At 34.5% G+C, this 139,748-nt stretch overlaps 14 protein-coding genes, 1 long non-coding RNA gene, 1 other non-coding gene and 2 pseudogenes across 21 annotated transcripts; 1 reads left to right on the forward strand and 17 right to left on the reverse strand.

The window, feature by feature from the left end:
- Positions 1-1,030: 1,030 nt before the first annotated feature.
- Positions 1,031-2,552, reverse strand: LOC104787582 (E3 ubiquitin-protein ligase SINA-like 2). The gene is made up of 2 exons (XM_010513190.3): positions 2,171-2,552; positions 1,031-1,916 (listed from the first exon to the last, which is right to left on the reverse strand). The coding sequence occupies exons 1-2, from the start codon at positions 2,345-2,347 to the stop codon at positions 1,188-1,190; spliced, it is 906 nt and encodes a 301-aa protein (XP_010511492.2). The 5' UTR covers positions 2,348-2,552; the 3' UTR covers positions 1,031-1,187.
- Positions 2,553-5,246: 2,694 nt separating this feature from the next.
- LOC147944678 (uncharacterized) lies at positions 5,247-8,690 on the reverse strand. Its single transcript, XM_087512684.1, has 8 exons — positions 8,460-8,690; positions 8,251-8,395; positions 7,933-8,056; positions 7,055-7,829; positions 6,526-6,975; positions 6,351-6,411; positions 5,596-6,092; positions 5,247-5,420 (listed from the first exon to the last, which is right to left on the reverse strand). Exons 1-8 carry the CDS (start codon positions 8,688-8,690, stop codon positions 5,247-5,249), a joined length of 2,457 nt encoding a protein of 818 aa, XP_087368810.1.
- A 5,446-nt stretch (positions 8,691-14,136) lies between these two features.
- On the reverse strand, positions 14,137-15,648 carry LOC147944679 (E3 ubiquitin-protein ligase SINA-like 2). Its single transcript, XM_087451018.1, has 2 exons — positions 15,482-15,648; positions 14,137-15,237 (listed from the first exon to the last, which is right to left on the reverse strand). Exons 1-2 carry the CDS (start codon positions 15,599-15,601, stop codon positions 14,317-14,319), a joined length of 1,041 nt encoding a protein of 346 aa, XP_087307144.1. The 5' UTR covers positions 15,602-15,648; the 3' UTR covers positions 14,137-14,316.
- Positions 15,649-25,916: 10,268 nt separating this feature from the next.
- LOC147944680 (E3 ubiquitin-protein ligase SINA-like 2) lies at positions 25,917-27,395 on the reverse strand. Its single transcript, XM_087512318.1, has 2 exons — positions 27,094-27,395; positions 25,917-26,822 (listed from the first exon to the last, which is right to left on the reverse strand). The coding sequence occupies exons 1-2, from the start codon at positions 27,292-27,294 to the stop codon at positions 26,154-26,156; spliced, it is 870 nt and encodes a 289-aa protein (XP_087368444.1). The 5' UTR covers positions 27,295-27,395; the 3' UTR covers positions 25,917-26,153.
- A 770-nt stretch (positions 27,396-28,165) lies between these two features.
- On the reverse strand, positions 28,166-29,705 carry LOC104787583 (E3 ubiquitin-protein ligase SINA-like 2). Its single transcript, XM_010513191.3, has 2 exons — positions 29,540-29,705; positions 28,166-29,015 (listed from the first exon to the last, which is right to left on the reverse strand). Exons 1-2 carry the CDS (start codon positions 29,594-29,596, stop codon positions 28,317-28,319), a joined length of 756 nt encoding a protein of 251 aa, XP_010511493.1. The 5' UTR covers positions 29,597-29,705; the 3' UTR covers positions 28,166-28,316.
- Positions 29,706-31,522: 1,817 nt separating this feature from the next.
- On the forward strand, positions 31,523-32,362 carry LOC147944681 (uncharacterized). Its single transcript, XM_087512685.1, has one exon. It carries the CDS (start codon positions 31,523-31,525, stop codon positions 32,360-32,362), a length of 840 nt encoding a protein of 279 aa, XP_087368811.1.
- An 11,985-nt stretch (positions 32,363-44,347) lies between these two features.
- LOC147944682 (uncharacterized) lies at positions 44,348-45,703 on the reverse strand. The gene has a single exon (XM_087512686.1). It carries the CDS (start codon positions 45,701-45,703, stop codon positions 44,348-44,350), a length of 1,356 nt encoding a protein of 451 aa, XP_087368812.1.
- A 2,089-nt stretch (positions 45,704-47,792) lies between these two features.
- Positions 47,793-49,326, reverse strand: LOC104787586 (E3 ubiquitin-protein ligase SINA-like 4; annotated as a pseudogene). The gene is made up of 2 exons (XR_015557655.1): positions 48,939-49,326; positions 47,793-48,616 (listed from the first exon to the last, which is right to left on the reverse strand). The product of XR_015557655.1 is annotated as an E3 ubiquitin-protein ligase SINA-like 4 (transcript).
- A 5,495-nt stretch (positions 49,327-54,821) lies between these two features.
- LOC109132914 (E3 ubiquitin-protein ligase SINA-like 5 pseudogene) lies at positions 54,822-57,352 on the reverse strand (annotated as a pseudogene).
- A 4,731-nt stretch (positions 57,353-62,083) lies between these two features.
- On the reverse strand, positions 62,084-63,744 carry LOC104787587 (E3 ubiquitin-protein ligase SINA-like 5). 2 transcript variants are annotated; one of them, XM_010513193.3, is made up of 2 exons: positions 63,372-63,744; positions 62,084-63,071 (listed from the first exon to the last, which is right to left on the reverse strand). In XM_010513193.3, the coding sequence occupies exons 1-2, from the start codon at positions 63,591-63,593 to the stop codon at positions 62,382-62,384; spliced, it is 912 nt and encodes a 303-aa protein (XP_010511495.1). In that variant the 5' UTR covers positions 63,594-63,744; the 3' UTR covers positions 62,084-62,381. The 2 variants fall into 2 exon arrangements, with proteins under 2 accessions (XP_010511495.1, XP_010511496.1); XM_010513194.2 differs by having other exon boundaries at positions 62,084-63,003; positions 63,372-63,574.
- A 6,424-nt stretch (positions 63,745-70,168) lies between these two features.
- Positions 70,169-72,200, reverse strand: LOC104787588 (ATP-dependent Clp protease proteolytic subunit 3, chloroplastic). 2 transcript variants are annotated; one of them, XM_010513196.3, is made up of 5 exons: positions 71,697-72,200; positions 71,120-71,234; positions 70,855-71,030; positions 70,664-70,759; positions 70,169-70,591 (listed from the first exon to the last, which is right to left on the reverse strand). In XM_010513196.3, exons 1-5 carry the CDS (start codon positions 71,997-71,999, stop codon positions 70,352-70,354), a joined length of 930 nt encoding a protein of 309 aa, XP_010511498.2. In that variant the 5' UTR covers positions 72,000-72,200; the 3' UTR covers positions 70,169-70,351. The 2 variants fall into 2 exon arrangements, with proteins under 2 accessions (XP_010511498.2, XP_087307145.1); XM_087451019.1 differs by having other exon boundaries at positions 71,120-71,392; positions 71,509-72,063.
- A 1,491-nt stretch (positions 72,201-73,691) lies between these two features.
- On the reverse strand, positions 73,692-76,620 carry LOC104787589 (uncharacterized). The gene is made up of 7 exons (XM_010513197.2): positions 76,217-76,620; positions 75,909-76,037; positions 75,619-75,819; positions 74,821-74,917; positions 74,412-74,515; positions 74,249-74,300; positions 73,692-74,112 (listed from the first exon to the last, which is right to left on the reverse strand). The coding sequence occupies exons 1-7, from the start codon at positions 76,450-76,452 to the stop codon at positions 73,861-73,863; spliced, it is 1,071 nt and encodes a 356-aa protein (XP_010511499.1). The 5' UTR covers positions 76,453-76,620; the 3' UTR covers positions 73,692-73,860.
- A 1,630-nt stretch (positions 76,621-78,250) lies between these two features.
- Positions 78,251-79,681, reverse strand: LOC104787590 (uncharacterized). 2 transcript variants are annotated; one of them, XR_767987.3, is made up of 3 exons: positions 79,447-79,681; positions 78,704-78,935; positions 78,251-78,630 (listed from the first exon to the last, which is right to left on the reverse strand). It is a non-coding gene; the product is annotated as an uncharacterized LOC104787590 (long non-coding RNA). The 2 variants fall into 2 exon arrangements; XR_767988.3 differs by having other exon boundaries at positions 78,704-78,948; positions 79,447-79,642.
- Positions 79,682-92,913: 13,232 nt separating this feature from the next.
- On the reverse strand, positions 92,914-93,020 carry LOC147944683 (small nucleolar RNA R71). Its single transcript, XR_015558774.1, has one exon. It is a non-coding gene; the product is annotated as a small nucleolar RNA R71 (small nucleolar RNA).
- A 10,899-nt stretch (positions 93,021-103,919) lies between these two features.
- On the reverse strand, positions 103,920-104,501 carry LOC147944684 (uncharacterized). The gene has a single exon (XM_087512688.1). The coding sequence runs from the start codon at positions 104,499-104,501 to the stop codon at positions 103,920-103,922; it is 582 nt and encodes a 193-aa protein (XP_087368814.1).
- A 2,928-nt stretch (positions 104,502-107,429) lies between these two features.
- Positions 107,430-112,379, reverse strand: LOC147944685 (paraxanthine methyltransferase 1-like). 2 transcript variants are annotated; one of them, XM_087452799.1, is made up of 3 exons: positions 112,241-112,379; positions 108,100-108,753; positions 107,430-107,996 (listed from the first exon to the last, which is right to left on the reverse strand). In XM_087452799.1, the coding sequence occupies exons 1-3, from the start codon at positions 112,313-112,315 to the stop codon at positions 107,664-107,666; spliced, it is 1,062 nt and encodes a 353-aa protein (XP_087308925.1). In that variant the 5' UTR covers positions 112,316-112,379; the 3' UTR covers positions 107,430-107,663. The 2 variants fall into 2 exon arrangements, with proteins under 2 accessions (XP_087308925.1, XP_087308926.1); XM_087452800.1 differs by having other exon boundaries at positions 112,248-112,375.
- Positions 112,380-124,461: 12,082 nt separating this feature from the next.
- LOC147944686 (uncharacterized) lies at positions 124,462-126,399 on the reverse strand. The gene is made up of 2 exons (XM_087512689.1): positions 125,077-126,399; positions 124,462-124,821 (listed from the first exon to the last, which is right to left on the reverse strand). The coding sequence occupies exons 1-2, from the start codon at positions 126,397-126,399 to the stop codon at positions 124,462-124,464; spliced, it is 1,683 nt and encodes a 560-aa protein (XP_087368815.1).
- A 571-nt stretch (positions 126,400-126,970) lies between these two features.
- Positions 126,971-128,453, reverse strand: LOC104787591 (paraxanthine methyltransferase 1-like). The gene is made up of 3 exons (XM_010513198.2): positions 128,312-128,453; positions 127,565-128,218; positions 126,971-127,471 (listed from the first exon to the last, which is right to left on the reverse strand). Exons 1-3 carry the CDS (start codon positions 128,384-128,386, stop codon positions 127,139-127,141), a joined length of 1,062 nt encoding a protein of 353 aa, XP_010511500.2. The 5' UTR covers positions 128,387-128,453; the 3' UTR covers positions 126,971-127,138.
- Positions 128,454-139,748: the final 11,295 nt, after the last annotated feature.

The following is a 139,748-nucleotide window of genomic DNA, read 5'->3' on the forward strand; positions in this document are numbered from 1 at the left end:
ATACTATTTGACTGCCAATGAAATTGAGGAAGATTCATAAAACGAGCAAGGCTTACGACAGAAAATGTGCCATACCAAATTAATCATGCTGATGTTAGTAGACAACTCTTGATTGCTCAAGTAATAGCTAAAAGAACTTGAGCTATGCAAATATGACCAGTTTATTGAAGTCTTCCTTTTATCTTAATGCTAGAGTACAATAGATGCAAGTCGAAAGAGACAAGATATACTTGGACTGGACCATACTGATAACCTCATTAGCAGAGTACAATAGTTGTGGCTCCTAACTTTTATAGCAATGAGTATAACTGAAACCGAATCTCAATTATCAAAATGCAGTGATCCTCAAATTCATGGATCATCAGCAAAACACATTATGCAGATTATTGTAACATCTAACCATACACTGAAACTACAAAACCGAGTTAGTTTTTAAAAGCGGGGTAATGATTCTTGCGGAATGAGATAAAGCCCTGTATAGTTCTCGGAAAATAGTCTGTTCGTAGATCAATGCATTATGCATATCAAAAGGGATGAAGAAACAGAGAAGAAAGTAGTGCAAGAAGCTATTGATCATACATTGACATCTGAGCTAAATGAAAGAAATATCCAGAAATGGAAAAGAGAACAGCACAACTGAGAAAATGCTGATAAGATTAGGCAAAAAATCGAATGAAACATAGAGGTAGAGAAAGCAGAACCAATTCCAACAGATATCATCTTCTTGGATCCTTTCTGATGTTTAATTTTCTCAGACTAGCAAACACAATCTCATCAAATGTGAATGTTACCAGAAACAAGTTAGAGGAATCAAACCTTGTCCTACAGAAACACTTAAAAACCATAGGTCCATAACAACCCCACCACATAGAACATAACTCAAACAAAAATGATGACAACATTCGGATACGGTAGAGTAAGAATATGATTGAGTAATCCATCCCAATAGGAACATACGTAGTCAAAGATTCCAATTCTAAAACATCGACTAGAATCAAAGAACAAACAGACAGGTAAGTAGTATAACAGATTGTTGGAGAAAAATCAGCATTAAGTAAAACAACGAGTCATGAAACTTATTCGTTTAGAGTGCATAGATGACAAACTAAAGTAGCTGCAGCAATACATCAGAAGGGTAAATGAAGTTATGAACAAAAGGACCTACAATGGATATGATATGATGATTATTACTCTTCTTCATCAGCATATTCTTCATCATCTTCTTCTTCTTCTTCTTCTTCTTCTTCATTGTTTTGTAGCCGGCGGATGCAAATATTCATTTTCAAACGAATCCCCTGCTCCTGGAAATAGTAAGGGACCAACATAAAGTCCTTCTCAGGAGTTCGATAGCTCACTTTCTGAATCCTTTCCATCTCCTCCAGTTCAAACGTTATAGTTTTACCTCCAGACTTGTAGGAGAGATGATAGGAGAACTCACCAACTCCTGGAGCAGAAGGTGCTATACAACTCACAGTCACGTAAAATCCTTGCGGCTCCTTAAAACACTGAAGCACAACCAAGGGACCATCTGCAGATTCCTGAAGAACAAGAATCTTATCACTTATGAGCAGCCATGCGCCAGAGGAACGGCCACACACGAATTTATTCCATGAGTCTTCGTCGTCGTGGTTAGCATAGTAGTGACTATAGAGATCCTTGTAAACGCCACTGTAGTCACAGTCTGGTATAGGACAGTAGCACAGAGCGAACCTGCATATCTTCTCATGGGCTAACTCTTTCCCATAAGAGAACTTCTCAGTACAACCAAGTCTGGCGTTTGGGCATGGCACAATGACAGCTTCAACAACTCTCTCCATTATTCTCGATCGAAAGTTACCAATGGGTAAAGTGCAAGAAGGGCATTTGTTCCTCACTTTAGTACAACAAGACGAACAAGCTATATGTCCATTGTCACACTGAGAAAGCGAAAGCAAAACTCACATGTCAATGAAACTATAATACAAAACTAAAACTGGGAAGGAACAGTCATATATATACACTAGTAACCCACAATTCAGTGACTGTAATCAGATTAACATCTATTAAGGCCTCTAATCTCACACATATGCAACATTTATCACCAAAATCATCATCCATAAACCCTAAATCACAATACAATTATCAAATCCAGAAGAAGGAAGTAACAGTGGGATGAAGTAAGAAACAAGACCTGAAAGATAGGAATCGTGAGTGCGTAACAACAAATGGGACAATCGAGGAGATCTAGCTCGAACATTGTCCCAGATCGTGTCACCTCATCTCCTCCTCCACCATTCTCGGCTTCTTCTTCAGCAACGGCGGGAGCTCGTTGTCTCTTACGGCGGCTGCTCGAAGCTTCTCCATCCATGGAGATTGGATTCGCTATTTTGTGGAGTAAAACCCTAAATCCCCTTTTTTTCTATCTTCCCGCCGGAACGTTTTCAGAGGTTTTTAGGATCACAATTCAGAATCTGTGGTGACTGACTTGTTTGTGAACATTTTAGTTTCTACTAACACTCTTTATCATTTACCGGTTTACTCATCATTAGTCATATACCGAGATTTTTATTTTTAATAATAATTTGGATTTTAGTTGAAACAAATTAACAAAATGGTGGAAGGCCACTTGATCCCGTGGTTGATTAATGCTTCCACATCAAGAGGTTTGGGGTTCAGGAGATTTATCAATACTTGTTTTGCTTGATTTATAGTTTTTCTCTTTCTTTGTTGAACTCAATTCTCTTAGTTATGAATCTTTTTCTTATATTATTTCAAATTTATTTCAAATATATATATATATTTAATAATGACACTATTTCGCTCAAAATTCTTTTTTTTTTTTCCTTTTGGTTTGACAAAAAAAAAAGATTCTTAACCTTTCTTTTAACAAATTTTAAGAAATACAACATTTTATTTGTACAAGATGAAAATTCTACCTTTTTTTCATCTAAGAGATAACAAGTTGCGAATTATGAGAAGAATCAAGGGAGAAGAGAGAAAAACTAGGTTGGTCGGTTTAAACGGTTCAGTTTATTCGGTTTTCTAGGTTATTCGATTATTTAAAATTCTGCCAAATTGAGCCAAATAAAAATTCAATTCGGGTCAATGTAAATCTCAAGTTTTTTGGTTCGGTTATAGACATTTAATTTACTTCCAAAATTAACCGATTGTTTTTCTAATTCGGTTAATTTAAACCAAAATATAACAAAAATAAAAAAATGTGGGCTCCATCTACATACTTTCATTGATTTGTAACAATTTGGGCTACATGAAAGACTTTTTGTTCTTATGTTTCTATTCTTCTACAAATCTCTTATACATAACCCCTATTTATAATGGAGAAGTGAATATTACGAATCATACTCCATTTAAAAAGATACAGACAAATACAAAGGATTGATGACAAATGGTGAACAAGTTTTACGGCCTAAAGACATGTATTGTATGAAGGAGATATGTGTTATTAAAGTGAAAGACATTTGCTGTGATACTAATTTATAAATATACTAGGAGATATCCCGTGCTTAAAGCACGGATCAATATTTTAAAAAAAATTATAATATAATAATAAAAATTATTTTCATATTTATTTAAAAAAATTATTTTAATATTTTTTTAAATTATTCTATAAATCTATATATGTATTTTTAATACTAATTATTTTAAAATATTATAGTATTTTATTTTTTGATGTATATAACAATTTCATATTGTTTGTTTGTTGTATTTGCATCAATATTTTATGAAATATGAAGTAGTAATTTTGATATTATAATTGTGAGCAAATAAAATTTATTAATTTATCAACTATATAAGTTTAATTTTCCAATGTGGAAATTAAAACAAACATTTTTTACCATAGATTGAGTAATATATCTTTTACATTAAAAAAAGAGAGTAATATATCTTCGTTTAAAAAATTTCAAATCACAACATATGCAGAAAAAATTCTGCATATTTATTAATCATAAGTGTTATATGAAAATTCCAAACAAATTGTAAATAAAATAAAAGAAAGATGATAGGAGAATCATAATTTGAAATCTTAATAAAATCTTTGAACTCTACTTATTAAAAATAATTTTATTGAAATAAAATGTTAATTTTGAAATTCTGATTGGTTTATATTTTTTAAAATTTTTTTTGGCAAATATAATTTTATTAAGAATAAATTCTGTCAATATACAAAGGTTCCATCACCAAAATAGGTGGATTAGTACAATCAGTATAGAAATCTATATTAAGACAGCCTAAATGTGCTAACAAATGAGCTACTTCATTAGTTGAACGATATGTGAAAGCAAAAGAAACCGATCTGAACGGCCTGCAAGGACATGAATATCTTGTAGTAAGCCAAATATGGAGATATCCATCCAACAACCATTTATAGCATCGATCAATACTTTGCAATCGCCTTCGAAACAAACATTATTAAATCCGTGTTGCAAAGTCTGTTGCATAGCCAAGAGTAAAGCTTCAGCTTCAGCTTCTAATGGAGATTGTGCATCTCTGAGAACGGACGAACCCCATGAAGACTCAATACCTAATTAATCACGGATGACCCATCCTCCTGTGGTTTTGTTGGAGACTACAGAGTAACTGGCATCGAAATTGCAATTCATAAAAGAATACGATGGACGTACCCAAGAATTATGATGAGGATGTATCTTCATAGGAGGATCTTGTGTTTGGAAACCTGTAGTCTGAGTCCATTCTGAAACATCACCCTTAGCTTGATGGAAGCAGAATTGAGGGTCTTCAGAGGTGTTATTAAAAATAAAGTTATTACGCGATTTCCAGATATTCCATATTAGCTAGAACTGTAGTAGTTTTACTTCCTCAGAATACGACTTGTCTTTGTAAATGTCCAGTAAGGTTGAGATATTAGCCTCTGAATCTGTTGCAGGGAAGGGAAAAGATAGTGGAATATTTGCCAAATTCCAAACAGATTGTGACGATGGGCATGTAAACAGAGCATGGTTTATAGATTCTTCAGAATTCTTGCATCGTTGACAAACCTTATCAATGGAAACCCCGCGAGTAACCAATCTTGTTGCAGTTCCCACAGATTTGGATAAAATATTCCAAAGGAAATGTTTAATTTTAGGTAGCACTTTCAACTTCCAAATTTGATTTTTCAGAGATATAGAGCCATGTGGGACAAGTGGAGCAGGAACATTATCAAATGGGTTATGAGTAGCCAACCAATATTCCAATCTAACAGTGTACTCTCCAGATTTATTATAGTGCCAAACTAATTTATCCACTTAACGTGATTGAGGGATATATTGTCGGGTGAGCCTCTGAATATCAGCAGGACTAATAATGTCTTCAACGGCTTGAATATTCCAAGAGGGAGCAGGTCCATTGGTAAGGATTAAGTCAGATATCAAACATTGTTTAGAAGGGTCTATAGAGGTAACAGGACGAGGTGGATGGTACTACAATAATATTATCCATATTAACTCGTATGGTAGAACCATCTCCAACAATATATCACACTCCTTTTTTAAGCAAAGCTAGACCGGAAAGGATGGAGGACCAACCGAAAGACTGTGATTTTTTGGGTGTAGCATCAAGGATAGAGACATCTAGAAAATATCTAGCTTTGATTACCTTGGCAAACAATGTATTTGGATGACGAAGAATCCGCCATGCTTGTTTAGCTAAGAGAGAATCATTAAATTTCGTTAAGTCCTGGAACCCTAAACCTCCTTCTTTTTTTGAATATTGAAGTCTTTTCCAAGCAATCCACGAAATGCCTCTTGAAGATGCACTCTTCTTCCACCAAAATCTCATTAGAATTGTTTCTAGTTCTGAAATAAGACCCATGGGTAATTTGAAATATGACATAGCATAAACCGGCATGGCTGCTGCAACTGATTTTAACAACACCTCCTTCCCGGCTGGAGAAAGAAATTTGGCACTCCAGTTTGCAACAATATAATCAAACATCTCTTTCTTTTTATGACCGAATTGTTCAAGTAAACCAAGGTACTTTCCTCCTCCTCCCAGATTGGAGATCTGCAAGATTATTTTCATAGCATTTTGGCGATGTCCATAAACACGAGAACCAAATGTGATAAGAGATTTGAAAGTATTAATCTTTTGTCCTGAATAATATTCATAGACATCAAAAGCATCCTTTAAGGCTTGACAATTTCGATTATTTGCTCGACAGAAAAACAGACTGTCATCAGCAAACTATAAGTGGGTTATAGTAGGGACTCCATTGCCTATTTTAATTCCTTGTAAATGTCCAGAGAAGACTTGTGATTTAATTAAATAGCTTAGGATATCAGCACAAAGAATAAAGAGATAAGGTGATAGGGGATCGCCTTGTCTTATTCCACGTTCCGGAATCACCTTACCAAATGGAGTCCCATTTATCAATACTACATATTCGACTGATCTGACCGTAGCCATAACCCACTTGATCCATGTCGAAGAAAAACAAAACAGATGCATAGTAGTCTCTAAAAAATCCCATTCCACTTGATCATATGTTTTTATGGCCATATATGTTTGAGAGACTCGCTTCCTTACCTTTAGAGAATGCATTAGCTCATGAGCTATCAAGATATTATCTGTAACTAATAGTCCGGGTATAAATGCCGCTTGGGAGTCAGAAATGATAACATCCAGATGGTGCTTCAGACGGACGACCAAGCATTTAGAGATGATCTTATAGATCACATTGCACAGGCCTATTGGGCGACAATCAGAAAGTGTTACCGGCTCAGTAATCTTTGGGATCATGCAAATATTTGTATTTTTTAGTCCTGGTTTCATTATTGAAGAGTGAAAAAATTGCTCGATTTCCTTTGTAACATCTTCTCCCACAACATCCCAACACTCTTTGTAGAATCGTGCAGTAAGACCATCGCGACCTGGAGCCTTATCGTCCCCAATCAACGCTAAATCTTTAAATATTTCTTCATTAGTGAAGTCCTTTGTAAGTTCATCATTGATTTCAGGAGTGTGTCGGGCAAAAGTCTGCAAAATACATAGGAGAGACTTGATGTTTAGTAGAGGTATACATAGCTTGAAAGTACTCTGCAGCATGTCGACCAACCGCTGTCTCTCCACTAAAGGTGTTTCCTTTCTCATCATTGATGGAATGAATGAAGTTTTGAGCAAATCTATTTTTTGTGCAAGCATGAATTTTTTTTGTGTTTCGATCTCCAACTAGTAGCCAGAGATTCATGCTCTTTTGTTTCCAATATATTTCTTCATTCTTGTAAGCCGAGGCAAGGTCTTGACGCAGTCGAGGAATTAAATCTATGTCATATCTATGAAGACTAGACATTGCTCTGTTTAACCGATGTTGGAGAACATCAATCTGTTTAGCTGAGTTCAAGTTATTTTTGCGTTTACATCTGGCCATATACCAACGACAATGGCTTATTTGGTCTCCAATTGTATGGTGTTGTTGTAGCTTGCAGACATTCCATCCTTCATAAACATAGTTTTTGAAACTTGCTACACCTATCAGTCGCTTATCAAATCGAAATGGCTTTTGTTTGGTTAAGTTGAGGATCCCTAGTCGAACTAGGATTGGTTTACGATCAGAACCAGCAAAATCAAGGAACTCAGAATTAGCTCTTGGGAAGGTTGCATTCCATTCTGAATTTACCATAGACCTGTCTAAACAGCATTTGACCGTGTGGGAATATCTTTCTCCCACCCAAGAGAATCTATCACCGGTGAAGTTTAAGTATGATAAATCGCAACAAGAAACCATATGTTTGAAATCTCTGAAAGTATACACAGCACGCAGAGGACCACCAATTGTCTCATCATTAGAAATAATTTCGTTAAAGTCACCTATTAGAGCCCAAGGACCATCTCTGTTTATGGAAACGTTTTCAAGTCATTCCCACAAATGATGTCGCTGCTCTGGATTCGGGTGACCATAAACACAGGACAAGTAAAAAATCAAAGCCATAATACTTAATGTTTACATCAATGATTCGAGCATCCTGAAAGTTCTTGGACACCAAAACATTATTTTTCCACATTAACGCTAAACCACCACTCCTACCATGAGGGGGTTCAGTGATTACATTAGAGAATCCTAAAGAGTAAGCAAAGTCACACACCATATTACATATATTTAGAGTTTCTACTAGGAATAGGTTTATACATATGAAAAATGCCACGGAGTCGTGATTGAGTAAGTGATCAACCAAGCCCCTGACAATTCCATGAAATGATCGTCATATTAACTGTGGGGGTACCGGGCCCCCGTGCCTCTGTCGATCTTATTACCTGCAGAGCAGGAACCTTCGGACTCCACACGCTCTTTCTTGCGGATCTGGCACAAGACCGCCTGATCCTCAGCAGCCTCCCAGCGTTGGTAAAAACCTTCGACATCCACATGCTTCAAAATGATACTCAATGATGGTATTATCGCCTACAGTAACCTGAAAGTTTCTTTGAAAGCGTAAAGGACAATCTATGTTCCAGTCTATACTAACCCAAACAAATTCCACCAGATGAGCATTTTCATCAAAGTCCACAGTATCAACAGGTCCTAATTGATCACCAACATACCTGGCCATGTCAGAAGAGAGGTAGAGAAGAGGAATTCCTCTTATCTTAACCCAAAAGGGGATTATCTTCAGCGTTTCATCTGTGATGTTAGGATGCCAACGGTGGACAGAAAGCATCCAGTCGTTGAAGGACAAAGGACCTCGACGCAAAACCATATTAAGGGGTTCTTCAGATTGAAACACAAACAACGCCGTCCCCGGGCCTAAGACTCAACCAACAACCGAACCTTCAAAGCCCCAAACCCGTGGCATGTGACCTATTAAGCCCCTCAGATTCTGCTTACGCAGATTAATGGTCTGAACCACTAAAGAGAAACGATTTGCGGTAACCGCCTTAGCAATGAATTGGGGTGGTAATGGAACCGGCGCTTCATTGATTCCCAAATCGAGGTCTTGGAGAGATTTTCTAATATAGTCACTCATTTTCACGGAGACTGAAACAGAGATGAGAAGGAGGGAAAGATGTAACAGAATTGGGTTAGGAAAATTGCCGGGAAGTAGGTATTTATACTTGTTTGGCCATGGCGGTTTCTCTGAGCGGTTATCTAACGAGATAAACGGAATCGAGAAACTGCCATGTAACCGCTTAGACAGAGAAAAACCGACAAATCTCAACACCAAAAGGGAGTAAGATTCAATCGGACGAGCACTCCAATAAGGAGAAGACGATCGAGAAAATAACTGTAAATCGCCATTGTAATCGCCCTTTTCAGAGAGAAAGGACGCCATTCCGCTGGTCTTAAATGGTTTATATTTTTTTAATATTTAGTAATTTTCGTCCATAATTTTATTAGAGAAAAAAAATATTTTTTTTAACTAACAATTATCTGTATTTTGAAAAAAATCTTAGCTGTTAATTCTTTATTTTTTTTATTTTTTTCAAGCATAAATTAGTTTTCATTTGAATAGATTTTTTTTTTACTTTTCTAGATTTTTTTTATCTCTCAGCGTTTTCTGTTTTTTTAATTAATTAATTATATTTAATTAATTAATTAATCTTAAATAAAATTTTCTAATGGCAATTGAATGTAATTTTTTACACATTTTAAGTTTAGTTTAATATTTGTACTTCCCAATTAATATAATAAAATTTTTATTTTTTCCTAAATAACTTTTTCTATTTTAAAAGAATAAATATAAAAATTAGGTTAAAGTATTTGGGATTACGGCCCATAAATATTCAGGGTCGGCTCTGAAGGTGGTATCATGAAGTCATAATGTAGAATTATTTTTCTGTAGATAAGTTTAAGACGTTAACTTGGCTGAAAAGACTTCATATGACTTCATGATTAACCCATCTTCATGATTATAACAATCTTTCAGCTTAGCTACCAAATAAAGCGTCTAGTGGCTTAGCTATTGGGCCAATGGACTCTAAAACATTTTTCTGAAAAATGTCTGTAACTCCAGAACCACATAGAAGAATTCCAATTAGTCCAGCTAATTATAACAACTGTATAGCAAACATATTAACGCAAACAATCTGCATATACAATTTAACTAATTAATTACCCACAAAAGATTGAATTTTCAGATAACATCTTCTTACTCTTTCATTATTCTCATTACATATATAAATGTAAGAGAACGTTTTTTTAGCTTTTGGACTTGCTAGAAACATCATCGATCGTAGTCATAGAACTGTTTCTAGGAGACAAATGCTAGAGACATCATCCTAAGTCACAAAACAATTGTTTGTCTCCACTTTAGCTATATACTAAGCTAAACATAACCCATTTATAATCGGGCTTAAATTACTTTATAGCTCAAAATCAAAGGCCTGATTATTACTTTGTGACTGTCTTTGACTTATCCAGTCATCCTCGTCTTCTTTGTGACATTCTCTCTTGTGCTGGATAGGCATCCTCTCATTCAGTTGGTATAACTTATTGTTTATGCGAACGTGTAATAAATTTATTTTTAGCAAAATCTTTCGGTTATCTAGATGTAATTTTGGCACCAAAATTTTTCATCAAATAATCTTTTACAAGTTAGAGAACCAATTTTACATGTTGGTTCTCTAACTGGTTTATGTTGTTTATCAATTTTAGATGATTTATGTTGTTTATCAATTTTTTTTAATCATATTTCACTAACATCAATTTTTCGCTAGTCTTCAACCAAAAAGAAATTACAATTGTTTTTTTTTGTAATCAAAAAATAAGCTTTTGTTTCTTTCTCCATATAATTTTTTTTTGTTTTTTAACATATATTTTTTTTTACCTATTCATATAAGTTGTATTTATTCCTTCAAATATTTTTTTTACTTAAACTCCATTATTATTAACAATCATTTATTTATAGCATTTGATAATCTGCCAAATTTTACCATCAATTCTCATCAAATCCACTATTTTTCAAGTTATTTTGTACCCAAACTCCGATGGTGTCATTTTAAACACAATTCAAATTTAAAACTATGCAAAATCACTACAAGAGACTTCAAACACATGCCATCATCTCTTTCTATGCAAAGCATTCATCTTAGTTTGGTAGATATATAAACAAATAAATAAACAGCGCGCTAAGGGATGAAAAGAACATAGCATGATCCCAATTCGTTTAAAAAGGTTTTTTTTAAACCTCTAAAACTGAGTAAAAAGATGAGAAGACTCTTCGCATCTTCTCATACTTGAATATATTTTCTTTCACTGCCGATGAAAATCCGTAATTTCCAATGGTCATCTTTAATTATATAAGACGGAATGAACATGAGCCCATCATCTTTAGGATGTTTTTGTACTCTCACTTTGTGAAAATTTTTCACCATCAATCCAAAGTCTTAGTGTGCTAAACTCGTTTAGTTTAGCCAGACTACATGAGAGGTTGTGTATTTCCGGAGCCATAGTTGCAATTCGGTTTACAGCCACATACACGCCATCCAAATCCGATCCTTTGAAAGAACTACAATCAAATCACCCTCTTTCTCTTCCTGCATAGTAACAATCTTCAACCTACAATTAGAATATTGTCCCACATCGGTTGGGTTTTTCATTCTTGAGCAATATATATAGTATGTGGCAACCCTCCTCTCTTGAGCTAGCTTCTGGGAATGAGTTAGGCCCATTCTTAATATGGTATCAGAGCCAATGTAATTACAGTTTGGTATGGCGCATGAACATACTGCGGTGCTATGTTTCCATACGCGGTGCTATGTTTACACACGTATATTGCAGTTGAACATGAGCGACTAAGCTTTTTAACAACCTTCTCCATGGCTCTGCATCGGATCTCACCAATAGACATTTGCATTGTTTGTAATTTTATAATGCATTGTTTGAAATTTTATAATGCATTGTTTGTAAAATTTTATAAAACGCATTCATGTTATAAAGAAAAAGTTATAAAATTCTATTAGTTCTTTTTATGACGAATGTTTGAAACTTTTTATAAGGTTGGTTTTGTATAATATGTTAGAAAATTATCTTTCCCCCAAAAAAAAAGTTTGGTATTTTTGAAAGGTAGCATTACTCAAAATTTTCCGAAAAGAAAAAATGTTTTTATTTTTATTTTTTTATATAGTATCTGAACACTGGAGGTTATTAGACATTTACACTCTACTAGATCTAGCTAGTCATTTTAATAATTTTCAAATGTTCTATTTTTATTTTTGTTTCATAACTAGTATGTTTGTTTCTCTTTTTCAATGTAAGACTAATTATATATTTCCTGATTTATCTACATCAATTAAATTCAACAACCTATAAAATGAAATGTTTTTAAATTTGGAATTAAGCGAGTTGAAGAGACTTCATAAATACTTTTTTGAACTCGTCCTTACACACAAAATCCTAAAACAAAACAGTAAAGTGATCACGTGAATTTAGTAAATTTTGCGCTTTCTGAAAGAAATTGATCCGACATATACCTACATCGTAATTCTATCTGAATCTGAATGTAAAACTAATAAACTACCACCATTTTGTTCAATTAATAAATCACTTGAAGGCACTTTATGATGATATTTTGTTTCGGAATTGGTCTTTACACACCAACATCGAGAACAAAAAAGCAAAGCAATTTACATATTGCTCGCGAGCGGAAGTATTTTTTTTTTTGAGAAAATAAATTAAAAAACAATGTGTACCAACAATGTTTCTTTACCAATCTAAATAAATATAGAAATTAAAAGTTATTTTGGTATAGTTAATAGTTATGCTATTTGACATGTTCTTTTCATAACAAATCGTCTTCGTCTCTCTCCTTTATCTTTGGTTAGACATCCGTGTGCCCTACTAATATCCTCTCCACCTCCACGATATTTTATATTTTTTGACATTAAAAAGTTGTCTGTTGAGATACTTGATACAAAACTCGCTTCAAAAATATAACTCACTTGTTCATATATATATAGTTTTCAATAATACAAACATACCACTATTATTTACATATTAAATTTTGGATCTCTTGGACTTGGCTACATAAAGAAATGACTAAACCCTAGTTACCATTCCACGAAACATTAAATAATTTGTAAGTCTATCATTTACTCATATATCTTATATGATTCTCTCCACTTTAAAATTAAGAGAATCTTTAACGTCTATAACAAATCAAACGTTAATGAAGAGGTGATGATGTGTCATCCATGGAGAGATTCCCCTTACCTTTAATTTTATATATAGGATATCAGTTAGATACAAAAATTATTGTTTCTCATATATATTTTTTAATTTCAAATCATAAAACTTTAAGAAACCAGTAAACTAGCTGATGAGAAGAAGTAAAAACTAAGAGATTATCTAATATGGAAGAGTACCAGTAATTTGTGCGCAGTTTGCAACAATACAATAACTTCTTGTTTTTTTTTTTGACAACAAAGAATAAGAAACGAGTCAATGCGAAGGAACATTGTTTACATAGGTAACTAAATGCGGTATTGTGCGAACACGTCGCGCAAGGTTGTCCGCTTTACCATTCTGTATGCGTGGGACATAGACCAGAGAAAAAGAAACAAACTCCTTCTTATCCGCTTGAATGTCCTTCAAATAAGATGTAAAGGCTGGCCACTCGAAAAGCGAAGACACCATCTTCACTAAATCGGAGCAGTCGGTAAGAAAAGTAACAGATTGATTATCGGCCCCAATCATACAGCGCATAGCCCAAACTAAAACAAGTGTATATATATATATATTATTTTTTTTGTTTGGTTGGTCAACAACCTATTTTATTTGAATTATTTAAGGACATTGTCAACAAAGGAAAGAAGGGCTAGTTTAGCAAAAGAAATATTAAAAAAACCTAAGAGAGCAACTTCTAATATCAAATTCCCTTGATAAGTCTTTGTAAGCCACCGAAATGAATCCTTTGATTGAGCTGAAGCCTGAAAGCAGAAACCCACGTTCTGTTCCTCTCTTTCCAAACTGTGTGGATTGAGGCTTCGAAAACATAGCGGGCAAGAAAGCTCCGTGTTCGATCGTGAGTAGAGTCTTGAGACAATTGAGAACGATCAGTGGCCAGAGATTTGTGTACATTGAGCTGAATATATCTCCTTCACCGTTCAATAGCACAACATCCATATATACAACCCTCCCACAATAAAAATATATTGCTTAATTAATTATAAGAACAAAGAGAACTATAAGTATAATGGATGGTTAGAGAAAGAAACAAAGATTAATAAAACAATAAGGCCATTAAAATATGAGTTTAGAGAGAGTTCATGGGTGAAAGCAGCAGCAACAAAAAAAAGAAAAAAGAAAAAAAAACTCGGAAATACATTACTAGCTAGGCCACTGATATATGAACCCAACGACCTAATACAACATATATGAACTGAGAATTACTCCTCTACTTCATCATCATTGCCATCATCATCATCATCATCATTGCCATCATCATCGCAATCATCATCGCCATCATCATCGCTATCATCGACATCACCATCGCCATCACCATCGCCATCATCATCGCCATCGTCATTGCCATCATCATTGTCATCAACTTCATCATCTTCATATTCTCCTTCATCATCATCATCATCCTCATCATCGCTTGTATATTCATCTTCTTCTACTTCTTGTACTTCTTCTATTATCAATCCGCCAATGCTAATTTCCATCTTCAGTATAGAGACGTCATCCAGTAAATAATAAGGAATTAACATGTAATTGTTTACAGGAGTTTCGAAGCTTAGTTTCTGGATCCTGGTCATCTCGTTGGATCTATACGTGACATCATGAATTCCACTCCGGAAGAGGAGACGATAAGAGAACTCCCCAACACCTGGAGTAGGAGGTGCTATGCAGTTCACCGTCACGTATAAACCATGTGCTCCCTTCAAACACTGAACTACAACCAATGGACCATCTTCATTTTCTTGAAGGACTAGTATCTTCTCACTGATGCGTACCGGTGCGTCATCGGTCTGGCCAGACCTGAACTTTGAGTAATTAGCTTTGTGTTTGGCGATGAAATGAGCGGAGAGATCCTTGTAAGCCCCGGCGTAGTCGCAGTTTGGGTCAGGGCAGTAGCAGAGAGTGAAGCTGCATTCTTTCGCATGGGATGATTCTCTGCCGTCTTTGTTATAAGCCCACTTCTTGGTGCAGCCAAGTCTAGCATTAGGGCAAGAGATAATAACAGCTTCAACGATCCTCTCCACGAGTCTTGATCGAATGTTACCGATCGGCAAAGAACAGGAAGGGCACTTATACCTCATCAGTCTCACATAACACCTGCAGCATGCTATGTGTCCATTTTCACACTGAGATGTAAAAGCTCAGAGTTAGTTAATATTATCAAAGTTGTATAGAGAAAGAGAAACTAAGCAATAGCAGTCAAGATTACATTTATGTTACCTATACGAATCCCTGTTTACACTAATCAATGTTATCCTAAAGTCTCATATCAACAAAAATAATCTTTCTAGGGCGACTCGTAAGTTCATGCAATTAATCATTATTTTTTTACCAACAAAAAAATTATAAACAAGGAAGAAGAAGAGAGACCTGATAGATAGGACTCGTCAGTGGCAGGCAACAGATTGGGCAGTCCAGAAGATCAAGCTCGAGTATCATCCCATTTCGTGCCATCACGTCACCACTTGAAGTTCCTCCAGCGTTATCCATGGATACAAGTTTTTTTGTTCTTTGGGCGGCTGCTAGATGCTTCTCCAGAGATCAGGTTGTGCTTTGCTACTTATATATATATATACATACAGAAGCAAAGGGTGCGTTGAAAACCCTTATTTCCTTATACTTCCCGCCCCTACGTTTTTTGAAGTTAAGATTAGAATCACACAATTCGTATGTGGTCTGTGGATGACTAATCCTCTTAACGTTATCACTAAATCTTATCTAGTCTCTTCATTTTGATATGTTTCCTTTTACATAAACGAAAAGTTGGATATTTACATTCTGTTTCACTTATATTTTTATGTTTCTCATTTTTTAATGTAAATTATATTTGTATCTCTTAGAGTTTTGAAATTTACATATATTACATTATCGGTGTAAATCTAAGAGAAAGAAACTTAGGGTGATCTTGAGAAATTTGTAGAACATAAAAAGGAAAACTGGGTTTACTCATCATCAAAACAGAAAACAAAACACCATCGATCATTGCCATGTAAAAATTGGTGGAGTGGAATCTCTAGAGTTTGTTGATGCTATGATCTGATCAAATGAGAAAGTTTCAGTTTCATCAAAGGGATATACAAGTTGAGAGTTTCTTTTGGCATCTTCTTTAAATTTCTAATTTGTACATCTTGATGAGGGAGATTTACTATACATCTGACGACTATTGCAATATTGCATAAGGGACAAAAACCCTCACATTCAGGAAAATATTTAGAAGCACTTGAGTATTGGCCATTATTTTTCCTCATATGAATGCATATATCCAAGAGGTATACGCACTATAGCTTCAGATATATTCATACTAGTGTTGAATTTGGATCATAATTAAGCTTGAATTTAAGCAACACATCTTGAGCTTCAAAGCACAACATAGAGAGGAGTCATCATGCATGATCCGTCTATATATATATACTCTCATTTCACCTGCATATTCAAATTGTCTCTTTTAAAGCATGATCCAGTACATGGTAAATTAGCACTGTCGATGGTATTTTATGAGACCAGTATAATAAGCATTGCGCAACACTATTTATATGCTCACAGGTTCACATGTTGAGTTAACCTCGAAAGCTAACTTTGTGAAATACGAACAACTAGCCTATAAGAACTAGACTCCCTTTTTGTAAGAGTTCATATCATTTTTCCCACGTGCACACTTTTGTTTCAGGAAACGGAAATGCAAGTGCAACACTACTTTATTGTGTTTCTCGTTTAAAGGTCACCAATGTGAAAAGTAACTCACCTACTCGAGGATGACGCTCGTCAAGCGCCATACAATTTATCTTTAATATCACCTTTCACCGTGATCCCCCATGTCGCCCACTATAATCAATTGATCATCAATGGAGTCTTTCCACTAATCAAACAAACATAAATACCTACTTTGAAAATAACCACGTACTTGACATCAATTCTTGAATTTTCACACATCAAATTCCGAATATAATAGTCATTTTGCCAACAAAAAAAAGGAGCGGAAATGCTAATGAAAGAAATAAATTAGTTTTTGCGTGCTTTCTTGCGTTCTGTTTAGTATGTTTACTTTGTTATTTAGTTCTCGAATTTGGTGTGTAAGGACAGATTCCGGAAAATACTTATGAAGTGTCTTTAACTCGCTCAATTCCTTATTACAAAAATGTTTAAATTTATAGCTAGGTTGTTGAATTTAATTGCTATAGATAAATCAGGAAATAGGTAAAACAAAAGTGGCATATTCTAAAAAAGTTTGATAATAGCGAAGGAGGTATCTCGGGCTAACAAGAGGAATGGGGATTATATGAGTAGGAGTGGTAGAGTGGAAAGACAAATAAGCTGGGTTAAACCTCCCAGTGGTTGGATTAAACTTAATACAGATGGTGCTTCACAAGGTAATCCGGGGTTAGCGTCTGATGGTGGTGTTCTGCGAGATGAGAATGGTAATTAGTGTGGTGGATTCGCCTTGAATATAGGACGGTGTTCGGCTCTTTTGGCTGAACTTTTTGGAAGAGTTTATTATGGTCTACACATTGCTTGGGAAAGGAGGATTGTGCGTTTGGAGTTGGAAGTGGATTCAAAGGTGGTGGTTGGTTTCTTAACAGCGGGGATTTGTGAATCTCACCCGTTGTCTTTCCTGGTACGGTTGTGTCATGGCTTTCTTACGAGAGATTGGATAGTCCGGATTTCACACGTGTATAGAGAGGCTAATTGTCTAGCAGACGGATTGGCAAATTATGCTTTTTCTTTGTCCTTAGGTTTTCATTCCTTTAATTTGTCCCTGAAAGAGCTTGTTCCGATCTACCGAGAGGATATTGATGGTTTTTCAAGGTCACGTTTAGTGCATGTGTAATGCGTTTACTTTCATTTTAAATAATACGGGGTTTTCCCCGTTTTCTTACCAAAAAAAAAAAGGTTTGATAATTGATACCTAAAAAAGAGACTCTGGATTGATGAGGTTCAATTATAGATGACGCTTTAGGGAACTCGATCAGCCATATGAACTGATACAAAGAGAAATGAAGATACTGCCAAGGCATGATATTTACGAGGAGGAACCAACTTCCGACTGTTTCCGACGACGACCCTAACATCTCAAGTTCCTGCCTGTTAGAGTTTTGCTTCAAGGGGAAAAATTCTCTATTAGTCACGACATCCTTTCACAAAAAAACAACATCCAAGTTATATAGTTTTTCTAAAAGACACAAAGACAACGATTGCAAGTTCCTAAACTAACAACGGTTTGTAAATGGTTAACGCATACCTTTTGACTTTATAACACATCTTATATAATATCTTATATAATATGAGAAGGTTTTTCTCAACTTTTGCTAAGAAGATGACACTTGGCCTATTATTTATCTGACACCTGTACATTTTAGTTGTTTAGACCTAATTAACTAAATTCATTTATACTTTGGACCTAATTCACTAAAAGCCCATAAAACAAAAAAAAAACTCTTATCATTTCCTTCTCCCTTTTTTCAGTTAGGCCCCTTTCAATTAATCTAAACCCACCATTTATCAGTTTGTGGTTTCATCATAGGAACAATCTGCTTATAGGTTATTTTGAAATTATAAAAATATGCTTCAATCTTATGTATGATTCACGGGCAAGAACATATTCTAAATTATGTTAAAAAATTATTTATGGGTTTCAATCTTATAAATGATTCATAAGCAAGAAAGGAATCTAAATTATGTTAGATTGTAGATGTTTACGTGTTCTCAAAGTTCTCTTATAAATTCATAAATTTTTGACTCAAATTTTAATTTCTAGGTTTCCATTACTGGGTTTAGTTTCTGGCCTTTAATCTTATATAATCTAATGGTGGGATGTTTTATGTATGTAATTTGATAATTGCTTACTCATTTATTTCCCATTAGATATTACCAATTCGTTTTCCATAATATTAGAATTCAATTCGTTTTCCATAAAATTAAATTTCAGTCCCTAATTACTCTCATTTTAAGAGAATTTTTATTTTTGTATAAATATTTAAATGAATATGAAAAAAATTGAAAAGACAAAAAAATGTGAGCAAGCAAAACGAACATATTTCGATTTATGGACTTAGAAACTATCTTATGAAAATAATTTTTTATATTACTGTTCTTATAATTTTATTTACGATAGTGAAAATGGGTTTTTAAAAACAAATTGGCATAGGTCATCCAAAATTGTCGGACCATTCCATGGAAATTAGGAAATACATACATAAACACTCTAATGAATAAGTAAATTTATCAAACATTCTCACATTATATTTTTATGATGTAGTTTTAATGCAAACAACAAACATGATAACCTGCAAAAAAATATTTAAAATTATTCAAGAATACCTATTGAAATATGGAAAGATATATAAAAATAATATAATTCTTCATAGGAACCTAATGACTGAAATTAAATAATCATGACTGAAAAAATTCTCTTAAAATGAGAGTAATTAGGGACTGAAATTTAATTTTATGGAAAACGAATTGAATTCTAATATTATGGAAAACGAATTGGTAATATCTAATGGGAAATAAATGAGTAAGCAATTATCAAATTACATACATAAAACATCCCACCATTAGATTATATAAGATTAAAGGCCAGAAACTAAACCCAGTAATGGAAACCTAGAAATTAAAATTTGAGTCAAAAATTTATGAATTTATAAGAGAACTTTGAGAACACGTAAACATCTACAATCTAACATAATTTAGATTCCTTTCTTGCTTATGAATCATTTATAAGATTGAAACCCATAAATAATTTTTTTAACATAATTTAGAATATGTTCTTGCCCGTGAATCATACATAAGATTGAAGCATATTTTTATAATTTCAAAATAACCTATAAGCAGATTGTTCCTATGATGAAACCACAAACTGATAAATGGTGGGTTTAGATTAATTGAAAGGGGCCTAACTGAAAAAAGGGAGAAGGAAATGATAAGAGTTTTTTTTTTGTTTTATGGGCTTTTAGTGAATTAGGTCCAAAGTATAAATGAATTTAGTTAATTAGGTCTAAACAACTAAAATGTACAGGTGTCAGATAAATAATAGGCCAAGTGTCATCTTCTTAGCAAAAGTTGAGAAAAACCTTCTCATATTATATAAAAATTGAAAAGACAAAATTAGGAAATTAGGAAATACATACATAAACACTCTATTATATTGCCTAATAACTTATTATTGTTTTAAAACTCTTCAGATATAGAAACTTTTTTTATTAGAGTTTCAAATTTTTTTTCCTAAATTAAATTTTACTTTAAAATTCATCAGCAACAAGTTTAATTAACATCAATCTAATGTTCATTCAACAACAATTCAAAAGACAAAATAGTTTTTACATAAACCTAACAAAACTTCATCCGTAAGTTGGATATATCTACATGAAAAATATATGTTTCTCTTATATAAAATTTGAACTTATAAAAAAAATATAATAATAACTGAACTTATAATTTTGTTTTTTTCTATACAAAAGACAAAAAAAACTTTTGGTCTAAAATATGCTCCAAAAAATGTGATGTCCTAATGCTTGGCTTCATTTGCTTACCCTATGGGTTGGGCCTCAGTCCGGACCTTGAACCATATTTTATATTTACTCTAGGGTTGTCGTGTTTGTTGGTTATGGTAATACTACTACATAATGAAAAAATGAACTATCATGATTTAATATGTTCAACATCACGACAAGAAATATGCGTATTTTTAGCACACGAAAAATGCTATCATTTCGTTTTGATAGCGATTTTGTAAACGCTGTCTTTGCTGGTGCCATCTTAGAGGGGACACATACAATAGAGTTTTTTTTCCTTTGCTATTATTTGTCTCGCTATAATAGTGCATTATTATCGCTATATTAAGATTATTGGTAGCATTTTAAATTTGCTATATTATAATTAATAGTGTGTAAAGTAGACTAAAACTTAATGCAATGGTTGAGGGAGAGTAATCAGGGATTGGAATGAAATGTTAATGACCATGAAATCATAGGTGTTTGGTATTATTTTCATTACGTTATAATTGGGTGGTAAACGTAAAGATGAAAATGAAGGATATACTTCAATGGAATTCTTTAATTACCTTAAAGATTGTAATAAGTAATACAAATAACGTCATAATAATGGTTTATATGATTATAATTGATAGTGAAGATCTAAACCCCTTTCTTAATATTTCTAAATTTGATACCAAGCAATTTAAAAACGATTTTGGACAGGATTAATGTTACATACAATTTGGAACTTCAAATAGGTGTTCGGGATCTTGACACAGACATTAAACCGAAAATGATTTAGAATTTGGTGGTGGAGTAGGAAAATTAAACCAAAGAAACCCAAGGATTAGGAGATTTTGTGAAGGTACATCCGAGGTGGTAGCTGCTGGGAACGATGATTGTGAAAAAGTGAGTATAGGTGAATTTGACATCGTTTGGTTCATATCCTCCTGATGGGTGTAAGGGCTGTCAATTATATTTGCTGGACTTGTAACTGATTTTATTTTGTTAGGCCCAATTTAAAAATGTAAAAACAATGGCCTTTAAGAATAAGAGAGGACATGTGTCAGTTATATAATAAGCCAGATTTTATTTTGTTTTAAGCCGGATGACATTCTTATTCTTATTAATTAACATCAATCTAATGTTCATTCAACAACAATTCAAAAGACAAAATAGTTTTTACATAAACCTAACAAAACTTCATCCGTAAATTGGATATATCTACATGAAAAATATATGTTTCTCTTATATAAAATTTGAACTTATAAAAAAAATATAATAATAACTGAACTTATAATTTTGTTTTTTTCTATACAAAAGACAAAAAAAACTTTTGGTCTAAAATATGCTCCAAAAAATGTGATGTCCTAATGCTTGGCTTCATTTGCTTACCCTATGGGTTGGGCCTCAGTCCGGACCTTGAACCATATTTTATATTTACTCTAGGGTTGTCGTGTTTGTTGGTTATGGTAATACTACTACATAATGAAAAAATGAACTATCATGATTTAATATGTTCAACATCACGACAAGAAATATGCGTATTTTTAGCACACGAAAAATGCTATCATTTCGTTTTGATAGCGATTTTGTAAACGCTGTCTTTGCTGGTGCCATCTTAGAGGGGACACATACAATAGAGTTTTTTTTCCTTTGCTATTATTTGTCTCGCTATAATAGTGCATTATTATCGCTATATTAAGATTATTGGTAGCATTTTAAATTTGCTATATTATAATTAATAGTGTGTAAAGTAGACTAAAACTTAATGCAATGGTTGAGGGAGAGTAATCAGGGATTGGAATGAAATGTTAATGACCATGAAATCATAGGTGTTTGGTATTATTTTCATTACGTTATAATTGGGTGGTAAACGTAAAGATGAAAATGAAGGATATACTTCAATGGAATTCTTTAATTACCTTAAAGATTGTAATAAGTAATACAAATAACGTCATAATAATGGTTTATATGATTATAATTGATAGTGAAGATCTAAACCCCTTTCTTAATATTTCTAAATTTGATACCAAGCAATTTAAAAACGATTTTGGACAGGATTAATGTTACATACAATTTGGAACTTCAAATAGGTGTTCGGGATCTTGACACAGACATTAAACCGAAAATGATTTAGAATTTGGTGGTGGAGTAGGAAAATTAAACCAAAGAAACCCAAGGATTAGGAGATTTTGTGAAGGTACATCCGAGGTGGTAGCTGCTGGGAACGATGATTGTGAAAAAGTGAGTATAGGTGAATTTGACATCGTTTGGTTCATATCCTCCTGATGGGTGTAAGGGCTGTCAATTATATTTGCTGGACTTGTAACTGATTTTATTTTGTTAGGCCCAATTTAAAAATGTAAAAACAATGGCCTTTAAGAATAAGAGAGGACATGTGTCAGTTATATAATAAGCCAGATTTTATTTTGTTTTAAGCCGGATGACATTCTTATTCTTATTAATTAACATCAATCTAATGTTCATTCAACAACAATTCAAAAGACAAAATAGTTTTTACATAAACCTAACAAAACTTCATCCGTAAATTGGATATATCTACATGAAAAATATATGTTTCTCTTATATAAAATTTGAACTTATAAAAAAAATATAATAATAACTGAACTTATAATTTTGTTTTTTTCTATACAAAAGACAAAAAAAACTTTTGGTCTAAAATATGCTCCAAAAAATGTGATGTCCTAATGCTTGGCTTCATTTGCTTACCCTATGGGTTGGGCCTCAGTCCGGACCTTGAACCATATTTTATATTTACTCTAGGGTTGTCGTGTTTGTTGGTTATGGTAATACTACTACATAATGAAAAAATGAACTATCATGATTTAATATGTTCAACATCACGACAAGAAATATGCGTATTTTTAGCACACGAAAAATGCTATCATTTCGTTTTGATAGCGATTTTGTAAACGCTGTCTTTGCTGGTGCCATCTTAGAGGGGACACATACAATAGAGTTTTTTTTCCTTTGCTATTATTTGTCTCGCTATAATAGTGCATTATTATCGCTATATTAAGATTATTGGTAGCATTTTAAATTTGCTATATTATAATTAATAGTGTGTAAAGTAGACTAAAACTTTTTCTTATTAGACGATGCATATGAGTCTCTCCATTATAAATTTAGTTTATGATGTTACTATCATATGCTTAAAAAATCATGTTGTTAAGATTGTGATGTTTTTTTATATCATAGCTTGATATGAGTTGCATTTTTCTATACTAATTAATTTGACTTCTATAGTTTTGAGTAATATATGCTAATTGTATATTGGTATCATATATATTTAGGAATCTTAGTATCAAATAGCTTTAGAATTAACCATCTTAAAAAGGAAAGATCAACAAAAATTCTCATAACATTTTTCACTTTCACATATAATATTTTACTTCCTAAGAAACTTTTTTATTATGACATTTGATATTATAATATTCTGCGGTTTTTCTTCTAAGTAGCTACGACAAAACAAATATTTGTTTTATTCAATTGCATTTATGATAAAGCTAAATAGACATATATAAAAATTCATTTCGGTGATGGAACAAAACTATTGCATTTTTATACTCAACCAAAACTTAGAGTAATTTTTTTAACTTTATTTACTTGGATTCATTTACATTATTAAAATTTCGTAAAAGCAATTTAATTTTTATTAGAATGTATAAAGAATAAATTATATTGAGGGATGTGATTGCATTTTTTACCTCACCAAAAATTAGCTGGTAAAATATATTTATTAAGTTCATTGTTGTTTACCTAAATTTCATATTTAGATTGTATTCATGTAAGTTATATTCCAAAATTTCATGTTTTTGTAGATGTCAGTGGTAATATAATTTGTGCAAACGCAAGAGAGAAAATAAAAAGATGGAGAATGCTTAATATATCTTGAAAGTCTAAAGGGAGAAAAAACCATAAACACACTACTATATAATCAAAAATTTCTCCACATATTGAAATACTCTATTACTATATATAAAAGGAAAATTCAAGTAACACCAAACAAAAGAACCCAAAAAAAAATTGAAATGATCAGTATATTTAAAAACCATTAAAAGAACAATTGCTGAGTAAACAAATAAAAGAACTATAATATCCAAATTACTAAAATTCAAAAATAATGTAAACTAAATCCGTGCGTAGCACGGGATGACTTCTAGTTTAATAATACAGTTATACCTAGACTCAATCATCATTAACACTCCCCTTTAATTATTTTGGTCACATCTTTCGTCTTCAAAGGCGTAGAATGTCATATTGAGTAGAATCCCAATTGTTTGTGTTTCTGAATTGTAGGTATCTCTATGGGAGACACAATGTAATTATAATGTCGGGGATTTCAAAATTTATTGGCCTGCTTGAGATAAAAAAAATTATTAATACTGTAATAATAATAATATGGAAGTGTTTCGGAAAATCATAAATAACTTTTTGTTCTTATTTGAAAAGTTTTTTTTTTTTTTGGCCAACAATAATTTTAAATCTTTAAGGACACATACTTTTTACAAAGATACAATAACTTTTTGTTCTTATTTGAAAAGAATTTCTTTCTTTTTTCCGGTCAACAATTATTTCAAAACCTTTAAGAACACAATATTGCCAACAAAGGAATGAATGGCTAATTTAGCCAAAGAATCCGACTATACATGGTATATAAAAAATATATATCACACAGGATTCTTTTAAAATTTTGATTATATGTTTCAATGTTCACTTGTAGAAGCTAAAATGCGAAAGTGTTAGATTTTAAAGTCTATGCAAGCAATCTCGGCTCTACTTGCAATCTATAAGGTTAAGTTTCATTTGCATGTCATTAATATAAATATACGTATATTTTTGAATGTATTGTTAAATTAAACTCAAAGAAAAACTAACATTTAATATTAAAAAATCAATAAAAAATGAAATGAAACTTGACAAGTTTTAACTTCTAGAGTCAAACCACAGTTGTAGTCCTTTGATATAACGTTTGTCTCCTAAAGTTTGAATAGATGAGAGCTGACTCCTTACTAGTTTGTCAATCCATCGGGTTAAAGTAGTTGCTGAGTTTGGATATATAGTCACCATGCTTGAAAGACATAGCGGCCAAGGAAGCTCCGTGTTCTATCGTGAGTAGAGTCTGAGACAATAGAGAAAGATCGATGGCCAGTGATTTGTGTACTTTGAGCTGAATATGTTTGAATATATCTCCTTTACCTTTCCATAGGCCAACATCCATATATACAACCCTCCCACAATACATATATATACTGTTTAATTAATTATAAGAACAAAGAGAAGAAATATGAGTTTAGAGAAAGAAACAAGCATTAAGTAAAACAATAAGGCCATTAAAATATGAGTTTAGAGAAAGAAACCAACATTAAGTAAAACAATAAGACCATTAAAATATGAGTTTAGAGACTTTAGAGTTCATGGATGAAAGCAGCAACAACAAAAACCAAAAAAACATCGGAATTACATTACTAGCTAGGCCACTGATGAACCCAACGACCTACTACAACATATCATATGGTAATTACTCCTCTGCGTCTTCATTCTCATCATCATCTTTCTTCTCCTAATTTGCGAATGCAAATTACCATCTTTAGTATAGGGCTTTCACCCAGGGACCAATAAGGCATGAACATGTAATTCTCCAAAGGAGTTTCGAAGCTTATTTTCTTAATCCTGTTCATCTTCTTGGATTCATACGACACCCTTTCACGTCCCCTCCGGTAGATGAGACGATATGAGTATTCTCCAACACCTGGAACAGAAGGTGATATACAGTTGACAGTCACGTACACACCATGTGCCGCCTTGAAGCACTGAACAACAACCAGTGGACCATTTTCATATTCCTGAAGGACTAATATCTTCTTACTGATGCGTACCCATGCGGCATCGTACTGGCCACACGTGAAGCTTAAGCAATTAGCCTCGTGTTTAGCATAGTAATGACTGTAGAGATTCTTGTACATGCCCTTGTAGTTGCAACCTGGTTCAGGGCAATAGCAGAGATAAACACAGCACTCCTTCTCATGGACTAATTCTTTGCCATAAGAGAACTTTTCCTTGCAGCCATGTTCAGCGTTTCGGCATGGGACAATGACCGATTCCAAAATTCTCTCCATTATTCTGGATCGATAGTTCCCGACGGCTGAACCGCATGAAGGGCATTGATTCCTCAGATCATTATAGCAAGATGAGCATGTCATATGTCCATCTACACACTGAGATGTAAAACTTAGAGTTAGTTTATTTTATCTAATTAACTTGTATAGAGAAGAGAAACCAAGAAATAGCAATCAAGATTACATTTGAGAAATCCAAACAATCGTCCGTTATGTTTCTTTTGTCCTATACGAATCACTGTTACACTAATCATTGTTATCCTAAAGTCTCATATCAACAAAAATCATCTTTCTAGGACTCGTAACTGCATGCAATCATTATTTTTTACCACCAAAACAAAATTACAAATTAACCAGGAAGAAGAGAAACCTGATAGATAGGACTCGTCAGTGCCTTGGAGCAATTAAGACAGTGCAGAAGATCAAGATCGGATAGTACCCCAAATCGTGCCATCACGTCACCATTAGCAGCTCCTAAAGCATTCTCCATGGCCACGAGTCTTTGCCTCTTTGGGCGGCTGCTCGATGCTTCTCCTGAGAGGAGTTGTTTGGTGTTCGACCCGTTATCCATTCCTATTGGAGTATAAGAGATCTGGTGGTAGATGCTTTTACATGTGTGCTTCGTTACTTATATATACGTACAGAAGAAAGAGTGCAGTGCGTAAACCCTTCTTCCTTACATGCAATGTTTTTTTCTTAAGTTTAGATTAGATTCTGTGGTTAATAAATTTCTAAGGCTATCACTATATCTTATCATAATTAATTATATCTTATCCATGTTTCTCATTTTTAATATAAAAATTAATTTTGTATCTCCCAGTTTTCAGTTTTGTCCATACCATTTAATTTCAAATCTAATTAAATTTTGTTCAACCATTAACATTTCATGCCTTTTTTAGGGCGTGTAAATGACTCTATATCATATTAACAGGTTCTTCTTTTCAGTTATTGTAGAAAAGTAAAACTCGTATTATAATTAGTTTTTTTTAAGGTTCATCAGTCCCAACAGTAGGTTGTAACGAATCTGGTATTCAAATATCAAAAGATTAAAAAATATGAAATTGACGAATGTTTACAAGCTCGTGTTTAATTAACCACTTATCATCAGATTCGAATATGACACTAATGAAATATAAATTTCGTATGTTGAGACTATTGTACTGCATCATCTTCCAAATCCAAGGCCGCTAAAACCCTTGAAATGGTTCGTACTCCAACCAAAGAAACTTATCCCAACTCCCACTCATAAACATGTTCTTTCATTCCAGACATCAACAACATTGCATTTAAGATGTCTTCTTGGAGGAGGAGACCTTACATGAGATAAAAGTTTTGTATTCTTCAGTGAGTAATTTTTAGTATATATATATATATATATCTTGAGTTTTTTTATATTTTTAAAATAAACTACACAATAAATACTACAACGAAAGCACAGTACGGATTTGAACAAGAATATCTTTAAATAAACATGTAGCATAGCATAGTGATGGTTGTACTCGTTTACAATTAAGTTAAACAATGAGCCATGAGAAACATTTGTTTAGAAGAAACATCATAAATTTATCATAAGGGTACCAGAAGAACGACCTACTATGGTTTGTATGTGATGATTACTTCGTCATCAACATCTTCTTCATCTTTCTCGCGTATGCGAATCACCATATTCGATGTAGGACACTCAACCCACAGAAAGTTAGGAACTAACATGAAGTCCTTCTCCGGAGTTTTGAAGCTCAATTTCTGAACCCTATTCATCTCCGACGATCCAAAAGTCATAGTGTTACCTTCCATGGAACATGAGATCTCGTAGGTCAACTCTCCAACTCCTGGAGCAGAAGGGGCAATACAGTTCACTGTCAGATATAAACCTTCTTTCGCCTTGAAATATATGACAGCAACCAATGGACCATCTATATGCCTCTGAATGACTGCAAAGTATCGCCATGCACAAATGGAATTTGTACACCAGAACTGTTTAGGTTCGTCGTGTCTGTGATAATCGGAGTAGTGACTGTTGAGATCATTGTACACGCCCCTGTAGTAGCAGTAAGGTGCAGGACAATAGCACAGAGCAAAACAACATTCCTTCTCATGAACTGATAGTTCTTTGTAATCATTGAATTTCATGGTGCAGCCATGTTGGGTGTTTTGGCACAGGAAAGAGTTTCCTTCCATGATTCTCTCCACATTTCCAGATCGGTTTCTACCTATGGGCAAATTGCAGTTAGAGCATTTGTTCCTTAGTTTAGTAGTACAACACAAGGAGCAAGTTATATGTCCACAAACACACTGAAATCCAAAACTCACAAAGTTAGTTAAGAATAATATATTTGCCGAAAGTTGCGACGAGTAGTCTATAGAAAAGAAATGTACCAATGCATATTTAACTTGCTCCTTGTCTAGTGGAAATTGTCAACTCACAAATAACAGAAAGAAAAGAAAACTAACCAACCCTAATCTGTAACCCATATGTTTTCTAGAGACGAAATTACCATCAGTAAGACAAAAGGAATGGTGAGATTAGTTGTAAACACTTGAGTTGGTTTTATTATAATTGAACCTCTTTTGGGAGGTATAATTCCCACACATTTGTCTTGGTCTTATAATCCGTATCTAGTCCAGAACCTAAGAAAATGTATGGATCTCGAACTCGAACTTCTAGGCTATACTTAGGAAAAGAGATTATTCATTATGTCTCTTCTACCAATCTTTCACAGGAGTCATTTGAAAATTCAATCAAATGGAAAATGTATCACAAATCACTGTTAAAATCAACTATATATATCGGATTATAAGAAGGAGGCGTGAATGACCTGAAAGATAGGAGACATGACTTCGTCACAGCAGGAAATCTCGAAACTTTCAGACATTTTTTCTAGTTAGGGTGGCTGCTCGATGCGTCTCTAGCGACGTTTGTGTTTGCCCTTGGAAATGTGAGAAGGAGATAAGCCCTATTTTTATTTTTTGTTGTCTTTTTCCACCGCACCGGTTGGGTCAGACTTTAAAACGTTTATTGACAGCAAATTTTCTAACCCTTATCCATTCACAACGTAACGTCTATGCACTTGAATGTTTTATTATTTTTTTTTTCCTTAATTTCATATTTTTAAAAGTATATTTTATAATCAAATAAAATAACCCACTCGTTATTTTTTTCAGACAAGTGGTGTATTATATATTTCTTTTACTCGCACAAAAATCTGTTGTATGTTTTCAATTTAACATATAAAATCAAATAAATTCAACAAAATATTAATTTAAGTCAGTTTAACAAATCAAATTTGAGTGAGTTAAACGGATCCTAACTTTGGGAACGAAACAGTAAAGGAGACTTAAAAATGTAAGAGATGTTAGTAAATATGCTTACTTAAAAATGCAAAAATTTAAATCTAAAAAATTTAGATGAGATTTGGGAGAATTTTACAATAAATCATTACTGTTTCACCAAATTCACCCAAATCATCAAAATCATAAAAAATATAATAAAAAATCATCAAAATGTTAAATATTAATATTTCCTTCTTTTTTGTTGTTGTTGATAATCATTAAAAATCGTGTTTGCTTACATGGATGGTAGAGAAATTTGTGTGATACTTGTGTTGATATAAAGCTAAGGATTAGAAAATTTAGGCACTTCTTATTTAATGATTGTAATTTGTTCTTCGATTGCAATGAAACATAATGTAATATTTTTTTGTCATCTAAATATCTAATTCATGTTCCGGCGCATTGTATGATTCGAAAAGCAGCTCCAGTTAACAAGAAATTGAGGAGATGTTGTTGTTCGGTCCTTCGGAAGTTAATATATGCAATGCAAAAAACCTGTTATAAGAGGATGGAAATGTCTATTCCATAAATTATGATAACTCATTGTAAATGCAATGCATGAAACTACAAAATCAAACTCAATGACCCATTACCTAACAGAGTTCCCTACTTCTACTGACCTAACATAGCTCAGATATGAACATAGGCATCTTCATTGCCGATGCTAATCTCCATCTTCACATTAACACCACTCAACATATAAGATGGGATCAACAGAAAGTCATCTTAAGGCTGATCTTCTAGTTTTCTCGATTTTTGAATATTCTTCACCCGCAACCCCAGCCTTAGTGTGCTATATTAATGATCAATCATATCAATGATTGTGTCAATCAAATATTCTCATTACTCTTGTCAATCTTCTATATCTCTTAAGTAGATCATGTAATTACTCTCTGTATAGAACCCTAGGAGAATCCTTAGGTGTATATATACTTGTAACTCTATATTGAATATTTGATTGACACAATTATTGATATGATTGATCCTTTATATGCTAAACTCTTTGATTCTGGCTAGGCTGTTCGAGAATTTGCGCACTCCCGGAACCGTAGGCGCTATATGGCTCACAGTCACATTCACCCCTTCTGATCCGATAAAACTATCAACTACAGTCACATCACCTTCTTTCTCTTCTTGAAAAATGACCATCTTGTTGGCTTAAGCATGAAGTCAACTTAAGAAGTAGGATAATCCTTATCTAAACCGAGTTATGGTTAAGAGATAAGGACTAAGTATGTTAGGAGCTATCTAACATAAGGTTTTCCTAGTAGGATTAGGACAAAGGTTCTTCTATATAAGGAGATGTCTACTTGTGACATAACTTATGATTTGAGAGAGAGAGAGATTGAGAGAGCTTAAGTTTTGAGATAATTTTCTTAAGCAATAAAGAAAAGGTGTTCTTTGATTCGATCTTGAGTTCTTAAATCAAGCTTTAAAACAATATTTGGTATCAGAGCGAGGATAAAACAATGACAAAGAATGAAGAAGTTGAGGCTACTTTGAGCAAGCAAAAGGACGGAGGAGGTCAATCCTCAATCAAGTGTCTGATGTTGACTGCAAGCAACTACACCGTTTGGCCTATGCGGATGAAGATCCTACTGAAAGTGAACAAAGTTTGGGACGTCATAGAGACAGAGGATGATGATGCTAACTTGAACGATATGGTGATGGCCCTACTGTTCCAATCTATCTCTGAATCTCTTATTCTTCAAGTCGGCGAACTTGATAGCGCAAAGAAGGTTTGGGAAGCCATCAAAACAAGACATGTTGGAGCAGAACGAGTCAAAGAGGCTAGATTACAAACCCTAATGGCAGAATTCGACCGACTTAAGATGAAAGATGCAGAGTCTATTGATGATTTTGTTGGGAAGCTATCTGAGATTTCTTCAAAGTCAGCTGCTCTAGGAGAAGATATTGAGGAACCCAAAATTGTTAAGAAATTTCTTAAGAGTCTTCCTCGTAAGAAATATATCCATATTGTTGCATCACTTGAGCAGGTATTGGATCTTAACAAAACAAGCTTTGAGGACATTGTGGGTCGCTTAAAAACATATGAGGAACGTATCGTTGAGGAAGAGGAGGCACAAGAAGATCAAAGCAAGTTAATGTATGCCAACTCAGAGTCTCAAGCTCCACCTGCAAATCGTGACTTCAATGGTGGATACTATGGAGGGTATCGAGGTAGAGGTCGCGGAAGATTTGCAGGCGGAACAAGGGATCTATCTGAGATTGAATGTTTTCGGTGTGATAAATTTGGACACTATGCTTCTAAGTGTCCAGATCGCTTGCTCAAACTGCAGGAAACATAGGAGAATGACACAAAGGACACTGAGGATGCGGATGAACTCATGTTACAAGAGGTAGTTTACTTGAACGAGCAGAAGGTGGTACCAAGCAAGTATGAAGCGAGCAATGAAGAAGATAACACTTGGTATCTAGACAATGGGGCTAGCAACCACATGACCGGGAATCGAAGATATTTCTCTGTTTTGGACAACACCATCACAGGAAAAGTAAAATTTGGTGATGACTCACGCATTGACATAAAAGGCAAAGGATCTATCGAACTTATTGACATGAATGGTGAGGCAAGAACAATGAGCAATGTCTACTACATCCCGGGTCTGAAGGGCATCATAATTAGCCTTGGACAGGCTACAGAAGCTGGCTGTGACGTAAGGATGAGAGGAGAAACTCTTATCATGTATGATCGTAACGGGAAATTGCTTGTCAAAGCATCAAGAGCAAGGAATCGATTATATAAGGTTTGTATGAGGATAAAAGATACTGTCTGATTGAGTTTAACAACAATGAGTGATTCTAGTAAGTGGCATGCACGCCTAGGACATATCAATCACGAAACAATGAAAGCGATGATGCAGAGAGAGCTTGTTGTCCGGACACCTCACTTGAAGTTTGAAAAGGAAATCTGTGACTCTTGTCTTCTAGGCAAACAGACTAGATAGGTGTTCCCAAAAGCATCTTCATATCGAGCTTCAAGAGTTTTAGAACTTGTTCACGGTGACTTATGTGGTCCTATAACACCAAGCACAACTGCTGGGAATAGATACATTTTTGTGCTCATAGACGAATATTCAAGATATATGTGGACGATACTGCTGAAGGAAAAGAGCGATGCTTTCAACAAATTTAAGAAATTTAAGGCTGTGGTAGAACAAGAGCCGGGAGAGAAGATCACAACTTTCAGGACGAAAAGAGGAGGAGAGTTCGTCTCGCATGAATTCGATTCTTTTTGTGCTACTTCAGGGATAAAACGGCATCTTACAGCTCCGTACACACCACAACAGAATGGCATTGTTGAGAGAAGAAATAGGACTTTATTAGAAATGACCAGAAGCATCATGAAGCACATGAATGTCACAAGCTACTTGTGGGGAGAAGCAATTAGACATTCAACATATTTGCTAAACAGAGTAGCCACTAGAGCAGTCAAGGATAGAACTCCTTATGAAGTTTTACGTTCGAAGAAGCCTAATTTCAGTCATCTTCGTATATTCGGCTGTATTGGATACACGAGAGTAGACAGGCCACACTTAAGGAAGTTGGATGATCGATCACGCAGGCTGGTGCATCTAGGGACAGAACCAGGGACAAAAGCCTACAGGTTGCTGGATCCTCAAACTCGCAAGATAGTGGTAAGTCGCGATGTTGTGTTTGATGAGACTAGAGGGTGGAATTGGAATCATGACAGTTCTGAAACAAGCGGAGCAGGCTTTACAATCCAATTTGGAGAGTTTGGAAATAGAGGGATTGATCCGGCTAATACCCAGGAGAGTAATACTGGAGGATATGCAACACGAAATTCTGAAACAGAGGTCAAAACAAAGGATGTTGTTGTCGAAAATCAGGAGATTGCAGAATCAGATACCAATGACAATGGAGGTGAAGCTGAGAATGGTGAAGAAGATTCCACTGATGGTCAAGGACAGCTTGTCTTAAGAAGGTCAGGGAGAGTGGTGTCAAAACCGAAATACCTGAATGATTACGTGTTACTTGCTGAATTGGAAGCAGAGAGGTTGCTGATGTGTCTAGACAACGAGCCAAGGGATTTTAATGAGGCTAAAGACAATAAGGACTGGTTGCAGGCTTACAAAGACGAAATGTACTCTATTACTAAGAATCGGACTTGGGATCTCGTTGAGCTTCCACATGGAGCAAAGTCTATAGGCCTAAAATGGGTTTTTAAGCTCAAGATAAATTCTGATGGCACTATAAACAAATACAAAGCTAGGCTTGTGGCCAAAGGATATGTTCAGAGATATGGGATAGATTTTGAAGATGTGTTTGCCCCAGTTGCAAGAATCAAAACTATCCATCTTCTTATTAGCCTTGCTGCATCTAGGGGTTGGGAAATACACCACCTCGACGTTAAAACAGCGTTTCTCAATGGTGTATTGAAGGAGACGGTATACGTTTCACAACCAGAGGGTTTCGTGATAGAAGGGAGTGAGAACAAAGTCTACAAGCTCCACAAGGCACTGTACGGCTTGAGACAGGCTTCGAGAGCATGGAACGAAAAGCTTAACCAAGTTCTTAAAGAGTTGCAGTTCAGAAAATGTTCAAAGGAGCCGTCAGTGTATCGAAAGAAGGTGAGTAATGAGGTTCTTCTTGTTGCAGTATATGTTGATGACATATTTGTTTCTAGAACGAGTCTTAGTATCATAGAAAGTTTCAAGAAGGAGATGGCGTTGAAGTTCGAGATGAGTGATTTAGGAAAATTGACTTACTATCTTGGGATAGAAGTTTCTCAAACACAAGAAGGGATAACTCTGAATCAGGAACGATATGCGTTGAAAATTCTACAAGAAGCTGGAATGATCGACTGTAATCCGACACAAACACCAATGGAGGAAGGTTTAAAGTTATCAAAAGCGCTAAAAGAAAGGGACATTGATGGAACAAGCTACAGAAGAATCATAGGGTCTTTGCGATATCTGTTACACACACGACCTGATTTGTCATATTGTGTAGATGTACTAAGCCGTTATATGCAACATCCAAAGGAGTCACACGGAGCAGCCATGAAACATTGCCTGAGATATCTGAAAGGTACTACTACTCTCGGTTTGGTTTTCGGGAGATCTTCGTCATCTGGTACGAAGCTTGTTGGATACAGTGACAGTAGTCACAATGTAGACCCAGATGATGTTAGGAGCACAACAGGACATGTCTTTTATCTCGGTGGTAGCTTGATCACATGGTGCTCGCAAAAACAAGATACAGTGGCTCTGTCGTCCTGCGAAGCAGAGTTCATGGCCGCGACCGAGGCAGCAAGACAGGCGATCTGGCTTCAAGAACTTCTCAGTGAAATCAACGAGTTACCATGCGAACGGGTGGTCATTCGTATAGACAACCAGTCTGCAATTGCCCTTACAAGGAATCCCGTTTTTCATGGCCGGAGTAAACATATTCAAACAAGGTACCATTTCATTCGTGAATGTGTTGAGAACGGACAAGTCAAAGTTGAGCATGTTCCTGGGGAAGAACAGAGGGCTGACATCTTGACAAAAGCTTTGGGAAGAGTCAAGTACAAGGAAATGAGGCATCTCATCGGTGTGGAAGATATGAGCAAGAAGGATTTCAAGCTTAGAAGGGAGACTGTTGGCTTAAGCATGAAGTCAACTTAAGAAGTAGGATAAGCCTTATCTAAACCGAGTTATGGTTAAGAGATAAGGACTAAGTATGTTAGTAGCTATCTAACATAAGGTTTTCCTAGTAGGATTAGGACAAAGGTTTTTCTATATAAGGAGATGTCTACTTGTGACATAACTTATGATTTGAGAGATAGAGATTTGAGAGAGCTTAAGTTTTGAGATAATTTTCTTACGCAATAAAGAAAATGTGTTCTTTGATTCGATCTTGAGTTCTTAAATCAAGCTCTAAAACAATACATCTTATCACTAACATCCAGCTCCAAGCAGAATATATAGTGTAAAATTTAGTTAAGTGCCCTCTAATTTAATTATTAGTTACACTAGTGCCACATACTAAATATATTTCTGCATCCGCCCCTGGCTAGAGAGCAAACTTGTGACCTTTTAACTTAGCTTAACCAATTAAGAGACAAAGTTGTGACCTTTTATCATAAGTGAATGGTTCTCATTTGCAATTTCACCAAATCCTAATTTTTTTTAAAAAACGAACGAACCTAAAAGATTGGTTTTTTGAAAGGGTCGAAGCAATTGGGGCATTCAAGAACATTTGAACTGGGCAGTTACGGATTTGGGTGATGAACTAATCCGGCGTTAGCTTGATTGGAGAGTTATATCTTCGTCAGAATCACTATCATCACTAAGCACCACAAGTGTCTTTTCGTCTTCTTCTTGCCTAGAACTTGAGTCGTCGGTGGAAACAGAAGGAAGTCGTTGCCTCTTCGTGGATATACGGTGGCTGATTCTTCTTACGTAGTTGCGTAGTTACGTCTAGTATCCAGTAAGACCACCACTAAGACATTCATAAATATAATAATAATTAAATTAATATTTTTATTCTTAAGAAATTCTTTTCGTATATTCTCTCCGTTTCAAACTATAAAATAGTTTATCAAAAAACATTCATATTTAAAAAATTGTCTATTTTTAAAACATTCAAGGAATCATAAATAAATAAGATTGCATAAAATAAATAATAATAAAATTATAAATTAATATAAAAGTTGCATAGAAATTTGAAAAACATTTTTCCCTGTATCTTTTTTTCTAGATAAATATCGCAAACATGATGTGATTTTAGTGCAATGGCAGGAGATAAGTCCATTTGTAGAAGGCACCATCACACCAGGGATCGAGTCCCGCTTCCTACGAATGTAGAAATTTGACTAATGGGCCGGCCAGTTGTGACCCAAATGGTGAGGAATAACCTTTCTCTCGCCGACACCAACGCATGGGAAAACTTTTCGCATCCATTGGAAAAACAGGAGAAGAATACACAAATCGAAGTAAACCGCCTTCAAAACTTTAAAAACACCGTGAGGAATACAAATAAAGTAGTTAGGAATTTTAGAGAGAAACCGTTGAGAATTGAATTCATAGGATCACGGGAAGATATGAGCGGCCACCGTAAGGGAAATGCCATGATCACCTTCCGATCACCCTAAAAAACGGTTGTGAGCTAGAAAAAAAACAAATACATGAAGTAAAAGTAAAAGGAAAGGAAAAGCATAGAGAAGAAGTAGTACGGCTGACGCCGGAGTCGACGCCGGCCGGAGAATACAATGGAGGAGTTTAGGTTCTATGAACAATCGCTTTCTTCGTTGCCTTGGGAAGGGGGGAGAGAGGAAAAAAAATTTTGTTTGTTGATTATAATTAAATATTATGATTTATGGGGTATTTAATTATATTAATATTATTAAAAAAAATACGAATTGGGTTGTTTTCAATAATCCTGCACTTTAATTTGTTGTCACAGAGAACCCCTATAACCCTTTTAATACGCATATTTGATTATGCAATCCTTTACATCTCTTTGATTTTTTTTTATATTATCATGTCTTAATAGTTTTCATTTTATTTTCTTCTTATAACATTTCTAATGGAAATCTCGTTTATTAAAATAATAAATAAAACTATATAGAAAAACTTATAGATTAACATTCGTCAAATTTAAAAGCTCTCTTCTTTCTCCTCATCTCAGTTCGCCCTAGCCGCCATTCTCCAGCCGACGAAAGAGCTTCCGCTCTCCGGAGTCGGTGTAGCTATGGCTCACCGGCGTCGGACCCTGACGATGTTTTGCTGCCTAGTCTCTCTCCCGAAAAATCCAAGTTTTCATCGTCTCTTGTTCTCTTCTAGACCGTGCATCCGATTTTCTTGTTGGCGCTACTTCCGTCGTTCTCTGTCTTCTCCGTTCGTGTATGGATTCCGTCTTTCTGGTGTCTCTGGAGCCGAGTTGTGTACCGGTCTCCTCTCCAGCGTTTGCTCAGATGAAGCGACGTCTCTTCTCAGATCTGGATCTGGATCTGGCTGTTCCTCAATGTGTTTTGGGACTGCTCGTAGCTCTGTTTCCACTCTCCATATTTCCTCCTTTGGTTCCGCTCCCGCCGTATCAGTCACTCCAAGGTACCAGTTTCTGTTGGTGTCTTTTGGTATGTCCTTTGCTCTTTCCCCTCGCCGCTGCCGCCGTGATGGTGTCTCGACCGTGGTAGGTCCTGTGCGGAGGCCCCTGAAGTTGTTTTCTTGGTGGGCCTGGTCCAATACTTCTTGAAGCCTTTAGAGCTTGTCTTGACTGTGCCTGTCTGCTCAGTGTTTGGCCGTTCGGGGTATGTCTACGTCTGCAATGGAAGACACCGGTTTGGTTAGGAGTCGCCGGTGATAGAAGATCTTTGTGGTTTGGATACACTTCTATCCATTACCCTGAATGGACTGGATATACTTCTATCCTCCATCTTGCTTCTGCTCCTTTTTCCAGGTTTGTGGAGAAGAGCACTTAACCGCCACATTTGCTTCTGTGGTGCTTCATCGGCTGCTATTGTTGTGAGCGGCCAACACCTGTTATTGAGAGGTGCTTCCTAGAGAATTCTTTCTCTGATGGTTTCGTTAGCTCGTCAGTGTGGTGTCCTGTCACCTTTGTCGCTGTAGCCTAATTGTGGATTGTTTTATCTGCCCATGTGGTAGTTTCAATCTCGTGCAACATCTCATCTCATGGGTGTGGTGCTGTCCAAGGTGTCTTCTCACGTTTCTGCTTTATTGTTATCAAGGATCAAGATCAAGGATTCAACGATTTCAATTATTGTCGATGTGTTAGGATTACTTTGTTCTATCAATCTATCTGCTTTTATTCGGTTATTGATCTTGTTTTGGATCAGGGAGCTTTAGCTTTGGTTCCCTTTGTAACTTTCCCTCATTTGAGGTTGATTTAGTATGATATAAAATTTTGGTGTACAAAAGAAAAAAATAGTAAATAAAACTTTGATAAAGAGGAAGAGAGAGAACACATGGATTTTTCAAATGAAAACCTACGAGAATGAGGATTTGAGAAACCCATATGTTCTTTTGCATATTGGCAAAATATATCATTTCTGATTTATTACGTAAAAATTTAACATAGATTTCTTCAAAAAGTAAAATAGAAGCACAAACAAATAAAATAAGTTATCCATTTGCAATTTGCTTGTGCTTCTTCTTTACGTCCTTTTATAGGTTCTAACGTGCACGTGGAGGTGGGCAAGGACGTGGACGTGGGCATGAACTTTTATATGAAACAGTTCCTTTGCCTCCTCCGCATGAACAAGATGGAGATACAGATAGCTCTCTAATAGGTTCTGCTACTAAGGATCAATGTGGACTTTATGTTAGAACTGATAAAACAAAATCAATTTTAATACAATCTATACTAGTATTTTTGCAGCAGTTTTTGCTCAAAAATACTTTTTGGAAAGTCTTTACATTTAATTGAATGACTTTAATATTAGTTACCAAATCTTCAAAATTAATTAATTATAAGTAAGATTTAAAAAAATAAAGAAATCTTTCTACCTCATTCAAACATAAATATATGATTCCCTTTCATTGTTATTTGAATTTATATTTAAATTATCTTGAATTATTCTAGAATAAATTTAGTTAATAAAAATTGTGACTTTTTCCTGTATATGATGTAATACAAAATTTTTAAAACGGACATATATTACTCAATAGATGAATAAAAAAATACGAGTACAATATCCTACATCATCAAAAAAAAATTAGGCAATGGTTCAGAGTCATACTATAAAAGAGATAAAAATGATTCACAAATGAGTAGAAAACTTGATTTATCAGGCATTCAAACTTTAAAAACTTTTATTTGGTTTATTCCAGTTCTATTTTAGAGATTTTTAAAAGGTTAAATATGAACAATATTTAAAACTTTTAAAAAGTTAAATATGATAAATATTATACCGTACACAATAAATATTAAATATTAAGATGATATAGTGTGAGTTAAAATATCTTGGGACGGGTTTATATAGTGGGACAGGTTTTATCGATATTTATATAAATTAAAAAATATCATTAATTCGGTGCTATAGGGGTAAAACATCATTTCATTATTTTGTTAATACTGTCGGTATCAGAGAATAAACATATCTAATTAAATTGATTAAATAAATATTATGTCAAAAATAAATTATATTGCGGTATTATATAGTTTATTTAACAATTATTATATAATTATAACATATTTAACCAACAAATACAACTTATAATTTAAATATTTTAGTTATAAATAATTTTGGCCCGCGGTGTACTGCGGGTCTTAATCTAGTATGAGAGTGAAAAAATAACGAAAAATTTATAAATAAGACTATAAACTAGCTGTTAAAAGATAAAAATAAAGATAAGGGTAGACTAATTTTTATGTTTTTTGAGTGCAAAAATTTATTAAACTTATCACATATTACACTAGATGAGTACCCGCACGTAGGACGGGTTTGTTTATATCTATATGTATACATTTATTACAATACCTTCTTTGTTTCTTATATTTTCATATTTGAAAGATTAAAAATTATATATTAACCAACAAAACTAAATTTTTTTAATGAGGAGGCAAAGAATACTAAATTTTGTTTAAAGCTAAATCTTATTCTAAAGTGATTTTTGTAGACGAAAACTATTAGCATTTTTTTTAGGAAGTAAAATAATCATACCAATTGAACATTTGATTGGTAGATAAAAATATTTAAACAGCTTACAATTTTTATGAATATATTCTTAAAGAATATATTCTAAACTACTTGCTTAAAGAATATATCAATATGTTCTAAGCCTCTCTAGATTTTTTTTATATATATTGAAATTGTTTGTGATATGAAAAAAAAAAAACAAGAGAATATAAACAGATATAAAAGGCACTAACCTATCCTTTGGCGAGTGGTCTCAATTCCTCCAATTTCAGAAAAGAGACAAAGAAGTAAAAGAAATAAAGATAGAAGAAGAGCATTGCTTGACATTTTCAAACCCATTCTTAATCTAGTTAACTACGCATGTACATATAATTTTTGTTTTCTTAGCAATAATGCTGGACCGGTCTATATATAAGCTATTGAGATTTAATATTTTACAATAATCAAATTATGACTTTCTGTGCATGAAATTTCTTGGTACACGTTGTGTAAACTAATCCTATAGAGTACGATAAGGGACATGTCGACATCGATCGAGTGTCTCTACCATCAACGTTATAAATGAATCAAAAGCCAAGACTAATTCAAATCAATTAGAACCACTAACTTGTTTAATAAACGCTAAGTCGAATGAACATCGATTAAAATTTAGAATTATAGATACAAAAATGTTGCCCTCGTGGGCACTTTATCATCTATATTTTTCCATATATATTGACTATAACATTTAAAACTGATTTGTTATTGATTTTAGTCAATATGCCATTATTATCTTTAATCATTTTAAGTATATGTATTTTGGTCAAATGTTTTTAATTGATTTTTCAAAGGAGAATTCGTAAAATAACCTGGTAATTTCTTATATTTGGGAAAACAATTCATGTTTTCAAGAGTTGGAAAATCAACTTTTTTTTTTTTTTTTGATTTCAAACGACACCATATTTTATTACTCAGGTTCGAATAGGTTGGTTTCAACAGCCAACCACTCCGGAACCAAATAGTCTACATGGGAGAAAAGTAAACCTCGTGCTCGAGCATCTTTTGCAAGGCGATATGCACGGACGTTTACAGTTCTAGGAATATGAGAGATTGAAAACACTGAAAACTTATCTCTTAAACTAAAGAATATATCTAACTCCGTGGAAAAGTTGGGCCATTCCTCAAACTCTTCGATTACTTTTGGAATACTCGCACAATCCGTCTCAAAATGGGCCGATACTATTCCTGCTGAAGAACAGACTCCATCGCCCAGATTAGGGCCTCCAATTCCGCATGAAGCACCGAGAGGAATTTCCTCGTGCATTTCAACCCGAACTTGGTACCTGCACAGTGTAAAACAAAGCCCAGGCCCGAGAAAGGGTCGCTTTCATCCCAAGACGCATCTACTTGACACTTAGTCTCGCCCATACACATCTCGTCCTCATCCACAGCATCCTCATGGCTATCCTCCGATTCTTCATAAGCATCCACTATCTGAGCCATCTTCCAAGCCAGAGCTTCCGAGGCAGCTATCTCTAGAGTGTCCAGAGGTGTAATATCTTTACCATTAAACATTTTCTCATTTCTCGCCTTCCATATATACCATAAGATCCATGGAAAAGCCTCTAGCTGGTCCTCTGTCACGCCTTGATCCTTTGCTCTCCATAAGAGATGATCCATATTTGTAAAGAGAGAAGTACATGGGAAAACACCCGGAGGGTTAGGAATGGAGCACAGAGCCCAGACCTGTAATGCCGGAGGGCACTCGAACAGAAGGTGATTGATCGACTCCTCGCCACCGCATATGGGGCACAAACTGTCTGTCCTGCAGTGTCCATCTGTTAGCCTACTATTCGTTGCTAATGCTCCCGAGAGTGCCTGCCAGAGAAAGTGTTTGATCTTTCTTGATGTTTTAACCTTCCAGACCTGCTTCTTTAACGTTGTAATGCTTGGTTCTCGGACCTCCTGGTTTACTTGTGTAGCAAGAACATATCCCGATCGGACCGAATATTGGCCTGACTTGGTATAACTCCAGACATAATCATCGACCTAAAAACTTCTGCTAGGCTGAATACTAGTTATGAGAGGAATATCCAATGGATCCACCAGCTCATTTAGTAAGTCCATTTTCTAGGCCTTCGTTTCAAAATCTACAAGGTGGTTAACATATAAGTTTGGATCGCGAAATATGCCACGGTCTCTCGCTGGTCGTGCCGGGATGGTAGGAACCCAGTTGTCAGACCAAACCCTGATATGAAAACCTGAACGAACATTTTTACAAAGCCCTTGGAGAAGTAAGGACTTGGCTGCGATCATACTACGCCATCCAAAAGATGGAGAATTCGCCTTTTTTACATCCATGGGATTCGAGTAACGAAAATATCTCCCCTTTAGGACCCGACACAGAAGTGAATCTGGATAGCGTAACAGTCTCCAAAGTTGCTTTGCTAACAGCGCTAAGTTAAACTCCTTGAGATCTCGAAATCCCAGTCCTCCCTGATCTAACGGTACACAGATTTTATCCCATGCAATCCAATGAAGACCTCTGTTGTTGTTTTTTGTACTCCACCAAAATCTTGCTATAGCCCCTCGAAGTTTGTTAATAGTATGTTGGGGTAGAAGAAAGCAAGACATGACATAAGTCGGGAGTGCTTGTGCTACAGACTTGATCAAGACTTCTCTACCTCCCTTGCTGAGAAACTTAGCAGACCAAGTGTTTATCCTAGCATTTAATCTGTCTTGAACAAAGGCAAACACCTGTTGTTTTGACCCGCATATGGTCTCTGGGAGTCCTAGATATGATCCCATTCCGCCTTCCTTTGTGATCCCGATAGCCTGTTTCAATTCTGCCTTAAGATTGGGATCCACTCTGTTACCAAACAGAATTGCGGATTTCTCTTTATTAAGCTGTTGCCCTGAGGCTGCACCATAACAATTGATAATCTTGAGAATCTCAGCACATTGCTGGATGTCAGCTTTACAAAAGAAGAGGCTATCGTCAGCGAATAATAAATGGGAAACTGGTGGACTACCTTGGGCTATTTTCAACCCGTTATGCGCCCTTCCTTCTCTGATCCATTCAGTTGTGCTATGAGAGCTTCAGTGCAAAGGATAAACAGAAATGGAGAGAGCGGATCGCCTTGGCGTAATCCCCTTGAGGGAATTATATTTCCTTTGGCCTCTCCATTAATGAGGACCCTATAAGACACTAAAGAAACACAACACATCAGCAAAGAGATCCACTTCTCATCAAATCCTAGCTTTCTCATCAATTGCTCCAAGAAAGACCACTCTACACGATCGTAGGCCTTACTCATATCCATTTTTATAGCTACAAAATTTGAACGACAGGTTGAGTTCGTCCTTAAAGCATGGAAATTCTCTTGAGCGAGTAGGATGTTGTCTTTGATCAGACGTCTAGCCACAAAGGCTGATTGTGTCTCCGAAATCAGCTTCAGGAGTGCCTTCCGCAGTCTATTACATAGAACTTTGGAGATGATTTTATAGCTTACATTGCAAAGACTAATAGGTCTGAACTCTCCCATAACTCTAGGCCTTTCATTTTTGGGGATCATGCATATGTTTGTGTCATTTAGTCGTGGATCGAAGGCTCCTGTCTCGAAGAAATCTTTAACCATTCGGATGATATCTGATCCAATAGACTTCCAAAAGCGCTGGTAGAAGAGGCTTGTCATTCCGTCTGGACCCGGGGCTTTATCAGGATTGATACCAAACACCGCTTTTTTATCTCATTATTCGATGGTGGTCGAGTAAGAGAAGCATTTATTTCAGGAGTGACCTTCATAGTAACATAGCGTAGGGCTTCCTCCATCCCTATTGCAGGCGACGCGGAGAAAAGTTCTTGGAAATATTGTGTCACCACCTGTTCTATTCCAGCTTCCGACTCTATCAGAGAGCCCTCTTTATTTTTTAAACTTATGATGCGGTTTCTGGCCCGTCGTTGTTTTGTAGTCGCGTGGAAGAACTTGGTATTGTGGTCCCCCTCTTTTAGCCACGTTGCTCTGCTTTTTTGTTTCCAATAAAGTTCCTCTTCACGAAAGGCTGCACAGAGCTGCCATTTCACTTCCAGTTCCTCCTCAGTGGTGAGGGAATCATTCTCCTGTGCTCTTTCCAGTTGGTCCTTTAAGGCTTCAATTTTCTGCATAGCATTACCAGGATTCTCTCGTTTCCAGAGGGATATTGCCTTACGGCAGGCAACTAACTTTGAATGAATGTCAATAGGACCATCCATTGTAAGATCTCCCCACCCTGCCTTTACAACGTTCTTGAAACCTTGTTTTCCAAAACAGCGTTTGTCGAACTTGAAACTTTTTTGTCTTCTCCGGTTATTAGAGGAAATTCTAGCCAACATGGGCCGATGGTCGGATCCCCAAAGTTTCAGATACTCCACATTGGTGTGGGAAACGAGGCTATACCAGTCTTCATTACTAACAGCTCGGTCAAGTCTACAGCGGACTCTTTTGCAGTTTCTCCTTCTTCCAACCCAGGACATGGAATTTCCCTTGTAAGGAAAGTCGATCATGCCGCAATTAGCCAGTATATTTCTAAAAGGAAGAAATGTCGAGTCTGCACGTCGCTTTCCCCCTTGTTTCTCCTGGTTTCCAATGATCTCATTGAAGTCCCCTATCATGAACCAGGGTCCTTGTCTTGTAAGGCTGAATCTCGTCAGTCGTTCCCAAACATCCTCTCGGTTCGCAACCACCAGGTCTCCGTACACGAATTTCATGAAAACCTTGTGACCCTCCACCGTGGTCTCTATGTCGATCAATCTGTTGTCCGAATATAAAATCGAGACCTGAGAATAGTTCATGTAAAACAGGGCTAAACCTCCACTTTTGCCCACAGGATCAACAGTAAACAAATTATCATAACCTAAAGAAAGCTGAATATCTTGCATAAAAGAAAATTTGTTTTTTGTTTCAGAAAGAAAAAGAAAAGCAGGAAAAAAATATCTACTGAGCTCTTTTAAGTACTCTGAAGTCAAGTAGGCTCTTGCCCCTTGACAGTTCCATGCAATTGTATTCATATATGCGGACTGGATGGTTTTTGGGACACCACCGAACCAAAAATAGCATTAGGCTTCTTGCTTATAGCAGAAGGGAACACCTCAGCTCGAGGGACGGAAAATCAACTTTCTTATCAAAGAACCATGCGTGAACAATATATGCGTGTGATGATGACTTTAATATTTATTGTGGAATCCTTTCATTTAACTGTGCATGATGACGTGTCGTCATTTACTGATGGAACGTACAAAATCAAGGGTGAGAGGAATTAGAAATTAGGTCTGAAACGGATGCGGATATCCAGAATTTTTAGAGGTATTCAGATCTAGATCTGTATCTAACGTTTTCATTAGTTTGGTATCCGAATTTGTATCTACCAATCTCAAATATCCGGGTTTTGGATATCCGTAGAAAGTCTAAATATCCGTTGGATATCTGTATCCGTTATATATTTTTTTAACAACTAAAAATATTACTATAATTAAAATACTAAAAAAAAAGTGTCTTCTATATCTTCTCCCTTCCATCAATCCTTCCATCACCAAAATCATCTTTGATCTCTTCCTCACTGCTCCACCGCCCTCTTTCTTATTATTCCGCCAGTTCCTCCTCTTTTTCATCTCGGAAAATTCAACAATAATCACCTTTTTAGATCAAATCCCCACAACGGAGCTAAACAAAATCATCAAGATAAATATCGCTAACAAAATTGTCATGTGTCAATTAATTATTCGTCTATTTACCAAAAATCAATTAAAGTATAATTTACAATTAAACAGTAACTTTTTTTTAATGAGATATCAACAAGCATATCTCATGTTTTTTTTTGATAAAAGGTTAAGTGGGAATTATTGGTTTGAGATTTAAATAGAGTTTTAAATATTTCAAATGTTATGTAGAATCTGTTGTTATTACATCAAGATTTTGTTAAACTCTGATAAAGTTTAGTATTATTAGTTTGTGATTTGTAAAAAGTCATTTAAAATTTTAACAAATTTGGATTATTGGATTCAGACTTTTATAAAGTCATTAAAAGTTTTGTGTTATTCAATTAAAACAAAAGAATCTATGATTGTTAATGAATTCGATTATTATGTTATTGGTTCATGATTTTAGACATTTTCTTTACAAAATAGAGTCATGGAAAGTATTACAAAAACACATGGATTGTTTCGAGCACTTTACAAAATTTTAGAAAATTAATCAACAAAACTCTCTAGCAATCTTTAACAATCTTTCACTTATTCACTTTTAATGATTTTGTTACTCTTCAAAAATCTTTATAAATTAGAAACCAATACCACCAAAAATCTTAATAAATTAGAAACTAATAATTCGTCAAATTCTGCCAAAAATCACAACTAATATCTGCTAGCTTTTGCCCCCAATATATTTTTTAGCTATTATCTGCCATTCCATGTTATTTGAAACTTTTAAATTTTCAAAACACACCAAATAGTTGTAGTGTTTATAGTAGCAGTACCATCAAAGACTTTTAACTTAAATAGTATGTCTGTACACCAAAATAAAAAATTAAGGACCAACTAAATCAGTTAAACTTAAGAATTAACTAATTCATGGATGAAAAATGTTCAAAAGAGTTTTCACATAATCCAAAATCTAATTCACTTCAGGATACACATGAAAAAGGAAGCAGCTAACAGATAAAAATGAAACCAAAAGCTCACTTTTAGTGAAGGTTTATGATCCAACCAACCACCTCTCAATTCTAAGAACAGAGCAAAACAAATCTTATATACTAAATTTTGTTATTTCCTTCACATCATTTTTTCTGTTGTTGTTGATAATCATTAAAAATTGTGTTTGCTTACATGGACGGTAGATTAATTTTTGTGATACTTATGTTAATATAAAGCTAAAGATTAGAAAATTTAGCACTTTAATTTAATGATTGTAATTTGTTCTTTGATTGCAATGAAAAACTAATGTAATATTTTATTTTTTTCATCTAATTCATGCTTCGGCGTATTGATTCGAAAAGCAGCTCTGCTTAACAAGAAATTGTGGAGTTGTTGTTGTTTGGTACTGGTCCTACGGAAGTTAATATATGCAACGCATGAAACTGTTATAAGAGGATGGAAATGTCTATTCCATAAATTATGATTACTCATTGAAAATGCAATGCATGAAACTACAAAATCAAACTCAAATGACCCATTACACAATTTCTAATTGTGTTAGCTTACATAGTCCCTTATTTCTACTGGCCTAACATAGCTCAGATATGAACATAGGCATCTTCATTGCCGATGCTAATCTGCATCTTTATATTATCACCACTCAGCATAAAAGATGGAATCAACATGAAGTCATCTTCAGGCTGCTCTTCTTGCTCTCTCGATTTTTGAATATTCTTCACCCGCAACCCCAGCCTTAGTGTGCTATACTGTTTGAGTTTGGCTAGGCTGCAGGAGAATTTGCGAACTCCCGGAACCATAGGCGCAATATGGCTCACAGTCACATACACCCCGTGTGATGCGGTGAAACCTTGAACTACAAACACATCACCCTCTTTCTCTTCTTGAAAAATGACTATGTTATCACTATCGTCCAGCTCCAAGCCGAATAATATAGGACGTTTCAGCACCAACGACATGATTTCACCAGGACTCTTTTTGTGTGCATCACGAAAATGGCTGTTGAGATCCTTGTAGGAGCCAATGTAGTTACAATCCTTCACGGGACATGAACATGGCGCAAAAACACAAATCTTCTCATGGCTTAGTAAATTTGTTTCCATACGTGGTGCTCTCTTTACACCCATACATTGCATTTGAGCATGAGACTAACCCTGCTTTTATGACCTTCTCCATGGCTCTGCATCGAACATCCCCTATAGGCAATTTGCACAACGAGCATCTCTTCTTCAATTTGATGCAGCACAAGAAACAAGCTAGATGCCCATTATTACACTAAAAACGCAATAATAACACGAAAGTGTTAGCTAAGCCAAAACAAACTCACTGACCCAAAATAAAACTGAACGCAATAACACAAAGCGAAAAAGAATCGACTTTTCCACTTTCTAGTGAAACTCATTGACCTAAAAACATTTCTAACAAACAAATAGCAACAGTAGCTAGAGAACAAACTATATTAGCTCAATTCATAGAAGGATAGAGAAACTGTGACTATTAAACTTAGCTGAAAACGTTGTAGACCTTATAGCTCAACCAATTGGAGATAAAGTTGTGACCTTTTTTTCACTTAGCTTAACAAAAAAACGGAATGAACCTGAAAGATTGGTTTTTTCAAAGGGTCAAAGCAATTGGGGCAGTCAAGAACATTTGAACTGGGCAGAGTTACGGATTTCGGAGATGTACTAATCCGGCGTTTGCTTGATTGGAGAGTTATATCTTCGTCAGAATCACTATCATCACTAAGCACCACAAGTGTCTTTTCGTTTTCTTCTTCTTCCCCAGAACTTGAGTCGTCGGTGGAAACAGACGGAAGTCGTTGCCTCTTCGTGGAGCTACGGTGGCTGTTTCCTCCTCCGTCGTTGCGCCTCGACAATATCGTCATCTCTCTCTCTCTCTCTCTCTCTCTCTCTCTCTCGGCACCAGCTCACAAGTCACAACACACTCTGACTGATCGAGTTCCCATTTTCGATTGGCTTTTATGTATGCGTATAGTGATGTTGCGTGGGTTAAAAAGCCCGGCCCGAAAACCAAATAAGGGTGTTTAGAAAAACCCGAATTTGAAATGTCCGATTGCTTTTGGGTTCTAGACCCGAAAAATACTATGGGTTCCGGACTAACCTGCGTACCACCCGACTTTTTTTTAGCTACTACTACTGGTTTTTTTTGAATGTAATGTTAAATTATATTCAAAAGTAAAAATACTGTTTTACAACTGGTGCATCATTTTGTTGAGAAAATTTTAGAGAGAAATTGCTATTAAGTAAAGCTTAATGCCTAGTGCCAAGCCAAGTGAGGAGACCAGTCTCATAGCGCCTATCTCCTTTAACACTGATTGCCAGTAGTTGATCCCTGATATGCTTGTCGATGATTTGGATGAGTCGAAGAGCAGGTTTGGGGTGTTCTCCGTGTTTACGCCCGTTTCTTTCCTGCCATAGAGTATAAACGGTTGTTTGAAGAGCAGAGGAGGCTAGAAACCGCACCAATCGATCATTCCAGTTACAGGTTGATGTAATGATGGAAGACCAGTTAGTGGAGAAGCAAGTCCCATACAAACGCTTTGCAATGCCCTCCCAGATCTCTGAACTGAAGGTGCAGGAAAAAAACAAGTGATCTCGGGTTTCAATATCCCTATTGCAGAAAACACATTCTGCAGGGTTTCCCCTGTCCCAGTTCACCATCTGGTCTCCCGTTGAGAGCTTGTTTCTGATTGCAAGCCAAGTGCAGAAAGAAAATTTAGGTGTTGAATGAGTGAACCAGACACAATGATACCATGGCACCTCGGCTGTTGCAGTGCGAATGCTGTTCCAGGTTTATTTTGTGGAGAACCGTGAACAAAATTTATCATTTGTACCTTTCCAAAGGAATACATCGGCCAAAGAAGTTTTTGCAGTAAACTTCAACAAAAGTTCAGCTTCCATTTGATTATAGTGATGCAGGCGGTGCCTTCTTCGACCATGTCTATCCCACGCATCTACAACCGTCATATTCTTACTAATCCCCATATCAATGATGCCTCGTTCCCCAGTCACATCCATCAGACGCCCCATAGAAGACCAATTATCAAACCAAAATGATGTGTGTTGACCGTTGTTCACTTCAGTTTTGCAGAAAGGAGTTGTCAATTGTCGAAATTTGAGAAGTTTTCTCCACATCCATGAGCCAGCTGTGGAAGACTGCTTTATACCCCAAAAACTTTCCTGTTTGAGGAGAGTATTTTTCACCCATTTAACCCACAAAGAGTCATCTGATGAAACTATTCGCCAGATCAGTTTCAAGCAACAAACATCATTTGTTTCTTTAAGAGACCGCAACCCCAAACCTCCCTCTCTTTTGGGTTTACAAACGTCCTCCCAAGCAACTTTAGTTTTATGAGGATTCAAATTCCGGCCTGACCAGAGGAAAGCAGAACACAACTTATCAATTTCCTTTGTACACTGTCTTGGTAGTCGAAAAGCAGAGCACCAAAAATTACATATACTCCATAATACTGACTGAATCAAGTTTAAACGGCCTGCAAATGAGAGAAAACGGGCTGTCCAGGAACCTATTTTCTTCTTCAAGTGCTCCAGAAGTGATGAACAGTCGGAGAGAGTAAGACGTTTGGTGACTAATGGCAGGCCTAAATACCGAACTGGTAGCTGACCAACCTCAAAACTGAACTTCTCTGTAATCTCCTGAGTGGCTGCAGCAGACAAACCCCCGAGGTAGATAGTAGACTTCTCCATGCTTATTCGCAACCCCGATTGCTTAGCAAAAACGTCAAAAATTCCCACAATGCCTTCTATGGAGCGAACCTTACCATCAGAGAGAACCATTAAATCATCAGCAAAGCTCAAGTGAGTGACACCAAGAGTTTTGCATTTTGGATGATAACCAAACTGCACTCATGCCGCTTTATCCAACCGCCTAGAGAGGACATCCATTATAATGATGAACAAGTAAGGTGAAAGTGAGCATCCCTGTCACAAACCCCTGGTGTTGTTAAAAAAACCGGCTAGTTCCCCGTTAACCTGAACCGAGAAAGAGGCCGTTGTTACACAAAGCATTATCCATTGCACAAATACAGATGGAAGATCCAATGTGGAGAGGACATTTCGCAGAAAAGGCCATTGAACAGAGTTGAAGGCCTTTGAAATATCGATCTTAACAGCACATCGACTTGGAATTGACTCTTTGTGATAATCTTTAACTAACTCCGTAGCGAGAAGTACATTCTCAATCAGTAAACGGTCCTTCACAAAGGTCGACTGATTCCCAGCAATGAACTTTGGCAAAAGCAGCTTCAGTCGATTAGCTAGGATCTTAGAAATGACTTTATATATCACATTGCAACATGATATTGGGCGATAGTCTTTCATTTCCCGAGTTTGAAGATTTTTTGGAATCAGAGCAAAAATAGTAGCATTCGCACCTTTGGGGAGGAAACCTTTGACAAAGAAAGATTGAACTGCAGTCACAAACTCTCCACCGAGGATGTCCCAAGTCGCTTTAAAAAATTCTGTTGTAAACCCATAAGGACCTGTGGATTTATCTGAGGGCATAGAGAACACAACCTTTTTCACCTCTTCCACTAAGACTGGTCGAACAAGTCTCTCCTTGTCCTCCACGGAACACCGAAAGGACAAAAGATCTTGCAGCTCAGCTGTTGGAGCGAATTGGGCTCAAAATCTGTTGGAGCGAATTGTAGAAATTCTCAAAAATGTCTCTCTGCTTCCTGTTTGAGCCCTGCTGCATCCGACACAACCCGACCATCTGGTGTCATAATTTCCCGGATTTCATTTTGTGCTGCTCGAACCTGAACCGCACGATGAAAAGTTTTATTATTCTGATCGCCAACTTGCAGCCAGTGAAGCTTAGAATTTTGCTTTAAATATTTCTCTTCAAGACCAGCAACAAAACACCAACGATCGTATGCATTCTTTTCTGCAGCCATCGCTATATCAGAGGGGTGCAGGAGGTTAAATTCCTGCTTTTCACAAAGCAGTGCATATGCCTCCTTAGTTTTCTTAACTAAGTGGTCCACCTTATGCCTCGCCAAATCTCTTAGCTTTGGCTTCAAAGCCTTAAGCTTCTTTGTAAACCGAAACAGAGAAGAAGTTGACATGTGAATAGATTCTGTCTCCCCCCAAAACTCCTTCACCAAAGGCACAAATTCAGGCATGTCTACCATAGCATTTACAAATTTAAAAGGCTTACGATGCTGCCTAGGCTCCTCTGGTGATCGGAGCATCCCCTTGCTTCAAAAATACTGTAAGCCTGCGGATAAATCCCAAGCCAATCATCATTAACCAACACACGATCTAATTTTTTAGAGATTAAATCGTTTTCCCTTTTGTTGCACCAAGTAAACAGAGGACCTTGGGCAGTCAAATCCGAGAAAGAATAGTAGTTGACAACGGACTGAAAGTCCCCCATCCCCTCCGTTATCCCTGGACCGTGTGCCGCGAGAGTGCTCATCAAGAGCCAGTGTTTCGTTAAAATCACCAAAAATAAGTCAGGGTGAATCCTTATGATGACGCAAATCCTCCCATAAGGCTTTACGCTCCTCCACCAAGTTTGACGCATAGACGAATGAGCAAAAAAAACTCAGTCGCATCTTCCTCTAGTTTAACGGAACAAGTTATGAGTTGTCCCGTTTTATACACCGGAGTAAGTCTGACATTGTCACGCCATACCACCCAGATGCGTCCTCTAGCATTATGCTCGTAATTTGACAGAACCGACCAATTCTTAAATAACTTTGCACCTAACCACTGTGCCTTCCGTTCCTTAACCCTCGTCTCCAATAAACAACCAAACCGCAGTCCCGAATCACCAACCCACTTCTTTATGATGGAATGTTTTGAAGTTCTGTTTAAGCCGCGAACATTCCAAAAGAACCCGGACATTAAGCACGTTTGGAGGGGTTCCTTTTACTCTGATCCCTAAGAGTATTAGGGGGTTGAGTAGAAGGGTTTGAAAGAATCTTATGTGCAGTCTTGGGACCACGAGGCAGAGATGGTCGAAGCGGAGGGATGAGAGAAGCCCCCGACTGCGTCTCTGTTTTATTGGTCGCCTCTTCTGTATCCGCGTCAGAGAAGTTCTCAACATCCTCTGAGGCATCCTCATCTGCATCCCCCTTGCCAATGAGACAGGAGAATGCATTAGAGAGAAGAGATAGATCATCATATTTAAGTTCAAAAGGTTTCTATTTCCCCGGACTGCGGACCGACTTAGGCGTTTGCCAAACCTCTTCCACTGCAGCGGCATTCAAAGAACCATCTTTGAGTGCAGCAGATGCTTCAGTGTCTGGCGCAACTGTGGCCGCAGGAGCAGGAGATGTTGACGGAACTTGCACCGGCTCGGTTTCAATTTCCTTCGCTGGACTGCTAATTGTTGGTGTAGTGATAGGTGAAGCCAAACAAGTATCCTTATAATGGCCCCATTTACCACAGGTATCACATTTTGGCGGTAGCCAAGGGTAAGAATACTTAATGACAACATCAAGTTCCCCCTCTTCCTCCCCCATAAACACATACTCTCGTGGAAGAGGTTTAGTTAAATCAGCTTCCACCATTATTTGAGCGACATCAAAACTTGTGCAAGCATCAGTTTTTGAGTGTAGTCGAGTGGGTTTTCCTACAGCACTAGCCAAGAACTGCAGACCTTTATGCGTGAACATCGACGGTGGGACATCTTTTAAAATCACCCACATAGGTATAGATTTCAAAGCTGGCTGAGTGTCCTCCGCATTAGGAGACCATTTCGATATCACCATTGGAATATCCATAATGTTCCACATACCTCTGTTTAAGACCCTGCGCCTCATATTTTCATTGCGGATCCGGAATTTCACCGTTGTGTCATTAACTTGATAAACATCTATATGAGAAGAAGTATCTCCCAAACGCCAAATTTTGTTAACGATCATGTGGATCTTGCCCACATGGGGTGCCTTTGTGCTCAAAAACTTACCAAGGAGAAAATCCTCCCAAAGAGGTTTAGCCCCAAGCAGAACATCCTTTGGTACGATCACCCTCTGCTGACCATCCACTTCGACGACATTAAACGGTTGCTTTGTAAAGACATGCTTGCCAGCGACATTAGCATAAGAACGCTTTGATTTATCATCCCCCACAGATACACTCGGGCTGGTTACACCACCCTGCTCCAACGTGTTTTCCTTAGACTCCTGCGACGATCCTGAAATACCAATCTCGTGGGAAACCACCACCACCTGTGATGAAACCCCTTCCTCCGACGCCTGAACCGCCCCTCCTAGAGTCGGAGAAGCTGCCGGCGGCATGATTCTTGCACTGAACGCCAAAACCCTAAATCGCCATTTTTGTCTCTCGCCACGTCAGCCATGACTGAAAAATCCTTGTTCTTTTTAGCTACTACTGTTGTGTAGAACTTAAATTTGAACATAAATGTTTAAAATAATTAAAAATTTATTTGGTGTATTTTTTCGGGTATTAATATTATCTGCCATTCCATGTTATCTTTGCATGTGTATCTGCTCTCTCACTTTCTGAATTTATTCACCATCGTTCCAATTGTTAAGAGTGTTATGCTGGTTGAGTTTAGCCAGAATGCAAGAGACGTCGCGTATCCCCGGAGCCATATGTGCGATACGGTTAACAGTCACATACACGCCCTCCGATCCCTTGAAAGCCTGAACTACTATCAAATAGCTCTCTTTCAATTCCTTCAAAACGAGATTCTTCTGCTTACAAAGGTTCATGTTAAAGATAGCATAACAGTCAAACCTAAACGGCATGAGAATATCATCATCATTATCATCATCACCACAAAATGTGTGCATGACGAGCGTGGCTTTTGAGATTCGTGTATGTGCCAACGAAATTGCAGTTTGGTACAGGGCAAGAACATTGGGCGAAACAGCAAACTTTCTCATGGACAGATTGATCATTACAGTACGTGGTGGTTTCTTCACACCCATGTTTTGCATTCGGACATGGGACTATCGATGCTTCAATAGCCTTCTCCATGGCTCTGCATCTTATATCCCCGATTTCACGCCCGTCTTGCTGCCATTTTCAAAATCCTCTCTCTCTCTCCGATGGCTGATTTATACGTTTCTGATAACGTAAATCAATAAACCGATAGAAACAGAGTAAATGAAACAAAGTTTTTATTGATTGATATCGGAAAACAAATAACACAACGTTCTCTAGAAATGCAGCATTATCATCTCATCTGCAAGAGTCTCAAAGAGAGATCTCCAGCAACAATGATGAGGAACAAAGATCACCGAACCCAGAAAATAGAAAACCAATTCAGATAATTTGCATAATCGAAAAAGTTGGGCTAACATGTGCTCTTATAGAAGGCTAACAAACCGACAAACAGCGTTAACCCATTTTATTTCTCTTTCGTGACGTTGACAAACTCTGATCCGTTACTCCTCCAGCTGTTATATCGCACATGCTCTCCTCCTCTGCTTCTTATCTTAGCCCTACATGTGCAGCTCCTAATTAGCTATATAAAAGATCCCCTCCTTAGAGAACCTTGACCACAAGGTTCATGGAAACTTCTTATCCTCTTCCACTTGAAGCATAGCTAGCTGTTCATTTACCAAATCTCCCCTGTTTGATAATTTTGACTTTTGGTGATGAACCTTGGTAGATATCTCTGGGGGCCTTTGCAAATGGAACACCTCATAAACAAAAATCCAGAAAGAGAAGTAGACACAAAGAACCTTGACCACATAGGTGAACTGTCCATGGGGTTTGACTTTACCGCTGAACCATGCCACACTTTGACTCCCCAACATCCCAGTCTCATCTCTATTTGACTACTTAACCTGAGAACTGAACTTCCGGGATCTCAAACTTTGTTGTTAATGTACAACCTACAAATTAACATTTGCAGTTTGCAGTCCCTTGAAGTGGTCTTGAATTTGAATAGTGAAGATTGAGGACATTGTTGTTGCTTCTGTTTACTAGCAAACACTTCTTGAAACCACATGTACTGAGATATACTGGTCTGCTTCAGACATTGCAAAGTTGGTATTTGTTGTTCCCAACAATCTTTTGTGTCAAACAAAAATGTCTCTCCTTGATATACCCTTCTTGAGAAGCTGTACGACAACTCTGAAATTTTGTGCGTTGTCAAATAGTTGTTCTGCAGCCATAAGGAAGGTTGTGCTGCTGCCACCTCCTTATCCCCACCATCGCTTGTGTCCAGCAGCAGGCCTAGTAATCCTTATGCCTTACGTAACCAAAGATCGATCAAAGGCAACAACACCAGTCCTAAAAATGATTGTAGGAACCTAAATCCCCCTTTGTTCTCCAACTGTGCCACCAATCTCTCCAAATTCATGTCTTTGAACATGAATTTCCAAGTCTTGAGAAACTTAGATGTCTTCTTCTGTCACTTCATATGTATGACACGAAGAAGCAACACACAAAGCAGCTTGTGAACATTAAGTTTCAGCTCACCAACAAACAAAATCTGAACATTTGCTGCCACATTGCTGGTACACAACAAATGCAGATACGTCATAGTTGCATTTTGCTGCTTTATTAGCTTCTTGCTAAGTGCAAAGCTAGATTTAAAATCTCTTGGTGCCTCTTTCTTTTTAAACTTGAACCTCCAACACTTAAGAAATGTTTTTTTGCATTCGTTTGGCACAGAAAACTCATGAGGAAGGGCATGCGTACACACATCAAAGCATGTTTCTGCGACAAGCCTTCCACTGCAACAGAGTTCTCCTGCTCAACCGGTTTGTTTCCCTCTTGAGACTCCCTATCTCCAACAACTACTGGACTTGTAAAATCTTGAACACAGACCATATCAGTTCCCCCCACCTGACTGTAAATCATCAAAAACAAGTCCATTGGATGACAATAATGCATCAGTATGATCAAAATTCCCTAACAGCTTATGCTGCTCCTTCACTACTAAGTCTGCAACGCTAAAGAAGTGATCTTCACTATTATCTGATTCAGCAGTCGTAATGTCACAGCCAATTGATATCTCAACCCGAGGTGCTTTCAATTCCATAGCAACAAACTCATGAGGATGTGTGTTATCACCTTTTTCACACTAACAGAAGTCACTTGCTTCTCCTCTGTGAAGTCAGACTTAGAATATTTTGTTGGGTAAGCTAGCTCAAACAATCTTCCCACCAAAAAGCATTGTTGAACAGATTAAGGGTGAAATAGCTTGATATGCATTCGAGCATCCTTCTGCAATCCTGTCAAATACAAGCTAACCAAATAATCTTCATCTAAGTTCACTTTAGTGCTAATCTACATGAAACGAGCATGATACACCTCAATTCCTTCAGTCTCCTACAACTTTTTCAGTTCAACAATTGAATCATCCAACAACTTATTGGCTTTACCTTGCAACAATAGTTTGTAAATCACCCAATCATGCTTCACATACTGCCATAGAGTTGATTCCACAATTGATTTATGCCAAGTGACAGCTATATCATCCAATTGAGCTGAAGTGAGACTAACTTTTAACTCCTCCGGAGTATGATCAAGTAAGAAAAATTATTCGATCCGGAACAGCCATTCCTCAATTTTATCACCACCAAATCTAAGCAGATCAAGTTTTGCAAAACCATTAGCATCAGAATAGATGTTCCACGTACCAGATCTCTTGTTGTTGGTGTCAGAAATTACGATCGGAGGTGGAGATCTTAGCTGTGAGTATCGTCCGCAGTTGTAAGCTCCCAGTGACTGCTTTGTTTCACGATTAACCACCAAGGGACTAGACTCTCCATGAGATTTGCTCGAGGAAGCGGGTGGACCTGGTATCAACCTTATCAAATGCATCATGTTAGCCATATTCTGCTCCATCCTCTTATCTTGCGCTTCAATCGCTCGTTCTATCGCATGAGTCCGATCAAGAATGGTTCTTGCATCACGCATCGTATCACTTCCTCCCTCCTGAACTTCTTCCCAAACCAGATCCTGCCGGCTAATCTGAGATCTCGTCTCCACACCCATTGTTTCCGAGGTTCGACTTCGCTCTGATACCATTGATAACGTAAATCAGTAAACCGATAGAAACAGAGTAAATGAAACAGAGTTTTTATTGATTGATATCGGAAAACAAATAACACAACGTTCTCTAGAAACGCAGCATTATCATCTCATCTGCAAGAGTCTCAAAGAGAGATCTCCAGCAACAATGATGAGGAACAAAGATCACCGAACCCAGAAAATAGAAAATCAATTCAGATAATTTGCATAATCGAAAAGGTTGAGCTAACATGTGCTCTTATAGAAGGCTAACAAACCGACAAACAGCGTTAACCCATTTTATTCCTCTTCCGTGACGTTGACAAACTCTGATCCGTTACTCCTCCAGCTGTTATATCGCACATGCTCTCCTCCTCTGCTTCTTATCTTAGCCCTACATGTGCAGCTCCTGATTTGCTATATCAAAGCTCCCCTCCTTAGAGAACCTTGACCACAAGGTTCATGGAAACTTCTTATCCTCTTCCACTTGAAGCATAGCTAGCTGTTCATTTACCAAATCTCCCCTGTTTGATAATTTTGACTTTTGGTGATGAACCTTGGTAGATATCTCTGGGGGCCTTTGCAAATGGAACACCTCATAAACAAAAATCCAGAAAGAGAAGTAGACACAAAGAACCTTGACCACATAGGTGAACTGTCCATGGGGCTTGACTTTACCGCTGAACCATGCCACACTTTGAACTCCCCAACATCCCAGTCTCATCTCCATTTGACTACTTAACCTAAGAACTGAACTTCCGGGATCCCAAACTTTGTTGTTAGTGTACAATCTACAAATTTCCATTTGCAGTTTGTTGTCCCTTGAAGTGGTCTTGAATTTGAACAGTGAAGATTGAGGACATTGTTGTTGCTTCTGTTTACTAGCAAACACTTCTTGAAACCACATGTACTGAGATATATTGGTCTGCTTCAGACATTGCAAAGTTGGTATTTGTTGTTCCCAACAATCTTTTGTGTCAAACAAAAATGTCTCTGCTTGATATTCCCTTCTTGAGAAGCTGTACGACAACTCTGAAATTTTGTGTGTTGTCAAATAGTTGTTTTGCAGCCATAAGGAAGGTTGTGCTGCTGCCACCTCCTTATCCCCACCATCGCTTGTGTTCTGCAGCAGGCCTAGTAATCCATATGCCTTACGAAACCAAAGATTGATCAAAGGCAACAACACCAGTCCTGAAAATGATTGTAGGAACCTAAATCCCCCTTTGTTCTCGGACTGTGCCACTAATCTCTCCAAATTCATGTCTTTAAACCTGAATTTCCAAGTCTTAAGAAACTTAGATGTCTTCTTCTCGCGCTTCATATGTATGACACGAAGAAGCAACACACAAAGCAGCTTGTGAACATTAAGTTTCAGCTCACCAACAAACAAAATCTGAAGATTTGCTGCCACATTGCTGGTACACAACAAATGCAGATACGTCTTAGTTGCATTTTGCTGCTTTATTAGCTTCTTGCTAAGTGCAAAGCTAGATTTAAAATCTCTTGGTGCCACTATCTTTTTAAACTTGAACCTCCAACACTTAAGAAACATTTTTTTGCATTCGTTTGGCACAGAAAACTCATGAGGAAGGGCATGCGTACACATCAAAGCATGTTTCTGCGACAAGCCTTCCACTGCAACAGAGTCCTCCTGCTCAACCGGTTTGTTTCCCTCTTGAGACTCCCTATCTCCAACAACTACTGGAATTGTAAAATCTTGAACACAGACCATATCAGTTCCCCCACCTGACTGTAAATCATCAAAAACAAGTCCATTGGATGACAATAATGCATCAGTATTATCAAAATTCCCTAACAGCTTATGCTGCTCCTTCACTACCAAGTCTGCAGCGCTAAAGAAGTGATCTTCACTATTATCTGATTCAGCAGTCTTAATGTCACAGCCAATTGATATCTCAACCCGAGGTGCTTTCAATTCCATAGCAACAAACTCATGAGGATGTGTGTTATCACCTTTTTCACACTAACAGAAGTCACTTGCTTCTCCTCCGTGAAGTCAGACTTAGAATATTTTGTTGGGTAAGCTAGCTCAAACAATCTTTCCACCAAAAAGCATTGTTGAACAGATTGAGGGTGAAATAGCTTGATATGCATTCGAGTATCCTTCTGCAATCTTGTCAAATACAAGCTAACCAAATAATCTTCATCTAAGTTCACTTTAGTGCTAATCAACATGAAACGAGCATGATACACCTCAATTCCTTCAGTCTCCTGCAACTTTTTCAGTTCAGCAATTGAATCATCCAACAACTTATTGGCTTTACCTTGCAACAATAATTTGTAAATCACCCAATCATGCTTCACATACTTCCATAGAGTTGATTCCACAATTGATTTATGCCAAGTAGCAGCTATATCATCTAATTGGCTGAAGCGAGACTAACTTTTAACTCCTCCGGAGTATGATCAAGTAAGAAAAATTGTTCGATCCGGAACAGCCATTCCTCAATTTTATCACCACCAAATCTAAGCAGATCAAGTTTTGCAAAACCATTAGCATCAGAATAGATGTTCGACATACCAGATCTCTTGTTGTTGGTGTCAGAAATTACGATCGGAGGTGGAGATCTTAGCTGTGAGTATCGTCCGCAGTTGTATGCTCCCAGTGACTGCTTTGTTTCACGATCGACTACCAAGGGACTAGACTCTCCATGAGATTTGCTCGAGGAAGCCGGTGGACCTGGTATCAACCTGATCAAATGCATCATGTCAGCCATATTCTGCTCCATCCTCTTATCTTGCGCTTCAATCGCTCGTTCTATCGCATGAGTCCGATCAAGAATGGTTCTCGCGTCACCAATCGTCTCACTTCCTCCTTCCCAAACCAGATCCTGCCGGATAATATGAGATCTCGTCTCCACACCCATTGTTTCCGAGGTTCGACTTCGCTCTGATACCATTGATAACGTAAATCAATAAACCGATAAAAATAGAGTAAATGAAACAGAATTTTTATTGATTGATATCGGAAAACAAATAACACAACATTCTTTAGAAACGCAGCATTATCATCTCATCTGCAAGAGTCTCAAAGAGAGATCTCCAGCAACAATGATGAGGAACAAAGATCACCGAACCCAGAAAATAGAAAACCAATTCAGATAATTTGCATAATCGAAAAGGTTGAGCTAACATGTGCTCTTATAGAAGGCTAACAAACCGACAAACAGCGTTAACCCATTTTATTCCTCTTCCGTGACGTTGACAAACTCTGATCCGTTACTCCACCAGCTGTTATATCGCCCGTGCTCTCCTCCTCTACTTCTTATCTTAGCCCTACATGTGCAGCTCCTGATTTGCTATATCAGTTTCACTGAGCTAAGTTAGTGTGGCTACTGAAGAGATCTAATTGGCTTTTTATAACCCTAGCTGGTTTAAATCAACGGTGATATTAGTAACTAGCTTTTGATTCAAAAAGAATAAATCAAAACTGCCCTCAAACATTAAATTGTGAAAAATCATATCAGTTAATAAAAATATCACCATATATTGAAATAGCATCTTTTCAGTAGCATTGAAATCACTGACATAAATGGGATTTTTAAATCTAAATTACAAGCAACCGTGATGGCCTGCAAAAATTGCTTTTGCTAGTGGTTACTGAGAACCACTCAAGCCCACAGTCAACCAATTTTTGTCTGTATCACAATCACAATCACAATTACAATGAAACTGACCAAACAACAAAAAGCCCACTCATCAGGCTAAAAAAACATATAGCTTGCTGCACCTTATCTGGCACACCAAACGCAATTAGTTTGATCATTCTAGAGTTTGAATACTACAACAAAATACGCCAAAACATACAATTTGACGGATGCAAAGCGTATACAGATTTTTTACATAATCAGATATTCAAGAGAACACACATACCAGCATCAAGATCTTTACTATGAACAAAATAGATCTCAATGTGATTCATCAAAACGAAACAGCTAAAAGAAAACCATAAGCTTACCGGTTAGGGAAGGATTTTATGAGCCAAACAAACCTAACTTACCAAAAAAGATTAAAGGGCTCTTCACATCTTTTGTTCAGATGTGAATATATTTATACTCATCACTGCCGATGCAAATCTGCATCTTCATGTGATCACCACTCAACATATAAGACGGAATGAACATGAAACCATCTTCAAACTGCATTTGCTCACTCACTTTCTGAATATTCTTCACCCTCAGTCCAAGCCTTAGTGTGGTGTACTGGTTGAGTTTTGCTAGACTGCAAGAGAGCTTGCGTATTCCGGGAGCCAGAGGTGCGATACAACTCACAGTTACGGACACGCCCTCGGTTCCTTTAAAAGCCTGAACTACAACCAAATCACCGTCTTGCTCTTCCCGAAACACGACCATCTTCTTCTTATTGATGTCCATGCCAAAGATTAAAGGACGGTCAAACACAAACGAGATCAGGCCATACTCTTTCCAAGAATGTGCAGCATTAGCATGGCCTTTGAGATCAGTGTAAGAGCCACCGTAGTTGCAGTTTTGCACGGGGCAGAAACATCGAGCGAAAACACAAACCTTCTCATGGCTTGATGATTCATTTCCATACGTTGTGCTTTCTTTACACCCGTATTTCGCATTTGGACATGGAACTATAGTTGCTTCGATAACCTTCTCCATGGCTCTGCATCGTATATCCCCGATAGGCGATCTACAGAACGAGCATCTATTGTTCATTTTCTTGCAGCAGGACGAACAACTTAAATGCCCATTTGTACACTAAACGCAACAAAACAGAACACCATAAGAGTTAGCCAAAATCATCAACCCAAAAAAACAATTTTTAACACAAATTAAACTATTTATACATTTTTACAGTCTTTACCCTTGTTCAAAAAATCACTAGCCAGGTTTACCACATTTTTTTTACGGCAATTTGCATCAAATTTTAGTATTTACGGCAACTTGACTTCAATAACACATAAACATATGTTACATAGTTTCATCTCAAAATTAATATACCAATCAGAGATGATGAAGTTCTAAGCTATGAACATTATGAAACAAAAGGAGTGGAACCTGATAGATTGGTTTCTTGAGTGGCTCGAAACAAATGGGACAATCAAGAACATCTGAACTCTGTAGCTTCACCGATTGAGTTTTTGATTGTGCCTCCGTGACCACATCCTCGGAATCATCACCAACAGTCGCCATTCTCGTTGCAGTGACACTTTCGCTTTCTTCAAGTAGAGGAGGAAGTCGTTGTCTCTTCCGGGAAAGAGTTCTTTCTCTGTCGGCCATCTCAAGTTTTTGTTTCACTCTGCTCTGCTGATCTAATGGTTTTATACCCTTTTTTTTTAACCCTAGTTGGTAAAAAACTGAAAAAACAAAAAAACTCAGATAACTTCATTTTAAGATTTATTTTTCTTTCAACTTAATTGATTTTCTGTATAATAACTGAGAAAATTTTTTATCCTATAAATCACAAATCACTTGACCAATCAAAACATACCACATAGACTTATTTTCATAATTTTAATTTCACAAAATAAATAAAAAATAAATATAATTCACGTCCAGAAAAAAAATAACTTTAAACTAAAATAACTGCCGGAAACCTTTTACTTTGAATTTTAAAGAAATTAACTAAACAGAAAATTATGCAATCCGAAAATAACTCCTAAAAGTAAGGCAGTTTTTATTTTTCAATATTCTGTATTTTCTATGATTTAATCCTGATTTCCTAAATATGCTCACACTATCTCCACGTTCATTGTAAATCCATCTCACGATTACAAAATTTAAACTGTTTCATCTTCTATTTAATTCACAATAACTAATATTTTCTTACACTTTTGTGTTCATTCCCTGTCTCACTTTATTCCTCTGTTTCGTGAATTACATGGTAAATAAGAGATACCAGACAAATTAGGGGAAGCTATTTTCCTCGCTAACTTCTTTCGTAGATGAGTTCTATTTTGCTCAAACTCAAGTTATTTATTAGCTGACCATTTGTTAACGTTTATATATTTTAATTAGGATTCGTGCTAGAATACGGGTTAAAATTCCTTTTATTTATATTGTAATCTATATATACATTTTTGAAGTATATTTTGGGTTCTACCCTTTTATTTGTACTTATTTGTAAAGTTAATCCCTAAAAAGTTTCCAAAAATATCATTACTCCAGATTTTGTTTCCTAAATATTTTACATTATATTCCAATTAAAAAAAATTACAGCAACCAATATGGAAACAAAAACTATGATATATTTAATCACACTTTCTATTATGTTTTGAAGATATTATATATCTGAATCCTTTGCAAACAAAGAAAACAACAATTTGATTCTCATTTTGTTTTCTAAAATCTGTGAGATTTGATTCTTAACGTAGAAAGAACTTTAAAGAACTGTAATATTTTAAAATTTTAATAAGTTTATATATATATTAATTATAATATTTAAATACATATGAATCAAAGTTCTTCAAAATACTATATAATATGGTTATGTAATAGATGAGTTATAAAGAAGACATGTTGGAATTAATAAAATATTATTAAATTTGTGCTAACACGGGTTATATCCTCATTTTATTATTTGTCAACACTATTAATATCAGAATATTTGACATATAAAATCAAGTTGATTTAACTAAGATTATGTAAAATAATTAAATCATAAAGAAAAATGTAACTTAATCATAGCGTATAAATAACTTATTATGTATTTTAGATTCTTTATTTTTTGTTATAATAATTAAAAATCAAAATAGAATCTCAAACACTAAACAAAATAAATTAAATATAACAAACAAATAGTCATGAAGTATATTGCGGGTTAAAAATTTAATATAAACATTTAGCTACACAAACGGTCAGAAAATTTAGTTATTTTTCTATTTACAAAACATCTAATATTTAACAAATAAATACAATATAAAATATAAATGATAATAAAAATTATATGCAAGTGGTGTACTGCGGGTTAAAATCTAGTTTTTATATAAAATACAATTTATGTGATTATTTTTAAAAGTCGTTGTGAATAAAACATTATGCAATAAAATCATATGCTAAATATGATGGACCCGTGCTAGAGCACATATTGAAATTTCTTTTGTTTATTTTGTAACTTTTATTTAAAGCACCATATATTGTGATTGTTTTATTTGTTTTAAAAGTTGTTTTTTATTTTTTGATGAACCATATATGCCACTAAGTCATATGTTGAATATGACTTATGAAAAGAACATACTGTATATTTTGTATAGATTTTGACCCGCGGTATACCGTGAATTAAAGGGTGTGTATTGAAACCATGATTTTGGAGAATTTTATGATTTAGAAAATTTGGAATTTTGATAGATTTTAGGGAAGTTTATATGATTTTCTGTAAAATTCTTTCAAATCCCACCTAAAACAATGAGATTTGGATTTCTGTATTTTTAACTAAACAAATCCTCTCAAATCCTCCAGAATCCATAACAGTCATTAAAATTCAAATTTACAAACTGTTTTGAATAACAGTGGATTTTAAAGTATATTTTTAAATCATCAGTTCAATAACAGTGGATTTTAAAGTAGATTAGTAAATCATCAGTTCAATAACAGTGGATTTTAAGAGACTTTTTAAAATTCATGATTGAATAACATATGATTTGGAAATTTTACACAAATCATGTCAAGTTGAATACACTCCCCTAAGTTATTTGATAAAAATTTGTTTGTTAATTTTCTTTGAATTGTTTAGTGTTTAAAATTATATATTTATTTTGATTCCTAATTCTATGACTTAACCCAGAGTATACCGCATATTAACTTTTTGTTATAGTATTAATTTAATCAACATAACTAGATATGTCTATTAATTTAATATTCATTTTATTAATAAAATAATAAAATTATATTTTACCTGTGTAGCACCGAATTAATGAAATTTGAAATTTATATTAGTATATACTCAAACACGTCATGTCATATAACCCCTTCGTGTAATAATTTAACTCCCAGTACATCATGAAATGTACTAATATGTATAAACATAATAATTATCATTATAAGTATGATAAAATTAAAAGACATGAACCGAAAGATGATAAAAAAGATAACGATAGATTATTGATCGGTTTATTTTATAGTATAATCGGAAATCACTCTTAATCCGCGGAAGAATGATTATTCTTTTAGATTTGTTTGCCTATATATGGTTAATTAAATACTCTTTGTAGATTTTATTTTATTCTTTCGAATATCATGTTTTAGAGGATCTTAAGTCGAGATTAACTAATGTTACAACCCATCTAACCTATAACCTATCAAATAATCAAATAATTAATCTTATAATCCATATTATATAATCTACTAAAAAGTTGTGTACTTTAGTTTTATTATATAGATGATCTTTGTTTTCTGTGACAATTCGCTGAATTTTTTTTTTTAGATTAGACTCATTTTTTTTTTTTTTTGAACAAACTGAAGCTTCCATTCACTCAAATAGAAACAATACAGGAGGGAATCAAGTCCCAAAGGTTTAAAAGGTTACAAACAGAGGCTTTCCCCAAAGCCATAAACAAAGAGACAGATAGAATCAAGCACAAGTCTGAGAGAGCTGTGAAGCAAACGCTAAGAAGCAGTTTGAGCCATGTAAGGTCACAGTTGCTAGATTGGTCAGCATCGAAGGATTCGACATAAGACAAGATGGTCACGGTCTTAAGACATAGTGACGTTTGTAAAAGAATCAAAGCCAAGGGTCTCACTGGCGCAAGGAGCATTAGCAGGAACAATGCAATGGCATAGATTCGGTGGGCTGAAGCTCGGATGATGGTGGTGGTGCTGAGAGTGGTTTGCTGAAGATCGTCGAATGTCAACATTGAGATACAGGGCAATGGACCATAGAGTAGCAGAACTTCACAAATAGCACAAACAAGGGAGGTAAAGACCAAAATGAGCCATATGGATATGTCAAAACGTAGCAGTACATGTGGGTTCTCTCTCATATGGCGCCCTTTGCCAAAGAGATAAAAAAATCCACACAAAGTATGCAAACGGTTTGACAATGATACAAGTGAGTGAGTTTGGTCTGATGGGTGGTTGTTAAAACCAAACTGGTTCGGTTGGTGGGATGGTGTTGAGAACTAGAAATGCTAGTTAGCATAGGGATATAGAGGATTTGGTTCTTTCAGTTAACAGACAAATTCGACACATGAGCAAGAACCAGGTATCGACCATACACTTTGTTACTACCAAACATTCTAGGTAAGTGGATTCTCAGATGCAGTCTTCGGACACCGAGTTCAACCAACAAACAAAGGAGTTGTTTACTAGATAACATAAGGGTATATAGAAAAGACCTTGGGTTTCGGAGGTTTGGCGAGACCAATTGGGATGATAGCAAACCAATTACAAGTCCTGAGCTCATCCGTAGAGATCCAATAGACTTTGGGGATGGCCAGGGGAGTTGACATGGGTCTGTCGAGCTCATAGTGTGACAGATTTTTAGGGACGGGAGTCCATAAATAGAGACGGTTCGCAACACTGGACGATTTCTCGCCACATAACGATACAAGTATCGTTGAGGAAGAAAAGGCTTCACTGGCGAAACCCAATCCGAATTGGGGGAAATTGAGGCACAGAGACTTTGGTACCGTCGACGGTAAGGCTGGACAAGGATAGATGAGGATGGGGTTCGCCGGATTCCAGATCCTTCTGTAGGGGCACACAATCCGGCCTTCGTCTAGCACTAGGGTGGGTGTTGAGGTTTGGTTGGGGAACAAAAGTAAACAACAAAAGGGGGAAAAAGCTTGAAAGAAGAAAATAATAGAGCAGAAAGCGAAGTAGAGGAGCGGAGAGAACGAGAGATCCCGATACCGGCGAGCCGGAGCTCTACCGGCGTCGGAGGAAGGTGAAGGTAGCGGCGCCGCGATTATCGGGTCTGAGAGAGAATTAGGGCGAACTCGAGGGTGACATAGATTAGACTCATAAGACTGTTAAATTGGTGTGCAAATCAACGGACAAACTGCAAGCATGTTCTATAATATTTGAGTATTTCACGATATAAAATTTAACAGTTTATGTTTCCAGATTGTTGGAAACCATCAAAAAAACAACACAAAGCTATGATAAACTAATGGTATTCATCATTTCTTGCTATGTACTTCATTTATTTTTACTAAAAACTAAAGGCTTTTAATCGTTGGTGTTTCACATTTTCCAGACCTTTGAAATTATACTACGTTTTTATAAAGCTTCAAACTTTACTCAGTGTTGTTCGCTCAATACAACTCTTCCTTTTATAATTAAACCTCGATTGATTTATTCTCACATCTTCTCTTTATTGTCCTTATTCCATTTATTATATATTTATAAGAAGAATACAAAATTCTTATTTTTGTTGTTGAGTAGTCATAATCACAAGTTTGTGCTTCTCTTACCAATTGATTACCTTGATGGTATTTTAAATTAGGTCTAGCGCCTTTGGTTGAATTATCCAAAACATGTACAAAAGTGAAGCAGATTGGTACAGTGAGATACAAAAGTGGAACGTCAAGAAGCAGAGAGATTACGAAAACAAGAAAGCTAAATGAAGAAGCATTAAAGGAAGCTGAAGGAAGAACACATGGTAAAAGATATGTTTCCTACTTTCCTGGTGACACGACAATCGACATGTCACATGGATATTACCCACAGGAAAGACCTTTCAAGAATCTTAACATAACATAGATGATAGATCTCAAGTCTTCTCAACGCAACAAAAATCTTAAGCCATGAGTCATGAGTCATGACACATAAGTTTAAGTTATATGTGCTCAACCATCAACGTCTTCTACACTGAGATCAAACGTTCATGTCTTTAAAGACTTATTTATTCGGATTTTGTGATTTCTTTCCTTATTTTTATTTAGATGATCAAAAAAACAAAAGAACTACAAACACGTTATATATACAGTAAAACCATTATAAATTAATAATGTTGGGACTGCAGAAATGTATTAATTTATAGAGGTTTTATTTTATCGGTAAATTAATAATTATTAATTTATACAGATATTATCCATATTTGGTAATTTTAAAATTTTTGTTTTTTTAAACTAAGGTTTAATTATTATAAATAATATTTTTATATAATCAATTACAAGGAAAATAACAATTCTCATGTTTCTAAGAGAAAACTAAAATTTTTTGATATAGTAGAAATATTAGAAATGAGGTCTACCAAAAATTAATGTTCATATATATACATATAATTTAATAATTTTTTATAATTATTAATTTATACTATTGTTGGGACCATATATTTACAAAGGATTTTCAAAAAAAATATTATTTTATTATATTATCGAATTATGTCCAAAATTACAATGGTCCCAAGTTGGAACTGAAAAAATTTATTAATTTACAGAGAGTATTAATTTACCGAGTATTAATTTATAGAGGTTTGACTGTATCCGTATACGTATTGAGTTTTGCCGTAGGTAGTACGGGTTTAATACTAGTAAATTACTATGATATGTAAAATTAAAAGTGAAAACCATTTTCTTCATAGGTTTATAATTTCAGATTATTAAATAATTATTAAATTTCACTATTTTATCCAAAATTACTTACATATTTCTTTTAAAGAAAAAATTCTCAATAAAATTACGGCAGAATCTCATATTAAAAATAGGATTATATGCTTCAATCAATCTATTTTTTTTTTAGAAAGAAAATTCTCTTTGTTAAAAACTTATACAGTTCACAAAGTGTGAAAATGAATACATCTCACAGAAGGATATGGAAGCAGTTCACATCCTCTAGAAGCTATATATATGCAGTAAATGTTATTTTTGGTGTCATCACAATCACGACTAAAGTTAAAAAACCATACTTGGAGGTAGCTTATAAAAACAGCTTTGATTTTTGTAGCTTACTTGTCATGTAGCTTGCACCATCAGTGCTACAACAAATTTATCTAATCCGAGAAATGGTACAAACACAGGAAATGCAACGTTATATAGTTGTTGCAGGTACCACACAACAACATAATATAGATGGTGTAAACGCTGCAACCAACAGTTCTATTCAATGGCAGCATAACCGTTCTGTGTCATGGAGCGCTCGGATGGCAAGTTAGTGTTGTCCTTCTTGGTTCCTTCAACTTTCCAAAGATCCCAGACTTTGGTTTTAGGAGGAGGAGTGCCATCTCCAATTGGTGCAATTAGTCCTGGTTTCCCGTCATCAATTACAGCGTCGATCAAACCATATTCTTTCGCCTCCCATGGATTCAAGAAATTGTCACGGTCTGTGTCATCTTCAATCTGTGATGGATATCATAAACTTGTAAGGAAAAGACTCGTGTAGTAGAAAGCTGACTAAAGGTATGCAAATACCTCTGATTCAGGCTTCCCGGTGATTCTAGAGAAGATTTTGTTTAGTTTAATCTTGTGGTACATCATTTCTCTTATGCGTATGCTCATTTCAGTAGCCTGAAAGGTACACATTCAAGGTTTGTGTTATCCAACACTATTTCTCAGTAGGAAAGAAAAAAAAACATTCAAAAAGCAGATCAAAAGTATCGTACTTTGCCTCCAGCGGTACCAAGCGGCTGATGAATCATAACTTTAGAGTTAGGCATGCAATAACGTTTCCCTTTTGAACCAGAAGCAAGGAGAAACGCACCCATAGATGCAGCTAGCCCTAAGCAAACAGTTGATACTTCCGCCTTGCACTGTTTCATCGCATCATATATCCCCATTCCTTAAAAGAAAATAAGCCAAAGCAATTCAAAAAAACTCTGATAACAATCAGAAAACTTCCTGCAGTAGTAATGATAAGAAAGAACATACCAGCAGTAATAGATCCACCGGGTGAATTAATAAACAGTGTAATGTCTCTCTCAGAGTCTTCAGCATCTAGTAACAAGAGCTGACTTATAACCAAATCAGCTGTCATATCATCCACCTAGAGATAAAACAAATTCAAGAAAGCTGAGTCATCTTAGGAAATGGTAGCAATAGCCCAAACTACATCAAATGCTTCGATAAAATCATCATTCTAATCAGCAGAAAACATCGAATTCAACAAAGCCGAGTCGAGGGTAGCACAAAGTCTCCGAAACTCTACTCTCTCTAACTCTCATCAAGTTGATCAAATTCACAAGTATTCTACTACTCAGCATGTTGATGTAATGCTAGAAACAACTTAAACTACATCAGATCCTCCATTAGTCTGATACAAAGCACAACACAGAACAACACAACTTGAATGAAACAAGCTCATGTTTACAAAACCAATCTAATTTAATTTCATAATGATATAGCTAATTTGTTACTGACACAGTACCATCTCTCTACACAGAACCAGGATTCGAAAAAAAAAACAAAAAAGGTGAGATTTTTTTTTGTTTGAGAAGGTAAGAAGAACCTGAGAACCCAAAAAGACGATTCTTTGACGGAGCAACATGTTTGTGGTGTCGAGTTCTTCGAAACTTGGGAGTCGTGAAGGAGATTGAGCAACGGAATCAACGGAGAAGCTAGAAACATCCCAGTTACTAGATAAGGTTTGTCTAGACAAGCTCATTGAAGACCTAACGCAAAAGGGTTTCTTCGCAATTCTAGGGATTCTCTGGTTTCGGATTGGGGAATTAAGAAGGTTTTTTTTACCTGGATTGAAAAGACAAATTGGGTTTGAGGTTGAAGATGAAGCGAGACGCAAACTCATCTCCATTGCTTTTTTCTTTTTCTTTTTTTTTTTACTTTCGAAAGTTTCAGAGAGTTCAGAGATTTTTGCTAGCTGATGGGGCTGTTTCTGGATGTTCTTTTTTTTTTTTTAGATACTACTAAACGCTGTCGTTTTGTCAACCATGAAATTGTTCAGTTTTTTGTATGTAACGTGTATGATATTTCTATTCTTTTTATTTGATTTTACAAGTTTCAATCCTAAACATCAAACTCAAATACTAACTTCCAATTCGATTTTTTTTTTTTTTGGATTTTTATCCCATTTCTTTGACTTGTTTAATTGGCTATCTAATTTTTTTTTTTAATAAGTAAGAGTTTTCAATCCGGAAAAAAACAAACTGATATGAATATGATCTGAAATAAGTTTAAATGGATTTATTTACTTTTTCTATATTCGATATTTTTTTTTGTTTCGAATGCAAATTGAAAGAACGAAGAAAAAACTAATTATAAACTTTTAAGAAAAAAAATCCTACTATATTAATTGAGAAGTACAAATATGAAACTAAACTTAAATGTGTAAAAAATTACATTCAATTACCATTAGAAAAACTTAATTAAAATTAATAAATAAATTAAATAAATATAATTAATTAAAAAACGAAAATCATGGATACATTATATAAAATAAATTGTGGAAAAGTAAAAAAAATTCTATTAGAATCAAACTAATCCGTATAAAAAAAAAAGTTAACAGCTAAGATTTTAAAAATCTAATCAAATAAAATTTACAACTATAAATTTTATCCTACTGTATATTAATTAGGAAGTATAAATATGAAACTAACCTTAAACTGTGTAAAAATTACATTCAATTACCATTAAAAACATAATTAAGTTTTTTAATTAATTAAATAAATAAAATTAATTAAAAAATTAAAATCGGGGACACATCAATAAAATAAATTGTAGAAAAGTAAAAAAAAATCTATTAGAATCAAAACTAATTCGTACTTAAAAAAATTAACAGGTAAGATTTTAAAAACCAAATCGAATAAAATATACAACTACAAATTTTATCAAAATAAATTTCTACCACAGGTTAAAATTATTACAGACAAGAAAAGGAAGCCACCGACAAAAACAACGAATATTGTTTTCAAAGAAAACAATGAATATTGTTTTCAAAGAGACTTTTTAGAACTTTTACTAGCTATATTTAGTTGCTCTTTTTTACATGTTAGTAAGGATTGTGTTTAGTTGACAAAGGGTTAAACAATTTTATTCATTATATACAAATGTTTTATTGACAGATTTTCAATAAATATTTTTAAAATACAAAACTTATATTATAAGCAAACCAAATTTTTAATCACAAACTATTATAAATAACATAATAATAAAATAAATTATGACAAATTTTTATTAAAAAAATATTCAGCCTGCGGTTATCCGCGGGTTAGTACCTAGTTATAGTGTATTTGACAAAAATTTGAATCCAAACAAAATACTGAAACCATACAAAACATAACATATTAGATTACATTACATTTTATATTAGATACTACTATTTTTCAAAAACCCAATTTATCCAAACCGATATAATATGAAAAGGTTAAATGAATTTTTGGTTTCAGTTTATATTCTATTTTTAATGAACTGTTACTAATTTCATCAACTGATTTAGTTTTTTTCTTTGATTTTGGATTAATCTATGTTACATACTTGAACCTCAGAAAATAAAAACCCACTGATAAAATGACCAAATCAGTGTTTCCGAATATAAATTTGTAGGTTATTAAGAGCTCCCAACAGCACAAAGTCTTGACACCAAAATATAAAAAAGAAAAGATGAGAAAAAGAGTCTGGGGCATTATGTTAAACAATTCCAAACAGGGTTTTTGTTCTCACTTCCGCAGAAACGCGACAGTTGCCACACGCGATCCTACAGACCCACCAAACATGAACGTTGGGTATGTCCTAACGTGGCTGAGATACTCAAACGGAGGTTGTTCAATTCTGCTTGCAGCTTCAGAGCCAGAGGAAATCGCATTGGTCCCGTCGTTTCCATCTCCTCTACATAAGTTGGATTTTCTGATGTTGAAGTTCTCCACTTCTTCCACCAGTTCGTCCTTTGTGTGGTTACAAGATGTGATGACCTTGAACAGAAGCAGAAATAATTCAGAGACAAGACATAGAGGCACTTATTTAGAAACCAATAGCCTTTTGGTTTCTTTTCTAACAGCATAAACTTATGTGCGCCTAAATCTTGTTCAGGAGTTGAGATGTTCTTACCAATATTCCACCAGGAGCAATCAACTTGGACACTGAATCCCAATACATGACTCTGAAACAGACAAATGGAAGTGTCATTGGTAACATATCTTCTAATTGTGTGCTCAGTAACAGAAAGAAATTGTGGTAATTTACTACAAAAGATAGCAATCTAAGGAGGTACCTTTTGACAGGGCCATCAGGATGCAAACCAATAGCATCTAAAGTTCCTTTGTCCATTACCAGCTTGAACTGCTGTTCCAATTTTGTGTCAAGGATATCATCAACCTAAGAGAGCAAACACGTTAGTTCCATACTGTTGAGCACCTATTTTATGTCTCGTGATGCTCATTACAGTAAGCATAGCTAGTTCATAGAGAAGACTTTATGTCCTGTACAACTAGATGCTAATTGCATGAAACATACATATCCCATTGCTTAAGAAAGGCCAGTTACCATTTTCGAGAAAGAAGAGATATAGACAGGAAATACTGATCATTGTGCTAATTATAGCACTTAGACTTATATGGAGGAAGACATCTTGTTGTGTATTCTGCAATTATTTTCAATATTGAAGCTAAACAAAGTCATACCATGAAACGGATATTTGGAAAGCCATCACGTTGGGAAAGATGTTGAGCGAGTTCTACCGCCCCTTCACTATAATCCGTCCCGGTTAAATCGGAGAACCTGAGCCAGAAAAGTGGAAGGATGATGAGATTAATAGTGTCAAACTAGAGTAGATTATAAACATACGATTTTGGTGGGAATTGGAAATGTGCCGGTGTGTAAGCATTCTGTTTAACTAAAATTATCAATGATAAAGCTTCACTGCAATATCACTCTCAGGATAGTTTAGGATTCCATAGTATTAACGAAACAAGCTCCAGGGGACAGGGTTAAATGTCTTAAGTATACAGACATAGTAACATTTTTGTTTCACTGCTTAGGGTGACTTAAGCCTCTGAGAGAGGCTGAATTCTGAATTTCTATACTATCTTCTATAGAAATTATTCTTTATTGTAACAAACAATGGTTGCTGTCCATGTGAAACAGCTACAGAACCTAAAATCATCGAAGTTTACTGTGGCCGTAGATAACTCATATTCCCAAAGGCTAGTGATATACGGCAAACATCTAGGGATCCTCTATAAAGAAGGAAGTCCATAGAAGATCTAGGCAGCAGACAAAATTCTAGTACATGAAGACATTATGATAACTTTTATATCATAAATGCTACATGATTCTAAAAAAATACTCAGACTCTCACCTAGTGGTAATCGAGCTAATGTAATATAACAAATGACGTAGTACCCATAGAGTTTCCTCGATTTAACAAAACATAGTTAACCATTAAAGGCCAAAGCATGAGGAAATGTTGAGAAACTCACCCCTCCTTAGCAAGTTGATGAAGGAGCAAGCCATTTCCAGTACCAAGATCAAGCACATTCCAACTAGACAAATACTTATCAGCCTGATCATTCACCTCTGATGTAACATCGTTGTCAGAAACAGACATGTTTCGTTGAGAAATCCCAATACACAAGTCTTTAGTCCAAGAAGTAACAATCTCCATAACATCATCCCCAAACCTAAACTTGCCAAGAGGAAATCATAAAATCTAAATCACTTCCACCTAGCTATAGATAACAAAGATCTACAACAGAGATCTGAAATTTACCAAACTTCACCAGCATGACCATGCTCCCTGAAATTTGTCAGTTCATCCGAATACGCTGCGTCCCAATAGCTTTGAAGACCAAGCATTGATTGACCTCCTCCATCAGCATCTGGCTCCTCCTTATCAGAACTATACACACACCATTTTCAAATCATCAACAGATTCGTATTTAAACAAGCGCTCGTAAAACCCTAAGATCTACTAAATAATCAAAAATCCCCAAATTTCTCAAATCCAATCCAAAACTGTACTCGATTCTTCCCATTTTAGCAGATACAATGATCTCTCTCTCGAGAGAGAGGGGAAACCTGTAATCTGAAGAGACACGGAAGTTAGCGGAAGAGAGAGCCTCGGCGGCATCGGCGTGACGCTGATCGTCGTCGAGAGTGCTTCCGTACTCGCTTTTAATCGACCACGAATCCGCCGCAATAGATCGATCGTCGTCGGAAGCCAAACTATCCGTCGTCGTCAACGCCGCGGCGGGTCTCGCTTGTTGTTGAGGACTCGTCTCAGGTTCTTCCGGTAGCAATCTGATTCCCGCCATGAGAGAGATTCAACGCCACAAGAGAAAAGGATTGTACGGTTCCTTTTTTTTTTTTTGACGCAGTCGAAGAGATGAAACAAACCAAACCCCTACTTGTGTATTTCCTCTCTCACTATATCAGAACAAAATGTTTCTTTCTTTTTTTTTGGTGTGATTCTTTCTTATATTACTTTGAGATATAATAAATACCAGATATTTGTTATAAAAAAAAGTTTCATTTTGCTAAAAAAAAAAATACCAGATATTTGTTCTATTGGCTAATAAATAATCAAATCCATTATTTTTATTCTTCCATGAAACTCAAAAAAATAATGAAACTTAAAGTTTAGAAATCCAATATATCTTATATTTTTTTGCAATATTTTTGTCGGGTTTTTATCATCCATTTATGGCATACATTAATATATGAAATAATGATATTTTTTAAATACTCTCTCTTTCATAAAAGGTGTTATTTTGACACAACTCATACAAATTAAGAAAATATGAATTATACATATTTATCTCTATTTTATATGTGATTAATAATTTAAATTCAATGAAAATAAGCTTTGGGGAAGGGGGAAGTGTCTTTCGTCAAGCGGTTACAGCACTACCATTACGACCGATCCCACGGCGTTCGACTCAACTAAGTTGCGTTACCCTGTGTAGTAGAGACTGGTTACAGATAGAGTTTTGTCGATTCAATGATGAAAAATAAAATAAGCTTTAGGTTAAGGAGTAAATTAAGAAATTTAATGTAAAAACATATTAAAATTGTTGAGTGACACTCTTTGTGAAAAAAAAAAAGAAAAATCTTTAGAATAGTACTATTTGAGAAACATATGGAATTTTTATTTAATACTAGGGGATAATCCGGGCTACGCCCGGTAAAAAAATCTACTGACATGTTATATCTACATTTCACAAAAAAACGTAGAGTATTCCTAGACTCCGAATGTTTAGAAGATTTTTTGTTTTTTTTTTCCATTTTGTAGTCATAATATATCATCTATAATGTATGTATGATGTTAAAATTATAGCATCTGATAATTTATTTTGCTCATGACAAAAAAAGGAAAGTTTTGGCCATAAAAGTCTTAAAAACATTAGCAATGCCTTATGCTTTCTAGATCTTTTGGTCATCATCATCAAACACTGAACTAAAGAAGTTGTTCATGCCAGCACCCTTTTCACTAACTGTATTTTTTTCAGAATCATAGTCATCCTTCAACCCTCTATATGTATATCAAAGTAATTATGATACGGTATATATCAACCCAATTATATGTCAAAGTATCACCTACCTGGACATCAAAATACGCCCAACTATCGCAACCTCTGCAAACTATGAGATTTTTTTTCATGGTACGGTATAACTTTTGGATCTCTACCATGGCCGACTTGTAAATGAATTTCTTTTGCTTGTAAAACATTTGATGGGTTCGAGGGTAGATTATAGAAGGACACTAGTAAAAAAAACATGTATACCCACCAAAGAATTCATGGCTGAGCCCAATTATTCGTGGCTATAAGTAAAAAAAGTCACGAATAGTCACAAAAAAAAATCGTAGATATAGCCTCGTAACTAAATTATTGTCGTGACTTTTCATGGCTATGAAGTCACAAATTTGTTACTCATGATTCGTGGCTAATCTTAGCTACGAAACTATCACCATTACTTCGTGGCTCCCTGTAGCTACGAAACTATCACCATTACTTCGTGGCTCCCTGTAGCTACGAAGCAACCACAATTAATTCGTGACTAAACTTAGCCACTAATTTTATAATCATCTAGTTTCGTGGTCGAATAGCAATATTTTAACATAATCATAAGTAATCTTATCTTACATATGACCAAAAGAGCTTACTAAATAACTGTTCTTCTTGTCTTACATATTACCAAAAAGACTTACAAAATAAAAGTCTAACTGTTCGAAAGTTTAACATAAAAGCTATAAACATCATAGCAACAGAGGGTTGTCTAACTTTAAGAGACTACATGACCGATGCAACCAGCTCGTCCATAACCATTCCCACGTTAGTATTAAAATCTCCAACATTGGTGTTGAGTCACTTGAAGTTAGTCTCCAAAACAGAGATCAGACCTTCCGTGAAAATTCCATCTTTGCGTCAGTGTATCCTCCGCACAAGATCAGTGAAGGCTGGTGATTCCATCTCCAAACCAGACTCAATCATCTATAAAAACAAAGAGGAAACATTAGTACATATATTAAAGTAAATAATAACATATGAGAAGTATAACACTTACCATCTCATGCTCAATCTGCAAAAAACGTCGAGGACATACACAATGCTTGTGAACCCCTATGCCATCATGATTAGATAAGTGGCTTCCAGCATTCTTTCTCTTCTTCTTTTCTGGTTCTGTTTCCCAGTACTCCACTAGAGTGTCCTAATCAGCCTCGCCAATGTACATGGGTCTCTGATTTGTCCTCTTCTTTTTGCTGATGCGCTTGTGTGTGGCTCCTGGTGGCATCCATCTACATTGCAGATCTTGCAATTAGAAGCACAAATAAAAAAAATCCACAAAGTTGAGTAAAATTTAAACATAGAACAAAGCCAAGTTAAGAATCGACATCTACAAATCCTAACCCACATAAACATGTTCGTAAGACATTGAAATGAGTAAAAGCTCAGAAACAATTACACAATTAATTACACACAGTTAAAGCAAATACATAAGTAAAGTTATAATACAAAAATCGAACACTTATTCATGTTTAAAATTCATAATCAAACATATCTAAACATCATCTGAGTTGAAAACGTGATAAAATCAAAACAAAAACAACAATATGAACAAATCAAATCCTAGAAAACTCTAAACAGAAACAAAAACAAAAGATCTAAGCAGCCTTAGAGAAAGAGAAAAAATAGAGCAAGGAGACAAAGAGGGAAAGAAACATAACTGGTAATTAGGGAACACTTCTCCAATCGGAAGAAAAAAGAAGAAGAAGAAAAAGAAGAAGAAGAAGAGACACCGTCAATTACCTGCTGGACCTGACTCGGAAGACTGTGGGCGACGACGGCCAGAGAGAGTCATTGCCGTTCGTCAAGGAATAGATCGGTCGGAGCTGGTTTTAGATTAGGGACAACAGCTTCAAGCGAGAACAAGAAGAGGCGTTAGGGTTTTTAGATTTAGTTTCTTTTTTCTAAAAGTGTGGTGGTGATATAAACGAAGAAGGAGAAAAAGTAGTATATTATAATACCCTTAATATTACTATTTAGCCAAAATTTTCATTTAGCCGGGAAACTAAATTAATTGGTGGAGTTGTGAGAAATTAACTGCTGGGATGGAGGGAAATTATTTGGGTTTGTCCACCCAAACCAAGTAAACTTGGTTTAAAAGAATTATTTAATTTCAATGAATTTTGATAACAATTTTATGATTTATTAATATTAATTTTTATATGATTTAGTAACACTATTTTTCTGATATAATAAAATATAATACACATAATTTGATAGGATAGCCACAAAAGTACCAGAAAAGAATTAGTGGCAAGGCCTTAGTCACTATTTAGCTACTAAAGATTTTAGTGGTTAGTGGGAGTCACGGTTTAGCCACTAATACTATCGTGTCTATTTAGTCACTCAATCTTTTGTGGCTATTATGTGACAAATGTTGTCACGTGCTATATTCGTGATTATTTCGTGGCTAACTGGTCACGAAATTGCTACTAATAAATTTAGTGGTTAATTTGTGACAAATAAATTTTTAGTCACGATTGTTGGTGACAAAAACGTGGCTATACGTTTTTTTTTTATTAGTGGGAACGAAAAAGCAAGAAGTTAGAGTGAAAAAATGTAAATCATCCATGTAAACTACAATCATAAAAGACATGAAAAAAATATCTCTTACCCAAATTTAGTCCTTGATTACAGAAGTCGATTGATGTGCATTCCCATACATGATCATTGCCATCATCGAGAACATGATTCATCAAAGAGACATGTAACTTAACCATCAGACATCAGTCCCATCACTATATATTTTCTGAGTTAGTTGAATATGTCAAATAAAAACAGGAAAAAACTTGACAACATGTTTAAAACATATGACTATATTAGCTTCTGATTCTTATATATGTCATCTGACCGAGCTTTGTTACATTCCCTTGTTGTGCTTTGAGGAAAACATATACGAAGCCGAACTAACTTGTCACCAAGAAATTATTCATGTGCCAACCACTCGAACGATCTTCAACCTCACCCTTTGAATTAGCATTTTATTCACTTGTATGGCTATATTTGTGATGTTATCTTTGTTATTGACATCCCTTCTTGTTGGGTTTCTGAAAAAATTGTTTTGTGTGTCATCAGACGTTAATGCTCTTACGAAAAGAAAAGACCTCTAAGGTCGGCCGATGTATAAACGTTTTCAGTTTCAGTTTTTAGTATAAGTGTCAAATGGGCTGTCCATTGTCCAATGGGTGTGTCCATATGGGCGTTTCTGTTTATGGGCTATGTTTGGGCGGTCCACAATGGACAGTGGTCCATTTGGACAATGGTCCCAAATATGCCCAAGTCCATTTGGACATGCCCATTGGACAACCTTTTCATTTTTGAGGTTTCTTTTATTTTGTGTTTGCTGTTTAAAACATTTCTACTAAACCAAACATGTTTATTTATTTATTTTACAAATCTGATATTTATTTTACAAAATCTTATTTATTTTACAAAATCTTATTTATTTTATAAAATCTGATATTTATTTTACATCTTATTTATTTTACAAAATCTGATATTTATTTTACATCTTATTTATTTTACAAAATCTGATATTTATTTTACAAAAACCAAAGTGTAGACATACGAAGAAGCACCAAGGCTTCTCCATAACTTACATCGAGTCTGAGTGAAAACTAAATGTTCTAGACAAGAAGATTAGCTAGTCATAATCTCATAACTCAAAAGCCAAAGTCATAATCTCATAACTCAAAAGCTAAAGTCATAAACTCATAACTCAAAAACCAAAGTCATAATCTCATAACTCAAAAACCAAAGTCATAAACTCATAACTCAAAAACCAAAGTCATAAACTTAGACAGCAACAATATTCCCTTCCTCTTCAACAAACTTGAACTCTTCATCACCTACGACATTCAAATCAATAAAGTTAAAAATTCATCACCTACAACATTCAAATCAACATGCAAATAAAAAGTAGAATTCTTACCAACATCTTCAAATCCTCTAAACCAGTTTCTTGCGCAGATTAATGCTTGAACATTAGTTGGTAAAAGGCAACTCCTGTATTTATTAAGAACACGGCTGCCAATACTAAAAGATGATTCTGATGCAACTGTTGTGATAGGAATACTCAAGACGTCACATGCCATCAATGCAAGCTCTTTAAATCTATTTGCATTGTCTTTCCAATAACCAATCAGATTCAAACTCCTAAATGAGACCATATCTAACACCTCCTCGTCTAAATAGGTGTCTAAAGGGGATTTACCATTACCACCAGTCTTTTGAGAAATGTAGGAATAAAATCCCTGAAATAATGCACAACAAACAATTTAACATCCAGCAAACAAACAGAGATAAAACAGAGATAAAATAGAGAGTTTACTTACATCATATCCATAAGGAACACTCTTTCTTGGAACTTGTGAACTGGATGTGGTAACGTTACTTGTGCTTTTCTGATAAGCTGTAAGAAGCTTCACCATTTTGCTGCGGACATGGGCCAACTTTGACTTACTGGTTGAAGGATCCAAAGTGTTGTAACAATATTCCAGAAATGGAAACTTTAATCTGGGATCAAGAACTGCAGCAACTGCAAGTATGTCACTGAATTCTTCCCAATACTTGTCAAATTTCTCATTCATATCCTCCACCATTTGACAAATAATCTCATCACTTGAATCTTCATGATCTCTTAACCAACATTTAATTGCCCACACTTGCATAAAATACAAGTTTGCTGTTGGGTAAGATGAACCAGAAATCATTCTTGTAATTTCAGCAAAAGGTTTTAGAAGATCACAAATCGATTCTGCTCTTTCCCACTCCACATCAGATGGGAAATTCTTATAATTCCTATCTACCTCTGCTAGGTTTCTTAATACATCCTTCAACTGAATAGCTCTCGAAAGCATTAGGAATGTAGAGTTCCAACGAGTAGAAACGTCTGAAACCAAACCAGCTTCAATTTGAATTCCAACTGTTTCCATACAGTTCTGAAACAAATCAATCCTAGACTGAGATCCCTTGACATACTTAATATTATCTCTGATGTTATCCAAAGTTCCACTAAGCACATCCAAACCATCTTGCACAATCAAATTTAAGATGTGCGCTGAACATCTTACATGAAAAAATTCCCCATTGCAAACCAAATCTTTTTGTAGCTTTCTCTTCAAAATACCTTGCATACTATCATTTGCAGAAGCGTTATCTACTGTTAGAGTAAACACCTTCTTCTCTATTCCCCAATCTTTCAATAACTCAATAAGCTTCATTGCTATAGCTACACCAGTATGAGGAGGCGGAAAAGCACAGAAAGATAGTATCTTGGTTTTCAAAACCCAATCAACATCTATGTAGTGAGCTGTTAAGCAAATGTAACCCTCTATTGTTATAGCTCTCCACAAATCCGTTGTCACACTAATCCTACCAGAGATTTTACTTAAAACTGTCTTAAGCTTACTTTTCTCCATCTCAAAAATCTTGAAACAATCTGATGCTGCAGTATTTCTACTCCAAAACTCTATAGAAGGATTAGCATAAGTAAAAGCCTCCCTAATCTTTTCATATTCAACAAAGGAATATGGGAGATTATGCTGAATTAAAGCCACTGCAATTTTTTCTCTAAAGACAACCATATCCAGCTTCCTATTAATGCTAGGTGTGCTCCCAGGAGTCTTTGAACAAGATCGCATATGGCGATTCATGGTGTTAGTACCATTTCGACTCAGATTCAAACAATAATATCTCTTACAGTGTTTGCATGTAACATCATATTTACCAGCCTTAGGTCCATCAACATGTTTCTTTCCTAGTGTAAAGTTCTTCCAACATCTAGCATGACGTCTACTAGAAGGTTTTGAACTACTTGTACCTTGTTCAGTAGAAGAAGCAGTTTCCTGAGGTACAATCTCATTTGCTGGTGGCATATCTTCATCAGCCAAACTGTCTTCATCAGCCAAATTGTCTTCATCAGTCAAGTGTTCTTCATTAGCCAATTGATCAATCAGATTTTGACTATCCAAATCCATTATCCTAACCTGAGAGTAGCAAAAAAAAACCAATATACTTGACTATCCTTCTCGGTAAAGAATTAATCAATTATTAAAGTATAGAACAATTATTAAAGTATAGAACAATACCATGTCTCCTTCTCTTTCAGCAAAATTCTGGAACCATACGAGATGTTCTTCAGCTCTTGTACTTGGTTGAATCAATCTGAAACGCAAGGAATATCAAAATGATAACCATGTAAGAGTCGTATATACGTATAATTCTCGATGAAATGAAAGAGATGATGAACTCGATGATGAACTCTTAAAAAACAAAAGCTTATCATATTTATATACTCGATGATGAACTCTTAAAAAACAGAGAGAGATTGATTACCAGAGCAAGAGTGCTGGTACCAAAGTAAAGTCTAATGTTTCCCGTAGTAATGATGCTCAGCTTCAAACAATCCCAGCTTCAAACACCTGAATTACATGTTACGCAATGCTATATGAGAAAGATGAATGAAACAATCAGAAATTTACAAGCTTAGAGCTTTAGAAAGAGACAGAGAGACAAAGAGTAAAACGGGTGATCAGGTTGGAGACTCATGCTCAAGCAAACTTGACTACACACCTCTATGGTTAGAACTTCTAACAAAAGCTTCGTGCTTTACAGGCACATGATCAAGTGACTAAGTAAGGCAAGATACGGCTGTAAGAGAAACATAGAGATTCGAGTTTGTTCCTTATCATCTAAACAACTTAAAAACTACCGAGAAAAGCATTCTCAATCCCAATCATTTGTTTTTTCAGTGTTTTGCATCAAAGTGTGTTTTATAATAATGCCCATACATATACATATGTAACCCTTAGCCAAAGCAATAAGCTTTGATCAGAAATGAACAAAGTAAGAATTCTGAGTTAAAGATCAAAAACAAAGTCTACACTTCTATTATTTTTGCGATACACCTTGAACTATTAAGGATCAATCAATCACTCATTCAAAAACACAAAAACGTTGTTTCATTGCTGTTTATGAGAAACAACGAACCAGATCAATCAATCACTCAATCAATCAATGCTATTGTCTCTCTATGCATAAACCCATTTACTAAAAAACCCACTAGGTTCATAAGCTCAAATCAAGTTCGTACCTATGAAGAGGTACTTGGAGATCTCACGGTGATTCTTCTCTGATATGATCTGCAAATACGAGAAACAAGGGTCAGTTTGCTTTATACTCAGCATTTGGAATCAGTATTGGATTAAGGTAACGAGTGATTTAGAGAGCAGAGATGCCTACCATGGTTGCGATGAGATTGACAGAGGAAGAGGCGACAGAGAAGGTGACTGCGTTTGTATGTGTTTTGCTTTCACTTCTTCTGCGTTTGCAAGACGAACACGAGAGAAGAAGAAGAGAGTATCTATGATGAACGATAGTTGAATCCTCTCATCTGATGTGAAATTATAAGAATTTGATCTGTAAATACGATTGTAGAAGAAGAAGGAAGAAGACTTTGATGATCGATTGTAAAATCTAATTTTCCCCCAAAATTACATAACCCTAGAATTTTAGAGAATTGGGCATGCCCAATGTCCATATGGTTTTGCCCATTTGGTCATGGTTCAAATTTGGTCTTTGGACCAATAGGACCATTTAATTATTGGGCATGTCCATAGCCCGCCCGTAATAGTTTGGACTGGTCTCGACCATGGGCCGAGAGCCCAATTGACAGCTATAGTTTTTAGTTTCACAAGTCACCGAATGGTAAGAAAAAGTTTAAGAGTATTACCAAAAATATAAGTTGAAATCATGTGATGAGTTATTTTTGGTTCCGTACTCCCTAGTTTTTTGTGATATGTGGCCGAGGATGGAGACTAATATTACGTACTCATGATCCCATAACTTTAGTATTTTTTTAACTTTTCTTATATATTGTGTTTGATTTCAAAAAGAAAGATACCTCAAGTGAGTAGGTAAATAGTCATGGCATTAAAACGACAAACAAAGTCTATTTAAACACTCATAGCCCTTATAAAACCACATCACATTTGCTGGACATAATTTTCTAGCTAAAGAACACGCTTAGAAAATATTACGTACAACACGTTGATCTGTAGCCATCTAGCACTCTAACTTTGTAATGTGGCCCATGTTTGCGATGATTATCAAGTATGGCTTGAAACTTGTACCCAGAAAAATCATTTCAAGATTTCGAGTGAGTGGATACTTTTTCTCTTTGCATTAACCATGGTCTGAAAAAATAAAGAAGTTAATTAGAAGTGTTAGGAAAGGGAGGGTCAAATCTATAATCTTAATCACCTTGGTTAAACCCTGCTTGACTTGACCAATTCAAAGAAGATTTGAATATACCTTCGAGGCAATAATTAGTAGGAGCTGTATGCGTGTTTTGCTTTTCCATGCTTTTTGAATATTCTCTTCTGAATCACAGGTTTGGAGGGTAGCAGCGCTTTCTTTCTTCACTTGATGTCCTTGTTTGTATACACACATACATCAATTTTGTTAGTATAAATACAACTGCAAATAATAGAAAATGGCAAGTTGTACACCGTAATATGAGATTACCTAGAAAAAATTCAGAATAATATGTGGATGGGAGAATTAAGAAAGATTGACCCGATCGAGTTGAATGGATCAGTAGCAAACAGAAATATCCTCTTCTAAATCAAATGCTAATTTTTTCATCTCCGACTTAGTTTTCATGGCGCTTAAATATGCACAGAAAATATTATACATAGTCTTCATGATGCTATCCCCTTGCCTACTTCCTCTTCTTCAAAGAAAATGCATAGTATTCTTGTAAGGAACAAACATTAAGTACCATACTTTTTTGACTCACCTACACAAAGTGTGACAAAGTCTAATGATAAAGTGGATCAACCGCAAATGCATCTGCTAGAAAGAATTGTTATTGAAATATATTTATTCAAAGTTTCTACGAAAGAGAGAAAGGAGTTAAGCTGTAAATTACCACTGCAAGTTCAAAATTCATGATCCAATATTACTATCTACTATTTGAGGTAGTGTTCTTGTATCAAAAACCTTCTTAAGGTCTATTTTTAAAATGCATGTTGTATATATAATTTAAACTTGCATAATGATTAAGAAAAAAAAGGAAAGTGTTAATGAGTCACACGCTTTACTCGTTCAAAAACCAGACTCTATAAATTTCACTCTTCACATGGTCAATGATTTGCAGCTGCAAAAACAGAAGCACTGTAAAAACAAAACAACAAAAAGAACATGGCAAGAAGTGAATTATAGATGTACTAACCAGTGCTTTAGGATCATGCTCATCTTGTCTTTCTCCAGAGCTAGAGTTGTGCGAAGACAACTTAAAAGATTCAGAACCCAGATTCTTTGGATGATATATGATGTTTCATCTTTGGTAACGAATTAGCCAACAAAATAGACTCTATGCAAAAGCGTTTGTACCTGCTCTGTAGCTCTCTAGCCTGCTTCGTCAAGTCTTTTCTTCTAGACAATTTTACTGTTAAGTTTCTCACTCAAGTAATCTTCGGTCCATTCTATCCATGTATCTTCTCCGTCTGCTTCCATAAATTAGTGAAAAAGAGATGAAAGAGTCAAGATTTATAATGTATATATATGTAATCCATAAATGAAAGAAAACAAAAGCAAAACTAAGTTCAGAATTAATGATGTAAATCTCTTCTTACCTGCTTGGCTAGCAACTCAATTATAATGCATGGGTGTGAGAGTCACATAAAATGTTTTTGGTGTTCCATGTTCAGGAAGCTCTGCTTTAACTAAACTTCAAGGGACTACAACTCCGGCTAACTCAAACCGTAGACACACTCACCATTCAATCTCATGGGAAAACAAAACCGATATATATATATATATATATATATATATGAAGCAGAAAGCGATTAGGAGAGACACACTCACCATCCATTAGTTCAGTGGCAATCGTTGAGAAGAGGAGAGCAAGTGCTGAAGTGCATATATGTATTGTAATTACCAAAGCTTCATGATCTTGTTCTTGTGGCCATTTAAGAGAGCTATATATCAATTGCAAACATAGAAGACGAAGAAGAAGTCATGACGTTTTTTAATATAGAAGTTTTCATTAAGATTCGGGTTCTAAGATCCAAATCCAATAAGACGCACATCTATTACAGAAAACGAAGCATAGATAACAAAAACAAAGAAACCCTAGAAAGCAGAATTTAAGAGAGATGTCCTACCAAGAGAATCCAGATTTTAGATTATTATTGTCGGATATTACGTTTACTTACATGGAGGAATTGGACATGGACATCTCTGATCTCTGTCACCTTCTTCGTTCCGCTAGCTTGCCTATCGATTTATTATTTTAGTTTTGCATGAGTATGCCCCTTTCTTCGATCAGTTTCTCTATGTTTTTACACAACAATTGGAAAACCATTGACGGCTCTGGTGGCGACGGAATTTGGAAAACCATTGATGGGCCTCTGGTGGCGACGGTTCGTTTTTGGTGGAGACAAAATCTAGCCGCCGTTGATCGGATTGGAGAGGTAGCATTGAAAAAGAGAGTTAGATTAAGGGGGGGTTATTGGTTTAGGATTTAGAAAGAATTTGAATGATTTTAAAAGTTATGTAAAATATGTTGTTATTCAATCAAGACTTTTTAAAACTCTTTAAAAATTTGGTGTTATTGGTTGTGGATTTGTAAAAAGTTATCTAAAATCTTGATAAATCTAGTGTTATTGGATTAAGAGTCTTATAAAGTCATTAAAAATTTTATGTTATTCAATTAAAACAAAAGAATCATGGATTGTTAATGAATTCAAATTTTGTGTTATTGGTTTAGGATTTTATAACATTTCCTTCATAACAAAAGTCATGAAAACTCTTTCATCAAATAGAAAGATTTTGAAAGATTTTATGAAATATTTTACAAGATTAGGAAACACAAATCAGCAAGATTTAAAATAACTTCCTAAACAATCTCTTATAGAATCCTTCATTTTTACTTTCTAATTTTCTATGATTTAAAAAATCAGCAAGATTTTTAAAAACACAAAGTCATTAAAACTCTTTCTAAATCCTAAACCAATACCTCCCCCTAACTGATGGGGAGATTAAGTGATTCTTTAAAGTGGATTGTTAACTCAAGGGACGATGAATGATAATTAAGGATTATAGTTTGATGATTAAGAAAAATAAGAGGAAGAAGAATAGACATATTTAGGCGATAATAACGGGATTATAGATTTTTTAGAATAGAGTTTTTGCCTTTGCCACGTGGCAATCTAAAAATGAGTTTTAAAAATCTGACGTGGACACTCTCAGAGGGCTCAATATGTCCCTTTTATTAGTAGTAATATAGTGTTACAATATTTAAGGTTTGATTTTCTTTTACTTTTTTTTTGTTGATACTATATATATATATAGTTACGAGCATGAGCCCTGTGAATATAAAGAATTGAGCATACTAAGAGATGTTGCCTAATATAATTAAGAAAAAAAAGATGCCTCATTTATATGAAAAACATGACTCATTTATATGAAAACAGTATATAAATAGACTAAAAGAGTTAGGGAGATGAAAAACTTGTTTATTAGAATTAAGGAAACGAAAATGGGTTCGACGGAGGCACATGGGACCTGATACCCCCAGATCCAATATGAGAGTCCTATCTTAGAACTATCAGGACATAGGTCCGCCGCGGACAAAATCTCGATTACGTCGTCTATGTATAACTACTAAGTGTGATGTTTTTTTTTTTTTCTGAAACTTTAAATCAGTGTGATGTATTATCTAAATTCTAGACTTATGTGTGATTTAGGATTCTCAAACTTAATAACAGTAACCCCTCAAGGAAGGAGTGGTGGTTTAGCTTTGATGTGGAAAAGTCATGTGTCTCTCTCCCTAATTTCAAAGGATGAGAGACTCATTGACATCTCCGTAACTCTAAATAATACATGTTTCCACTTGTCTTGTGTGTATGGTCACCCAACTCAGAGTGAACGTTACCATCTCTAGGACAGATTAAAAGCCCTATCATCATCTCGTCTAAATACGTGGATGGATACTCATTCGAGATTTTAACGAGATACTTTCAAACAAAGAAAAATCTGGAGGACCAGCTTGAGAGGAATGGACATTTCGAGAGTTTAGAGAGATGATCTCCATTTGTGACCTTTTAGATGTTCGATCACGAGGAAATAGATTTTCTTGGGTGGGTGAATGCCATTCACATACGATCCACTGATGTCTAGACTGAGCAATGATAAACTCATCAGGCCGAGCACATTTTCCTAATGCAGAGCTTGAATTTTTGGATTATACTGGTTCAGATCATAAGCCTCTACTTCTTCACTTTAATGAGAGGCAATTTCAACGTCGAAGAGCCTTTCAATTTAATAAACGTCTCTGTGATATTCCATCTTTCAATTCAGTGGTTAAGGAGGGATGGTCAATGGAAAACAACAACAGTGATATCCCCATAAACCAAATAATATCTAGTTGCAGACAAGCCATGGCAAAACTGAAGCATCAATCAAACTTAAATGCTGAAAAAAGAATAAAAAGTCTACAACAGAAATTAAACTTGGCAATGGAGAGTCCAATCAGACAAGTACGGCAACAGATACCACTATTGCAGGAGCATCTAACGAAAGCTTAGAATGATGAGAAAACATTGGAAACAAAAAAGTCGTAATCAATGGATGGCTGAAGGTGATCGTACTACTCAGTTCTTTCATGCCTTTGCAAAGTCAAGATATGCACAAAAAAGGATGATCTCTATTTTAGATGGCCAAGGAAATCTACTTCAGGGGGATAAAGATATTGCTGAGCACGCGCAGGAGTATTTTACTCGAGTTTACTCTACCAATGATCACCATGTCTCTCCCCAAGAACTGGCTGATTTTGTCCTAACTGTAACCAATGATATCAATGTCAGTTTAACGAGAGAGTTCAGTGACAAAGATAAAAACGATGCAGTATGCCTAATTGGGGATGATAAAGCACCTGGCCCAGATGGCCTTACAGCCCGCTTTTACAAACAGTGTTGGGACATGGTAGGATAGCATGTAATTCAAGAAGTGAAGTCTTTCTTCAGAACTTCAACAATGAAACCAAGCATAAATCACACAAATATTTGTATGATTCCGAAGATAGATAATCCAACAACCCTCTCTGACTATCGACCGATAGCTGATATATCATGGTTTTTGTGGTTTTTAACCATGATATAAGGAGTCTTTTAGAGTCTTTTGATTTGTTTTCTTGGATGTTTTTGAGTCTTTACAGGTTTTCTAGGATTTTGGCATGAAAGGAGCAAAATGGAGCAATTAGAGATATTTTGGAGCAATTCATCAAGGAAGAGAAGTTGGAATCGGATCAAAGCATGAGCATCGATCGACACCAAGATTTGGAGCATCGTTCGACACCCTCTTCAGACGATGAAGAATCACAAAATTGGAAGTTTTACAATTCTGCCCTAAAGTCTTCCAAATTGCAACATAAGTCCCTAACGTGTTTTAGGACATATATATATAGTTTTTAGGTTTTTAAAACCCTTAAGTTATTTTCTAGCAAGTTTTATTTTTCTGCAACCCTGTGAGATTTTGAGAGCTTTTTGGGGAGAGAGAGATCTGCTTTGTAGAGAAGAATTCTTGAACTCCTTCTTACTCTTTTTAATCTCTATTGCTTATTATTCAGAAAAATGTTTTGTTCTTCATTGATTATTATGTCTGAGTAGTTTGCTTGTTAGGTTTAGGGTTTTTCATAGGGATTTTATGAATTATTAGATCTGTTTATTTAATTCTTTATCTATCTAGATCTTCATCTTAGGTTGTTTTTCATATTAATTCTTGATTGATCACCTAGAATTAATACCTTAGGAAAATAAATTGATATGAGAATATGATTGATTTTCATGATAAAACCTTTTGATGAGCAAAATTATTTCTTGCAAAGAGATTTGATTTAATAATTTTGTGAACAATCTAACCCTGATTTTATTGCTGATTTTTAACCTAGAATTTTACAAAGAGATTTGGATTTTCTGGTTTTAAATTTAGATAATATTTGTAGCGAGAACTGATTTATTTTACAAAAGTGTTTAGAGTTCTAGATCTGTTCTTAATTGTTTGAATCCTATTTATTTCCTGATTTAATATTTCATAATTACCTGAGAAATTCCCTAGGCCTAGCTTTGTGACCATCTGAATTTACACAACTTTTATTTAATATTTTGCATTGCTTTTCTTTATTTAAATCAATTTGTTTAGCATAATTATAAAACTCTATAATTCATTGTGTAGACTTGAGTCCTTGTGAGTCCTTGTGGAATTCGACCCCTTAGTATTACAGTGATCTCTTAATTTGAGAGAGTAGCTCAGGGTTAAATTTGAACATATCAAATTTTGGCACCGTTGCCGGGGACTCTTTGATCTACCATTAGATTTGAGTTTTTGATTTTGTCTAAATTTTTCTTTTTATTTTCTACTTACACTTTTTTGTTTTTCTTCTCTTTGGTGTTTCAGGTGCATGCCTCCTAGACCTCACACAAGGAGCAACAAGACTGGTCCTACTGTGAATCTTTCAAACCAAGAGTTGGGAAAACTTGAGCGTGAGAACCGAAAAGCAGCCAAATCTCTGAAGATGGTTAACCAAATCATTCTGATGTAAGATGAGGATGGTGCTTTAAAGGAACAAGATGGCCACTTGCGCAATGAGCAGGGCCAAAAGATTGATGGCAATGTGATTGCTGAAATTGCTGTTGTCGACGAACCAGCTGATGGTGTCGACGGTGTCGATCGACACCAACAACAGGGTATCGATCGACACCCCCTTCTTGCAGACGTACGTGGAGCTGCCAACCACGTCCAGAACCCAGTTCGAAGATAGGACCAAAACTGGGATCTGATCAGGACCATTGCTGACTATAACCGGGCTGATCTTGTGTATGAGAACCGGTCTGCTATTGTTCCTCCACCATTCCAGAGGAATGATTTTGAGCTGAAGCCTGCTTACTTTCAACTGGTTGGGCAGAGACCTTTCTCAAACCTGCCCCATTAGAAGCCTCTGGACCATATTGAGCACTTTGAGGATATTGTGACCAGTATCAAGGCTAATGGAGTGACTGAAGATTTCATATTCTGCAAGCTCTTCCCATACTCACTTGCGGAGAGGCGTCTCAGTGGTTGAACCAGTTGCCAGCTGGATCTCTGACAAATTGGCTGGATATCAAGGTGGCTTTCCTTAACCACTTCTATGATGATGCAATGTCAGATGAGCTGAGAGTCAAGATCTCTTCATTCAAGCAAGGACATGATGAAGCTTTCAAGGCAGCTTGGGTGAGGTTCAAAGCTTATCAGAGGGACTGTCCACACCATGGTTTTTCAAGGGTACAACTCTTGAGTATCTTCTTTAGAGGGTGTGATTGGAAGTATCAGTTAGCCTTGGATGCTGCAAGTCATGGGAACTTCAAGACAAGATTTCCAGAAGATGCTGAAGTGTTGATTGAGAATTTGGCTTCTAGCAATAGCACTAAAAGAGCTGATGCTGAAAGAAAGAGACTGCATGGAGAGTTTGATTCAAACCAGCTAGCTTCTGTTAATGCCAAGCTTGATTCAGTGCACAATCTTCTTGTGGGAAAAAAGTCAGTCCAATTTGCTGCTGAAGTTGAGATATTTGAGCCAGAGTCAGAGAATACAGAGGAGAATGTCAACTATGTGTATGGAGCTGGATATCAGGGACAAAGATTTGGTAATCAGCAAGACAACAGACCATACAATGGTGACCAGAAGCAGCAACAGAACAATGGCTATACAAGGACCGATGGGAACTCATCCTATCAGTCTCCACCTCCTAAGAATTCTTCAGAGAGTAGAATGGAAGCCATGCTTGAGTAGGTTTTGCAAGTACAAGAGCAATTGACAGTGACATTCAATGGGAAGATTGACAATGTCTACATTGAGCTGAATGGGAAGATAGAAGCATTGAACATTCATGTCAAGAAGTTAGAGAATCAAGTTATTCAGACTGCTGGGTCTGTCAAACGACAAGAGGGTTTTCTTCCTGGAAGAACTGAGTCAAACCCCAAGCATGCTTGTAATGCCATATCTGTGAGGGATGAAGATGCTGTTGAAATTGCTTCTGCAGAACAGGAAGAGAAATCGACCAAATTCTCGGGTTCAGATGATGGTATCGATCGACACCACCTGGGTGTCGGTCGACACTCCTCTCAGACGAACCCAGAAACTGCAAAATCTCAGGTTCCACCTGCTGCAAGGATCTACAAGCCTAAGGTTCCTTTTCCCAAGCCAAGAAAGTCTAAGCAGGAGATGGAGGAAGCTAGATGCAAGGCAATGATGGACAAGGTGATGATTGAGATGCCATTGATTGATGCAGTGAAGCTTTCACCACCAATTAAACGCTATGTCAAGAGAATGGTATACAATTGTTTGAGCCCTGAAGAAGGAGCCTTGCTAACTAAAGATGTCAGTTCAATTCTGTTGAACCAGCCTGTTCAGAGGAAGAAGGAGAGAAAGCAGGAGGTGGTTGTCTCTAAGGAAGTGAGTGCAATCATTCAGTGTAGAACTGCTAAGAAGTTACCAGATCCTGGAAGCTTTGTACTTAATTGCTCAATCTCAGTAGGAAGGTTTTCTCACTCACTTTGTGATCTTGGCTCTAGCATCAACTTGATGCCACATTCTGTTGCTGTGAGACTTGGGATGACAGAATTCAAGCCAACTCAGATTTCTCTAATTCAGCTGATCGCTCCCGAAGAATTCCTGAAGGTGTTTTAGAGGATATTCCAGTTAAGGTTGGCAACTTCATGATTCCCACTGACTTTGTGGTGCTGAAGTATGATCAAGAGCCTAAAGATCCTCTCATCTTAGGAAGATCTTTCTTGGCTACAGCTGGTGCCATCATAGATGTGCAGAAAGGACACATAACACTGAATGTGGATGGATTGAGTATGAATTTTGAGATGAATAAGCTGAGGAGGGCCCCTACTATTGATGGACAAACTTTTTCTGTTGAAAAAGTTTCTACTACACGAGCAACATGCTCAGTGTCGATCGACACCACCAAGAGGGTGTCGATCGACACCCCTCCACGACCGAGACAAAGCTTGTCCAAAACTGATGCTCCAAGTCAGAAACCTGTTCCCAAACAGAAGAGTCACCACTCCACACTCCAGAGTCCTCAGGTAAGGCAAAGGTATGCATCTTCTTTACCTAAACTTCCTCCTATCATCAATAAGACCTTCAAAGATATAAAAACTGTTTTACAGTTAACCAAGCCACGAGATTATCGTGGAGCGCTTGTTTCTTCTGTTGATGATTTTGCAGGAATGAAAAGAAACTCTACCATCCCTAAATCCCGCCCTGGTCTTGTTCCTCACATCCTTGGCAGACCTCATGCACCTACTGCTTATACACCACCTTGGATGAAGAGGTCATTCTCTCAGAAGCATTCAATGCCATGCTCTGATCCACCGGATGCCTGAGCTCCAACACAGTCAAGCTAATGACTGAAAACAAGCGCTTAGTGGGAGGCAACCCACTGGTAGGTTTTTCTTTTTCTTTTGATTTTGATTTTTATTTATTTATTTTATTTTTGCTTTCCTCTTACTTGATAACACTGGGGACAATGTTGTTTAAGTCTGGGGGAGGTTAGTTACTAACTATGTTTTCTGTTTTTGAGTTTCAGTTGTGTCAGTCAAAACCATAAAGTTTGAGTCAAATTTTTCAAAATTTTTCTTTTTGTCTTTGGGTATTATGATCTTGACTAATGATTTCTCTTATTTGGCTAACACTCTAATGATTATTTGTTTATGCTTGATCTCAGAACTGAAGCTTAGAAAGACTATGAGCCTTATCAACAATACTGAAAGCCCTTATTCAATGGATATCTGATTGATCTAACGTTGTCTCAACTTTTATCAGGATTTTAACTAGACTTAATCTCTTACTTTGGGGTTGGAAATCAGTGGACTAGACTTCTTCTCCAGGCCATACAAGACAGTGCAATTTTTCAAAGTATGTCTCCCCTCTCTCTTCCCTTCAGTGCTTTAAAAAAAAAAAAAGAATAAAAGATGAGATGATTTTGATCATTTTAGAGAGGTAGGTAAATTACCTGTGACCTCATTATTCTACTCTTGAGTCAAATGATCACACAAAGCTTGGAAGCGAGGGGTAGGTAAATTACCGATGACCCCGGTATTCGCTTACACCTTTGAAAAAAAGAAAAAGAGATTGAAGTGAGAAAAGGGAGAGGAAAGGAGATGTAAGAAGAATGTCTTGGCCTGAAAAGAGTCCATATGCCACTGTTCGATACACCCAAGGTAAGAACTCACCTGTACTTGCTTTAATTTATATAATGAGATGACAATGGAGATTTCAGAGATTCCAAAGGATTGTGGGATTTGAGTAAGGAATGTCGATGCTTATCATGGTTGAGTATAAGAAGTAAGTTCTTGAGTCAGGTAAATGAAGAGTATGAATAAGAATAATCTGCAATTGAGTGAGTTCCCTGTTTTCAAACCTCTTTCACAGGTCTAAGTTTCTGTTTTGCTTGAGGGCAAGCAAAGGCTAAGTCTGGGGGAGTTGATATATCATGGTTTTTGTGGTTTTTAACCATGATATAAGGAGTCTTTTAGAGTCTTTTGATTTGTTTTCTAGGATGTTTTTGAGTCTTTACAGGTTTTCTAGGATTTTGGCATGAAATGAGCAAAATGGAGCAATTAGAGATATTTTGGAGCAATTCATCAAGAAAGAGAAGTTGGAATCGGATCAAAGCATGAGCATTGATCGACACCAAGATTTGGAGCATCGATCGACACCCTCTTCAGACGATGAAGAATAACAAAATTGGAAGTTTTACAATTCTGCCCCAAAGTCTTCCAAAATTGCAACATAAGTCCCTAACGTGTTTTAGGACACATATATATATATATATATAGTTTTTAGGTTTTTAAAACTCTTAAGTTATTTTCTAGCAAGTTTTATTTTTCTGCAACCCTGTGAGATTTTGAGAGCTTTTTGGGGAGAGAGAGATCTGCTTTGTAGAGAAGAATTCTTACTCTCCTTCTTACTCTTTTTAATCTCTATTGCTTATTATTCAGAAAGATGTTTTGTTCTTCATTGATTATGTCTGAGTAGTTTGCTTGTTAGGTTTAGGGTTTTTCACAGGGATTTTATGAATTATTAGATCTGTTTATTTAGGATTCTTTATCTATCTAGATCTTCATCTTAGGTTGTTCTTCATATTAATTCTTGATTGATCACCTAGAATTAATAAATTAGGAAAATAAATTGATATGAGAATATGATTGATTTTCCTGATAAAAACCTTTTGATGAGCAAAATTATTTCTTGCAAAGACATTTGATTTAATAATTTTGTGAACAATCTAAACCTGATTTTATTGCTGATTTTTAACCTAGAATGTTACAAAGAGATTTGGATTTTCTGGTTTTAAATTTAGATAATATTTGCAGTGAGAACTGATTTATTTTACAAAAGTGTTTAGAGTTCTAGATCTGTTCTTAATTGTTTGAATCCTATTTATTTCCTGATTTAATATTTCATAATTACCTGAGAAATTCCCTAGGCCTAGCTTTGTGACCATCTGAATTTACACAGCTTTTATTTAATATTTTGCATTGCTTTTCTTTATTTAAATCAATTTGTTTAGCATAATTATAAAACTCTATAATCCATTTTGTAGACTTGAGTCCTTGTGGAATTCGACCCCTAAGTATTACAGTGATCTCTTAATTTGAGAGAGTCAGGGTTAAATTTGAGCATATCAATAGCTCTTTGCAATGTCCTCTACAAGATAATTTCCAAGTGTTTAGTCCAGAGATTAAAACCACATCTAAATGGAATTGTTTCTGAAGCACAAGCTGCTTTCATTCCAGGACGCATAATCCAGGATGCATTCCCTGAAAGTTCGAAAACGTGTTTCACAAACTTATATGGCAGTAAAGACGGATGTTAGTAAAGCATATGACAGAGTTGAATGGAACTTTTTACAAACAACACTGCAACTTTTTGGTTTTTGTGATCAATGGATTGCTTGGATAATGTCAGCAGTAAAATCGGAAACTACTCTGTATTGATCAATGGTGTTCCTTATGGCAATATCAGACCAGAACGGAGAATTCGTCAGGATGACCCTCTATCATCATACCTAATTATACTCTGCTCTGATATTTTAAGACATTTGATAACTTCAATTGCAAAGTATGGAGATATTAGGGAAATCAAGATAGGAAATGGAGTACCAAGAATCACTCATTTGCAATTTGCTGATGATTCCCTATTTTTTTGTCAAGCAAATAGACGAAACTGTCAAGCTCTGAAGGATGCTTTCGATATATATGAATATTACTCAGGTCAGCAAATAAACACATCAAAGTCAATCATAACTTTTGGATCTCGAGTATATAGTGCAACTCAGGACAAATTAAAGGTGATTCTTAACATACCAAATCATGGCGGAGGAGGAAAATATTTAGGTCTTCCTGAACTGTTTGGAAGAAAGAAGAAAGAGATGTTCACTTATATTATCGACCGTGTGAGAAAAAAAACCTCTCATTGGAGCAACAAAACTCTATCACCTGCAGGGAAGGAGATAATGATGAAATCAGTTACAGTTTCCATGCCCGTATATGCTATGTCGTGTTTTAAACTACCAAAGGGGGTCACTTCAGACATTGAAGCTTTACTAATGAACTTCTGGTGGAAAGGTAATGCTAACCATCGAGGTATTCCTTGGATATCATGGAACATACTAAAATACTCAAAAAAGGAGGGTGGACTAGGATTCAGAGACCTTGAAAAGTTCAATGATGCTCTATTGGCAAAACAAGCGTGGAGACTACTAAAATTTCCTAATTCTCTCTTTGCAAAAGTCATGAAAGCACGTTATTACCCAGATGATAAGCTTTTGGATGCGAAAGAACGTAAAAATCAATCTTATGGATGCTCTTCTTTACTACATGGACTTGACTTGATAAAGAAAGGAACACACTTCTTGATTGGAGATGGTAAATCGATTCGACTAGGTATTGATAATGTCTTGGAGGGTAAGCCACCCCAACCATTAAGAACAATTGATCCAAACTGCAACATGACTTTAGATATTTTGATAAAAAGGACGGGAACTCATCGCACTTGGGATACACAACAATTAGACACCATTGTGAATCCAGAAGATTACGCAGCTATCAAAAATGTGTATTTATCTCAAGTAGAAATAGAGGACAGGTTAATCTAGAACTATACACTTTCTGGCGAATATACAGTCAAATCAGGTTATTGGTTTCTCACTCACAACCCCCTTTGATTCAAATCCCGCACCAGACATTCCTCATGGTTCGATTGATCTAAAGAATAGGATTTGGAAACTACAAATATTACCAAAAATCAAACACTTTTTATGGCGGGTTCTCTCTAAAGCCCTACCAACAACAATCCATTTACGTACTAGAGGTATGTGTATTCCTGCTCTCTGTCCAAGATGTAATCAAGAGGATGAATCAATTCTCCATGATCTGTTCACATGTCCCTTCGCAAGAATGGTTTGGCGCATGTCAGGCATTTCATCGCACATCAATCAACTGCACACGGATGTAGAATCTTTTATTCAAACTATTCTTAATCTACCGACACATGAAAACAACACTCATGATTCACTTTTGCCTTTCTGGATATTGTGGCGAATATGGAAAGCTAGAAATACACTCATGAGTCTTTGAAGGAATTTGTGAAGGGCTTACAGTAACGGTTTTAAAAGCTCACTCTGAAACAAGAGACTGGACAAACAACCCCTTATTCTCTGGAAGTCCCAGTCGTAACAATTTGACGCCAAACATACATACTTGGTCACCTCTTACTTTTCCTATGATTAAATGTAATTTTGATGCAGCTTTTAATGTTCATAGCCATATCACAACGAGTGGATGGATGATCAGAAACCATCAGGGAGATCCTCTAGTTTGGGGAGCATCAAGACTACTACCTTCGGAATCAGCTTTAGAAGCAAGCAAAAACTCTTATACTAGCCCTCCAACATGCATGGATTCGAGGTTATACTTCGACAATATTTGAAGGAGACTGTGAGACGCTTGTAAAACTTGTTAACGGACAAAAAGAAAATGCTTCACTATCAAATCTGCTTAGAGACATACAGCTTTGGCGATTGGAATTTCGGTTTTGTGCTTGTACTTTTATAAAGAGATCATGTAATTCAATTGCTCATTCTCTAGCAAAATTTGGTTGTCAAAATGTCGAATACTGTGTTGATTCTGTCACAAAGCATGTTTGGTTATTGCAACTACTTTGTAATGATTCAGTTTAAATCAATATATATTTTTTTGAAGAAAAAAATAGAATTAAGGAAAAACAGCTAAAAGTAGGTAAATTATGCCCCATTTATATCAAAAATCGTTTGATAATAAATTTGCGATATTTTTATATAAATGTTAACTACAAACTTGGACGTGTCAAATTGAACTAATACATCATATTTAATCATTCGTAGATCAGAATAATATAAAACTATTCACCTAGTGCTAATGCCATTTTTAAGGACCAATCTATTCCTTGTTTTTGCGGAATATTTATTGATCTGGGCAAAATCTTTTAAATTATGGTTTATTGTCCATACTCTCAAATATATGTATTTTTTGTTTAGATAAAATTTCAGTTTTGCTCCTCTGTATATTCTCCTTCCTTCTCTTCACGAGTCACGACACAACATCAACAGTTTTTTTTTCTGCCTTCGATCAAAATCGTTTTTCTTCTTCTGACCAAAACCATGGCTTCTCTACTTCCCATCACACCATCTCCGCCACTTTCACCATCACACCATCTCCGCCACTTTCAACACCAGTAATTTGGCCTCCAAAACACAAAATCTCTTTTAACCAAAACTATAGCTTCTCTCATCCAATAAATCCAAAACCATAGCTTTTTTTATCCATTCAAAACCTAAGGGATACTATCTAGTGAACCCAAGGGTTTCAGACCATAAACTCTAAACCAATCAAAATTTCCTTCGATTTTCATGAATCAAATGAAGAAACTACAGAGAAGGAGAGATAATCTGACCATTCACGGCGGTTGGTAGACAAGAGAGAAAGTGTAACACCCATATCGTTGCAAAAGACGGAACAACATGTAAATGTAACACCCGCGAACCAATTTTTGGTAATTTGGTAAGGGTGTCGATCGACACCTTCTAGTGAGGCATCGATCGACACCAGCTGTGGCCGGTTTGGTTGGTTCAATTTTAATTGTCCGGTTTGCGTGGTTGGTTTAGGGAATCCCTAAAATCGAGTTTTTAGAGGTAGAAAACGACCTAGAGTCGTGTTATTTTGTATTATTCGCCGTTTTTGAGAGAAAAGCAATAGAAAAAGTGTTCTTGAGCTTTTGGGAAGAGATTGAGAGATTCCTTGCTGTTCTTGGGAGATCTAAGGCTGGGAAGGTGTTAGAAGCTTGCTAGGAGTGAGGGAATTTGTTCTTGTTGGTCAGAATCTTCTTGAAAGAGGTGAGTGCATGACCATGGCTTATCTAAGCTAAGATCTCTAGATTCTATGTGATTTGGTGCTTATGTGGTTGTTTCTTTGAGTTCTCTATGGTATTTCGTCACTGTCTGGGCTGGGTTTGGCTTCTGGGAGCGCATGGAGCGGATTGGAGAAGATTGGAGGCGAGATTCGGAGTTTCTGATCGAGGGAAATCGCTGCTCGGCATCGGTGTCGGTCGACACCAGTTGGGGTGTCGGTCGACACCAACGCGAGGACGGCTCGGGACTTTGGCGAGTGTCGATCGATGCCATGTGGAGGTGTCGGTCGACACAAACTAGGGTTTTCGGGAGTGTCGGGCAGGGTGTCGGTCGACACCAGATAGTCAGTGTCGATCGACACCATCTGGTGTCGTCGACACCCCTCTTCCAGTTACGATGGATGTTGCATGCTTGTATATTGCCTGGTTTGTTTTATTGATTGTTGTTTGTGGCATGTAGAGATCTTATTGCTTGTGTATAGCCCAGTAGATGGGAGGATTGCCTCACTAAGACTATGTACATTGGTTATAATATTCAACACCCTCCACCTCAATTTTTTACAGTCCACATCATCTTCTCTTTCTTCCACCTAATCATTCAACATCCAATTCAATTTTAATCTCTACAATGGTTTTGCTTAATAAAATTAAACACTTTACCCCACTATTTTTATTTCATATTTTTATTTTATTTTATAATATTATAACTATATATTTATAACAATGATTGATTGAAATTAAATTAAAAATACTAATATTTACGTTTTAAAGAAATATGTTTTAAAAAATGACATTTTTTCTATGTGTGAATCAAACAAAGTAAGTCTCTATGTATAAACAAGAAAAATGATAAATTTTGATATTAAAAACATAAAAAGATATACTAGTTTGTTATAAAATAATTAATCTTTAATAGTTAGGGTGAAATAAATAAAATTTAAAAGTCCAATGTCCAATAATAAAATTACAAATGTCCCCCTCTCAAAAAAAGTGTGGGCATAAAACATAAATTTTTTTGTTTGAGCGGATGTGTTGCAAACTCTATTGACTTCTCATGTAAAACAATGACACATGGCATAGTGGTCCCAAATTTGGTGTATTTCAACTAGTTGAATTTTTTCAACTACGATTAATCCACCTCAGATTTTTTATTTTTTCAACACCCTCACTACAAGCATTAAACTGTTGAAATATTTTTTCAACAAGCCCATTGTAGATGGTCTAAGTATTTGTGATAATACTTACGCATCTCAATTGTTGTTTGTGGTGTGCAGGTAAAGGCAAAGTGTGATCGTGGAATCCAGGCAATGAAGAGGAGGATGTTCTAGGGACTTGATTGGATGTTGTCTGGCATTGTTAGGTTGCTAGAGTTGAGTCATTAGAAACATTGTTAGGTTGCTGGTTTCATGTTTTCTGATGATTGATTATTGGATATTGCTTATGCTATGGTATTGGTTTATTATTGGTATTGAGTATTCTGCTGTTGAATGTGTTTGTGGTTAGGTGGCTAGTGGGTATGGGACCACTAGCTGTAGATTATTATATTATATTATATTTATTATTTATTATTAAAAAAAAAAAGGGTCGGTCGTTTCAGTAAACCATCCGGTTTGGCCAAACGAACAAACTTCAAACTACAACTCTTGAACTTACTAACCTGGGGAAAAGGGAAAGAAGAGGGTGAGTAAACAAGTTTACTCAGTGAGGAGATCAAACTCTGCCCACTGGACATACAATAATCATGTTCCAAATATAATCAACAACTATTACTTAGCATAGATTCATAATGTTTATCAAGCAAACAAACAAACAAACAAACAAACAAACAAACAAACAAACAGCTTATTTCTCCTCAGTAACTTTCATCTTATTTTATGCACTTCTGTGGCAACTACCACATACAAACATTTCTGTTTCTTTACATTACTTAATAAGTTTTATTTTACTTATAGGTTTGGCCATTATCACTTTTTCTGGCTCCCAAACCCCCTTTTTTAGAAGACCACGGCCAATAGCTAGATTCTTCCCCTGCTCGTCAGCGGTTTATGACCTGGAATGAACCCGTCGGTCCATTACAGTCCAACATCCTCAAATATTCTTTCCTTTCTCATTCTCATTATACGTTCATAATATTTTGAAATATAATGTATATATTAATTCGTAACATCAAATCTTATTACTTATGTGCTTCACATATATCATGTTACTAACAACCTACTTTACCATTCACACAAATCCACATAAACACATTCAATCAACAAAAAATTTGTGAGTCTATACCCAGCAACTATTGAAAAGTATATAAGGAAAAGATTACTACATATACGCAAATACCACCCTCACCTTAGCCATTAAATTTAATCCTTGGTTTAAAAATAGCAACAACAGAACCCTGCTTCAGCAACAACCCTCAATCTGCAGCGGTTGAGATTAACCGATCAATGATTATTTTTTTTTTTAATCGTCTGTGATATATAAAGAAAAGTTGAAATACAATGTTTAATCACAATCTGTCCAGACTTCAAACGAGAGGATTTGTAAGATCTGTAAACTCTCCAAACACCAAAGCAAACATTGTAGTTCTGCAGCAATTCTATTCACTGTCGGTAGAAACGCATGCCGGGAATGGAACAGAACATCACCTACATGATTCCTAAGAATCCAAGCTCCCCCCGCATAGTGCTGACTACTAGCCCAAGATGCGTTAATATTACATTTCAGTATTCCAAACGCTGGTTTAGTCCACCTCTTCTGTGACATACCCCCTCGCATATTACCCATGACCTTTGCTCTTGCTTCTGCAACTCATTCAGTTTTAACCATTCCTCAGCATCCGCCACCGTACCTGCAATTAACACATGATGGTCCTGCAGCTTGTTATTGAAAACCATCCCATTACGAGCCTTCCATATCTCCCATAAAATCCAAGGTATAGCAAGGCGTAGGGACGATGGTAGATCAGTATTAGTAATAAGCCTCAAACAATGACCAATGTTCTCCGAGACCGAAGTAGAGAAACCTTGGACAGGCAAAGGTAGAGCAGTAGCTGACCAAACCGTTGACGCCACAGGACAAAGGAACAGAGCATGTGACACAGTTTCGTCGGCAGATCTGCACACCTGACATATCGGATTAACTTGTAGACCATGATTCCTCATGCAGTCCGCAACTGCTATAGCACCTGAGAGGACTCTCCATAGAAACATTCTTATTTTTGGAGCTGTCTCAACTGTCCAAACCTTTTGTTTTAGTTCATTCAACACTCGTGAGCCCTCTGATTCGCCACCCGGGACCTCCATAGCTTTAGAGCTCAACCAGTAACCACTCTTTACTGAGTAGTGTCCATTATTCGTATACGCCCATACCAACCTATCTTGAAGCCGCGTATCCGGGGGAAATGATCTTATTTTGATAACATCACAGGGGGGAACAAAATGAAAATTATTTTTTAGCTTAGGAACTTAATAAATAAAATAATTTGAAAATATATAATACATATACATATATAATATTATTAGTGTTTTAATTCAACTATTTAATATTTCTCTTTTGAATTTGTGTTGTTTTAAATATTCTGTATGATATAAGTTTTATGTTTGGTGTTTTATTACCTATATACATATATATCTAGATATATATACATACGTTTCCAAAACGTTTCCATTTCATAATTTTAGAAAAAAATCATTTTCTATTTCCAAAACGTTTTGCTTCGGCGTATCCGTTTCCGTTTTCATGCAATCTAGATCCTTGTTTTTGCTAAAAAGTATTTGACCTATTTGATTATGTTTTTTTAATATCAATAGTGGAAAAAGATTCTCTTTTGGATTACTAATGTAACAGTTTATATATGATTTCGTAAAGAAGAAAAAACAAGAATAAGAAAATATGAATTTGCATATGAATGAGAATATCCCTAAATCGATGAATGGGCAAGAGAACGATAAATGAGAAAGTAAATCAATGTTGATTTTGCCCTATATATTCTCCAATTCTTTTTTAGAAATAAATCAAATTATTTTTAAATTTTTTTTTATAATTTTGCAAGATTAAAAAAATATGGGGTTAGAATGGGATTTTAAATATATTATAGCCTATATAACCAAACATAAATATAGAATGCATAAATAGACAATAATTTAGTTATTTATCTTTTATTTTTAATTTTCCCTTTGTTAATTCCAGCAAAAATATTTTGCATATCTTAATAATCGATGTGGATGGAAAACACATGTTGATATCATGGACAATATAATTATCACATAAAAATAATTGAAATACTATCGACGAGGTCCATCCCCTTTACATGCGGAGTTACAAGCGCTTTTGTGGGTTATGGAATCTTTGCTTGCGGTAGGGGCGGATTGTCAAACTTTCGAGACAAACTGTGCAGAACTGATTGCGATGGTGCAGCTACCTGAAAATTGGCCAGCCTTTTCAAACCAACTGGAAGATTTCTCCTTGCTCCGAGCTTCCTTTCCCTCCTTCACTTTGACCAGGATTTCCCGTGAGTCCAACGTCAGAGCCGATTGTCTTGCACGCGCCTCAAGATCTTTATTTTCTGAAATTTCATTTGTAAACTCTTATCTTCCAGTTTGGGCAACCAATTTTGGAGTGATATTTTAATTTATTCAATGTTTGGTTGAAAAAAAGAAAAAAAATAACTGAAATAGATCAAAGTTTGTTCACTAAAACTAAATTGTATAGAATTTCCATAAGAGATAAAATTAGTAAAACATTTTGTTGTGTTCAGTTCCATAAATCACCTATTTCTACTTTTTATTTTTCTATCTAAGGGGGTTATTGGTTTTATGATTTTAATAGATTTGGAAATCAAAACAAGAATCATGTGTTATTCAATCATTGATTTTTAAAAACTTATTAAAATTATGTGTTACCGATTCTATGATTTATAAATACTTGCTAAAATTTCATGTTATTCGTTTAATGATTTGTTTTTAGATTACAAAATCCACTTTATGTTCTAAGGAGGGGGTGAGTTCAATCTAAAAGTGACTTGAGTTTTTATGAGATTTCAAATGATTTTGATGATTTTAGGAAAGTTGATATGATTTATTGTAATATTCTTTCAAATCCAACCTAAAACCATGAGATTTGGATTTATGTATTTTTAACTAAAAAAATTCTCTCAAACCCTCCAAAATTCCTAAAAAATCATTAAAATCCAAATTCACAAACTGTTTTAAATAACAGTGGATTTTAAGGTAGATTTTAAAATCACTAGTTGAATAATAGTGGATTTCATTAGACTTTTAAAAAATCTATGATTGAAAGTTTGTAAATTTTACACAAATCACTGAAAATGTCAAGTTGAATACAACCCCTAAAAGGATTTGAAAAAATAGAAGGATTTAAATTCAATTCAAGAAGAAAACCTGTTATTTCAAAATACATGTGTTTTGATTTTCATAATTTTATAATTATATATGGATTTAAAAATCATTCATCCAATTACAGCTAGATAACTATATCCAAATATCGATAACAATGTAAGAAATTAGTCTTTTATTACAAACATAATTAATATTGCACAAAAAACATTGGTCAAATTTATCATTCTTACCAATTTACCTAATAAAATGCTTTTAGACTTTAAGAATAGGTGAAGACCCTTCGCCAACCATGGGGATGCAAATCTCCATCGAAGCTTATTCGCTTTACACACAGAAGTGGAAGCACTAGTGTGGGCGATGAAGTTAATGATGGAAGCAAACAAAAGATGTGTTGTTCGTAACTGACTGCTCAGATTTGGTAAATATGATGTATTTCCCAGCCGAGTGGCCAGCCTTCTCAACCTACCTAGAAGAGATACAAAATGACAAGAGGAGTTTTTTTTTACTTTTCTTTAATTTTAGTTTCTGGTCAAGCTAATATCAAAGTGGATAGTTTGGCACGTAACGCACCAAACCGCTTTTGAAGTTTTGGCAAGCGATATTCTTTCGCATTGACTGATCTAAACAAATCAAATAAAGTTGTTAAAAAAAAAAGACTTTTAGTGTAGATTGTAAGTGTACTGTAAAGATTGAAAGAAATATACATTTGATAAGAAAATAAATAAAAAGGTGTGTCGTCGATTTTTCCATACGAAATAAGTGTTAGAGTTGGAAATATTTTAATTTGCGCAGAGGATAGGAAATTAGGAACCGAAACGTGAAATCTTGAATTCAAACTCTGCATTGGCCAAACTAAAATAAAAATATATATGGAACAACGTTATAAAAGGATCTTAGTATTATTTATAAGCTCAAAGTGAAGTTTTATATTAATTTATAGAATAAGGGAGAATACAAAGATGCAAAGACAAAACAGCTATAAGAAAAAGATGACAAAGTAAAAAAAAAAAAAAAAATGACAAAGTACCATGATATCGAGGAAACAAGATGAAGCAACGATGGGCGTAAAACACATTAATTAGTACATCAATATATTTGGATCATAGATTAGTTCTTGCGAAGCACGATGAGGTACTGCATTCCAGGTTTGGCATTCTCGAGACGAGAAATATGTTCGCGCGTCTTGATCTCGACAAGCTCAAAGGCTTTCCTCATGATCTCGGTCCCAAAATGTGCTGCAATGAACGCTCCATAAAAGGCTTTGACGGACATGGCCAATATCTTGAGGTCTAACGGAAACTCATTTTTAGGGTGAATGATATCCTCAAAAACCTCGATTGTGAACTTCCCATTCCCCTCAATGATTTGCCTGATCTCGCCTTGTTCCGCAAAGTAATTTGAGGTTCTGAAAGTGTCCACCTTTTCTTGCTCGGTGACACCCTATTTAAAACCAAAAACAAATTAAAAAAAAAGATACGTAAGTTCAGTACTTATGTAATTGTAGATAGTAGGTAATACTTTGAAGATGAAATTATATTTGTACTTGTTTAGCAAGATCACTAAGAGATTCTCCGATAAAATCCACTACTATTCCAATACGGGTCTCGGACTTCTTAACTCCGTCTCTTAGACACGATCCTAAAAGCAACATTAGTCCCGCGGGCACGAGCTCTTCAGCTCTAGCATCCAATAGATTCTTGGTATCGATAGAGTACTGATCAAGATATGCTTTCTTGACTGCTTGGTTAAACCCGGTGCAATGCATGTCTTTGTTCCACAACGGAGACTCACGGTCCATGATCCCTTTAGGGACCTTGGAGGTGAAATGGAATGCGTGACTCATGACTCCGATGTGGAAACTCTCCTTAGGGAGAACACGGTCGAAGAAGGAACCAGGAACCCCGGCGCTATAGTATCTTCTCCCCGGAGGAAGTGTCTTGAAGAGAGTGTTGAAATCGTTGAGGGTAAAGTCGTTGAACAAGACCTGGAACTCGATGTTATCCGCCGGGTTTTGTCCGGTTTCTCTACGGTACTTTTCTTCTACCGCATCTATTATATTCTGGACTGCCACAAAAGTGTTAGGTCCACTCGCACAACCAAAGTCTGCTACACTGAACCGGTTCGATGTCAAATCAAGGCTGAGGTTGGCTAAGATCGCCTCGGTCATCTTGTCCTTTGCTGCTTCCAACAACGCTCTCTGTATATAGAGGAGACGGTTAAATAAATACATCTTGAGAATTCAGAAGCTAGCTAACAAGGAATGCAAGAGCCGTGCCTAGAGTTTTCGAGGCCATAGGCAAATTGAACACATACATTTTTTTTTTGATTAAAATTGAACACATATTTATAAGAGAAATTTATGTAAAACTTTTCTAGTTAATTTAATAAAATTATATGCTAACTAATTTTAAAATAAATGATGAAAAACATTAATGTTCATATTATTTGGTTACTAATAGACAAAAGTTTTCTAGAAAGTCAATAACATATGATATGTATGGTCTCTAACATAGTTTTTGTGTATTTGTAAAGTTGTCAAATCTTTACTCATAAAAAGTAGAAGCTATAAGCTCCTAAAGGCGTCTGCATAGGATTTTAAACAACCTATCGGGATTTGACATATAATTTATTAACATTTTATACAATTTTAAGAATTTTCTATATTAATAATTATTTTAAACAACCTATCATGATTTGACATATCATTCATTAACATTATTTAAATTTCCAGAATTTTTTTAAAAAAGGAAAATTTTAAATTTATGGAAATAAAAGAACTATGCACAATATCCCACATCGGCTAGAAAAGTTTTAGACAATAGTTTAGAACCAGTATAAATAAGATTAATATGCTTCCAACAACGAATGAGCAGGAAAGCTTGATTTATCAGGCGTCCAAGTTTAAAAGTTATATTTGGTTTGATCTGATTTTTTATTTGATCAAACTAAAACTTTAAAAAGTTTCAAAAAAATATTATAATATTTAAAAATTTTAAAAGTTTAAATATTATAAATATTGAAACTTTTAAAAGTTCTTAGCTTTTAAAAAGTTTTTAAATATTATAAGTTTCAAATTTTTAAAGTTTTTAAATATTATAAGTTTCAAATTTTAAAAGTTTAAAATATTATAAATATTAAAAAAATTTAAAAGGTTCAAATTTTATATTTCGAAACCTTTTAAAAGTTTAAAATATTATAAATATTGATGTAAAACATAAATTATCTTATTTATCTACATTTGTGCTTTTTATTCTTATGAGCTATAAAACATATTTTTGTGTATGATTTTATAGGTGAGTTGATATTCTTTCATTAATTTTTTATTTTTGGGTCTAAGGAGGAAGGATTGACATCGCAAGACCTTAATTTGATGTTTGAATCAAATTTTGAGGTTTAAAGAAGAAAAATGGTCGACAAACACACATGTTTAATTAGATATACATAGGCATGACCAGGATTACGGTTGTTACGGTTACAGTTTATTAACCATCGGTTATGGTTAGAAATTTTTTTAACCTTAACCATAACCGTTTAATAAACAGTTAAACAGTTACGTTTAAATACGGTTACGGTCCAAGCGGTTACTGTTATATACAGTTACGGTTATTTGATAATATGATACGTTAATATTATTTGATGATGTAATATAATTGATATTATTTTTTAATTAATATGTTCTTATAGTGTACTCATATATCTGTATACCATATGATTCATATTAAATAAATAATTATTAGTATATTTTATTATGTTTTTAAAATATTATAAACCAAGTAAAGATTTTGGTTTGAGAAGTTTTTAAACGCGTGGATCTAAAACCAAATAAGTATATGGATAAAATTAGGTGCATGTGTTGACTATGCTGGTCTTCATAAATTTCACAAATTTTATGAGAAAATAAATGATTTTGTTCTTGGAGTTTGATGGGTTATCAAGTAGTGTGGTAGTCTAAAAAAATGTTTTTCAGTGGAAGAATGTGAAAAAGTTGATGAGGAAGAAGAAGAAAAAGAGTATAACAAAGAACCAAACGGTAAAAGTAACGATGACAATTACCACAAAATTTGATAATGAAAATGACAATAAAGAATATGAAGAATAAGAAAACATTGAATAAAAACACGAAAACATAGGTGGTAGTGATCAATTAAATATGAAAACGAGTTAAATTCATGATTATAAAATTGTTTTGTTTTTCTGGTGGTCAAAGAAATGGTTTAGGATATGTGAGGTTATCAGTTTGGTTTGTCTCGCCTGAACGTCGAGTTAAATTCATGATTTTTTTTTTTATCAGATTTGATTTTAAAACACAACTGATTTTTATATTTTAAAAATTGTGCATCTGAAATTTAATTTTTTCCTTAGTACTAATTTTATATTTTCCAGAATTTCTATATTAAAAATTATTTTAAACAACCTATCATGATTTGACATGTCATTCATTAACATTTTTAAAGTTTCCAGATTTTTTTACAAAAAAAGAAAATTTTAAATTTATGAAAATAAAAGAACTATTCACAATATCCCATATCGGCTAGAAAATTTTTAGACAATGGTTCAGAACCAGTATAAATAAGATTAATATGCTTCCAACAACGAATGAGCAGGAAAACTTGATTTATCAGGCGTCTAAGTTTAAAAGTTTTATTCGGTTTGATCTGTTTTTTTATTTGATCAAATTAAAACTTTAAAAAGTTTCAAAAAAAAATAATAATATTTAAAATTTCTAAAAGTTTAAATATTATAAATATTAAAACTTTTAAAAGTTCTTTGCTTTTAAAAGTTTTAAAATATTAAAATTTTTAAAATTTAAAAGTTTAAAATATTATAAATATTGAAACTTTTTAAACGGTTCAAATTTTATTTTTCGAAACCTTTTAAAAGTTTAAAATATTATAAATATTGACGAGGAAGAAGAAGAAAAAAAGTATAACGAAGAACCACAAGATAAAAGTAACGATGACAATTACCACAAAATTTGACAATGAAAATGACAAGAAAGAATATGAAGAAAAAGAAAACATTAAATAAAAAACACGAAGATATAGGTGGTAGCGATCAATTAAATATGAAAACGAGTTAAATTCATGATTATAAAATTGTTTCATTTTTCTGGTGGTCAAAGAAATGGTTTAGGATATATGAGCTCATCTGTTTGATTTACCTCACGTAAACGTCGAGTTAAATTCATGATTTTTTATTAGGTTTAATTTTATAACACAACTGATTTTTATATTTTAAAAAGTTATGTTTCTGAAATTTAATTTTTTTCTTTAATACTTATTTAAAATTTTTTTATATTTTTTTATATTTTTTTATAAAATATAATTTTCATTAAAATATATCAAATAAATCCATGCGTAGCGTGGATTCAAAACCTAGTAACACATAAAAAGAACATAGATGATTAGATGATTAGATGATAAGGATTTGGCAGAAAAAGGTCATGCGATAAAAGAAAACGAAAGAATGAGTACACGAAAACTTTTTTTTTTAGAAAACTAAGGATTAAACTTTTTTTTACTATTAATGAAAATTTGCTTACGTGAGAGTGGTTTAAATTTCTTTATAAAAAAAAAAGTGATTTAAATGTGCCTACAGTTTTACATAAAATATAATTAGACTCTAGGCGAACGTTTTTTACTTTTCTCAAGTAGGCACGGCTTGCAAAATATATGTATTCAAACCTGATACCAAGAGTGTTGGCTGTAACTCTCAGGACCATCTCCTCCAATCATGGTCCATTCTGGAGTAGTAGTCATGATGTATCTCTTTCTTCTTCTTCTCACTCTTCTTCTATTGTTTGATGGTTTGGTTTGTGCTGAGAGAAGTGATAATCCATGGACGTCTCTATTATGCCTATTTATAGTAATATTCCTTGTGAATATAATATTATTATATTCAACGTAAACTTTACGTGGCACTTGACAAAGAATTAACTCAGGTATTGTGACAAATGTCAATTTTAAATCATAAATAAAGTTTGTAAGATTAAGGATGGAATTTTGGTTACAACCCCATTTTTCTAAACCTCACTCTTTTTGCGGAATCAAATGCATGAACAAGGTCTGAAAATGTAATTATAGAATTTCTAGGCTATAGTCAGTCGAAATAGTGTCACGTTTTAAAAATTCGCTGAAGGAACAGTTACACTCATTTATTTTAGGGAATTAATCAGGTGGTTAAAGTGCGGATCACTTCATGATTATAGAAAAAATGTAATTCTAAAATTTTGCAAATAAAGAAACTACGTATAGGAATGTAGGAGTATATGTATGGTAAATAATGATTGAGATATAATGATTTATGTAAAAATAGTTATACAGTATGACCACTAAGATTTTTAAATAAAGTTTGCAAACTAAAGAATATAATATAGACTTTCAATGGTGGTGGATTTTGAAGTTGTTTTTGGTTTTAAATTTTCTAAAAATTTATTTTATAATCAAATAATAAAAAACCTATTTTGATAGTTTTTATCTATTAAAACAAATCTATAATCTATGTTACATATTGACTTTCAGTCTTTTAAAGTGACTTCATATTATTTCCTCCATTTCTAGTTTTTTTTTTTAATTTTTAATTTTAAATTAAAAATCTAACACTAATCTGAAAAACTCAAAAACTTACGACCATTCATAGCCATAATTAGGTCTAACCATGTAATTCTAAAACTATACAAATAAGGAAACTATTTTTAGAAAATGACGTGATACACGAAGAGATTAGTCAAATGTGACCGGCGAGACGATAGCCGTCAGAGAAGAATTAGTCTAGACTGCTCGACATGAAATAAGTCACAAAGCCAATTTCATATATATATATATATATATATATAATTAGTGTTAAATATTAGAGTATATGCACTAGATACCACAAAAATGAAAAGTATTTAACAAACTACCATAAGATCCACGGTCTATTATCTCTCCTTATATATAATTACTCTTATACCCATTACATATATTACATGTTATTTGTTTAAATATCATGTTATTTGTTTAAATATCATGTTATTTTTGTTTTTTGAACGAAATTATATGTCAGTTTGGGTTCACAAATGAAATAATTAGGGTTTAAATTTTATAATTAGAACGAAATTATATGTCAGTTTGGATTCACAAATGAGATTGTTAGAGTTTATATTTTACAATTAAAATAAAATTATATGTCGGTTTGGGTTCACAAATAAGATGGTTAGGGTTTAGATTTTACAATTAGAACGAAATTATATGTCGGTTTGGGTTCACAAATGAGATGGTTAGGGTTTAGATTTTACAATTAGAACGAAACTATATGTCGGTTTGGATTCACAAATTAGATGGTTAGGGTTTAGATTATACAATTAGAACGCAATTATATATTGGTTTGGGTTCACAAATGAGATGGTTAGGGTTTAGATTTTACAATTAAAACGAAATTATATGTCGGTTTGGGTTCACAAATAAGATGGTTAGGGTTTAGATTTTACAATTAGAACGAAATTATATGTCGGTTTGAATTCATAAATGAGATTAAAATAGAAATATTACATGCTATTTTAAAATTTTTATGTAAAATATAAATATTACATGCTATTTTAAAAAAATTAACCTAATCTTTCATTTTTTCTACATTACACTAAAATAAGAAAAGGGTGATTTTGTCTTTCTACTCCAAAAAAATGTGAGTTCCATGATATTTTACTATTAAAAAAAGTTGTTATGCTATTCTTTTAAATAACTTTTAGAATTGTGGTATTTATTTAATTAACCCTAAATATTAATGCAGGAAAAATAATTACTATATACGTTTGCTAAATAAAAAAAATTATTATATACGTTTGACTATAAATAAGCAACAAAAACTATTATATATTTGGTCTTTGACAAGTCAATTAATACTGTTTGGAGGTAAGTTGATGTTTTATTTTATCATGGACAACGACACTATTTTTGTTTATAGCTTTTAGTATCATATCGCTTTCTCATTTTGTTGTTATTTTCGTTCGTGTTCTTGTTTTTTTCTTTCTAAATTTGTTGGAATTTTTTCAGTTTAGTTTTTTCTTACTTAACACATTAAGTAAATACAATTTGACTTCATTCATTCATTCATTCTATGATTTGTATACGTACATATCTAATTGGTGCTAATGGTACGCCTGGTTAAATGTTAATTGAGGTCACGCCCGAATCTTAGGATTAGGAGAATAATACACAATGGAAGTATACGGTAAATGTTTTTAAAATTTTGGGGATAGAATGTTAACCCATTATTAATAATAATAATGTATTAATAATAAAATGTTAACCCATTATTAATAATAATAATGTATTTCAAATGATTAAATCAAAAAGAAATTATATTGCATGCATTTTTGACATACAGTGGCCCTATTTTTAAGAAATAAAAATAATATATACTGAACTGAAGTTATCAAACCACACTAACCTGAAATTTTTGATAAATCGATCACATTAAAAATAAAATTAAAAATAGGTTCGGTTAGGTAAGGACAACCGATCGGTTTACTGGATATATTGTAATTTTCTATAATTTTCAGTTTTTCAAAATTAAACCAAAATTTATCAATGAAAATGCTATAAATATAACGAAATATAGAAACATACCGAACTCATCAAAATATCAGAACTTAAGCAGAAGTGCAGAACAAAGCTAATTTAATTCTTTGAACAAAAAAAAAAAGCTAATTTAATATTGTTTCGGTTTCATTTCGAAACCCATAATTTTTATATGAATCAAACTAAAGTTCATTATTTTCAAACTAAACCAAATAAAATTTTGAATTCGGTTAATTTTAGTTAGTTTTCCTTAAATCGTACAAATATAATCTTCCAATTTCTGAACCGAACTAGATCAAAGTTACCGATTGCCCAGATGTAACACACTGATATACATAAAAAGAAAGTTTTACACAGATATGGACAAAAAAAAATCCTAAAAACAAAACAAATCAAATAAATTTAAGTTGTAGTTGGCATTTTCGTCTGACTTAAACATATCTTCCCTTCTTAATGGGTTTTAATCAATGAAATGTATTCTTCTTAAACATTATTTAGTTTGTAATGATCCAGTTCACGCTTAACTTATAGTTGACAAGAATCAGAAAATTAATTGTTACCAAAACATATTCAAAGATTTGAACACGAAAGGCAAAGTATAAAACAATGGTTTTGAATAATTCTATGCTGCGGTATATCAAAAGAGTAAAAATCAAGTAAGATTGATGAGTAATGAGAATCGTGTCAGCACGTTTATTTCATGATAAGGGAGAGGAACGAGCGGATCTACATGTAAAATAGGTGAGGCACGTATCTCGTATTACGTGGCGGATCTAAAATTTTTTTTTGAGTGGGGCACAAAATAGTTTATTTAAAATATAAAATTCAAAAAATCATCAAATTTTTACGAAATATTATTTATATTAATTTTAAATTTTATTATCATTAACTGCATCAGCTCAATAATAAACTTATGCGATCCTCGCTATGCTTAACAATATGGTTCTCCACTCAACCATATACAAGATCTTTGACTATCGTTTAAATGTTACTATTTGCTTTAATATCTTTTTGATGATAATTTACAATTAATGAAGCATTTCTTGTATAAATTATTTTAATTAAATAATATTTTACATTCAAATGAAAATAATAATAGTCTACATATATTAAATATATATAAAAAATTTTAGTTCCATAATTTCTCAGTTACAAATCACAGTAAACATGTAATTTATGTGTAAAATTATTATCTGAATTCAGAAAGATTTTAATTTTAGAATATGAAATAAATTACAAAATAGATAATATATGTTTACTAAGTTACTAATTTTACCAACATTCTAAAAATTCAAATGTAATCTTTACTATTAAAATGATATTTTTTTTTTTTTCAAGAGTTAATTAATAAAAGTAAAAGTTAAAGTACTCAATCCTAATAAATTTTTTTTAAAACATGTTGGAAAGACACAAGACGTGCCGACGTGGTAAACCAAAAAGAAAAGAAAAAATCAAACAAAAAATGAAAAAAGAAAAAGCAAGACATCGAACTTGAGGCATAAAGATTAGCATGTAGCACACTTTAGCCAAATGATCTAGGAGAATATAATTAATAATTGTGAATTAGAAAATTGTTTAAGTTAGTATGGGGCATGTGCCCCACTATATATCAACGTAGATCCGCCTCTGGTTGTTTCTTAAACTTTTTTCCTTTCTTTTTTTTTTTTGTTAAAGACTTTTTTCCTTTCTTCGAATGTTTCGTTATATTTTTTCATATTTTTTATGGGAAAATTACTAGTTTGACCTAATTTGAGCAGTTAATTGCTAGATTAGTTCCTAAAATTTGAGGGTCAGTTGGATTAGTTTCATACCGAAAATACCCTTTTTTGCTTTGTAAGGAAAAAAAAGAAGTCAATATTACCCTTGGTTAAAAATTCCTGCAATTTCGTTTTTTTTTTTTATAAAAGTCTGCCATACAAGTAATAGCAGATTAATTTGTAAGTGGCAGATTTATTATCGATGACACTTTTTTTTGGCAGACTTATTTTAGATGGCAGATTAATTTGCAGAGTTTGACGGCATATTTGTTTTCTATGGCAGATTTATTTGAAGTGTGTAACGACAGATTTTTTGTGAACAGCAGATTTTCTTAACGCGATAAACTTATTTATAAAGTCATGACAGATTTTCATTGTTTTAGTCAAATTTCTAGGAATTTTGTGGCAGATTTTTTATGATTGTTGTAACAGTTTTATTTTTCACTTAAAAAATCTGTCACATTGTGACAGATTTATAAACGTAAAAATAATTGCTAGTTTGACATCTAGTGGTGACAGATTTTTTTTTTAAGTTATGACTGATTTTTGGATTGAAGGAAAAATTTGTTGTTTGATAACAGATTTTCGAAAGTCTTTTTAAAATTGTTATATTGACCCACATGCACAATATACGTTATGGTAGATTTTCTTATGTTATGACAGTTTTTTTTTTCCTACTAAAAAATCTGCTGCTTGATAACAGATTTATTATATATGAATACAATGATAACATATTTGTTTTTTGTTGATATAGTGACAGCAGATTTGTTATCTATAATGACAAATCTATTATTTTGAGTTTGATAAATGATTTTTTATAACAGATTTTATTCAGGGTAATGATAGATTTATTAGTGCCTTTTGTGACAGATTTTTTTTTAAGTTAAGCGACAGACTTTTGTAGTAGTTGCCATATACGGCGAGAATCTAGGGTTTACCTTATTTTTTCTCTTTTGTATCGTGCCTCCCCTCCCCCTATATCGACTGAAATTGTTTTCTCTTTTGGGTTCATCTTATTTTTCCATAAATTCCTTCTTCCTTCTCTCCAATGTGGATTTAATCATGCTTTCTTTCCTTTTGGGATTTATAATCGACTTCTCTATTATTTTTTTGAATTAAATAATTGAGGATTGGTATATGAGGATTACATGCTGGATAACAAGGTATTTGATGTTGTCTTGAGTTAAATAATTGAGGGTCGAGTTTTGTTTTTATGTTTTTTGTATTATTAGATTTTATTTAGTATTTAATTTGATATTTTTTATTTCCTATTTCAGTTTTAGTTGGCCTTTTGGTAATTTAAACATAACATTGTGTCAATCTAGTTTTCCTCTAACGGAGGGTGTCAATCTAGCAATATTTTTTCAATTTTGTGTCAATCTGGTCTATTTTCACTTTTTTATTACTGAAAAAAATTTCTTGAGGTTAAATATGATTAGTGCCATATATTATTTTTATACGGTTCCGCCACTCATGAAACAATGGTTTACTGTAGATTGTAAGTGTAGATTGTAAATAGTGATCTGATTGGTTTTTACAGTAAAATATACGTTTGGTAAGAAAATAGAAAAAGAACTACAAAAAATGTTGTTTTGAATCATTTATTTTTTGTATTTGCATCAGATTTAAATGATGTAAATATAATTTATATCATTTGAAAAAATGATTTATTATTTGTTGATGCAAATATTTTACATCGGTTTATTTCAATCCGATGTTAATATTAAATCGGATATAGCAAATGATTTTAAATTATTGTCAGTTTTATAAATGATTTTAAAATTTGGTACCAATTATGAATAACTGATGGGGCATTCTAAAAAATGCCCCTTTTTCCATATCTCTTTTTAAAAATACCCTTTCATGTTGACCATTTTTAAAACTACCCCTCTTTATATACAAAATGACCAAATTACCCTTTTTGAGTGACAGCAAGAATGTACAGTCATCAAAATCGAAAATATTTTCCCGCCAAAAAAATTTCCCGCCAAAATTTTTTTTCCCACCAAAATCGAAAAATTTTCCCAAAAAAATTATTTTTTCCCGCCAAAAAAAAAAAATTTCCCGCCAAAATCGAAAAATTTTCCCGCCAAAAATATTGAAATTTATACCTTTTAAAAACCTTGTAAATGCTTTTTAAAAACTTTTAAAAGCGTTTACAAGGTTTTTAAAAGGTTTTTAAATACATTGTAAACGCTTTTAAAAACCTTGTAAATGCTTTTAAAAAGCTTGTAAATGCTTTAAAAGGTTTTTAAACACCTTGTAAACGCTTTTAAAAACTTTTTAAAAGCATTTAAAAGGTGTTTAAAAACCTTTTAAAAATTTTATAAAAACTTTTACAAGGTTTTTAAAAACATTGTAAAAGGGTTTAGAAAGTGTTTAAAAACCTTTTAAAAATCCTTTTAAAAACCATTTGAAAACCTTTTAAAAACCTTTTAAAAACCTTTTAAAACCTTTTAAAAAGCTTTTAAAAATCTTGTAAAAGCGTTTACAAGGTGTTTATAAGGCTTTTATAAGGTAGAAACCTTATAAAACCTTTTAAAAACCTTGTAAATTTTTTTTGGCGGGAAAAATTTTGGCGGGAAAATTTTTTTTTTCGAAATTTTTTATCAAAAGTTTTTTGACAAAAAAATTTTTGGCGGGAAAATTTTTTTGAAAATTTTTTGGCGGGAAAATATGTCCGAAATTTTTTGGCGGGAAAATTTTGTTTTTCTTTTTATTGAATAAAATAATTTTCATCTAAGGGTAAAATGGTCATTAAAAATTAAAAGAGGGCATAAATAAAAATGGCCAGAAAAGAGGGTATTTTTGAAAAGGGGTATATCAAAAGGGGCATTTTTAACAAATTCTCATAACTGATACTAATAAAAGATTTTTTTTTGTTTTAATAATAATAACAGATTGGTTAATTTTAAATATTTTTGAAATTATTTTAATATGCAGAAATTGTTTTGGATATCTATTAAAATCTTTTTGAATCTGTACTAATATCTTTTATTAAAATTGTTATTTATAAAATAAATAAAAAAATAAATACAATACATTTATTTAATATAGATTCAACCATCGAATTACAAAAGAAAAAAAAAATATGAATTCAGATCATAGATTCAACGTTGAATTACAGAAGAAGAAAAAGAACTGATATGAACTAAGATCATAAATTGATAACTGAGCTTCGTTTTCTTCTTTTTTAAGTGTTATATGTATGTTGATAAGTGTTATATGAAACACATATTGCTTTTGTTCTCTGCTTTTTTTTCCTTTGTCTTCATGTCATTGTTGTTTAATCTTCAGATTTTCTGAATATATAACCAAAAATATCATAGGAGAAATTAGAATTCTATATTTGATAATAAAAAAACTTGATACAACATTGGGAGCAGAAAAGAAGATTATCTTCAAATGTTGTAAATGCATAGTTGTCTTGTTATTGACATTCAAAAAAGAATTTCTACAAAAGTTGTTGCTTGATCACTCTTAATTATTTTAATTATTTTTTGTTTCTTTTCGTTTATATAGATGAAAAAACACTTTCACCCTTAAATAATTATAAAGATTTTTTTTAAGTAGTTACAAAGATTGTGACTAGTGTGGAAACAGAATTTCAGTTTTTTTTAAAACAACTTTAATACAAATATTTATGAAAAAACCAAGAAAAAGCGAGAAATTAAAAAAAAAAAAAACAGGTTACGATATCCAAACAGATCTGTTTTCTTTTATTTTTATAATTATTATTTATGGACAATATTTGTGATAATATTGATTAATTGTTTTAAAAATATTTGTGATAATATCTTCCCACTCTGTATATTTTCGACTTTGTGTTTGTAATTATTAATTTATGGAAAGATTTGTGATATACTGATTAATTTTAAAAAGGAATAAAATAATTTTTGCAGGTTTGTAAGGTGGAGAATGTAATTATTATATTTTCTTAAATAAAATAAAATAAACATAATTTATACTACTTAAAATATTATTTCGTATCTTTGAAATATATTATAATAGAAATTTATAAAACTGTATTTGGGAAATAGCAATAAAATTTTGATTTTTGATTTTTTTTTTGGTGTGAAACAGGGGAGAATCTCCCCATTTATTAAAAATGAAAAAGAAAAAACTACAACCGGACCATTCTTGGCCGTGAGTGACAAACAATGTCCTCATGCAAACAGGCCCTCATATCATCCGGGCAAACATCCAAAGCGTAAAAACCAAGAGGAAGAGAAAAAGCATAGTGAGCTAACTCATCCGCAAGATGGTTAGCCTCCCTATACACGTGACAAATACGGACTAACCAGTCCCTAGTCAAAAAGCCATAGCACAAGCGTACTAGGAAAGACAGAGGATGAGAATCACTTATCCCTGTCGTAAGAAACCCTACCACCATAGTCGAATCCACCTCGAGCTCCACACGCGTCGCCCTCCTCTCCCATGCCATAACCAACCCGTAATAAACTCCCCAGAGCTCCGCGAGAGGAGCCGAACACACTCCTATATTCAGAGCAAAACCAGAAATCCAGTTACCCTCCCCATCTCTCAACACTCCTCCTGCTGCAGCTCTCCCCGGATTTCCCTGCGAGGCTCCATCCGTGTTAAGCTTTAACCAGCTCTCACGCGGTGGCAACCATACTATCTGACGTTCCTCTCTATGTACTGCAACTCGCATGCCTTCCTCAACCAAATGTGCTTTATAGTACTCGGCTGCCAAGTCTTTAAGGAAGCGTACCCGGTCACGAAACTTACCCATGCCACCAAAAATATCACCACACCTCCATTTCCAACCCCACCAGACCGCCCCCGCAAACAGAGTCGCCCACGAGTGACCATTACTTTCCGTAACCTCCTTTAAGTTGGCATATAACCATTCCAACAGCGAAGCTGTAAAGAAGGCATTAAGCTTTCGTTGTGGAACTAGCCGCTGCCAAACTCCAGCCATTGCGGGACAATCCCGCAACACATGTAATAGTGTCTCCTCCCCACTATGACAGATAGGACAGAGGTTGGTATCGCTCAAATGCCGCCTGAATCTTTCCACATTTGTCTTGTGGATTCAGATATTTTGTTTACCACTGCGTAAGCAGAGCTCACTGTATAGCGACCATCTGGCATCTCACCCCACGATAATCTATCTGAGGCACCTGTAACCATATCAAGAACCACATATCTTAGCTGGAGTTGAGTAAAATCTGATAAAAGAGGTGCTAGATAGCTGAAGAGCCACCCCATCCCATCCCTCCAGACATCACGAACTCGCACATCATTGTAAGAAGGCGGTAACACACCATTCGCAACCTCCCGCAATGGTGCATTGAGTAACCATTTATCTGACCAGAACCTAACATCCTTCCCATCACCAACCATCCAGCGTAGACATGGTATTACTGCGTCACTAAGACCCTTACACACACTCCGCCAAGATTGGAGACCATGCAACTTTAGGACTCAGCCATGAACCATCATGTAGATCCCCCACTTTATATTTCGCTCTTAACACCTTTGCCCAGAGACCACTTGTGTCATGTAACAATCTCCAGCCTATTTTACCAAGTAGCGCTATGTTCATCTCCCGCGACTTCCGTATACCCAGCCCACCCTCACGCTTTGGTTTACAAACCCTTTCCCACGATATTAAGTGGATTTTCCTCTTCTCCATTGTGCTTCCTCATAAGAACTCCCTTGAGATCTTATCTAACATATCCAGAGTGGACTTTGGCATACAAATAGTACTCATAGAATGAATTGGGATAGAGGACAGGACCGCCTTCGTCAGTGTCAGACGACCAGCAAAACTGAGAAAACGACTCTTCCAGCCAGCCAAACGCGAGTTAACCTTCTCAATAACCTCCCTAAAGGTTTCTTTGTTGATTCTCTTATGCAAAACCGGCATCCCAAGATATTTGCCAAGATCCTTGGTTGATTTTATGCCACTCTCCAAACTAATATGTTCCTCTAAATCGCGGCTCACATTATTCGAGAAAAAGATTTTGGACTTCTCCAAGCTCACTTTTTGACCCGAGGCAAGACAGAACTTCTCCAAAACCCTTCTAATCACCCTCACTTGTGCTACAGAGGCTTCAGCAAACAGGATCAGATCATCCGCAAAACAAATATGTGACAACTTTGGACCTCCTCTCGATAAATTAATCGGTTTCCAGTCCTTCGAATCAACTGCTAACTCAATAAGATGACACAACCTCTCCAAACACAAGACAAAGAGATAAGGCGACAATGGATCACCTTGACGCAACCCCCTTGATGGTTTAAAGGGTTCTGTCTTTTCCCCATTCCACAATATCGTCATGGTTGGATCCTCAACACATTGCATAATCCATCGACACCAATGTTCTGAGAAACCCGCAACTCTCAGAGTCTCCTCCAAAAAATCCCACCTAAGATGATCATAGGCTTTCTCAAGGTCTAGCTTCAGTAGCATCCACCCCTTTCTCCCTTTCTTACACCTCATTGAATGCACCGCTTCTTGAACCACCACTATGTTGTCTGTACTTAGCCTACCGGGGATAAAGCTAGCTTGAGCAGGGCCAATAAGTTTAGGCATTACCTTCTTCATTCTGTTCACCATTGTCTTTGTAATTGTCTTGAACAACACATTACACAAGCTGATGGGGCGAAACTGTGACATCCCTTCCGGTTTCATTACCTTCGGGATCAAGACAACCAAAGCATCATTCGTCTCCTCCGGTAAAAGCCCGTGATCAAAAAACTCCAACACAAAACGGATAACCGATGAACCCACTACATCCCAATCCTGCTGATAGAAACCAGGATGAAAGCCATCCGGGCCATGCTCCTAATCGAGCTCACCACTTCCTCAGCAGAGAAAGCTTTATTCAAGTCTGTAAGCTCCATCTGCGACAGCCTCACAAAACATGTCTGCAACAAGCTCTCGGAATTCATATCAATCCCCTCGAGAGAGTACAACCTTTTATAGAAAGCTATCACCATGTTCTCCAACTCCTGTGCATCATCGACCCAACTGCCTTCCTCATTCTTCAACATTTCTATACGATTCCATCGTCTGCGTATAATCGTAGAGGTATGAAAGTTTTTGGTGTTCCTCTCTCCCAGGGTTATCCACTTCTCCCTAGACTTCTGGAACCAGAGGGTCTCCTCCTGCTCTAAGACCAAATCCAACTCCTTGATCAAGTCCTCCTCCTTCTGCAGCAAGACATCAGACTGATAAACCTCCAATTGATCTTGGACGACCTTAATATCATTAGTCAAGCTCTCCTTACGCTTGAGGATATCCCCAAACACTTCACGGTTCCACCGCTTGAGTATATCCTGCAACCGCTGCAAAGCAATCGGTGTTGCCACTTCCCTATCCCAGGATGTTGCAAGCAACTCTTTATATCCTGGATGATTCAACCAAGCTGCTTCAAACCGAAAGGGTCTCCGCTTCGGATTACCTCTTATCGTTGGACTCAACTGCACATATAATGGAGCGTGATCCGACGCTAAGAAAGGAAGGTGGGTGACCACCGCTTCTTGCCATCTCAGACGCATTTGTGCACAACATAAAATCCGATCAAGGCGTTTAGCAATATACGTATTAGCCACCCGCCCTCAACGCCAAGTAAAGTTGTTCCCCTTGAAGCCCATGTCAATCAGAGAGTTGTGGCTTATCCATTCTCCAAATACAAGGGAATCCTGCGATAGAAGCCCATTACCTCCTGATCTCTCATCCAAACGAATTATGGTGTTAAAGTCACCACCAATCAACAGCGGCTCACCAATGCCCTGTATCACCTGACTTAACTTCTCCCAAAGCCCGCTTCGACGAGTCGGAGTAGGCGCTGCATATACCACCACTACATGAAAGGGATCCACCCCATCATCAATCCTCACATGAATAAACTGAATATCCGACTCGATTACAGCTACCACACCTATATGAGCCTTCCACAGTAGCCAGATTCCCCCACTCTGACCCACAGCATCCACTCGAAAGCTATTGTCAAAGCCCAAACCCCGACAAATAATCTCTGCTCAATCTCCTCCGGCATGAGTCTCAAACAGAGCTAAGAAATCCATCGGAAACCGCTTCAACATGTATCTAATTGATCTCCGGAAATTGGGTTTGTTAGCCCCTCGGCAATTCCAAAAAATGCAATCTATCATCACTCGTAGTATATACCCTAGAACCACCGGGGAACACCATCAGACTCTCGGGAGAACCACCTCACCATCTGGTGGCTTGTCCTGATCGACTGTCACTTGCTGTTCTACCACCTCCATAGGCGGAGACTGAGTCTGATTAACAGGATCCCGCTCACCTGGTGGGTGATCTTCCTCCATCAACTCACCCGCTCCATCTTTCCGAAAGCAACCGCCAGGTCTACCCATTGTACTCGTCTCTAGTCGCAACCGCTTCCCCGAGATCGATAACGCAACCTCACTCTCAGTCTCCCGTATAACTGGGCCAAAAACAAGGCCTCTGGTGGGCCTATTTTTCGTCTGCTTTGATTTTGAACCAGTAAGAGACATCCCTTTACCCATACCAGACTTCTTATCTGATGGGCCTCCTTTGCCTCTGCCATTTACTTTCTCTGTGAAGCCCAATAACGACCCTCCAATTGCTTGTGGCTCACGATTGCCCAATCCACTTACTGTCCTTATATTTCGATTTTCCTTATCTCCCTCCCCAGAAATCGCGATATCCTGTATCTCCGAAGATACCATTTCGATCTCCAAGTTACCAAAATTATTTGCCACCGGGATACTCGCTGTAATATTCTGAACTGGTATTTCTTTAAGTTGTCTTTCCTTATTCGGACTAGATCCACCGGCGGCGAACACGACAGGATTGGACCCCTTCGCCGAGTTACGCCTCTGTCTCCGCACTGTAGTAAAACCATCATCCCCTTCCTTAGGATCAACAGTTTCCCCAGTTACCGCAGCCACCGGTCTCACGACACTCTCTGCGTGCTTCTCCACTCTTCTCCCCATATTTTCACTCGGACAAGCATGGACTAAGTGACCGTATAAACCACACAACAAACAAATGTTAGGTAGGCCTTCATAAGAGACGTAGTAACGCTCTCTGTTAATCATAATAGTCCCTTTCAAAGGTCGTTTTAAATCAACTTCAACGCAAATCCGAGCAAACCTAGCCCTCTCATAGTTCAAAGTTGTCACATCCACTCTAAGGGGACTCCCGAGCCCTCGAGCCACCCTCATCAGGATCGACGGATGATAAAAATTAACCGGGATGTTTGACAAATGAACCCACACTGGTGTCGTCTCGATTTCATCCCGTAAAGGATCGAAATCCGGTGACCATGCCTTTGTCAATAGATAACTCCCAAAAGCCTTCCATGGTCCCCCAGTAAAGACTGACAAATACTCTTCCTCCAGATTGAAGCGGATCATAAAGAACTGTCTCGGTAAATCCATCACGTACATCCCACCCTTTGGTTTCCACATCTCTCTTAGCTTACGGGTTAGCGCCGCGATGGAAATATTCCTCCCGAGCACCTTCACAATCATACATTGCTTCCACATATGTAAATTAATATTGACTTGCATCAATTATATGCAACCGATATCAATAAAATTTTGAAATACATGTATTTATTTAACTGAAATCGAATATGTATGAATTAGCATCATTTTATTATTGATATCAGTTTTGTATCATTTATTTAATTGATATTTAATTTTTATCATTATATGAAGTGATGTAATTTTTTTCTATTAAGTATTTTTAAATTGATGCAAATTAAAATAAAATTATGTCACTTTTATTGAACCGATGTCAAATTACATCAATTATAACAACAAATGCTAAAATACATAATTATGCATCATTTATTAATAAATCATTCAAATTGATATCATTTAGTTTTGTGATACTACTTAAGTGATGCAATCAACCATCTTTTTTGTAATGAAGTGTGCCCTCAATTTTTCACACGAAAAATGTGCTGAAATGTCTAGTCAAAGTTGGAAATCTTTTATTCTACGCAGAGGATAGGAAACTATAGATTAAAATGTGAAATCTTGAATTCAAACTTTGTATTGGCCAAACTAAAATGAACATATGGAACAACGCTATAGGAGTATCTTATAATAATAAGCGAAAAGTGAAGTTTTATTGATTTATAAGATAGGGGATAATACAAAGACGCAAAGAGAAAACATCAAGAAAAAAAAGATGACAAAGCACCATGATATCGAGGAAACAAGATGAAGTAACAATGGAGTAAAACGCATTAATACATTAATATACTTGGATCATAGATCAGTTCTTGCGAAGCACGATGAGGTACTGCATTCCAGGTTTGCAATTCTGGAGACGAGACATCTGTTCGCGCGCCTTGACCTCGACAAGCTCAAAAGCTTTCCTCATGATCTCGGTCCCAAAATGTGCGGTAATGAACGCTCCATAAAAGGCTTTGAAGGAGATGGCCAATATCTTGGGGTCTAACGGAAACTCATTTTCAGAGTGAATGATATCCTCAAAAGCCTCGATTGTGAACTTCCCATTCTCCTCAATTATTTGCCTTATCTCGCCTTGTTCCGCAAAGTAAATTGAGGTTCTGAAAGTGTCCACCTTTTCTTGGTCGGTCACACCCTTTTTTAAACCAAAAAAAAAAAAAGAAGATAAAGTAGTTAAGTACTTTTGTAATTGTAGGTAATACTTTGAAGATAAAACTATGTTATCTACCTGTTTAGCAAGATCACTAAGAGATTCTCCGATAAAATCCATTACTGTTCCTTTAGGTGTCTCGGACATCTTAACTCCGTCTCTTAGACACGAACCTAAAAGCAACATCAAACCCCCAGGAACGAGCTCTTCAGCTCTAACATCCAATAGTTTCTTGGTGTCGATAGAGTATTGGTCAAGATACGCTTTCTTGACAGCTTGGTTAAACCCGGTGCACTGCATGTCTTTGTTCCATAAGGGAGAGTCACGGTCCATGATCCCTTTGGGAATCTTGGAGGTGAAATGGAAGGCGTAACTCATGACTCCGATGTGGAAACTCTCCTTAGGGAGAACACGGTCGAAGAAGGAACCAGGAACTCCGGCGCTATAGTATCTTCTCCCTGGAGGAAGTGTCTTGAAGAGAGTGTTGAAATCGTTGAGGGTAAAGTCATTGAACAAGACTTGGAACTCGATGTTATCCACCGGGCTTTGTCCGGTTTCTCTTTGGTACTTTTCTTCTACCGCATCTATTATATTCTGGACTGCCACAAAAGTGTTAGGTCCACTCGCACAACCAAAGTCTGCTACATTGAATCGATTCGATATCAAATCGAGGCTGAGGTTGGCTGAGATCGCCTCGGTCATCTTGTCCTTTGCCGCTTCCAACAACGCTCTCTGTATATGGAGGAGACGGTTAAATACATACATCTTATGAGTTAGGAATGCAGAACCTAGCTAACAAAGGAATGCAAAATATATGTATTAAACCTGATACGAAGACTGTTGGTTGTAACTCTCAGGACCATCTCCTCCAATCATGATCCAATCTGGTGTGGTAGTCATAGTGTCTCTCTTCTTTTTTCTTCTCACTCTTCTTCTCTTGTTTGCTGCTTTGGTTTGTGATGAGAGTAGTGATAATTCATGGACGTCTTTATGCCTATTTATAGTAATATTTCTTGTGAGTATAATATTATTATATTCAACGTAAACTTTACGTGGAACTTGACAAATTTGTAACTCACTAGTATTGTGACATATGTTAAAAATCACTTACATTTTGACATTGTAAAATAGTTGTTGGACCGCTAAAATTTTAAATTATAAATAAAGTTTGCAAATTGAACAATAGATTAAAGAATGGAATTTTGGTTAAAACCCCATTTTCCTAAACCTCACTATTCCTGCCTAAAGGAAATGCTTGAATAAGGTCTGAAAATATAAGTTTAGATTTTCTAGGCCACAGTCAGTCTAAATAATCTCACGCTTAACGATTACACTCATGTCTTTTAGGAGAATTAATCGTGTGGTTAAAATGCAGATCACCTCTTGATTATATGACTTTTGTAAAATAGTTCGTATAATATTAGGAAAGAAATTCGTATAACTATATAGGCTTTAAAATGGTAGTAAATTTTAAATTTGTTTACAGTTTTAGATTATTTAAATTTATTTTTTAAAAATACCACTAAGATTTTAAGATAAAGTTTGCTTTAAATGGTTGTGAATTTTGAATTTGTTTTTGGTTTTAGATTGTTTAAAAAAATTATTGTATGATCAAACGATAAAATTTCTTTATAGTTTTGTCAATTTAAGAAGAAAAAAAGAACAAAAATCTGTGTTACATTAAATAACTTTTCATCTTTTAAAGACTAAAATCTGTGTTACATTAATTAACTAAAGTGACTTGATATTTTTTCTTCCATTATTCATTTTAAATATTAAAATGAAAAATCTAAAATTAATCTGTAAAAACCTAGAAAATTACGACCATTCATAGCTATAATTAGGTCTAATTATGTAACTCTGAAACTATACAGAAAAGGAAACTATTTTTAGAAAATGACGTGATAAACGAGATCAAAGAGATTAGTCAAATGTGACCAGCGGGACCATAGCCGTCGAAGAAGATTTTAGTCACATAGCCCATACATATATTATTATATGTGTTAAATGCAACAAAAAATATTATCTTCTTTGGTCTTTGACAAGTCGAGAAATAGTGTTAAATGGACAACGACACTATCCCTTTCATTTCCAACTTTGAAAATGGCCTTTAATTTCTGTTGTTATTTTCGTTGGTTGCATTTTTCAGTTATGTTTTTTCTTACTTAACATTTCAAAGAAATACAGTTTGACTTTCTTTGTATATGTACATATCTGATTGGTGCTAACTGTGTGGTTAAATAGTTAATTGACGAGGAAATTAAAAATATTACTTTTCCAATATCATTTTTAAAAGATACTACTAAAAATTATATATTTATTCAAATATAAGTGTAAACTTATAAAACCATACACAAAAAAATCTTTAAATGTATGTAAAATTATATATATACTTTATAAAAATATTTTAAAACCTTTAAAAATCTTTTAAAACCATATAAAACTTTATAAATATTTGGATGGAGTCTCCAAGTAATATTTTATTATCCATGAATACCTTTTAAACTTTATCAAATTTTCATATCTGATAAAGAATATTTTTAAAAATAGATAAATGAAAATGACATATTTGAAAAGAAACACATCAAAAAATATATTTTCAAACATTCTCTTAATAGAACTCACATCCGAGTCTTAGGATTAGGACAATGGAAGTACGGTATATGGTTTTAAAATTTGGTGATAGTCTGATAGAATATTAACCCATTAGTTGAATCAGAAAGAAAAGTCATATGGCATGCATATCTTAACTGACCATGAAGTAAAATAACATTTTTGACATACAGATTATGTATCACTTAGTTGATTGTCGGGTGTGAATGTTGAATGTTCAATATAGGAAGGAACTAAAATAATTGATGAAAGTTGAAGTAATTTGTATGCTTAATATTTGACAAAGGAAAGATTTTTACAAAGAAACAAATATAATTTTTCTTTTGTCATCATTGAATCCAGAAGATTCAATTCATAACCAATTCCTATAATGTGGGGTGACGTGATTTAGCAGAATCAAACTTCGATGGAATCCACAGATATGGTGCTATAACCACTTGACTAAAAATACTTATCAAACAAATATATTCTTTTACAATATAAACTAAAAGATGGGACGATAAAGATATAAAAGTTGAGTAATTTTTTTCTACATATTTGAAACTTATTATAGACTTTGGTTCTGAAAACCATTTTGTGAGTTACTTACTAGCGTTAAATGCAGGAAAAAAAACTACATTCTTTTGCTTTAAATTTGAAAGTTTGACTGTCAACAACAAAATATTTTTTGGGTAAAAGGTTAAGTGTCAACAACAAAATATGTTTCTAACTAGCTATAGTTATTCAACTTTAATAATGAATAAATATTTGGTCTTTGACAAGTCAAGAAATAGAGTTTGCGAGGATGTTGATGTTTTGTTTCATCATGGAGAACTACTCTGTTTTTGTTTTTAACTTAGAAAATGACTTTTAATATACTCTCTCGCTTTCTCATTTTATTGTACTTTTTCTATTATGTTGCATGTATCAGTTTTTTTCCCTGAGTTAAAGTTATAAGTAAAAGCAATTTGTATTTTCTTAATTCATTCATGATATGTATATTTTCATATCTAGTTTGGGGCTAAGGGTACGGTTAAAAGCAAAATACATAATCGAAGCACGGTAGATACAGTAGTTGTAAAATTTGGTCATAGAGTATTAGTAAATTTTTCTTCCGAAGAGTTAAAATAAAAAAACTTATAAAATGTTTGACTGGAAAATAACTTTCTTAAACATATTTTTGTTATACACATCCTGGTGTAAATCACATTTTTGAGACAGACTTAATTTTTAAAAATTTAACTGTTAAATATAGGATATAAGAAAATAACTGGAGAAAAGTAATGTTATTTTTACGCTTAATAATTAAGAAAGGAAATTAAAAAAAAATGGGACAATAAAAGTAAAAGATATGTTCACCAGTACAGCTTGTCTTGCGATTTGTTGTAAAATCTAATGTGACAATTTTTTACTTTCTCTTTATTATATAACTTGGAACTTATTATTTTTTAACATTGATATTATATATAATTTTATATTCAAACGTTTTTAATAACTTCCAAAGAAAATGAAATGTGACTTTTGAAATGTTATTATATTTTGTAAATTGCCATTTGTGGAAGTTTCTTACCGTAGTGATCAAAAGTGTAAATACTTTTATACTAGAAACTAGATTTTAACCCGAGGTACACCGTGGGACAATATTTTTATAACAAAAAAAAACTAAATTTTTAGAAAATTGTATTTGTTTTGTTTAGTGTTTAAGATTGTATAATTGTATTTTAAAAGTTAATTCTAAAATTTGACCAGCTGTATATTGTTGACATGACGGAGCAACTATTTAGTTTTATTTATAATAATGTTACATTTTTACTGTATTAATTTTTTTATGGTTATTAAAATTTATATTTTTAGTGTTTTTTAGATTTAACCCGTGAAAGAACTATTTTTATATTATTATATTTTTCAATTTTTAGTATTGTTCAATTTAACCCGTAAGTTTAATATTTTTTAGATTTAACCCGTGAAAGAGTTATATCCGTAAAAATTATTATGCAGTATCAAGATATCATTTAAACTTGAGAGATTATATAATATCATCTCTAAAGATAGTTTTGAATATTTTATGGAAATAAAACTTTAATGGATAGAGTTGTTTTTGGAAAGATCGAAATGTATAGATGTTATCAAGATTTTATGGCAATAAACATATTTTGGTCGATTTAAGAAGTTTTAGTAATTGAGTTTCTGTGCAATGTTATTTTTGGAAAAATTTTAGAGGTTAATGTTGTAAAAAACTTTTTAAATAATCAAAATTAAAAGGGCATAACACAAAATATACTTCAAAAATGTTAATATAGATGGGTTTCAATATAATTTCCCGTAAATACAGTTTGTTACAAACAATTTATGTATTCTTGATGTATAGAGTGTTGCAACTTGCAACTAGAGCCATCTGTTATGGTGGTTTTGGGTTGGATTGGTGAACACAAATAAAATGTTACAAGTGGTACAGTTTGAATTTTTACCAATTACAAAAACTTTATTAAAAATTTTACTTCTACTTTTTTTGTACAGTTGTTATGTACAATTCTTTCTTACAGTTTTGTACTATTTTGTAACAGATTACAGCTTTTTTGTACAACTTTGACGGAAGAGAATATATCCATCATAAAAATGTTATACATGTAAAAAGTATTAATTATACATTCAAGTGGTGCGAGGAATTGTGTTGTGAAAGCATTATTCAAGAGAATCTTAATCACATATGCTACTACGGAGCAGAGTACAGATAGTCGAATATCAACATTTAATTACATCAAATATCTTTATTAATGATATAATAAATACATGAATACTAGGATTTAACCCGCGGTACACCGCGGGAAAATATTTTGTATTTAAAAATTTATGTTTTATTTATTTGTTATTTTATTAATTTTTAGATTGTATAATTATGAATATTTATTGGATTTACTCGGTGTACCAGAGAACAATTTTAAAAATATAAAGTTTTATAGGTATTTGATATTAGTATTCAAAGCATAAGATTTTTGTAGTGTTTTCAAAGTTTTAACCCGTGGAGTCTAGTAATACATTTATCTCCTGGTACACATCTAAAAATGTTTTAAAATAAACAATTCCATTTAACTCCCTATATGGGACAAATACCAACCCATCCCACCAAAATCAAATAAGTTTTTTTATCAACTTTAATTATTTTACCAAATTAGCATATTTTTATAGTTTATAATATTTTCATGGCAATATATATAGTTTATGATAATTAATGAGAATTTTAATATTATTGGTAATTCCTCAAGAAAATAAAAAAATAAAACAAATTATATGGTGGTTTTCCACATATTTAATGTGACATTTTATAAAACAATTATTATCATTGTTTTAGTCAATTCTTAAACACAAAACAAAAGGAAAAAATAAAGTAAAAGACTTCAAAAACATTTTTAAGAAGTTATTGATAAAAATCAAAAACTAAACAAATATTCAAGATTATTTTGCAAGAACTATAATCTACACCAAAAATAAAAACTAAAAATCATAAAACAAAAAATCAATTAAAAACTGCAAAACAGTTGATATGTACAATTTTTTATAACGTTAAAGAGTATATAGAGTATTGACATATGGAAATAATTATTATAAAAACGCTTAAATAAATAAGAAAGGGAAAGTGGATCCCTTTAAATCATCCGCCGATTTTAAAATAAAATTCAAAAAGGAGAAAGTCTTTCTAGATCCCATTGAAATGAAAATATAACATAGAAGCATCAATGTAATAACTTTTTAGTACTTAATGCACCAATAAGAATTTAATACACTTCTTGCTCCTCCATTGTTTCTTATTGAATTTGTAAGGTTGCTGCAGTGAGCTACACCCGGATTCAATTAAAAAAGAATATAAGAATATAAGAAATTTCACTTATGTTTAATCACTTAATTGCACATGAAAACGCTAGTGAGAATAAAACTTACATTTACAACCGAGATCTCAATGCTCCTCGGTCAAGAGAAAAAGATGATATTAGCAAATTTAAAGTTTTGTATTTGTAACAGAAATAGTTTAAGTAGATTACTTTCTAAAGAAAATCAATTATTTAGAAAGAAAAAAACTAAACAGCAAAGATAAAACAAAATAAAAGTAGGTTTGATAAATAATTAAAAACATAACTTTTGATGCATCGATCCCACTCTTCTTGCCATGATTACAAATGAGCTGCAAAAAAACAATTAAGAAATGTATATTAGTGATGCAGATTATGAAAAAATCTATCATTTTTTAGCAAATAAGAGTTGAGAAGAAAAAAATAACAAATTATGAATTACGAATGAGGTTATTTGGTATATTGACGTTCATAGGTTATTTATAGTGTTATTGGTGATGATTAAATTAAATGTGATACCCAATCGAGTAAATATTGTTGAGCAAGCAAAAAGATCTTTGAAAATATGATAATTATTATGAAAAATTCAAATGATTTAATATTTACATAAGGGATATCAAATTAAATAGTCGTGTGTGTTTTAGTTAGTTTCTATTTGCTATATTTTATGATTCTGTTCAACATTATTATATATCAAATCTAAGTTTTCAATTAAAAGTGTTTCCATATTAAGAAATCAAAATCTTGAGAGAATAATATGGTTTATGTAAAAGATAAAATCAGTTAGTAAATATTAATACATAATTGTTCAAATATCGACACTGAATGTGTAAGATATTATTATTTCCATTTTTAAAATTTAAACTATTCAAATCTTTTAATTTAAAAGGAAAATAAAAATTGATGGTAGAGATAATTTAAGAACTAATTAATTTTTTGATATTTAAGGTATATTATTAGTGCAATCGAAATTTATTTTCCATATTTTACTTACTGATTTTTTGCAAATATATAGGGATCAATTTTGTAAATAAAAATTTTAAATAAACAAAAGTAAAAGGGTATAACACAAAATGTACTTAAAAAATGTATATATAGATAGGTCTGAAAATATAAGTTTAGATTGTCACGCTTAACAATTACAGTCATGTGTTTTAGGAGAATTAATCGTCCACCTCTTGATTATATGACCTTTGTAAAATAGTTCGTATAAGAATACGAAAGAAAAGTACTCGGTGAAGTCTGGTTATCAGCTAGCACGGGAACTAATCACGGAAGTTGAAATTGGACCTACGTGCATGGCTCTTCGAGCCCATGCGTAGAAACTTGAGGTTCCCTCTAAGATATAACATTTTTTCTGGCAGGTCGCTTCTGGAACTCTTCCTGTATTGGAGCGGCTTGCACATCGTGGCGTCCGTTGTGATATTCAGTGTAAGCGATGTGGTCTGGAATCGGAGACCATTAACCACGCTCTTTTTGAATGTCTGCGGTCGAAGAGTATTTGGGAGTTGTCTCCTTTATCACTAGCAGCAGAAGGTTTTCCATATGCATCAATCTATGCGAATCTGGATTTTATTTATTGGCGGGCGGCAGGGCAGTCCGGGATTGCTGATATTTCTCTTTATCTCCCTTGGATCCTTTGGTCGGTATGGAAAGATAGAAATAAAAAGGTTTTTCAAGGTTTAGAGGCAGAACGACAGAAATTTTAAATCAGGCAACAAATGACAGATTATTGTGGGCTGAGGCCAAATCTCTCTCTGATAGGTTCTTAAATCCCTCGGCTTCTTTGAAAATTAGGGAGCCGTCTATCCGTTGTCAATTTGATGGTTCATGGAAAAATTCGGATGTTTTATAGGGTTTGGAGTGGTGGTTTTGTGATGGGGATGATTCAACGATTCTCTTGGGAGCTCAGAGTCAGCGACGTGGCCTTACCTCCTTACATGCGGAACTTCAAGCCTTGCTCTGGGTCATGGAGTCTATTTTGGAGGCAAGAGTGGATTGTCAAGCTTTTGAGACGGATTGTGCAGAGCTTATCGCGATGGTGCAGAAGCCCGACGATTGGCCAGCCTTTTCGATTTTACTGGAGGACTTCTCTATTCTCAGATATTCTTTCCCTTTCTTCACTCTGGACAGGATCCCTCGTGAGTCTAACGCAAGAGCAGATTGTTTAGCCCGGTCTTCAAGAACCTTAGAATCTGAAATTTCTTTTGTAAACTTTTTCTCTCCGGTTTGGGCAACCAATCTCGGAATTCTCTTTTAATTTTTATTGTGTGGTTGATAAAAAAAAAAAAGAATACCAAAGAAATTCGTATTATTATATAGGCTTTAAATGGTAGTAGATGTCTGCGGTTTAAGATTATTAATTTTTTTTTTATTTTATAATCAAACTACTTAAAACTTATTTTGATTGTTTTTGTCTATTTAAGAAGAAATAAATCTAAAAGCTATGTTACATTAACATTTCATCTTTAAAAGTGACTTGATATTTTTTTCTTCCATTATTCATTTTTAAAATTTAAATGAAAAATCTAAACTAAACAGAAAAAAGCTTTAAAACTTACGAATTCATAGCTATAATTAGGTCTAACCATGTAATTCTGAAACTACACAAATAAGGAAACTATATTTAGAAAATGACGTGATAACTGATATATGAAATTAACCATGAGGTGGTGGGCTAGTAGTTCTAGCTTTGGTGGAAGAGTTGCCACGTTAGTCTAAGCCAGAGATCGATTCTCCCCAAGCGTAAAAATTGTTTAGCTTTATTCCTTTGGCCACATGGGTATGGATCCATCACTTACGGCTCATTTTCACAACCAGAAAATCCTATCCATGAATGCCCTTTCTCCAAAAAGATTAATTTTGGATCCCTCCTTAAATCTGGTGATTTACTCTGTGAATTAAAAAAAAACTGATGCACGAAATCAAAGAGATTAGTCAAATGTGACCGGCGACCGACCTCATAGCCGCCGAAGAAGAGATTTAGTCACATAGCCCATACATATATTATTAATTATTGTATGTGTCAAATGCAAGAAAAAAAGTTATTAATATACGTTTCCTTCTAATTTTGAAGTTTGACTATAAACAACAAAAAATATTATATATTCGGTCTTTGACAAGTCAAGAAATAGTGTATGGACAATGACACTCATTTCCAACTTTAATATCATATCGCTTTTTCATTCTGTTATTTATTTTCGTTGATCTTTGAAAAAGAATATACCAAAAAAAGCAATTCTAACAAATTCTCTTCTTTCATTTTAATTTTGTTACATTTTTTAGTTTAGTTTCTTACTTAACTTTTGAAGGAAATACAATTTAACTTTATTTTGTTCATTTTATGATTTGTATATGTACATATATCTCATTGGTGCTAACGTTAATTAACAAGGGAATTTCAAAGATAATTTTCCAGTACCACTTTTTAATAATATATCTTAATAAAAATTTATCAAAAAATACAACTAAAAATTATATATATATATATATATATATATATATATTTAAATATGTGTGTAGACTTATACAAATATATATACACAAACAATCGTTAAATGTGTGTAAAATTATATATATATACTTTATAAATGCCTTTTAAAACTTTTGAATTTTGTTTGAAAACATATAAAACTTTATAAATATTTGGATCGAATCTTCGAGCAGTAGTCTATAATTCAAAATGTATCTTTGAAAAGGAGCACACCAAAAATAGTATTTTCAAAAATTCTCTTAATGTATTAAGTGATTTGAATTTTATATGATTTAGAGGATTTTAGAAAAGTTGATATGATTTATTTACGATAAATAATTTTAAAATTTGGTGATAAAATATTTAATCCATTAGTTTGAATCAAAAAGAAAAGTCATATGGCATGTATATCTTAACTTATCATGGTGTAAAATAACATTTTTAACAGATTATGTACCACTTCTTAGTTGATTGTCGAGTGTCAATGTTGAATGTTCAATACACATAATATTTAGAGAAAGTTGAAGTAATTTGTACACATAATATTTGACAAAGGAAAGATATTTACAAAGAAACAAATTTGTTCTTTTACAACAAAAAGTAAAAGATGGGACAATAAAGATACAAAAAATTGTGTAATTGTTTTCTACATTTTTAAAACTTTTTATAAACTTTGGTATCTGAAAACCATTTTTGTAAGTTATTAAATGCAGGAAAAGAAAATTACAGTCTTTTGCTTTAAATTTGAAAGTTTGATTATCAACAACAAAATATTTTTCAAACTTGTTATAGTTATTGAACTTTAATAATGTTTAAATATTTGTTCTTTGACAAGTCAAGAAATAGAGTTTGGGAGAATGTTGATGTTTTGTTTAAACTATTCGTTTAAACCGTTTAACAACAATGAAAATGGTAATCACCTGCTTCCATAAGCTCTTACAACTGCGACTACACCTATTGTATTATAACTCGCTACGCCCATAAGCTCAAAGATATTGAGATGGGGAACATAGGATGAAAATCAAGAGACGTAACATGCAAAATTAATTTTAATATGTATTCAACAACGACTCTGCGCTGTACAAGTTTTACTTTGAATCTATGATTGATTATGTGCTTTTATTTAATCTTAATATATGATTTATTCTCGGGCTGCGACTGCGAGATTAGGTATCGAATCTTTCTGTATAAACAGGGCCGGTTTAAACATCGGCTACATCCGGTGCGATAGTTTTCTTGTATTATTGTTAAAAAAATTTGTAGTTAATCTTTCCATTCTAACTCATTGATTGTGCTATAATTGATTTTATAAAAAAGTTACCAAAAAATTAGGAAAATAAGACATTGTTAAGAGGAAAATAAAAGTTTTACCCACTAGATATTCGATTTAATTACCAGATTTTTAGAAAAATTGGAAAAGTAACCATAAATTACCAAAAAATAAGAAGAAAAGCAACAATATCTTTAAGTTTATGTTAAAGTATAAATAGATTTATTAACTCAGTTCAGATTTTTATTAAATAATTAGGGTAAAAATACAAGAAAAATATTAATTTGGGTTGGATATGGTGCAAATGCACCTCATGCACCGGGTCAGCGCCGGTCTGTATAAATTATAAGTTGGCCATGACTATTGTGGATGCCTTAAATTGAAAAAAAAAAGAAAAAAAAGAAGTTTCGATTTTCACATTTTTTTGAAGATTATTTTGGATTTTGGTAGGAATAGACTCTTTACCCTGTGCTTGAAATTTAGTGCAACATTTGTTTTTTTTGTTGATATAAAGTTATAAACAATGTTTAAATTTAATAATTTTATCAAATGCCTTTTACTGATTAAAATTTTATACTACATAAAAGTTGAAACTATTGTTCTTAAGACTGTACATATGAATGTTGCCTCTTGAGATCAAGCGGAAACACATTAGAGTGAATAATATTGTCAAAAGCCTCGATTGTGAACATCCCCGTTCTCCTCAATGATTCGCCTTAACTCTCCTTCCGCTGCAGTGTAAGAGTGGTGTCCTGGAACAGATACAAGGTCCAGAAAAACTGCAAAATATTAATAAGTGGTATATATTGTAACGTCCTAACCGCCATTTTTAGTGGACTTTATATCTAGTCCTAATCTATAGGTCCACATTTCTTAATAAGTCTCACGTTTTTTTATTAGGTCTGTTAGTCTATCTATATCTGACGGTCGGTTTGCTACGTCTGAGAAGTTTTAAAAACTTGTTTACCATCTCTACAAATCACCACACGATCTTTCTCTGTGTTTTTTTCTCACTCGCACAGTTCTGACAATCACTTCCCGAAAGTTCACCCATCCTAAAACTACTCAATATCAAGCATGCTT

This window comes from Camelina sativa, chromosome 5, assembly GCF_030686135.1.
Source record: "Camelina sativa cultivar CO46 ecotype springtype chromosome 5, ASM3068613v1".
In the NCBI taxonomy this organism is placed as follows: Eukaryota; Viridiplantae; Streptophyta; class Magnoliopsida; order Brassicales; family Brassicaceae; genus Camelina; species Camelina sativa.

Bases quoted from the DNA above. Each gene is read 5' to 3' on its own strand.
- LOC104787582 (XM_010513190.3), bottom strand. From the start codon at position 2,347: ATGGATGGAGAAGCTTCGAGCAGCCGCCGTAAGAGACAACGAGCTCCC. The intron at 1,917-2,170 runs GTCTTGTTTCTT...TCGCTTTCTCAG, and splicing joins TCACGATTCCTATCTTTCAG to TGTGACAATGGACATATAGC.
- LOC147944678 (XM_087512684.1), bottom strand. From the start codon at position 8,690: ATGGTTTTGCGTCGAGGTCCTTTGTCCTTCAACGACTGGATGCTTTCT. The intron at 8,396-8,459 runs GTTAGTATAGAC...AGGTTACTGTAG, and splicing joins ATCTGGTGGAATTTGTTTGG to GCGATAATACCATCATTGAG. The intron at 6,976-7,054 runs GTTGGTCGACAT...TGTATTTTGCAG, and splicing joins CCTTTAGTGGAGAGACAGCG to ACTTTTGCCCGACACACTCC.
- LOC147944679 (XM_087451018.1), bottom strand. From the start codon at position 15,601: ATGGATAACGCTGGAGGAACTTCAAGTGGTGACGTGATGGCACGAAAT. The intron at 15,238-15,481 runs GTCTCTCTTCTT...TTTACATCTCAG, and splicing joins TGACGAGTCCTATCTATCAG to TGTGAAAATGGACACATAGC.
- LOC147944680 (XM_087512318.1), bottom strand. From the start codon at position 27,294: ATGGATAACGGGTCGAACACCAAACAACTCCTCTCAGGAGAAGCATCG. The intron at 26,823-27,093 runs GTTTCTCTTCTT...TTTACATCTCAG, and splicing joins TGACGAGTCCTATCTATCAG to TGTGTAGATGGACATATGAC.
- LOC104787583 (XM_010513191.3), bottom strand. From the start codon at position 29,596: ATGTCTGAAAGTTTCGAGATTTCCTGCTGTGACGAAGTCATGTCTCCT. The intron at 29,016-29,539 runs GTCATTCACGCC...TTTGGATTTCAG, and splicing joins TCATGTCTCCTATCTTTCAG to TGTGTTTGTGGACATATAAC.
- LOC147944681 (XM_087512685.1), top strand. From the start codon at position 31,523: ATGACAAAGAATGAAGAAGTTGAGGCTACTTTGAGCAAGCAAAAGGAC.
- LOC147944682 (XM_087512686.1), bottom strand. From the start codon at position 45,703: ATGAATACAATTGCATGGAACTGTCAAGGGGCAAGAGCCTACTTGACT.
- LOC104787587 (XM_010513193.3), bottom strand. From the start codon at position 63,593: ATGGCCGACAGAGAAAGAACTCTTTCCCGGAAGAGACAACGACTTCCT. The intron at 63,072-63,371 runs GTTCCACTCCTT...TGTTGCGTTTAG, and splicing joins TCAAGAAACCAATCTATCAG to TGTACAAATGGGCATTTAAG.
- LOC104787588 (XM_010513196.3), bottom strand. From the start codon at position 71,999: ATGGAGATGAGTTTGCGTCTCGCTTCATCTTCAACCTCAAACCCAATT. The intron at 71,235-71,696 runs GTTCTTCTTACC...TTTTATCTCTAG, and splicing joins TCGTCTTTTTGGGTTCTCAG to GTGGATGATATGACAGCTGA. The intron at 70,592-70,663 runs GTATTTGCATAC...TATCCATCACAG, and splicing joins CCGGGAAGCCTGAATCAGAG to ATTGAAGATGACACAGACCG.
- LOC104787589 (XM_010513197.2), bottom strand. From the start codon at position 76,452: ATGGCGGGAATCAGATTGCTACCGGAAGAACCTGAGACGAGTCCTCAA. The intron at 76,038-76,216 runs GTTTCCCCTCTC...GTGTGTGTATAG, and splicing joins CGTGTCTCTTCAGATTACAG to TTCTGATAAGGAGGAGCCAG. The intron at 74,113-74,248 runs GTAAGAACATCT...CTTCTGTTCAAG, and splicing joins TTGCTCCTGGTGGAATATTG to GTCATCACATCTTGTAACCA.
- LOC147944684 (XM_087512688.1), bottom strand. From the start codon at position 104,501: ATGGAGGTCCCGGGTGGCGAATCAGAGGGCTCACGAGTGTTGAATGAA.
- LOC147944685 (XM_087452799.1), bottom strand. From the start codon at position 112,315: ATGACTACTACTCCAGAATGGACCATGATTGGAGGAGATGGTCCTGAG. The intron at 108,754-112,240 runs GTTTGAATACAT...CTCTATATACAG, and splicing joins GCCAACACTCTTGGTATCAG to AGAGCGTTGTTGGAAGCAGC. The intron at 107,997-108,099 runs GTACAAATATAA...GGTTTTAAATAG, and splicing joins TTAGTGATCTTGCTAAACAA to GGTGTCACCGAGCAAGAAAA.
- LOC147944686 (XM_087512689.1), bottom strand. From the start codon at position 126,399: ATGTGGAAGCAATGTATGATTGTGAAGGTGCTCGGGAGGAATATTTCC. The intron at 124,822-125,076 runs GTGGTTCTCCCG...GCTGTGGGTCAG, and splicing joins ACAAGCCACCAGATGGTGAG to AGTGGGGGAATCTGGCTACT.
- LOC104787591 (XM_010513198.2), bottom strand. From the start codon at position 128,386: ATGACTACCACACCAGATTGGATCATGATTGGAGGAGATGGTCCTGAG. The intron at 128,219-128,311 runs GTTTAATACATA...CTCCATATACAG, and splicing joins ACCAACAGTCTTCGTATCAG to AGAGCGTTGTTGGAAGCGGC. The intron at 127,472-127,564 runs GTAGATAACATA...GGTTTAAAAAAG, and splicing joins TTAGTGATCTTGCTAAACAG to GGTGTGACCGACCAAGAAAA.